This window comes from Callithrix jacchus, chromosome 6, assembly GCF_049354715.1.
Source record: "Callithrix jacchus isolate 240 chromosome 6, calJac240_pri, whole genome shotgun sequence".
NCBI lineage: Eukaryota > Metazoa > Chordata > Mammalia > Primates > Cebidae > Callithrix > Callithrix jacchus.
Window position 1 is genome coordinate 55,854,056 of NC_133507.1, and position 123,012 is coordinate 55,977,067.

The 123,012-nt window shown below is 40.4% G+C and overlaps 1 long non-coding RNA gene and 1 pseudogene across 1 annotated transcript; one reads left to right on the top strand and one right to left on the bottom strand.

The window, feature by feature from the left end:
- Positions 1-31,525: 31,525 nt before the first annotated feature.
- LOC144576753 (uncharacterized) lies at positions 31,526-101,286 on the bottom strand. Its single transcript, XR_013519219.1, has 3 exons — positions 101,211-101,286; positions 93,849-93,945; positions 31,526-31,712 (listed from the first exon to the last, which is right to left on the bottom strand). It is a non-coding gene; the product is annotated as an uncharacterized LOC144576753 (long non-coding RNA).
- LOC100389292 (heat shock protein HSP 90-beta pseudogene) lies at positions 32,708-33,963 on the top strand (annotated as a pseudogene).
- Positions 101,287-123,012: the final 21,726 nt, after the last annotated feature.

Sequence of the window (123,012 nt, forward strand, 5' to 3'; positions counted from 1 at the left end):
TGAAATTTAAGGCAAAGCCTACATATTTATTTTTGTGTATATATGTGTGTGCAAACACGCACACAACAGCTTTGCCCAAAATAGGAATTTGTGGTGTAATTGGAGAAATGTCAAATGTGTGACTGCTCAACGACTGGAGAATAATCCTTAGGCAAGCTGCCATGCTCAGAAAGCTCAGCTAACTCCTCCCGGAAGCGTTTTCTAACTATTACACTCACATTGACCTTGCCCTTCTTGAATGCCTACTTTCAATATCATCTCTCACCCCACTGCACCTCTTCTTCCTCCCTGGATGTCTTCAGGGTCCAGCTTTATAGATCCCTGAAACACACACTACCCTAAAACTTCATTCGAAGTTTGTACCTCCAAGGCACAAGCCCGAGCACCTTACATGATTTGTTATTTCTCTCCCCACACCACTTGGCCCAGCCCTCCAGGGGAATCTTCCTATCTTCTGTTTCTCTGCCTGTTTCTAAGCATTTTCTGCTATTTCTAAGCATCCCTGGGGACCCTACTCACTTAGCAAGTTCTGAGACCCCATCTACAGCCACTGCATCAGAATCTCTAGGGGAGGGCACCAGGAATCTGATTGGTAGCCAGCACCTCAGGTGATGGTTACGTCAGACTCAGTTAGGAAACAGCTCTGAGATGTGACCCGGCCCCTGAACTATACCAAGGAGAAAAAGAAACACATTTCTCTCCCATGTGGAAGGTACTAATAATGGCTTAGATTCTCATACACTCATAGATCCAGAAAGGAAAGCAATTTGGCACTAGGCATCAAAAACCTCTTAAAAGTGCACAGGCTTTTATCCAGCAATGCACTTGTAGGCATCCTGATGAAAATAATAGAAAGTGAACAGAGATTTACATATAGATATTCATCATGTGATTGTTGTGTAAATATGAAACTGGTTAAATGAACTGTGGTTCTTCCATATAGAATACTATACAGCCATCAAAAAGGGGAGTTTTTAAGTACATGGTTGTCCTTAAGGCCAAATATTAAGGAAATAATCAGGAGTCAGAGAATCAGAACTGTCTCGTGAGCATGATCATTCTATTACTAAAAATAAAAGGTAAAAATAACATAGGAGAGGGAAAGATGAGTAGAGAGTTCCCAAAGAGAGCGATCCCTGATAGACACAGAGGTAACTGACATCAGCCAGTCCCCAGCCTGCCATGCTATCCTCCAGTACCAGTAATAAAGGAAAACTGAGCAGGCAATTTGGTTGGCGACGTGGGAGGCGGAATACCACACAGCTGCTTTACCCGCAGCTGTATTGGCTTTGCAGTGTTGACAGTCTGAAAAAAGAGGAAGACAAATAGGAAATAAAACCTTGTCTTGGGCTGGGAAATAAGCAGCTGGGATGTGACCCACGCAGGGAGGCTTTCTTTGATTAGTAGAAGTTATTGATTTAACTTGAATTTCAGACCTATAATTTTTATCTTGTAATGAATTTTCCATTATTTGGAGTTTTTCTTTCTCCTGGGGCTTCTAAGTATTTTTTAAACCAGTATTTATTTCTATATATTTTATTCCATGCTTTGAGAAATCTCCATAAACAAAATCACTGTAATATACATTTTCCATTGAGGATTCCATGCCCTGTACCCCAACTACTCTCTTCTCACCACCCCCAAATGGTGAGCAAACTCTTCACGTTGTTGAAAAGCTAAGCTGATATACACGGAAAAAATGAAGTGGTAGATTAAGTAATTATTTAGTGAACTTCAGCTGGGTAGACAATTTGTCTGATACCATAAAATGTTTTTTCATAGCATGAAGTTTTTTCTCAGTAGCTGTCCTTTTTATTTCTTTATTTTGTGGCCAAAAATACGTGAATGACAGCTCAACTCTCCCTTTCACTTCGGCCGAAATCATCTTGTTACCACTACTTAGGTCAGATGTCAAGTAATTAAGAGAATGATATTAACACATCAATTCCGAGAATTCTCTGTTGTGTGAAAGCATCTATTTTAGAACTCTTGCAGGTGGCTGCAGCTCACAAAGCCTGTCAGATGTTACTGGATGCAAAAAGGTTCAAGGGCTGCTTGTGTTTTTCAAATGTTATCTAAGGAATCTTTTCACAAATCCCTGCTATTGTTCAACATAATTTTCGTGGCTCTTGGGGACTTAAATGCAAGTGAACAATTTTAAGGAAACCAAAATATGACAAAGGAAATAATGGCCCACTATTATAAAGCATTCTCTTCCTTTTCTTTCCAGCCCTCTTCCACCTTTCAGCCACTGCCCTAGGCTGGCTGACGCAACTTATGTCTGAGAATGCTTAAAATTTTAGAGTTTTGACTACATTCGTTTAATAGAATATTTGAAGTACTATGCACATATTAGATTACCATAAATTAAGGGGCTTTATTTTTCTTTTTCTTTAAGAACTTGACATTGAAAAGCAATGTATAACTGTTGGGTCAGGCTCATTCGATTGGTTTAGTACCAGCTTGATAGTAATTAGAATCTTTACAGAGTGAGACACTCAGTGATTGTGAGAGTGCTCTATGCTTGGCCAAGGAGCAGTACTTGAAATAATTTCAGTCTCTGAAATTATTTGTGAATTTTTGAAAAGCAAATACAAGTACATTTATTTCTCCCACTTCCTTTGTTGTTTTCTTCTTGTTAATCCCTCAGAGATTACTTCTTATTACTTTTTTTTAAAGAAAGTATCGATTTATATTTATTTTATATTTTCTTTTTTTAAATATATATGTATTTTATTGCATTTTAGGCTCTGGGGTACATGTGAAGAACATGCAGGATTGTTGTATAGGTACATACATGGCAGTGTGGTTTGCTGCCTCCATCCCCATCACCTATATCTGGCATTTCTCTTCATGTTATCCCTCCCCAACTCCCCACCCACCGCTGTCCCTCCCGTAGTCCCCGCCAACAGACACCAGTGTGTGATGCTCCCCTCCCTGTGTCCATGTGTTCTCACTGTTCAACCCCCACCTATGAGTGAGAACATGCGGTGTTTGATTTTCTGTTCTTGTGTCAGTTTGCTGAGAATGATGGTTTCCAGGTTCATCCATAATTCCCATGTGTTGTGGGCAGGGACCTAATGGGAGATAATTGAATCATGGGGGCAGTTTCCCCCATATTGCTCTCATGGTAGTGGATAGGTCTCACGAGATCTGATGGTTTTATAAGGGGAAACCCCTTTCACTTGATTCTCATTTTCTCTTTGCCTGCTGTCATATAAGACATGCCTTTCACCTTCCACCAGGATTGTGAGGCCTCCCCAGCCATGTGGAACTGTGAGTTCATTAAACCTCTTTTTCTTTCTAAATTACCCAGTTTTTGAGTACGTCTTTATCAGCAGCATGAAAAACGGACAGATGCACCTTTCTTCTTGGAACAAAGTTGGGAGCTTTGGCAATACCAACTCTCTGACAAAGCTCCTTCAGACCTCCAGCCTATTTCCTACTCTCTTTTTTTTTTGACCACAAAAATGATATGACTAGGCATAGTGGCTCATGCCTGTAATCCCAGCAATTTGGGAGGCTGAGGCAGGTGGATCACAAGGTTAAGAGATCAAGACCATCCTGGCCAACATGGTGAAACCCCGTCTCTACTAAAAATACAAAAATTAGCTGGGCGTGGTGGTGCATACCCGTAGTCCCGGCTACTCAAGAGGCTGAGGCAGGAGAATCACTTGAACCCAGGAGGCGGAGGTTGCAGTGAGCCAAGATCATGCCACTGCACTCCAGCCTGAACGACAGAACAAGACTCCATTTAAAAAAAAAAAAAAAGGTGTTATTTATTAATTAGCCGGTAACACAAATTAGTTATTCCAGACTGTCCCTTCACTCTCACCATAGCATATGAGCTGAATTGGTCTGTAAAGATCATTACTTGATTTCTCGTATAGACCAACAGAATCTCTGACAGTCCTCTATTTGACCAAAATCACCATAATCACCTTATTTCCTGTGGAAATTAGGGTTAATAATTTCCTATTCTCCCAAGAGGTAAGGAAGCATAGAAATAAATATAAATACTATCTGCATGAAACACTGATCTAATCTTATATATTTATATTGACAAGGCCATGTTCACAGTTAGTTTTTCATTATTTGAAACTGTCCAAATTATAGACAAAATCTCATTAAGTGAACTTGGATTATTCCTGGCTCCTCCCTGAAATAGAGCACCATTTCGGAATTTACAGCACCAGTCCTGCCAATGATGCCTTTTATCTTCAAGAAGATTTTATTAGAGCAGCAGCAATGACATGGATGTCTAATTTCAATGGCATAATATGCCGTTTAGAGGATGACAAATGAATATAAACTCCTGGGGTCAGTGTGAGCTGTTTAAATATTATGCCTTTGAAAATGAACCAGTCTTCTTAGAGGATTTATGTTTTAAACACTTTAATTTAAATTTTAGGTGACAGAGGCTTGCAAAAGGTAGTCGGCTTATCTAAGATTCACAGCTCCTTAGAAAGAAAGCTAGGATTAGGTTGGAGCTTAGGGTTCCTCTTACATTAAACTCAGAGCCTTAGTTTCCTCACATATAAAATTAAAGAGCTGAGCTAGGAAATCAATCCCTAGGGAGATCCCTCCCAGCTTTCACATGCTCTGATTTTCCTAGGCCTCACATGCTTTCATTCCATTCTGAGTTGCAAAGGCATAGCAGCTTGACCATCAAAGCCTTAACCTTACAGCCTAGACAGATAATTCACAAGTCTTTCAGAGCACAAACATCTCAGCATGGTCATGTTTGGCATTGGGGAAAGATCACTGAATCTCTACCCTATTCGCTACATCCAGTTCACTCTCTTGTTCAAATCCTTTCTGTTGGACGGGAAAGCTCGCCCTGTTGACTGAGGTCTGTGTCTATTTCCCTTTGATCCCAGCTCAGAGTACCCTGGCATGCCAGTCTGTCCCCCAAATGCCAGTACTCACATGCATCCCAACCCACTTGGGTGCTTTGGAGGGACTCTGGGCTCAAGGATACTGACATAATTTGCAGGTCTGAATACAAAATGAAAATCCAGGGCTGCTTGTCCATAATTTGTGGGGCCCAGTTCAAAATGCAAATGCGTTAAATATACTACAATGTAGTTTTTTCCCCCTGCTTCCATGATCTCTCTTTCTCTCCTAACTTGTTAGAGTCTGTGTTTTTTAAAAAATTTATCTAATGTCATTCTCAGAAACAAAATTGACATTTCAAATTATTGGCATACATTTTACTGTTCAATTTTATATTGTGCAATGCCACTTTTAAATGCAAATATAAGAACGTTTAACTTGTATGCAGAATCGCTGAAAGGATACAATTTGTATTTTGTAGTTTGTACATGCATATGTATTTTATTCTTACCAGAACAGAGGAAATGTTACATGCACATACACAAAACTACCTCAACTCTTATTTTGCATCTTGTTCGATACACACACATTCTACCAACACTTTCTATCTTCAGCCTACTGATAAGTGAGAAAGAACTAAAAGGAAAAAGAATTATGGGTTGCTCTATCTGTCTCTTTCCTTTGATGTCATCACTTTTAGCATCAGTGGTTGGCTAATATAGGAAAGTCATGTGAGTGGGTTAGAATATAATAGTGTCCCTTGGTCATTCGTGTTTCTTAGAGCATTATTTCCTTCATTCTGTGTTAGACGCAAGTTCTGGTTAAAATAGGAAGTGTGGATGGGCACAATGGCTCACACTTGTAATCCCAGCACTTCGGGAGGCCAAGGTCAGTGAATCATCTGAGGTCAGGAGATCAACCTGGCCAAAATGGCGAAACCCAGTCTCTACCAAAAATACGAAAATTAGCTGGGCATAGTGGCAGGAGCCTGTAGTCCCAGCTACTCTATGGCTGAGGCAGGAGAGTCACTTGAACCCGGGAGGCAGAGATTGCAGTGAGCTGAGATTGCGCCACTGCACTCCAACCTCGACGACAGAGATAGACTGTCTCAAAAAAAAAGAAAATGTGACCTCTCAAGGATTGCAGCACTCCCACTTATTCAGCCATAGATGTAATGGGCTTACCAGGTGCTCCCTTCTGTGTCTTGAAGAATTCCTTGCATCATGGATCTGTGGGAATTCTGTGCTCATGAACATGGTGAATGCTATATGCAAATGGGGCATCAAGAAACAGTACATGTATATATTGCAGTGTTGCCTCTGCTCATATGCATGCTCTACTGGACTTCAATGCAGAACATAATTTCAATGATGAAGTCATGAAGGATTCAAAGATGGCCAACAACCAAGCATGAAACGAAACATGGGACCTTTCTGAATGGGAATCCTGTGCAACTGCACACCCATAACGTTGGCCCTGCCTGACTGCATGCTCCGGTGCAACCAGAACGCTACCTGGTGGCATCCTGAAATGTAGGAACTTACTCTACTGTGACTAGAAGGTAGTAGACAAAGATACCATAGTACAGGGACAACAAGAATCCTATTGACAGAAAGGGACAGAATTCCTGGTGAGTCTTCCTGGGCTTCAGTGTGGGGATGGATCCACTGACGAGTGCACTAGGACACTTGTCCAATGCTTTCTCAGCAATCTTGGGGTACTAGCACATCCCAGACCATATAACAACCCTAGAAATGACTGCAGTATGACTTAGTCAGTGGACACAAAGCCCCCTCTTCTATTTCTCCTTCCCTCCTTTTTATTTTCTGAACTACACCCACTTTCTGCTGTCTCTTTCTACAAGAATGGAATAGAATAACCCTCTTCTGATGTGGAGAAATAGAAACGCTTTTACACTGTTGGTGGGAGTGTGTACTAGTTCAACCATTGTGGAAGACAGTGTGGCAATTCGTCAAGGATCGAGAACCAGAAATACCATTTGACCTAGCAATCCCATGACTGTGTATATACCTAAAGGATTATAAATCATCCTACTATAGTGACACATGCACACGTATGTTTATTGCAGCACTATTTACAATAGCAAATACTTGGAACCAACCCAAATGCCCATCAATAATAGACTGGATAAAGAAAATGTGGCATACATACACCATGGCATACTATGCAGCCATAAAAAAGATCAGTTCATGTTCTTTGCAGGGACATGGATGAAGCTGGAAACCATCATTCTCAGCAAACTAACAGAAACAGAAATCAAACACCACATGTTCTCACTTATAAGTGGGAGTTGAACAATGAGAACACATGGACACAGGGAGGGAAACATCACACACCAGGGCCTATTGGGGGGTGGGGAGCAATGGACAGGAAATCATTAGGACAAATATCTAATGCATGTGGGGCTTAAAACCTAGATGACGGGTTGATGGGTGCAGCAAACCACCATGACACATGTATACCTATGTAACAAACCTGCAAATTCTACATGTGCAGAATGTGCAGGTTTGTTACATAGGTATTTTTTTAATAATTATTTTTAAAATAAACTTCTTTTAAAAAAGAATAGCCCTCTTCCCATAAGCAGGGCTTAATTGACAGGGTTAAACTATAAGTCCTCTAAGAAGACTGGTTCATTTCTAAGAGCCTCAGTGGCCTACAGGAAGGGTCTAGACCTTAGAAACCAAAAGTCCTGTTCACACTCCATTGCTGAGGGAGAGTAGGGGAAGACAGTTGGAATTGTTGGAAATACTTTCCATTCCTCCCCAAAGGCTAAGCAGGAGGTGCTGACTGGTATCTTCTTGTGAAATGTCAAATAATAAATCACAAATTAAATCTTTGCTGGTCACCCCATTCTTTAAATGCTTGCCAGTTCACCTAGATACATGTAGGGTCAGAATTAAGGACAGAATGTTTCATCACAGGGCAAGTGGACACCAAAATCAAGAGAGAATACTGAGACAAAGCTGAATAGGAAACTTAGGACAATATGTCTTAAGTCCTCTTCCCATATGCCGAAGGCTTGGGGTTTTGCCCCAGGGAAATGGAATTCTAGAAGCTACAGGTTATCTTTCTACAGGAGAAAGTTGGAGCTGTCTGATTTGAAATGTAAAACCTTTTGGTCTTCATGAACTTCCCTGCATCATGGGCCCACGGACATTCTGTGCTCATGAACATGGTAAATACTATATGCAAATGGGGCATCAAGAAAGGGAATAAAAAGGTAATGTCCTAGGTGATAAGTTTGCAACCAAGGAAGCAAGCAGGATCAGGCAGGCATCCAGTTAGTGGATCTAGACCCTTCCTCAGGTGCTAAGCAGGCTCCTCTTTTAAAGGGACTATGCAGCTTCATGCAGGGCAAAAACATTTTGTTTTGTTTTCTCCTAAGGTCCTGAATACTTCTCACCTTATCCCAATCCACCACAACCATTACTTTTAGGTGAATCTGGAAAGTCCCCTGTGTTTTCTTAGCCAAAGCTTCTAATGTTCCATGGCTACCCATCTGGGTCAAACTTTTGTGGATAAATTAGGATCTGGAATTGGCAATGATCTTGTTGACAGATAAATGAGACATAGCAGAGAATCCAGAAATAAACCCACATATATGTAGTCAACTGCTTTTCAACAAAGAAGAGGATATTATTTTCAACAAATGATGCTTTAAAAATTGTATGCCTATGTGCAGCAAAAGACCCTGAGCCATTACCTCACACCATATAAAATAATTCATTGAAATATACCATGGACCTAAATTTGAGGGCTAGAAATATAAATTTCCTGGTGAAAACATAGAAGAAAATGTTAGCAATCTTGGGATTGACAAAGATGTGCTTTACATAGGATACAGAGAACACAAACTACAGAATAAAAAAGGATTAATTGGACTTTCTGCACTTTAAAAAATTCTGTTAAGAAAATAAAAAAAAACAAGCCTCAGACTGGGAAAAAATATTTGTAAAACATAAATCTGACAAAGGACTAATATCCAGGATATATAAGGAATTCTTCCAACTCAATAATATGAAGGTTAACTTTTTTCTAATGGGCAAGAAATGTGAACAAATACGTCACCAAAGAAGGTAAACAAATGGCAAATATGCTCATGGAAAAGTTGCTCATTATCATTAGTTATTGGGTAATGCAAATTAAAAACACATAAGGGTTCTGCTATACACCCACCAGAATGACTGACTTTTTTTTTTTTGAGATGGTGTCTCGTTCTGTCGCCCAGGCTAGAGTGTGATGGTATGATCTTGGCTCACTGCAACCACCACCTCCCAGATTCAGGTGATTCTCCTGCCTTAGCCTCCCGAGTAGCTGGGATTACAGGCATCCACCACCAAGCTCAGCTAATTTTTTTGTATTTTTAGTAGAGATGGGGTTTCACCATCTTGGTCAGTCTGCTCTTGAACTCCTGACCTTGTGATCCACCCACCTCGGCCTCCCAAAGTGCTGGGATTATAGGCGTGAGCCACTGTGCCTGGCTGACTGACATTTTTAAAAGGTTGACAATACTATATGTTGACAAGGATATGGAGTAACTGGAGCTGATGGCAATCTAATACAGTATAGCCACTTTGGAATAGTTTAGGAATTTCTTTTAAAATTAAACATATACTTACTATATGACTCAGCAATTCCCCTCCTAGATATTTATCCAAGAGAAATGAAAACATATGGCTATGTAAGATTTGTTCTCAAATGTTCATTCCATCTTTACTCATAATAGCTGGAAAGAACCCAGATGTCAATTAATTGGTAAATGAACAGATTATGGTATAGCCATACAACAGAATACTACTCAGTGATAAAAGGGCATGGACTACTGATATACCCACCATTGCTGATAAATCTCAAAACTATTATCCTTAGTGAAAATAGCAGACCCAAAATACTGCACACTGTATGATTCCCTTTATTTAAAGATTCTAGAAAAGCCAAAGCTATAAGTTAGAAAGCAGATAAGTAGTTTCCAGGATCCAGTGGGGAAAGAAGGTGACTGCAAAGCAAATGGAAGGAAATATTGTAGATGATGTATATTCCTATACTGTGATTGCAGTGGTATTTATATGACTATATATGTATTTGTTGAAACTCACCGAATTTCATACTCAATATTGGTTAATTTTATTACAAATTAATGTACCACAATAAAGCAGATTTTTAAAAACATAGCTACATTTTCTTCTAAGTTAATATAAGTGGTAGACCTTAAACTCAAATATGCACATGACTTTATATGTGATCATTCCTTCAAGTTCTCCCATATTGACCACAGCAATGGATGTCATCGTCATAGCTCCAGCAACGCTAACGTCTTCTTGTCTTTTCAGGTAAGAATCAGGAGAGCCTATATTTTTGTGTCACTTTCTCAACATCTTGTGTATAAGGAGGTATTTTTCTACTTATTTAACAGAAGATGTCAAGCAGAGGACTTGTGCCTTACCAGAGTTAAAATTGCATTGATCTTCTGGAACAAACTTTTTTGTTTTGTTTTGGTTTGGTTTTTGTTTTTACTAATTTATTTATTTATTTCACTTTAGGTGCATACTATATCTCGCGTTTCTCCCCATGTTATCCCTCCCCACCCTCCCCTCCCTCCCCACCCCTCGCTGTCTCTCCCCTGCCCTCACCAACTGCCCCCAGTGTGTGATACTCCTCTCCCTGAGTCCACGTGTTCTCATTGTTCAACACCCACCTATGAGTGAGAACATGCGGTGTTGGTTTTCTGTTCTTGTGTCAGTTTGCTGAGAATGATGATTTCTTCTGGAACAAACTTTTTTATGATATACTCATTTTTATAGAAATCAAACCAAAGCACAACCAATTATCTGACATACTTAGGCAACTTTTGACCAATGCCTTTTCCAGATCATTATCTAAATAACTAACCCAATATTCTTATTACTTTGTATCCAAATTTTATATATAAACTTGTTCATTATATACATCTATGTATCAGTATATAATGCCATCTCTATGAGAAAATATCTTATAGATGTTACACTGTATGTATCTCTATATATCAATGTAAAAAAAACCTATATTTATCTATACATCTATCTTATAAAATGGTCTTGTGGTCCTAAGAATAATTTTGGCAGCTGAAATTGCTTCTTTCATTGGATAAGAAATCCTAGGTGACTTGATTTAAGTTGCCAATTTCAATCAGAGTTTTCCTTTGTGAGACAGCAGTCATGTAAACTGATCTAGTTCAGCTGATAGTAACAGTTCCAGAAATCCAACAGAGTGTTTTTTAATAAAAATGTATACAGGATTTGAATGTTGATAAGACATTTGCAAATGTATATAGAAATATGATAATTTATACTATTTTGTGATAAGATTCCTGGTTGGCATTAGTGATGTGTCATATGATTGCATTAATTGCAAAGAAGAAACTCAAAATGGCATAATTGTGCCTGATGTTCAAGTAATAGAAATGGAATTTAAAGTGTGGTTAGAAAATGGAAAATGTTACTGAGGTAAAAAGACTTTAAAAACATGAATTCAAAACCAAACAAGTAGCACATGTAACCCTTTCAAGGTAATATGAATCCTGCAGTGGAGCTTCTACCACCACCCATCAACCCGGACAAGGATAAAAGAAAGCGGGGAGGTGAGTGTCAGACGCTGGTGGGTTATCTCTGAAAACACTGAAGAGAGCCATTGCATGTTGTAACACCCTCATGTCGTTAGGTCTTAAGTAAATAGGCTGGCATCTCTGGTCTGAGAGGCAGCCTAGTGTAGTTATGTGGGTCTTATTCCGAGTTGCAGCATAATGGAGTGGTCTGGAGAACCACTGTCTGCAGTTCAAATCCTGGCTGTGCTGCTGACTGGCTGTGTGTTCTTGGGCAAATCATCCTGCCTCTCTGTGCCTTCATTTCTTAATTTGTAAAATGCAGAAGATACTCATTGTACCTTTCTGCAGATAATTATAAGGACTGAATGAGTAAATATTTATAAAACTTTTGGGACAGTGTGGGTGCATAGTCAATTATATATAGTTTTTTAGAGTTAAAAATGCTTAATTAATTATAAGAATGTGTATGTGGTGTTTTTTCAGGGCCAACATTAGCTACCCTAGAGACTCATCCACTGAGAGGCCTCTGTAGTTACAGAAACTGGAATGAATCCTTTTGAATTGCCGTGCCTGCACTGGAGAGTTCTATCCTGGCCAGCCACACCCTTGACTACGGCAATTTACTCTCGCTCATGTTTACAGTTCTGACCACAGCTGACTAGACCAGAGACAAAATCCTGACTAAATCTGGACAAAAATATTCTCTTTCCATGTAATTTCAAATGGGAAACTGAAACATTGTCTGGGCTAACTTTAGCGCTTTTAAAAAAATATTCAATGCATTATTATTTATTATACCACCTTTCAGTGCATTAGATCACTAAAGCTATTCTGCCCGTGTAACAAAAATTTCGTGTCCTTTGATGAACAACTCCTCATTACTCTCTCCTCCCTCAACCCCAGCCTCTGATAATCACCATTCTACTCTCTATTTCTATGGGTCCAACCTTTTTAGATTCCACAAGTGAGATCACACAGTCTTTGCCTTTCTGCACCTGGCTTATTTCGCTTAGCATAGTGTCCTCCAGGTTCATTCATATTGCTGCAAATGCCAGGATTGTCTTCTTTTTAAAGGGTGAAAAATCTGCCATTGTGTATATGTCACATTTTCCTTATCCATTCATCTGATGGTGGATGCTTAAGTTGATTCCATATCTTTGCTATTGTTAGTAACATTGCAGTGAATATGATGGGAGTGCAGATATCTCTTAACATACTAATGTCCTTTCTTTTGCATATATACCCAGAAGTGGGTTTGCGGGATCATATGGGAATTCTATTTTTACTCTTCTGAGGAACCTCCATACTATTTTCTGTAATATCTGTGCTGATTTACATTCCTACCAACAGTACACAGGGGTTCCCTTTCCTCCACATCCTTGCCAATAAGAGTTATCTTTCATCTTTTTACTAAAATAGCCATTCTAACAGGTATGAGGTGATAGCTCATTGTGGTTTTAAGTCGTGTTTCCCTGATGATTAGTGACAATTATGATTTTTCATATATCTGTTGACCATTTGCATGTCTTTTTTAAAGAAATGTCTATATAGGTCCTTTGCCCATTTTTTTAAATTGGGTTCTTTGTTTTCTTGCTATTGAGTTGTTTGAGTTTCTTATACACTTTGGATATTAGCCCCTTACCAGATGTGTGGTTTGCGAATATTTTCTCCCAGTTTATGGGTTGTCTCTTCATCCTATTGTTTGCTTTGCCATGCAGAAGCTTTCAGTTTGATGACATACTTTTTGTTTAATTTTTCCTTTTGTTGCCTGCACTTTGGGGGTCATATCCAAGAAATGTTCGTGCCAAGAACAATATTGTGGAGCATTTTCCTTATGTTTTCTTCTAGTAGTTTTACAGTTTCAGGTTTCACACTTAAGTCTTTAATCCATTTTGAGTTAATTTCTGTGTGTCATGTGAGGTAAGGGTTCAGTTTCATTCGTCTGCATGTGTATCCAATGTTCCCAACATCATTTATTAAAGAGATTGTCCTTTCTCTATTGTGTGTTCTTGGTAGTCTTGTTGAAAACCAATTGGCCAAAAACAGTGGGTTTATTCTGGGCTCTCTATCCTGATTCATTGGTTTTTGTCTGTTTTTATGCCAGTGTTTTGCTCTTTTGGTTACTATAGCTTCATAATACATTTTGGAGTCATGTAGTGTGATGCCTTCAGCTTTGCTCTTTCTACCAAAGACTTATTTGTCTATTGAGGGTCCTTTGTGGTTTTTACACAAATTTTAGGATTTGCTTTCCTATTTCCATGAAAATGACCAGGTTAACTTTGGAGAGCTGAGGTGCAAGAGCATGTAGCATCAGACCTGGCATGAACACCACCAGAAGTCACAGATGGGCCTCTGTTGTGGGAAAACACAAATCAAGAGCCACACGCAGAAAGCCAAGTCATGAGATTGTCCTGTGTTCTTTTAAGAAACCCTCCTTTCACTCAAACTAGTTTGAATAGGTTGTTTCTGGCAACACTGAGACAGTACTAGAACTGGAAATTATTGAGCACCTGTTAGTGTGTGCACCACCAGGCCAGATGCTGACTGTGAGGAAGAACTGGAAAGAACTTGCATTTAGTGAGGTCCTCAAGAGTGGCAGGCAGTGCTAGGCACCTATGTGCATCATCTCATTTAAGCTTCACAGTAATCCTGTCACATCAATCTTATCATCCCATGTTCACCGGTATGATATGGTATGACATTGGTATGATTTGGCTCTGTGTCCCCACCCAAATCTCACACTGAATTGTAAATCCCCTGTGTTGGAGGAGGGGTCTTGTGGGAGGTGACTGAGTCATAGGAGCAGACTTCCCCCTTGCTGTTCTGATGATAGAGTTCTCACAATATCTGGTTGTTTGAAAGTGTGTAGCACCTCCCCCTTTGCTCTCTCTCCTGCCACCATGTGAAGACCATGCCTGCCTTCCCTTCACCTTCTACCATGATTGTAAGTTCCTAAGTACTCTTCAGAAGCAGAAGCCTGTACATCTCACAGAACTGTGAGCCAGTTAAACCTTTTTTCTTTACAAATTACCCAGGCTCACATATGTCTTTATAGCAGTGTGTGAATGGACTAATATAGAAAATTGGTACCAGAGAAGTAGGGCATTGATATAAAGATACCAGCAAATGTGGAAGCAGCTTTGGAACTGGGTAGTGGACAGAGGTTAGAACAATTTAGAGGGCTCAGAAGAAAACAGGAAGATGAAGGAAAGTGTGGAACTTCCTAGAGACTTGTTGAATGGTTGTGACCAAAATGCTGATAGTGATATGGACAGTGAAGTCCAGGCTGAGGAGGTCTCAGATGGAGATGAGGAACTTATTGGGAACTGGAGTCAAGGTCACTCTTGCTATGCTTTAGCAAAGAGACTGGTGGCATTATGCCCCTGCTCTAGGGATATGTGGCACTCTGAAGTTGAGAGAGATGATTTAGAGTATCTGGCTGAAGAAATTTCTCAGCAGCAAAGTGTCCAAGTTGTGGTCTGGGCTGTTTCTAACAGCATACACTTATATGTGTGCCCAAAGCAATTATCTGAAACTGGAACTTATATTTAGAAGGGAAACAGAGCATAAAAATTTGGAAAATTTTCAGCCTATGTGGTAGGAAAGAAAAGCCCATTTTGGGGGGAAGGAATTCAAGCCTGCTGCAGAAATTTGCATAAGTAAAGAGGAGCCAAATGCTAATAGCCAAGACAATAGGGAGAATGCCTCCAAGGCATTTCAGGGATCTTCATGGTGGCCCCATCACAGGCCTGAAGGTCTAGGAGGGAAAAATGACTTTATATGACAGATCCAGGGCTCCACTGCTCTTTGCAGTTTGGGGGCATGGCACCCTGCATACTGGCTGCTCCAGCTCCAGCCATGACTGAGATGGGCCAAGGTACAGCTCAGACCATTGCTTCAGAGGGTGCAAGTCTCAAGCCTTGGCAGCTTCCATGTGGTGTTAAGCCCGCAGGTACACTGAGGGTGAGAGTTGAGGCTTGGGAGCCTCTGCCTAGATTTCAGAGGATCTATAAAAAAACATTCTGACTGGAAATCCAGACAAAAGTCTGCTGCAGTGACAGATCCCTCATGCAGAAACTCTATGCAATGTGGCATGAAAATGTGGGGTTGGAGGTCTGAAACAGAGTCCTCACTAAGAAGCTGTGAGAAGAAAGTTACCATCCTCCAGACCTCAGAATGGTAGATCCACCTACAGCTTTCATCATGCACCTGGAAAAGCTGTAGGCACTCAATGCCAATCCATGAAAGTAGCCACAGGGGCTGTACCCTGCAAAGCCACAGGCACAGAGCCTCCTAAGACCTTGGATGCCCACCCCTTGCATCAGTGTGGCCTGGATGTGAGACATGGAGTCAGAGGAGATTATTATGGAGCTTTGAGATTTAATGACTGCCCTGCTGGATTTCAGACTTGTATGGGGCCTGTAGCCCCTTTGTTTCAGCCAATTTCTCCCTTTTGTAAGGAGAGCATTTGCCCAATGCCTGTACCCCCATTGTATATTGAAAGTAACTAGTTTGTTTTTTTTTTTTAATTTTACAGGCTTATAGGCAGAAGGGACTTCCTTGTCTCGGATGAGACTTTGGACTTGGACTTTACAGGTAATGATGGAATGAGTTAAGACTTTGAGGGTCTGTTGAGAAGGCATGATTGTGTTTTGAAATGTGACAAGAACATAAGATTTGGGAGGGGCCAGGGCAGAATAATATGATTTGCTTCCATGTCCCCACCCAAATCTCATGTCAAATTGTAATCCCCAGTGTTGAATGGGGGGTGGCTGGTGGGAGGTGACTGAATCATAGGAGCAGACTTCCTCCTTACTGTTCTCATGATAGAGTTCTCACAAGATCTGGTTGTGGGAAAGTGTGTAGCACCTCCCCCTTTGCTCTCTCTCTCTCTCTCCTCCACCATGTGAATATGTGCCTGCTTCCCCTTCCATCATAATTGTAAGTTTCCTGAGTCCTCCCCAGAATCAGAAGCCTATACAGCTCACAGAACCATGAGCTATATAAACTTCTTTTATTCTCTGATGATGGTTGTTTGTGCTTTAAGGGACTACCACTAGCCAAAAATGGGACAATGTGAGCATCAAAATAAATAGCTATGTAATGGATTATAACCCACTGACTAAAATGGAAATCCATGGGTCTTGTTGATAAAAATAAATAAATGAATAAATCTATAAGTGAAGGAAAAGAGAAAGCACTTTCTTTAGGTAGGATGCCAACTAGTGAATGTAGACACAATGATGAAAGACCAAAATTGGCAGCAAGAATGGTAGTATTTTATTCAGGCAAGAATCATCTAAGGATGATGAAACAAGTTGAGAGGTTTTGTGGAATGAAGTATCTACATGATTGCAAGGTAGCTCCTCACAAAATACTGATGAATTACAAAAGAAGATAATAATAACTCTACAGTTATTAGAACCACCTTCCCCAAGTGATCAGAGTTAACATAACAAGGGACGAGACTTAACAGATATCATGTCCTTTCCATGACAGACTGAGAAGTATACAACACCACATTATGTATTCCTGTCAGACATGTACAACCTGAATCTAATCATGAGAAAGCATCAGACAAACTCAAATTGGAGGACACACAACAGAATAACTGTTGAGTATGCTTCAAAAATGTCAAGGTCACAAAAGACAAGAAAAGACTGAGGAAGTGTCCTAGACTTTGGAGATTGAGAAAACATCAACAAAATATAATATGTTATCCTGGATTGGATCATGGACTAAAAAGAGAATTTTTCCCCACTTTGAAGACATTATGGAATAGTTACTAAAACTTAAGTGGGGTCCTGGGATTACAGAGTAATATTGTAGTATGTTAATTTACTGATTTTGATGGTTGTTCTGTGATTAGGTGGGAGAGTGTCCTCATCTTTTAGGAAATACACAGTGAAATAACTGTTTAGAAGTTTTCAGCTTACTCTCAGTTGATTCAGATGGCAAAGAATGTGTGTGTGTGTGTGTGTGTGTGTGTGTGTGTATGTGGTTTACAGAAAAATAATGATAAGCAACTGTGTTAAAATCTTAACCAACTGGAAATCTGCATAAAGATTATACAGAGTGTACTCTTCTATCTTTTCTCTAAGTTTAAAATTATTTAAAAATAAAAAACCTTAAATTATAAAAGAAATCATCGTGGCACCTATTTTACTTTCATTTTTCAAGGGGAGAGACTTGGCTTTATGCACCCGCTTTTCCTTGTCTGCCCTATTTCCAGGCATGTAAGAGAAAACCAGTGAACACTTGTTTGGATAATTGGTGATTATACTCATCTTAGCTTCCTTACTAAATTGTAAGCTACTAGAGGGCTTGAACCATGTCTTGTTTCTCTGAATTTCCTGAAAACCCAGCTCCATGTCCTGTACATAATTGACACCATTGGTTATTTGTAGAACTGAATGGAATTATGTGGCCACTCAAATGTTATGATAATGATTAGGCTCTGACAAAGATCCCTTTTATGGGCCTGTGAAAACAATCACAGTACTTGAAACTAAAATTCCCCTCCTGGGCTTGTGAAAGCCAAGGTCCAGGTTAAGCAGCCCTTTGTGAAGCTGCATTCTCTGAGAGGGGCATCTGACTCTCCACTGAGTCACCTTTGGCAGGGAGCCTTCCCCTCAGTCTGCAGTCATTACCCTAATGAAGGACAGCTGGGGTTGCCAACAATGAACTTGTACTCTCAAGTGGCAGCCGCCCTTAAAAGAACAGTTCTCTCACCCACTAAAATACCCCTCCCAAGCCAGAACTTGGCCAACTGGTTTTATGCCTGGATGGGATGTGGGTCCATAGGGAGTCAGAAATGGCAGCTGCAAAGCATGCTGTTAATAGAGAAATGCTCCGTTTAAAGAAGAAACCCCGCCCAGAGTGAGAAGCAAAACTTGTGTGTATTTTAAAAACCACTGTCCTATTTTTTGAAAAACCATATTGGCAGCGGAATCTGATACAGACTTTACTTCTGGACAGCTGTCCTGTTCATTCAGATGCAGGGTGAGCTGGAAGTCAGCCTTCAGGGCCATGAATATAGAGCAGCTCCAAGCAAGCAACAGGATCTCCAATGGAACCACCAGACAATGTGCATTTTTCAAGACTGTTTCCCTGATGAAAAATATTCTTTTTTTCTACATAAGCCTGTATAGGCCACTCCTCTGATGCAGAAATCAACATTTAATGAGATAGATAGAAAAATATTGTCTGGTAATAACTCGCCTCACTGAGTGCTTACTCAGTAACAAACACTACTCTAAGAGCTTTGCATGATTGGCTCATTTAATCCTCCTGATAGCCTGGGAGTAGGTACACCCTGCACCTACCTAGCAGAGAAGGCACCTAAGAAGTTTTGCAAAAGCCACAGAGCTAGTCTGTGGTGGAGCACAGTCTGAACTCAGATACTTTAACAGCAGAGTGAACTGTTTTAGGTAGATCTTTCAAAGCTGGGTATTTTTCCAAGGAACCTTTGGACTGACACTTAACTATAGAGACCATGCTATGTTATGTGTGTTAAAACTTGTTTTGATCACACACACACACAGTGCTTTGAACATGGAGCATAACCAAGCAAGGCTAATGACTACACATCAAAGGAGAGTAACATAGGAACATCAGGCATGAGATGCTCATTTTGGCTGTTAGAGGCAATGGCACGGATCTGAAACCAGTGTTGAAAGTGCAGAATGTGACAAAGTTGAAGTCATGCTGGTTTGAAAGTTTAAAAGTTCTGCTACGTAGCTGAGCTAGGAATATGTCCTCTGTCCGGAGTGCTCACCTCACAGTGAGGTGGGGCAAGAGCCAGTGCCTGCTCCAGACTGCTAAAGGACTGCAGAGAGATACAGGAGATTGAAGAGCATGACCAACAGTCCTCACAGTTTGTAAGAAATGTATGCTTGACATGGGGCAGCCATGCAGCCCATGGAGCAGAGGTGAGGTGCATGGACCCATTAGTAGACATGATGAGGACAGGCAGGGTGGGCTGACACACAGCTGAAGAAGATAGGGGAGCACAGGAAATGACATTCTTAAATGTTGGGAAAACATTACACAGTGAGTCAGAGTGGAAAGGGATGGAAGTTTTTTAGGCAGTAATGCTGCCTCATTATATAAAGTTTTCTGTCAGTCATTAACTATACCAGTAAAAAAGGGAAAACATGCAGGTTTTTATGAATCAAGCAATCATTAACTTCTGTGATGCATCTTCTCATAATCAGACCATGGCAGTAAGCTGCTCAGGAAAAATCAGTTACACAAATGAAAAATGAAAACGGGATAGCAGAGAATGCACGAGACAGGATTCTGGTGCTGGCCCTACAGTGCCCTGCTTTCTTGGTTTATCCACGGCTCCAGAAACCATCCCACAAATATGTGAACAGCCTTGCACCTACAAAGAAAGTGATTATTTTCATGTAGCTTTATTGACTCTTCACACAAATGTATGGTGGGATCACTTTTCTGCCATTAAAAGAATCACAATAAAGATCATGCGAGGAACACTAGGGCTGCATTACGGTAGCCAGGATGGTTGCCTGCTCTGGCCAGACCTGGCTTCTAGCTTAGGGCTCTTCAACCTGGAAAGTGGGAAATGGAAACTAGGAAGAGAGTTTCAATGAAAGGAAGAGAGATGGGGTTTTTAAAGAATAGAAGCCTAAATGAGATGACAGGATCTGATACTATCACCTGGAATAGACAAGCTTGAAGAAACCTCAATATTATCTTAGAATATATAAAGAGTGTACTAACTAGAAAGTGAAAACTGTACACAGCCACCAAAGACATATCTTTGCAATATGAGAATTAGGAAACAATTTCTGATTGAAAGAATGCTTTAACTTTGGAATGGGTTACCTAGATATTCTTCTCATGTTTCTTTCTAGGTTGAAAAATAAACATTCTACTATAAGGACACATGCACACGAATGTTCATTGCAGCACTGTTTACAATAGCAAAGACTTGGAACTAACCCAAATGCCCATCGATGATAGACTAGACAGGAAAAATGTGGCACATATACACCACGGAATACTATGAAGCCATAAAAAACACTGAGTTCGTGTCCATCGTAGGGACAAGGATGAACTGGGAAATCATCATTCTCAGCAAACTGACACAAGAACAGAAAATCGAACACCACATGTTCTCACTCACAGGTGGGTGTTGAACAGTGAGAACACATGGACACAGGGAGGGGAGCATCACACACTGGGGTCTGTAGGGGGGAACTTGGGGAGGGACAGAGGAGGCTGGGGAGTTGGGGAGAGATAACATGGGGAGAAATGCCAGATATAGGTGATGGGGAGGAAGGCAGCAAACCACATTGCCATATATGTACCTATGCAACAATCCTGCATGTTCTTCACATGTACCCCAAAACCTAAAATGCAATAAAATATTTTTTTAAAGAAGAAAAATAAAGATAATGATAATGATAAGGCTCAGTTCATCCACCTGGAATAGTTTAAATCAGTATTTATCAAGGTAAAGTCTATGGGATCTGGAAATTGTAGAAGAATTTTTAAATTTTATGTTTTCATTTTGATGATTGTTTCTAAAAATTATTTTGTACCCATCTGAGCATGACTCAAGTCTGGGAAACAATGGTTTAAATTTTTAATTAAGTTCTCCTCTCTCGCCCTGCTTCTAATTTATATTGTTCTACTGTAAACTTTTCTTGGAATAACCAATTGCCATGTAGCAGTACAATGGAGCACATCCTCCGGGCTACCTTTTGCTAAGGATGTCATCAAATGTTAAATCTGCCGAAGATACAGGGAGCATGTTTCCCTCCTGTCAACTGGGCCATTTGGTACTGTGACATTGGCCACTGAAAATATTAAATGTGGAAAATGTTGGGAGGCAGGTTCTGTTAAGAATATGATTGTGATTCTTCAGAGGGGAGCTCCTCAGATACTTTCTTTTTAAAAAATAGGTAAAATTTGTTCTCACGCATAAGTGGGAGTTGAACAATGAGAACACATGGACACGGGGAGGGGAACATCACATATAGGGGTCTGTCGGGGGGTAGGAGGTAAGGGAAGGCACAGCATTAGGACAAATACCTAATGTAGATGATGGGTTGATGGGTGCAGCAAACCACCATGGCACATGTATACCTATGTAACAAACCTGCACGTTCTGCACATGTATCCCAGAACTTGAAGTAAAAAAAAAAGATAAAATTTTATATATCTATTTATTTTTAGATATTCTAAACATTTGTTTTCTATAGACAAGAGGAAAGAAGGTTGCTTTCAAAAGATAAGATTGGACAGGCAAAATCTCAAATAATTAATGGTTTAAAGAGTTTGATGTACTGTTTGTTTACCCCACATGTTATTACTTGCAGGTAATGACAAGCATGTATTTATCTATAAGCCACTAATTTGCTGCCACTTTGCCAAGATGCTTTGATACTTTTCAGTATCTGATTGGGAGATGCTGACCAGAATTTTAAGGGCTGGAGCAGTGCAATGGGCTTAACACTGTGGGAACTTTATTCTCTCTTAGGATGCCAGGCGGCACATGTCAGTGTCCCATACAGCAAGTATGTTGTGAACCCCACAGAAATGCTCAATTGCAGATTCATTAAAAAACAATCAACAGGAATGAGTTTTAAAAATCGTCACCATCTTAGAAATAAAAGATAAGCATCAAGACTCCCATTCAAATTCAAATAACAAGTTTATTTTTCTGTTTTTAGTTCTCTAAAACCATGGTCCTGCCTTTAAATAAAATGATGCAATTTACTAATTTAGAGGGTATCATGTAACATCAATGATAAAAACATTTCAAGTTGACAGTACTTATTCTTTTTCATTATTATTATTATTATTATTTTGAGTCAGAGTCTTGCCCTGTCACCCAGACTGGCATGATCTTGGCTCACTGCAACCTCTGCTTCCTGGGTTCAAGCAATTCTCCTGTCTCAGCCTCCTCAGTAGCTGGGATTACAGGCATGCACTGGCATGCACCACCACACCTGGCTCATTTTTGTATTTTTAATGGAGATGGGGGTTCCACTATGTTGGCCAGGCTAGTCTCAAACTCCTGGCCTCAAGCGATCTGCCTGCCTTGGCCTCCCAAAGTGCTGGGATTATAGGCATGAGCCACAGTGCCTGGCCTCTTAAAAGTTAAAAAAAGAAAAAAGTCCACTCATTGAGAACATTCAAGGATTGTGTGTGTGTATATATATATATATATATATATATATATATATATATATATAGAGAGAGAGAGAGAGAGAGAGAGAGAGAGAGATTTGTAAAGTTCCTAGCCCATTATGCCTGTAAATGAAGTGAGCATGAATGCAAAATACATTTCTGAAGTCTGAGTTGTTTCAAATTTTGTAGGCATTACCTAATCCCTAATCCCCAAAAGCCAGGTTCTGTTAGTAGACATGGGACACTTTGAGGGAAAAGGCTTATTGAAATGCATTAAGTCTATTCTGTAAAAAGATTCTAAAGAAATGTCAAGTTTCACATGCACACATGAGAACCAGAAGAGACCTATATCCGCTAGCATCACACGAAGTAGCTCCAGCGTAAATGCCTGGAGCTGCGTCTGCTTGATTTGATAGATACACAGGTATCACTGTTTTGTTCAAAATCATAATTTAAATACCTTGTGATTTTAGAAATAATAGAGCCACGTTTTCACCATTATGGTGAGTGATTGTTCAGATACATTTGGCACTGTCTATAGGTTTATGGCTTCCAACTTGTTTAAGACCATTCCCAGAGTGAGAGCTGATTTGCCACGGTTATGAAGCTTTCAGGATATAAACTCTAAGAATGACAAACTACAGTAGTTGAAAATGTATCTTCAGATACTCGCTTGCAACTCCCATTTCTGTCTCTAGGAATTGAGAAACAAGGATCGAGGGACCAAATCTGGCCTGGTCAGTAAGAGTGTAGGTAACACGTAAATATTAATGTTTGTCGCAGCTCTCAGAAATATCAGAGTATAATTGTTAATTGCCAATACATTCCACTCATGTTACAGAGGAGTAAGTGAAAACTATTTTACTGTAATTTTTAAATGATTTCATCATAATAATTATAAAATATTCTTTCCACTCCTTAGATGGTTAAAACTGAATATTCTAAAAATGAATCATTCAAACTTCATGTTGATTGCCATTTGCTTTCTATACGAATGCATCTATGTATCTGTTCCTCAGTTTTACTAGGTGAAACAGCCTCTGGTTTTGACCATTTACTGGTGTCTGTGCAGTTAGCATTCCTGGTGTTCTTTATACAAAATAGAATGTTCAAATAATTAAAAGCATTCACAACAGATTTCATGGTGTTTTAGGGGTGGTCATGGTATCAGGGGAAGGAGGAGCTCTGTTCTTTACCCTGCCAAGCCACCTGTTGAATCCATTTCTTTCTTCATTTTCTCCTTCATTATTCATATTCCTTCTCATCTCACTTCTGTTCCAGTCTAACAACAACTATTTACTGCTAAATATTTATCAAGCACCCACTGTGTGTCAGGCATTGTGCTAAACACTTTAAATTTATGACATCTTTAATCCTAAAAACAGTCCTATGAAGTACTATCTTTTAAAATTCCCATTTAAATCTCAGGACAGTTTTTTGTTTTTTTTTTTTTTTTGTATTTTTTTCTGTCTTTTTTCAAAGCAGCACTCCAAATTTTCTTTAAGTAACTTCCTCTGTCTCAGTCCCTATGGTTCTAGAACCTGTCAGTCAAAATTCTCTACCTATCCCTCCTACCAAAGTGGGGACACATGACTCAAGGTGGGCCAATCAAGCTTACCCTGTGTGACCCCACGATGACAAATGGTTAGGGTGGAGTCATTCTGGTGTCAGAATGCTGAGGAGAATGTATTTCTTCTGTCATCTCCATCCATGGAGTTGCCTACTTTCCATTCTTGGCAAAGGCCTTTTCCTTTGCTTCTGGGAGAGAATTAAGATCATTCCAATACATTACTCTTTTTGGCAAAAGTGAATCTGCTTCTGTTGCTTGCAATCAAAGAATCCTAACAGACATGTTTTCATTCTTTAGATGAGGAAAAGAAAACTGACTCTCAGAGAGGGTAAGTAACTTGTGCAAAGTGGATGGAAGAGGCAGGACACCCACTGCAGTTAGACTCCAAAACATAGGACCTTATCCGTCATGCTATGCTGACCATTCCAGCCTGGCGAAGTAGGGAAGAAGTGCCTGGAGCTGGGAGAGAAAGTACATCCCACTTTTTTCTCTTTCAGCTTTCTAAAACCATGTGTGCATCTCTTGGATCAGGTGCTACACAATCCAGGTTTGCCCACTCCAAGTAATGAGTCAAAGCTGATGTACAGAATAGCAAAATCATTTAATGACTCAAACCATGACTTTTAAGAATATAACTTTATTACTGGAAACTAAGCCCATTGCATCACTCATTTAGGCCAATGACTTTATACGTTATAGATTCTTATGTCCCAGAACTAGGAACATGCAATGTATGGACAAGGCTTTACAGTTATGTTACAGGCAACGGAGCATGATGTGATGGAGAAACAAATAAAAATTGAAGTCAGAAGACAAGCTTCCAATTTCAGCTCGGCCATTTCCTAGGTATGTTCCTAAATACAGGGAAAATTGGACTCTGTGGGTCTCAGTTCCCTCATCTTTGGAATGGGAGTGGTGATAATCTTTATGGGCTTATCGTGAGGATTTCATGAGATCATGCACCTTTTGAATTCACTAGTGAACTATAAAGACCTACAAATATTAGCGTTATGTTTAATTTCAGGATCTGAAGAACTGCTGTGTTCAATGACAATTTCAAGAGAATTTTCTTTGTTGGATAGCCTCTTTCACTAATGCCCAGGCCATAGTCTTCTCTTTCCCATTTTTTAGCAAGATGAATGGCAGAGCATTCATAATAAAATTCGTGTTTCATGCTTCCAATCAGCCAGTTTTTGTAATTCAGCCTTCAATTTGTTGTCCTCGTGACAATTCTGATTTCACTGAAGGAAATCTGATCTGAAGGGTTACATATGGGATGGAAAGGACAAATCCCGTGGGTCACAGAAACAGTTCCAGTTCTCATTGGTAATGGTCATAAATTGTTACCATTCAACTGAAGGTCAGCAGCCTCTCTGAAAAGAATCAGTGCTACAAACTCATTTCCCGGGGAACAGGCACAGCACAAAGCCTGCATCGACCTTGGCCCCAGCATTCACCTGCTCGCTGGGGTCAGGGTGAGTTCAGGAGCAGCCCTCTGTACCCTGTATTGATCTCTTCCAGTGGTGATTGAATCATATTAGTATCTTAACATGGAAACCTGGTGCTTCTGTTTCTTCCACTCTGCTTTGTCTGGGGTTATGTAGAAAATACCAGCTTTTTATTCATTTATTCGCTCATTCATTTAACACTGAGGCTGTACTACATACAAGGCATTGGGTTTAAACTCTCAGATGAATCACCAATAAACCTGCCCTGAGGGGAAGCATACAACAAGCAGGGTTTGTAAGACATAATCATAAATCATGTCAATCAATAGAACAGGAACAAATATCTTAAAAGCTAGCAAATATATTTTAAAGAGGGAATCATTTTTCTTTAGGAAAAAAAAATACCAAAAACCTTGACAAACTCTTCCAGGAGTGAAGATGAGACCCTAAAACTGACATCTGGAAGGAGACAGTGACACAAAGAATGAGCTAGAGGATTTGCGGTTGAGAATTGGAGAGTAAAGAAGAGAGGGAAGGAAGAAGAAAGATGGGGAGTGAGGACAGGCCAGGGGGCAGAGGCTGAGGCCATAAGGAAGGATGGCCATTCTTTTAGCAGGGCAGCCAAATAACTTTTAATATGAAGGATGTGTAAGATTTAATATTATGCATACATGTTATAATGTAGTACTATAAATACTATAAACCTCCCTTCAATGTGCCAGCTTGTTAATAAACTTTATACACACAAATGCCTCCCCTTCTGAGTGGTTTGTATGGCAGGAATTACAAAAAAGGTAGGTGGGGTGAATCGATATCTGCTGAGAGAAGAAAGAGCCACAGAAGGTGAGACACGGGGAGTTGAAAATTTTAGAGAGAGCAGTAACTTGGAGCCCGAAGTGTCCATGAGTCTGCAGTTCCCCAGAACATGTAGAAATGGTGCGAGGATGTGCTGTACCTTCTGTGAGACTGGGTTGAGTCCATTTTATTTCAACCTCAGGGACAGGTGACTTCTGCTGTAATCTGGGTGCCAAAGCAGAATAGGGGAATGTTATAAGGAGAGATGCTATGAAAGAGTTAATGTGAATGATAGAACTTGGGAAGGATTTAATGAGTCCAGGCAGAGGCTACGATAGAACATGGCTGTGGGTGAGCACCAGGGCATGTCTGGCCACAACTAACGTCCAGCAAGTTGAAAGTGGAGAAAATAGTAAGAGAATAAACTACAAGGCAGTTTGGACCACTGAGCAAAGAAAACCTTAAAAGACAAGCTGAAAAGGTTGTAGGTTGTTTCATCATTTGAAAATTGACGGGGAGTCTACCTTTTACAAACATTTTAGCATTTAAAATCTCTTCTGATTTTATAATCTACTTATTTATGAGAATGAAACAGGTTTTATTATGACTATTCCCATTCTACAGATAAGAAAACTGAGAAACAGATTATTAAAGTTGTTCACAGTCAGCATAGTAATGAAAAAACCCACCCCACATTTCTTAAATTCAACACCCTTCTTGTGCTTTATGGTGTCCATAAATACGCTAGAATAAACATGTAGCAAGAGCTCCAAAAGAGTCCCTGGGGAAGGGCTGGGGGAGCGCAGGAGAATCATGAGGCATACTGCCACTGATTTTCTTGAGAGCAATTCTGGAGGAGAATTTCTGATGAATAAAATTCTCCACCTCATTACACAAGTAACTAATTTAATCAGCCAGTCACATAAGTGGACTAATTTCTGGTGTATGAGCTGCTGCCTCAGCCCACCCACTCTCCCCGATGCCCTTTTGTTCTTCACAAGTATCAAATGACTGCTAGCACTTCATTCATTCCACTAATACTCTGTGCCAGGCACTTGGGGAAGTGCCGGGAAATGGCCTTTTGGGGACAGCGATCCATGTTGTTATCCAAAACCAGAATATTTATCTTTCTCACCAATAGGAATGAGTCTATCATGCTACCCACCAGGCCGCCTGGAACCTAAGAATCCCTTGGAGATTAGAGACCAAATAAATAGCTGTTGTTGAAAGTTCTGTTTCCACTGCCTGCTCATATCCACTCATTTTCCATGTTCCATATAAGCTGACTCCTAATCACAAAGGACATCAATCCTCCTGATTTTCTGACTTCCATTCCTAATTTTCACTGTATACTGCTGTTGCATTCATTTTCTCAAAGTTCAGTCCTGGTGGATCGCATTCTTGCCAAAAAACAAAACAAAACAAAAAACCCCACAAAACAAAATCAGTAGCTTACAGACCAATAATTCCATTCCTAGGTATTTACCCCTAACCCCAAAGGAAAGCACATGTCATAGAGACGTGCATGAGAAGTTGACAGCTGCTTGGTTCACAAGTGTTCATAAACTGGAAACAACTCAAATGTCCATCAATAGAACGAGAGATAAAATGTGGCACGTTTATACTACTTAGCAACAAAAAGAATGAACCACTGACATACACAACATGAATGAATCTCCAAATATTCTGAGAAACAGAAGCCAGACAAGAAGAGTATATACTGTATACTTCCATTTAAGCTTGAGAAAAAACAAAACTAATTTGGGATGACAAAAAGCAGAATAATAGTTGCCTACAGAGCACGAATTGGCTAGAAGAGCCCACAAGAGAACTTTCTAGGGTAAAGAAAATGTTCTTTATTTTGGAGAATTAGTAAGATGAGTGTATACGTTGTCAAAACTCATTGAATTGTACCCTTAAGATCTGTGCATTTAACTGTATGCAAATTTTACCTCAATTAAAATCATTAGTAGTTCCCTACTCCCATTTAATTATGTACAAATCATCTGCCCAATCTGGGAAGTAAGAAAGTAGATGAGTGGATGCCAGGGCCTGGGGGAGGGGAGAATGGAGAATGATTGCCAGTAGATTTGGATTTGTTTTAGGGATAATAAAAATGCTCTGAATTAGTGTCAATAGTTGCACAAGTCTGTGAATACGCTACAGTTACTGAACTGTACACTTTAAAAGGATGAGTTTTATAAATGAATTATATCTCAATAAAAAGACTCTACCCAGCATTCCAGGCAGTCATGAGATAGCCCTAAACTAGCTCCAATCTGCTAATTTGTGGTTCCATACCTGTTCTCTCATCATTTTTTCTTCTCATAATCCCAACGTACCCTGCATCTCCTCTTGTGAAATTCTACCCATCATCGAAGGCCTGTATCAAAAACCACACCTTTCCTAGTCTTCTCTGCATCGTGGGGCTCCTTTCTTGGAACTTCTGGTACTTGGTGGAGATCTCTCTTCTGAAAGAGCTCATCATATTCTGCCTTGCATTGTGTTTATTTCTGCATTTGTCTGATCCTTCTGCTTAGATTATAAGATTAGTGAGGACAAGAACTGGGCCCTACCTTTTCTTGTATCCTTGACAGCACACAGATATTCCTCAATAAATACTTGATGAATTGAATTAACTGAGATTAATGATTCTAACTCCATAAATTTCAGGCCAGGAAGAAAGCATGGATCCACTGGTAAGTGTTGTGAGGTATGGATGTTTAGGCTGTGAAGTGATCAATTATTCTAGGGGCAGTTCTCAAACTTGAAGATATCCCCAGATCACCTGAGAGATCTATTACCTATCCCTCTCCACAATCTCAATGGGGATTCAGATTCCCAGTTTTAGTGAGGCCCAGAAGATTCACAAGGTGATTCTGATGCAGGTGGTCTGCAGACCACATTTCTGAAAACCTTGACTTTGAATCAAACATTTATAAATGAATAAGAAAAAGGGTTTTGCTTGATTTATTTTCTCTAGATGTTTTATTGGCAGAATTTTTAAGCTCTTTATGAGGATATTTTGCTCCTAGGAATTGACAAGGGCTAAATTTTTGCTGGAAGTCTTCCAAGTGGCCCAAAAGAAAGGTTGCATTATTCATGAAACTGGGTAGGAATGCTATGGTAATTTCTCAACCACACTAACATCACAATAGCTAGTGCCACCTGTAACCAAATCATACTGTGACCTCAAACTTGGAATCAAATGGTGATTTCTAATTCCCATTGTTTCATAGCAGCACACTGCTTTCAACTTAGCTCTAGGCCATTTATTATTCTGCTGGAAAACTCACTGGGCACTGTGTGGTATGTGTGTTGACTGGTTTTTCATACTGAGTTCTAAACAAGTTCCAAAAGTAGAAAATTTTCATCGCACATAGGCAGAAAGGATAATTCCACTCAAATACCCGTACTGAAATGGGCCTTTCCCAAAGCCAACATAATCTAAAGGCCTAATAAATTGTATGATTTGCTTGGATTTTAAACCTAACGACCAAAGACAAAAAGACCTTCTCTCACAATAATCTTACCTGTAACTGGAGACAAAGCATGAATTCAACAACCTCTTAGTCTAGACAGGAGGTCTAGTGCACCTGCCAGGCTACAGAGCTCTGAAAGCCTGCAAAGGAAGACACTAGATCTGAAATGCAAAGAGCTAAAGAACAGAGAAGCGTGTTCTGTCCTCAGATGCCGTGCATGCATTTCCTTTTCATGGCATCTCCCTTTTGATTTGGGCACTGAGAACTTCCGTTAGCACCTGTGGCACTCCCCAGAATGGGCCCAAGCTTCCTGAGCCCCGAGGTTTCTTTGACCTCATCTCAGGGTTTTCTAGGCCATAGACTGCTTCTGAAACTCAGTCCTTGCATCTGCTATCCCACTTCACCTTAGTGATGCTCAACAAACATAGCATTGCCAACCCATTCTCTTCACTCTGGCAAAGTAAGTCTAGGGCTGTTTAGGGATAAGGGGTATGGAATGGAAGCAGGAAGCTGAGTAAATGGACAATGGTTCTGTGATGAATCATTTGGTTCCTGGGTAAACTTGTGGTTTTCCTTGGACCTCAGTGGCCATAGGGCTCAGGTCCTACTGTTCCTTTTTGCCAGCAACTCCAGGCAGGGACTCTATGTATAAAGCCCTGGCAAGACAGCACTGTCTGCTTTTTTTCTGAAATTAATTGTTGTCACATTCTCCCCACTGATATCACTCAAACAGTAGTACCAAAAGGGAGTGGGAGCAGACCTCACCTAATTGTGCATCTTCTCACCTCTTCTTTTCACAGAAATATACATTGCACAGGAATGTGCCAGAGGAGTGTGCCTTCACTGGCCATGCATTGATTTGACCTGTGATTGTGAGTTGTTCCCATCCTAGCCATTGAGAGCAAACCATTTTCTCCTAGAGGTCTCGGATTGTGGACACCAGGCTATCTAGACATCTCATTGGATCATAGTTAAAGATATGGAGAGAAGTCAAAAGTAAAGAAGGACAAAAGGATTAAGAAGCAGTTCCTTACCACCCCTTCCAAACTCCCCATCCCTAAACAGCCCTAGACTTACATTGCCAGAGTGAAGAGGATGGGCTGGGAACACTGTCTAATGAGCATCACTAACATGAACTGGGGTAGTGATCGCAAGAACTTAGTTTCAGAAGCAGTCCCTGACCTAGGAAAACACTGAGATGAGATCAAGGATACTTCAAAGCTCAGAAATTTAGGCGCACTCTGAAGTGACCTTGGAGATACCGAGTGTCTAGAGCCACTGCTCTTCTGGAAGACACCTAACTAGACCTGGTGCAAAGGAGCCAACCACTTGAACCTCTGGGTTCACCCCAGCGACTTTCATCCTTTGGCAGCCATAGCTCCTGCTGGAGACCACAGTGATTTTCAATAGGCTTAAGAACCATCTCTCCAACCACGGACTAGGTGTAAATACTTGAACGGTTGTTAACCTTTCTGAGCTTCAGTTTTTCATCTGGAAAATGAAAATATCTCCCTGATGAAATAATGCAAGTCAAAAGTTCAGTGTCAGTACCATGCCAGATTTTGAGAAAGCACTCTATAGGTAGTTACTATTATTCTTGTAGTTATTCATATTATACACTATTAATATTATTAAAACAGTTGTACTGATTTTAGACGGATCTCCATTTGTCCCATGCCCCTTTGGCACCGATGCCAGAAGTGGATGGAGAAGCTTTGACAGGGGAGTCTGGAATTTAGAAACTTGTGGCTCCTCTAGTGCTGTGGCATCAGAATCTTCAGACCATGGAAGAAAAGCTTTCCTGTCCAGGCTACCTTAGAACGGAAAAGAAGGGAGAGGTGATCAGCAAATTTGTTTACTCTTTCTCTGCTGTAGAGAAAATGAGGTTTACTGAACCTCATTTTTAGGTTTACTGAACCAGGATGAGGTTGTTTTCAGAACTTTGATGGGTTTTTCAGGAATGAAGGTTTATGAATGAAAGCAATTATAATTCTTGTAGACATTCTTTTTTCCCACTTGTAGACCTGGAACTTCCAGAGACAAGCTTTTCTGAGCCCTTGTACCCAAGCAGCAGGGACGTGTGTCTCCCTCTGTATGCTCCACCTCTCTGGCCATGCCCCTGCCAGCAGACTGAGGACTTGTTCACAGGACTCAGCTCCAAGAAATAAGGAAGTAACTCAAACCAGTCTCTGACTCAGATTTGGTCATTCTAAGTTAATTTCTTGTTAGATAGTGACTATTCATAAAAAAGGAAAGTAGCTAACAACCTTATTCCTCACTGAAATATTGCAATGAGAATGCAAGGACTGTATGAAAAAGGTATTTGTAGACTTTCACTTGAGATCACAGTAGTTATAAAGGCCAAGGGATGATCATACTGTGATGAAAACCCTCAGTGATACCTAAACATCTCCTAGGATAGAGCTTAGACTTCTCAGTTGAGCATGCAGAGTGCCCCATCAAGCACCTCCTCCCTCCTCTCCAGTCTTAGGGAGGCATCCAGATAGTGACTGAGAATATCAGGGATGGTGAACCTGGTAGTATTCATCAGCGTCAAGTTTTCAAGCAAAACTCAGGCATGTGGAAGGCTTAGCCCCAGGGAAGGGGTAGGCACTCTACGACTCTGCTGCAAGATCCTGTGGCTCAGCTTGTAGGCACAATGAGCTGATCCATGATGAGGTCGATTGAAGATCTGGAACCTTATGACTTGGGAATTATCAATTATCCCTGCTCAGGCTTGATGCCACTTGCAAGTTGGACAGTCCCAGCCCACTCCACTGTCTAGTACTTGCGGCTCTTTCCTTTCAAGATGGCTGAGGAAGTTTACCATGGAAAGGAGGAGGTGGAGATTTTTGCTTTTCAGGCAGAAGTTGCCCTATTCATGTATCTCAACATCAATACCTTCTATTCCAACCAGAAAATTTTTCTTCAAGAGTTGATCTCTAATGGATTTAATGCATTAAACAAAATTTGCTCAGAGCCTGACAGACTCTTCTGAGCTGAACAGCAGTAAAGAGATGAAAATTGACATCATCTTCAACTTTCAGGAACACACCCTGACTTTCTGGACACAGGCATTCGCATGACCAAGGATAAGGATCATCTCACAAATAATTTGGGAACCATTGCCAAGTCTACAAGATTGAGCAGTTTGGTGTTGGCTTTTAGTCTATCTACCTGGTGGCAGAGAAAGTGACTGTGATCACACATCACAATGCTGATGAACAGTATGCCCGAGACTCTTCCTCCACTGTATGTGCTGACCACAGCAAGCCCATTGGCAGGGGTACCAAGTGATCCTTCATCTTAAGGAAGACCAGATAGAGTACTTAGGAGAGAGACAAGTCAGATTCAAAGAAGTGGTAAATAAGTACTCATAGCTCATAAGCATCCAACAATTTTTGTTTGGGGGAAGAAATGAGAGAAGGAAATCAGTGACCATGAGGCAAACGAAAGAAAGGTGAGAAAGAAGAGGAAAATAAAGATGCTGAGGAAAGACTCAAGATTGAAGATGCAGGCTCAGATGACAGCAGTAAGAGTAAGAAAAAGACCAGAAAATTAAAGAGAAATACATTGATCAGAAAGAGCTAAACAAGACTAAGTCAATTAATTTGGACCCGAAACCCTCATGATGTCACCCAAAAGAAGTATGGAGAATTTTACAAGAGCCTCATCAATAACTGGGAAGACCACTTGGCAGTCAAGTATTTCTCTGTAGAATGTCTGCTGGAATTCAGAGCACTGCTACTCATCCCTCAATAGGCTCCCTTTGACCTCTTTGAGAACAAGAAGGGAAAGAACGACATCAAACTGTCTGTCCATCATGTGTTCATCATGGACAGCTGTGATGAGTTGACACAAGAGTATCTTAACTTTCTTCATGGTTTGGTTGATCTCAGGATCTGCCCCTCAACATCTCTTGAGAAATGCTCAAGCAGAGCAAAATTTTTAGTCATTCAAAAAAACATTGTTATCGAGTGCCTCGAGCTATTCTCTGAGCTGGTGGAAGACAAGGAAAACTACAAGAAATTCCAAGAGGCAGTCTGTAAAAATCTAGTCTACTGATTTAAATGTTAATCATATCTACAAAATATCTTTATACCAACATGTAGACTGGTGTTTGGCCAGTCTAATGTCTGGGTACCATGGCCCAGCTAGGTTGACCCATAAAATTTGCCATCACACCAAGTAATCCAGCACTGCCATTCAAAAGGATAGTTTTACAAGTTATAAGAAACTCTAGCAGTGTGGAGGCCAATTAGTCAGGAAACAAGCTGAGTTACGTTAGGGCTTCACTGAGAGCCAAAGGGCAAACGGAAATGTATAAAGTGGAGGTAATTAAGCCACGGTACTCAAGATGTTTATAAAGGAATAGAAGAGTGTATGATGGAAATTAAGAGTGCTACTGCCGAAAGGAGGATGGAAGTGGCAAGGAATGCAGAAGGTACCAAAACAAACAAAAGCATTCTTCAAACTCAGACCTGAATATTCTGAACCCTGATGCCCTTACCAGCTCCTTAGGCCTCTTGCCTCTTAGGGTCCAAGTATTACAGAAGCTGCTTCAGCAGCAGCAGAGCAAAGCCTGGACCCAGCACTGGTAGACGGGGAGGCCTAAGCCAATTTCCACCATAGAAAGGAATGCTCCAGAGGACAATAAAAGTGAGATCATCATGTGTCTATGAGTCTCTCCAGAAAAATATCAGATGTGACCTGTAAACCAACCAAGATCCAATTGTATAGGAAAAGTTAAAGCCAGACTAGAGCAGGGGCCAAAAGCTACAGAGAATCTGTGATAGCCAGTTGTGTGCAAGGGAGCCAGCCCTAATGGCATGCAGGTAGAACTTGAGCTGGTGGAATTGTTCTTTTACACGATAAAGGACAGGAGTTCCTTTTCAGTATAAAAGTGAGCAAATGTTATACCCATCTTTTTAAAGAAATGGGCACTAGCATTGTGGAAAGCAGTTGAGAGATTTCTCAAAGAACTTACAATAGAACTACCATTCTACCCAGCAATCCCATTACTGGGTATATAGCCAAAGGAATATAAATCATTCTACCATAAAGATACAGGCACATGTATGTTTATGGCAGCCATATTCACAATAACAAAGACATGGAATCAACCTGAATGCCTATCAAAGGTAGACAGGATAAAGAAAATGTGGTATGTAGTACAACATGGAATACTACACAGTCATAAAAAAGAACAAAGTCATGTCCTTTGCAGCAATATGGATGGAACTGGAGGCCATTATCCTAAGCAAACTAACACAGGAACAGAAACCAAATACCGCATGTTCTCACTAATAAGTGGTAACTAATCATTGAGTACACATGCACACAAAGAAGAAAACAGACACTGGGGCCTACTTAAGGGTGGCAGGTGGGAGGAGGGTGAGGATTAAAAAACTACCTATCAGATACTGTGTTTATTACCCAGATAATAAAATAATCTGTACACCAATCCTCTGTGACATACAACTTACCTATATAACAAACCTGCACATATAACCCCGAAGCTAAAATAAAAATTTTTAAAAAGAGGAGAGAAGGGGAGATAGGAATGAATTAATATGATAATTATAGGCCAGACAGCATTGAAAGCCAGGAAAATTTGATTGAAGCATTCATTAGTCACTGTATCAAAGAGCATAAAACACTAGTGGGCAAACCGTCTTAGTCTGTTTGGCCTACTCTAACAAAGTACCATAAACCAGGTGGCTTATAAACAGTAGAAGCTTACTTCTTACGGTCTGGAGACTGGGAAGTCCCAAATCAAGGCTCCGGCAGATCTGGTGTCTGGTGACAGCCTGCTTTCTTGTTTGCAAATGGCTGTCTTCTCATGGCATCCTCATATGGGCAGAAAGCAGAGAGAGAGAGGAAGCAAGCTCTCTCAGGTCTTCTTATAATGGCACTAATTCAATTCTTGGAGACTCCAGCTTCATGACCTAAATACCTTCCATAGGCTCCACCTGCTACTACCGTCACCCTGGGGCTTAGCATTTTAACTTATCAACTTTAAGGTGACACAAACACTCAGGTCATAGCACAAACCATAGGGCTTTTTGAAAGTCCTAGGGAAAAAGAAGGTGGAAGTGAAACTTCCTTTCCACATATGGGCACACACACCATAGCCACACCACCTATTAGCCCAGAACTGTGTTTACGTCGTCCGCCAGCCTGAGCCTCCAGGGGGCTAGGACTGTAGGATCCATGCTCTTAGAATGAAATGTGCTGCCAGTGGTTTTCTTTCTGCCCACATAGTTACAAACAACTGAATTCAATGCAAGGTGCATTTCTTGAGTGTTTACTATGTACTGCCTCACCAGGAGACGACATAAAGAATATAAAAACGCACAAGACATGGTTTCTGCCCCTCAAGATCACTACATGAAGGAGACCGACTTACATAATAATAAATGAAAAGATTATTTCAATTAAAATAGAAGGGAGTATTCAGACTTAAGCAATAACTCTTGACCATCAGAATGACAACACTGGGATTTCCTCTGAAAGGTAAGTGAAGACTTTCCTCCTTTAGACATAAAGTGAGACTAAACAGCCAGCCATCTTTGGTTGGTTAGAACTGACCCAGAACAGAGCCTGGGGCAGGTAAGATTGCCAGGCCTCTTCCACTGTATAATTCTAAGACACCCTCATTTCCAGGTTGCTAAAAATAGAAGCATGGCGTCTGGTATGTAACAATATACAATATTGCAGCTGTGTCTTTATGATGAATAATAATACTTCGGAGTTATATGATGAGGCAATCACTTTGCAAGTGCAATCTCATTAACCCTCACAATATTCTGATTAGGTAGGCAGGTGGCAAGTGATCTGAACTCAGTTTGCAATTGAAGGAACCAAGACACCGAGAATCTGAGAAACTTCCCAAGGAGCACTAGCTTTCGGTCACAGATGGGAATGTGGCTCAGGTCTCCTTTTTCCAAATTCATGGCTCTAAGCAGTAGTCCACACTGCTTCCAAGGCTCAGCAGCAGAACGAACTCGAAATTGGCACTGTCCTGGATCTACCCCTTGGGAAATATTGCTGACTTCTCTTAAGTGAATGCTAGAATCATCCCAGGATTAAGTTGAGTATTTCCTTGCTCTATCCTTTCCCTCTGGCAATTCCTCCCTCCAAAATCTAAACTGTCTTGAAATAAACCAAAGAAATTGTTAAGCCACCCCAAAACTTCTCTGTGACTTCTGTTCATCTTTCCCGAGTTTTTGTTCTGGTATGTGGGTGCAATTTAATTGAAGGTCAGTTGTTTTCAGAAAGTCACTATTCTAAAAGTCTGTAAACACTCATTCAGGCAGGCTGTCGAAGCAGCTTTCTTCTCTCAGTTTTATTCACGTCTTTGTTAATTAATATATATATAATTGTTTGCTTTTATTATTATTAATATATATATATTTATTTGCTTTCCTAAACATGCTGAGTGATTTCACTCAAACTAGAAAAACAGATTTGGTGGTGCTGATATAAAATCACAGGAAAACGACATCACGAGCCGGGAGACATTTGCCAGCCCAGAGTAAAGGAGTCTTCTGAGCCTCTGGGGAAACACTGAATTTCGTTTATAGGGAAACAGTGAGATTAATGTGGGAACTCGGGTTTTGGGCTTTTGGGGGCAGGATTCCCTGGCTCCTTTTGAGACAATGACACCAGGCCACATCTTCAAATTGTTAATTATGTACTGCCCCCTAGGGATTTTTGTTTTGCTGGTGGCAACCTGCTTCAAATCCTACAGGAAATATTTATCAGCCAGCTTCAGCCAGTATTTGTCTCATCGAAGGCTGCACATTTTTGTGACCGTGTTGTGCTGAGTCCACCCCTTTCTCTAGCAAGTCGGCTTCATACACCTTACTTTTTGAGTTGTTGCTTTTTTCCCCCCTCCTCCTTTATTTTATTTTATTTCCCCAGGATGGCTGCATTTGAATAGTGTGGGGAGGACTGACGTCTCTGCTCTTTAAAGCTCTGCTCTCACCAGCCTCCACATTTCCCCTGTGGTTTTGTAAACATCTTTGGATTTGGGCACAGAGGAAGAGCAAACTGTGAATTATAGACACTTACACATATGCACTTACATGGTTATCTGCACTTACTGATGGAGGATTTCTCTATACTCTGAAATATTCTCTATGAAATTCCATTTAAATCAAAAACTTTTATCAGAAAAATGAAATTGCTCCATGATTGAATAGCACTTTGCTTCTAAGCACCAGCCATCGAGGCTGATGAAATGGCCCAGATGACATTTTTCCCCAGAAAGACATCCTTCACCCTTTATTTTAAAGTTGGAGTAAAAAATGTTGGCCCTGTATTGCTTCACACACTTTCTCTCAATACAGGAACGGTCTTAAATATAACGAATGACACGGTATCCGATATGAATGCTATAAATACGCATTGTTTTTACTATTTGTGTAGTTTGTTTCTTTCTTTAATAGAGCATAAGACAGCCCTGGCAGGAATCTTTCCTCACGCATTGCATATTTTTTTAAACACACACACACACACACACATCCTGTACACAACAACTTTAGCAAATATATGCACGATCCAAACAGTTCAGAAATATAAGATCTGAGAATGAGCAAAGGGCAGCAGGTTTTTGAATAGGCTTCATCAGCGGAGGGGAGAGGTCAGTCGTGGAGATTAGTTATAGGAGCTATTAAGTCTCCTCTGACACCCACAGTACAAGCTGCTTAACATAATCAGCCGCAATCAGCAAAACTGCTGTTTATTACAAAACGTTTTTTCCTTTTAATGTTTCATATTGTTATGTAAAATGGTGCAGTGTAGGGACACACACATTTCACCAGGGACAAATTGTACAAACTGTCAGCAATAATAATTTGTGGCTCTTCTTGTGACATCTTTTGAAGTTAACGCCGTTGAGCGATACCTCTCCAGGGTTATTTTCTCTAATGTGGTTAATGGTTTGCACTGGAGTTGACCAGGCACCCTCTGGGTGATGTCGACATTCACTGGTGTGAGAAAATGTTTGTGTGACCGAACATCAGCCAGACAAATCTGTAATTCCCAGCCATGAAGCTCAGTTCTGCTTTCTCTGACCCATTCGGTCGGTGCCCTCAGTTATAAGTGTTCTCATACTGGAATAAAATTAGCAGAGGCATTCCCTAATCTGTCCTCATTCTCCTTTCAAAACATTTTAATTTCAATAGAACTGATTTTGAGGCACGCAATAGAGTCTGTGTAGAATTCCCCTGAATTTCATACACTAAGTATTGGGATAAGAGAAATTTTCTAACTGTCCAATAGGACAGGTTGCTGTGGCCTAGATTAGAGGACCCTTGGATATTATCTCCATATTTCTCTAAGGAGAATGAGAAAGGACAGAGGCAGATGTTACCAGTTCCCTCCCAGCCCGCTAAGGATCTTGTACAAGATGTCCTAATCCCTGTAAGCTGCCTCCTAAGGTTCCATCCCTGGTCATCCTTCCCACCCACCCAGAGCCAGCCTAGCTGGTTCATGGGAACGCTGGGCTGACTGGGAGGCATTGGAGCAGGACAAAGATGTAGGGTTTTATTTTGTACAGCTATGGGAATACTTAAAAGCTAAAATAAGCATTGCCCCTTTCCAAGTGGGCACCTTGGCAGGCTAAATGACACACTTCTTCAAACACTGGAGCTGCCATTTCTCCCATTTTTGATCCATCTTGTTTAGAAGCTGTAAGACAATCAGTGTCACTTCTGTCAAGTCATTCATACCTTCCTTTGAATGTTAACTCAATCAACTGTTTCATTCATCAGGTCTGACTCCAAAGTGAATGGACATTTCTCGTTCTTTGTACACCCTCCTGTTTGAATAATTCTTTTGAATATTTATTTATGTATCTATTTCCCCAGTGTAATAAACTTCTTGAGATGAAGAGGTTTTCACTTTCCTTTCTGTATGCATCACTGTCTAGCTGTATCAGGCAAATAGTAAGTGCTCAATTGGTATTTGTTGAATAAATGGGCAAAGAGTTTAGGAAATTAAATTCATTCTTAGAGGACCAAGGCGTGCCCCCCATGAGGGCTCTGGACCTGGAAGACTATTCGAATGTGGGGTTTTCATTCCTTGAACATTTCTTGAACAATGGAAACTTCTCAGGAATTAGTGTTCACTAGACAACATGTCATTGAAATTTTAAAAACTCTGTTAGATTTCTTAAAACCCCAATTATCAGACTTTCTAGACCAGTGCTCTCTAATAGAAATATACCACAAGCTGCTTGTGTAATTTTAAATTTTCTAATAGCCACATTTAAAAAGATGAAAAAGGTGGAATTAATTTTGATAAAATGCTAACAACATAATTTAACCATATGCAAATTTTTTTTCAACATATAATCAACTTTAAAATTATTGATGCTTTTACATTTTTTTTGTTGTCCTAAGTCTTTGACATTTGGTGTGTATTTCATGCTTCTAGCACCTCTCCATTTAGAGTAGCTGTATTTCATGTGCTCAGTAACCATGCACGGCTAGTAGCTACGTATCATACCACCACCACAGTTCTAGGTTTTAGGCCTGTCTCATTGCCCTCTTGGCCAGTACCTTCTCATGATTGATAACCTCTGAGGGTGGACTGCAGGGGGCAGCAACACGCAATGACTGGATGTGGTTACCTACCTCTCTACTTATTTGCCCTCTCCTCCCTAGCTGGAGCAAAGAGGCCAAGAATGGGATTTTGTGCAAATTAGAACTTGAAATTGTGCAAAACACTCCAGATTTCATGTTATCAGTGCCAACCACATTTTTATTCTTTGGGCTGGTTGTTTCCTTGATTTTCCTTCTATTCAGCCTAATACCACTCATGGAGAGGCTCAGATAAGAGACAAGTGTGGTTTCTACTCCCGACGTCAATAGTAGAGCTGATGGGACCTAATGAACCCTGACAGAAGAAAAAGAGAGGAGTCAGGGTAATTCCTGGGTTTTTTCCTATTCAACCATATTAGAGAGTGGCATTGGTACAGGCACCTAGGGAGGGAGTGTGGCTGGAGAGATGGGTATTGCTAATTTCAGTGCTTTGAGGCCTTCCAACACAGTGATGGTTAGGAAAAAGAGGAGGAGAAGAAGAGCTGGTTAGAGAGATAAAGACCAAACATCAGGGTATGAAATCTCAGACTCTTAGAGAAGAAGCTGTCCCCAAAAGCGGACAATGGCCAGCTCCCAGAGACCAACTAAGCCTTCTGGATGCAAAAATGTAATGCACAAGAAGTGGATTGAGAAGACAGGCCGGGGCAGTGAGCAGAGCAGCATCAGACGGTCTGAGGACAGAGTTAACAGGTCACATTGATGCAACAGGCCCAGGCAAGTGGAGGGCTGTGTCAGAGAACTGGTGCATGAACCAGTCACAGACACCCCCCCCCCCAGGGTTTCTCATTGCTTTATCGGCATCCCCTGCCACCCACTTCATGACAGAGATTGCACCCAGGAAGCTGGCTATAGGGAGTAAGGAGACAATGTTTACGAGACTATGTTTATTGCAGGGTAGCACCAGTCACCCATTCCCTAATTAAACAGATGTAAAATGGTACTGGTATCAGGCAGTGTGGAGGATAACAGGATTACAGTCTCTTCGGAGAGATAAGAGAGACATGGCTGCATGCTATAGGAGTAAGAGGTAGGAGAAATCAATTCTAATCTGCTTCATTAGTAAAGATGGAATTTGGACTCGATGCATGTGAAGGAAAATATTATTTTACTTTATTTTTATTATACTTTAAGTTCTGGGATACATTTGCAGAACGTGCAGATTTGTTACATCGGTATAGATGAGCCATGGTGGTTTGCTGCACCGATCAACTCATCATTTACATTAGGTATTTCTCCTAATGATATCCCTCCCCTAGCCCCCCACCACCTGACAGGCCTCAGTGTGAGATGTTCCCTTCCCTGTGTCCATGTGTTCTCATTGTTCAACTCTCACTTGTGAGTGAGAACATGCAGTATGTGGTTTTCTGATCCTGTGTTAGTTTGCTGAGAATGATGGTTTCCAGCTTCATCCATCTCCCTGCAAAGGAAACTCATCCTTTTAAATGGCTACATAGTATTCCATGGTATATAGGTACCACATTTTCTTTATCCAGTCTATCATTGATGGACATTTGGGTTGGTTCCAAATCTGCTATTGTGAATGGTGTTGCAATAAATATACATGTGCATGTGTTTTTATAGTAGAATGATTTGTAATCTTTTGGGTATATACCCAGTAATGGGATTGCTGGGTCAAATGGTATTTCTAGGTCTAGATCCTTGAGAAATCATTATACTGTCTTTCACAATGGTTGAACTAATTTATACTCCCACCGACAGTGTGAAAGCATTCCTATTTCTCCACATCCTCTCCATCATCTGTTGTTTCCTGACTTTTTAATCATGGTCATTCTAACTGGAGTGAGATGGTGTCTCAATGAGGTTTTGATTTGCATTTCTCTAATTACCAGTGATGATGGGCTTTTTATTTTCATGTGCTTGTTGGCTGCATAAATGTCTTCTTTTGAGAGTTTGTTCATATTCTTTGCCCACTTCCTGATGGGTTGCTTTTTTTTTTTTTGTAAATTTGTTTAAGTTCCTTGTAGATTCTGGATATTAGCCCTTTGTCAGATGGATAGATTGCAAAAACTGTCTCCCTTTCTATAGGTTGCCTCTTCACTGTGATAATAGTTTCTTTTGCTGTGCAGAAGCTCTTTAGTTTAATTAGATCCCATTTGTCCATTTTGGCTTTTTTTGCTATTGCTTTTGGTGTTTTAGTCATGAAGTCTTTGCCCATGCCTATGTTCTAAATGATATTGCCTATTTTCTTCTAGGGTTTTTATGGTTTTAGGTCTTATGTTTAAGTTTTTAATCCATCTTGAGTTAATTTTTGTATAAGATGTAAGGAAGGGATCCAGTTTTAGCTTTCTGCACATGGCTAGCCAGGTTTCCCAACACCATTTATTCAATAGAGAATCCTGTCTCCTTTGCTTGTTTTTGTCAAGTTTGTCAAAGATCAGATGGTTGTAGATGTGTAGTGTTATTTCTGAGGCCTCTATTCTGTTTCATTGGTCTATATATCTGTTTGGGTACCAGTACCATGCTGTTTGTTACCAGTACCATGCTGTTTTTACTGTAGCCTTGTAGTATAGTTTGACATCAGGGAGCATGATGCCTCCAGCTTTATTCTTTTTGCTTAGGATTGTGTTGGCTATGTGGGCTCTTTTTTGGTACGATATGAAATTTAAAGTAGTTTTTTTTTTTTAATTCTGTGAAGAAAGTCAATGGTAGCTTGATGGGGATAGCACTGAATCTATAAGTTCCTTTGGGCAGTATGGCCATTTTCATGATATAGATTATTCCTATCCATAAGCATGGAATGTTTTTCCATTTGTGTGTGTCCTCTCTTATTTAATTGAACAATGGTTTGCAGTTCTCCTTGAAGAGGTCCTTCACCTAAAAATAAATACCTAAGTTGTATTCCTAGGTATTTATTTTTGTAGCAATTGTGAATGGGAGTTCATTCATGATTTGGCTCTGTTTGTCTGTTATTGGTGTATAGGAATGCTTGTGATTTTTGCACATGGATTTTGTATCCTGAGACTTGCTAAAGTTGCTTATCAGCCTAAGAAGATTTGGCGCTGAGGCAATGGGGTTTTCTGAATATACAATCATGTCATCTGCAAACAGAGACAATTTGACTTCCTTTCTTTGTATTGGAATAACCTTTATTTCTTTCTCTTGCCTGATTTCCCTGGCCAGAACTTCCAGTACTAAGTTGAATAGGAGTGGTGAGAGAGGGCATCCTTGTCTTGTACCAGTTTTCAAATGGAGTGCTTCCAGCTTTTGTCCATTCAGTATGATATTAGCTGTGGGTTTGTCATAAATAGCTCTTATTATTTTGAGATACATTCCATCAATACCTAGTTTATTGAGTGTATTTTTAGCATGAAAGGGTATTGAATTTTATCAAAGGCCTTTTCTGTTTCTATTGAGATAATCATGTGGTTTTTGTCATTGGTTCTGTTTATGTGATGGATTACATTTACTGATTTGCATATGTTGAACCAGCCTTGCATCCCTGGGATGGAGCCAACTTGATCATGGTGGATAAGCTTTTTGGTGTGCTGTTGGTTTTGGTTTGCCAGTATTTTATTGAGAATTTTCGCATCGATGTTCATCAGGGATATTGGCCTGAAATTTTCTTTTTTTGCTGTGTGTCTGCCAGGTTTTGGCATCAGGATGATGCTGCCCTCACAAAATAAGTTAGGGAAGAGTCGCTCTTTTTCTGTTGTTTGGAATAGTTTCAGAAGGAATGGTATCAGCTCTTCTTTGTACCTGTGGTAGAATTTGGCTGTGAATCTCTCTGGCCCTGGGCTTTTTTTTTTTTTTTTTTTTTGGTTGGTAGGCTATTAATTACTGCCTCAATTTCAGAACTTGTTATTGGTCTGTTCAGGGATTCAACTTCTTCATGGTTTAGTCTTGGGAGAGTGTATGTGTCCAGGAATTTATCCATTTCTTCTAGATTTTCTAGTTTATTTGTGTAGAGGTGTTTACAGTAGTCTCTGATGGTAGTTTGTATTTCTGTGGGATCAGTGGTGATAGATATCTCCTTTATCATTTTTTATTGTGTCTATTTGATTCTTCTCTTTTTTCTTCTTTATTAGTCTGGCTAGCAGTCTATCCATTTTGTTCATCTTTTCAAAAAACAGCTCCTGGATTCATTGATTTTTTGAAGTGTTTTTGTGTCTCTATCTTTTTCTGTTCTGCTCTGATCTCAGTTATTTCTTGTCTTCTGCTAACTTTTGAATGTTTTTGCTCTTGCTTCTCTAGTTCTTTTAACTGTGATGTGGGTGTCAATTTTAGAGCTTTCCCGCTTTCTCATGTGGGTATTTAGTGCTATAAATTTCCCTCTAAATAGTGCATTAGCTGAGTCCTAGAGATTCTGCTATGTTGTGTCTTTGTTCTCACTGGTTTCAAAGAACTTATTTATTTCTGCCTTAATTTTGTTCTTTATCCACTAGTCATTCAGGAGCAGGTTGTTCACTTTCCATGTAGTTGTGTGGGTTTGAGTGAGTTTCTTAATCCTAAGTTCTAATGTGATTGCACTGTGGTCTGCGAGATGGTTTGTTGTGATTTCTGTTCTTCTGCATTTGCTGAGGAGTGTTTTACTTCCAATTATGTTATGTGATCAATTTTTTAATAAGTGCAATGTGGTGCTTAGAAGAATGTATATTCTGTTGAATTGAGGCGGAGAGTTCTGCAGATGTCTGTTAGGTCTGCTTGGTCCAGCGCTGAATTCAAGCCCTGAATATCCTTGTTAATTTTCTGTCTTATCTATCTGTCTAATATTGAGAGTGGGGTGTTAAAGTCTCCCACTATTATTGTGTGGGAGTCTAAGTCTCTTTGTAGGTCTCTAAGAACTTGCTTTATGAATCTGGGTGCTCCTGTATTGGGTGCATATATATTTAGGATAGTTAGCTCTTCTTGTTGCATTGATCCTTTTACCATTATGTAATGCCCTTTTTTGTCTTTTTTGATCTTTGTTGGTTTAAAGTCTATTTTATCAGAGATTAGGATTGCCACCCCTGCTTTTTTTTTTTCTTTCCATTTGCTTGGTAAATCTTCCTTCATCCCTTGATTTTGAGCCTGGGTCTCCTCCCATCTCACATGCACATGATTAGGTCTTGACTCTTTATCCAATTTGCCAATCTGTGTCTTTTAGTTGGGGCATTTAGCCTGTTTATATTTAAGGTTAATATTGTTATGTGTGAATTTGATCTCGTCATTATGATGATAGCTGGTTATTTTGCCCATTAGTTGATGCAATTTCTTCATAGTTTTAATGGCCTTTAGATTTTGGCATGTTTTTGCAGTGGCTGGTACTGGTTTTTCCTTTCCACGTTTAGTGCTTCCTTCAGGAGCTTTTGTAAGGCAGGCCTGCTGGTGACAAAATCTCTCAGCATTTCCTTGTCTGTAAAGAATTTTATTTCTCCTTCACTTACAAAGCTTTGTTTGGCTGGATATTAAATTCTGGGTTGAAAATTCTTTAAGAATGTTAAATATCAGCCCCCACTGTCTTCTGGCCTATAGGGTTTCTGCAGAGAGATCCACTTTTAGTCTGATGGGCTTCCCTTTGTGGGTAACCCGATCCTTCTTTCTGACTGCCCTTAACATTTTTTCCTTAATTTCAACTTTGGTGAATCTGACAATTATGTGTCTTGGGGTTGCTCTTCTTGAGGGGTATCTTTGTGGTGTCCTCTGTATCGCCTGAATATGAATGTTGGCCTGTCTTGCTAGGTTGGGGAAGTTCTCCCTGATAACATCCTGAAGAGTGTTTATCAACTTGGTTCCATTCTCTCTCTCACTTTCAGGTACACCAATCAAACGTAGGTTTGGTCTTTTCACATAGTCCTATATTTCTTTGAAGCTTTGCTCATTCCTTTTCTCTAATCTTGTCTTCACAATTTATTTTATTTAGTTGATTTTTCTGATATCCTTCTTCTGCTTGATTGAGTCAGCTATCGATACTTGCATATGCTTCACAAAGTTCTCGTGCTGTGTTTTTCAGCTCCATCAGGTCATTTATGTTCTTCTCTAAACTGGTTATTCTAGTTAGCAGTTCCTGCAACGTTTTATCTAGGTTCTTAGCTTCCATGCATTGGGTTAGAACATGCTCCTTTAGCTAGGAGGAGTTTGTTATTATCCATCTTCTGAAGCCTACTCTGTCAACTTGTCAAACTCATTCTCCATCCAGTTTTGTTCCCTTGCTGGCAAGGAGTTGTAATACTTTGGAGAAGAGGCATTTTGGTTTTTGGAATTTTCAGCCTTTTTACTCTGGCTTTTCCTCATCTTCATGGACTTATCTACCTTTGGTCTTTGATGTTGGTGACCTTTGGATGGGATTTTTGTGTGGATATCCTTTTTGTAGATGTTGATGCTGTTGCTTTCTGTTTGTTAGTTTTCCTTCTAACAGTCAGGCCCCTCTTCTGCAGGACTGCTGGAGTTTGCTGGAGGTCCACTCCAGACCCTGTTTGCCTGGGTATCACCGGGGGAGGCTGTGGAACAGCAAAGATTGCTGCCTGCTCCTTCTTCTGGAAGCTTCATCCCAGAAGGGCACCTGCCAGATGCCAGAGAGAGCTCTTCTGTATTAAGTATCTGTCAACCCCTGCTGGGAGATGTCTCCCCATCAGGAGGCATCAGGGTCAGGGACCCTCTTGAAAAGACAGTCTGTCCCTTAGCAGAGCTTGAGCACTATGCTGGGTGATCCACTGCTCTCTTCAGAACTGGCAGGCAGGAACGTTTAGGTCTGCTGAAGCTGTGCCCACAGCTGCCCCTTCCCACAGGCGCTCTGTCTCAGGGAGATGGGAGTTTTATCTTTAAGTCCCTGGCTGGGCTGCTTCCTTTCTTTCAGAAATGCCCTGCCCAGAGAGGAGGAATCTAGGGAGGCAGTCTGGCTACAGCAGCTTTGCCAAGCTGCAGTGGGCTCCACCCAGTTTGAACTTCCTGGGAGTTTTATTTATCCTTTGAGGGGAAAACTGCCTACTGAAGTCTTGGTAATGGTGGACACCCCTACCCCAACCAAACTTGAGTGTCCCAGCTCAACTTCAGACTGCTGTGCTGGCAGTGAGAATTTCAAGCCAGTGGATCTTAGCTTGCTGGGCTCCATGGGGGGTGGGATCCACTGAGCTAGACCACTTGGCTTCCTGGCTTCAGCCCCCTTTCCAGGGGATTGAACAGTTCTGTCTCAGTGGCTTTCCTGGCACTACTGGGGTATGAAAAAAAAAAACTGCAGCCAGCTTGGTGTCTGCCCAAATGGCCACTCAGTTTTGTGCTTGAAACCCAGGGCTCTGGTGGTATAGGCACCTCAGGGAATTTCTTTGTCTGCAGGTTGCATGGAAAAAGCATAGTATCTGAGCCAGATAGCACTGTCTCTCATGGCACAGTCCCTCACAGCTTCCCTTGGCTAAGAGAGGGAGATCCCCGACCTCTTGCACCTCCCAGGTGAGATGACACCTCACTCTGCTTCTGCTTGCCCTCCATTGGCTGAACCCACTGTCTAACCAGTCCCAGTTAGATGAACAAGGTACCTCAGTTGAAAATGCAGAAATCACCTGCCTTCTGCATTGATCTCACTGGGAGCTGCAGACTGGAGCTCTTCCTATTCGGTTACCTTGCCAGCCACCCCTATTTATTTATTTTTTGAGCTAGAGTTTCTTTCTTGTCGCCCATACTGGAGTGCAATGGTGTGATCTTGGCTCATTGCAACCTCTGCCTCCTGAGTTCAAGCAATCCTCCTGCCTCAGCCTTCCAAGCAGCTGGGATTACAGGCATGTGCCACCAGGCCCAGCTAATTTTGTAGGAAAAGTTTTAAATGTTATTCTAGGTTATTTTTATTCACCCAAATTCCTGCTGCTTTGCAATTCTCCACCTATTGGAGCTGAAATCATCCTTCTTTTAGGGAAGGGCAGAATACAGCCCTGAATTTGGGGAGGATGCCATTTCCTCCGTCCTGTGAAAGCCCAGGTTTTCATTCATGAGAACCAACCTTTGCTGAAGGAGTAAAGGATTGGTGGATTTCAAGGATCTCAAGTAAAAGGAGGAAAGTTGTCACAATTTGCCACAGGAAGAGAATGGCAGGCAGAGTATGATGTAAGAAAAGTTCTTAAGACCATGGAAGAAGAAAAATCCTTTCAAAAATGACAAGGAGGGGAGGGCAGAGGAGAGGAAGGAGAAGTTTGGAGAAGACAAACCTGGGGTTAGAGCACTAATTAGACCTATAAGGAAGGTCTGGATGTCTCAGTCTTGGCCCTGAGCTAGAGAGCGTGCAAGATGATAGAAATGCAAGATATACTAACAAGGGCTTAGGTCTTGCTTTCTGTTGAAATTCAGGGAAGAGACCACCTTGCAGGTCCCTAAACCAACAAGCATTGTTGCAGAAGAATATGGGAGTATGGTGTGTAACTGTACTGGTAACCCCAGAGAAGATCTGAGATAGAGTCCCTCAGATCCCCACAGGCTGCATGTGGAGATCCAGAAATCCCCTCATGAGCCCATGGGAAGCATGGAGGAGCTGTGAGATGGAATAGATCAGACAAGTCCTGGGTTAGAATGACAAGATGGTGGATCTTGTGAACAGAGGCTTTGGCAGGGACCTCAAACATGAGCTGTGGATGCCACTGAATACTTCTGATCAGAGTAATGTGGAGAATGTGGTACTTGAGAGAAGCTGGTCTTGAAGTTGGGTTAGTTCATGGTATACACTTAGGAGGCAGAGTCTTGAAAATGCATCCCTTACACAAAAGAACACGAGCCAAGGCCAGGAGGCAGTCTTCCGCAAAATTACAAGACTGGGCTACTCCAAGGGAAACCAGACGTTTTCTTGTAGCATCTCATATTTTAAGTGTTTTATATATATATATTTTTTTAATTTAACTTTAGGTGCATACTATATCTGGCATTTCTCCCCATGTTATCCCTCCCTACCCTCTCCTCCCTCCCCATCCCCCGCTGTCTCTCCCCTATCCCCACCAACTGCCCCCAGTGTGTGAGGCTCCTCTCCCTGAGTCCACGTGTTCTCATTGTTCAACACCCATCTATGAATGAGAACATGCGGTGTTTGGCTTTCTATTTTTTTACCTATAATTGAGGATAGAGAACCTTGACGGCTTTCTGCCTCTGGGAACTCTGTGACCAGTGCAGATCTTGGTCCTGTCTCTTGGGAGCAGTCATCTAAGGTGATGTTTACCTGGTTGCATAGAGTTGATTACAGCTACAGTCATTGGTTCTCATTGAACACATACAGCTCATCTTTCCTTGTCGGTAACATTTCTCATCCTACAATGCATGGCTTTATCATTCAGTGCCCACCAACATGGCCAAAATGCAAAACAACACCCAGAAATAGAGTTAATAATCCCAGGGGAAATAGTTATTGCCCTTTGATTTTAACTCTGTTGAAATGGAAATGCAGTGTGAACTGAGCTCTTAAGCAAATGATAAATCAAGTTTTGCTCCTGAGGGAGGGGACAAATTCTTTCAAGTGGACTCTACTACTGAAGATCTTTTAACTCATTCTGAGCATCCCTTTCCATCGGCCTACATTTCTAGACTCTGGCTAAAAACCCTACTTGGTGGGGAGTCTAATGTATTCATCTCTCCCATTTCTTTTGACATGAATATGTTTATATGGTGGCTTTGACTAGGCCAGCTAAGAAAACAGAACCGAGTGTTCATCCCTGCTTCCTCCAACATTATGATGGTATTACTCTCCATTTAGAAAGACCATCCAGCCATAAAGATGCAGATGAAAAAGAGAGCACATGCCTATCCAGATGCTTTTCCAACTCTCTATTAAGTGTCCCATCAATGCATGTGTATCCCATGCATTTTAAATTTTATTTATAGAGAAGAAACACTTATTCCATTATACATTGTACATTGTATCCCTGATGGACATTAAAGAAGATTACAGTAGATTTGCTGCCCTTGATGTATTGTTGTTTTTCTCCCTCATTGCCTAGGAGCTAAGATAGCCAAATAGGCCCAGCAAGACCCAGACACATCAGCTCATATAGTTTTAAAGGCATATTTGGTTGAATAGTAAGTCAAAATCCCCTCCTAATGAATTTTCATCCTGAAAATTATCTTCCATGTCAGGAAATAGTCCACAAGGAACAAGCATCTTCTTTCTCTAATTTGCATTGTGGAAAGAAAAGGAAAATAGCACAGATGCATTCGGTATCGTACAAAGAGCATATATGGGCATTTCAATCCCTAATATCACACTAGTTTCTGATGCTAATGTAAAATATGTTCTTTTTGCATTTATAATCATGATGAGCAGATGGTGAAGACGGTTTAAAGTAGTACTGTATGTCTATTAAAATAATGTATGCTGTTAGCAAGTCTTCCCTAAAACTGGAGTTTAATTGCTCATAAACACATACATTAGAAAGAACCACGATTCTAAGAGCCATTTGCTTTGCCAGGACAATAGACAGAGTTTCCTGTAACAAGCTTTGGCCAAACGACTTCTTGTGGTAGCAGATGCTTCACTATGCTCTCTCTCTCTCTCTTAAAAATGCTTAATTGACAAAAATGTTGGGATTGGCACAGAAGGACCCTGGTTTCTTAAACAAAGAAATCCCTCTTAAATTTAAACTAAAATGGAAAAACTAAGGAAAATATGGACTTGGGGAGAACTGGTAAGGAAAGAATTAAATACATAAGCTGCTTCATTCTTTGGAGTTTTTTTTTTCTTTATTAGATTTCAAGCAAACCATCAACAATGGCATTTTGTCATTTTCAGTGATTAATATTGATTATATGGCTGCTGTGTTTTCTGAAAGTAAAACCAGCCAGAGAGGACAGAGTTTCTTGTTTCATTCCAAGGGGCTTCACTGCTGCATCATGGTGAGGGGGAAGGAGACCAGCCTCTGCCTCTGACAGTTTCACCACCCACTCAGCCTCTGGGAAAGGGGCCCTCCGAAGGAAGTGCATCTGATCTTCAAAGCCAGTGACAAAGTCAGGAGGATCAGAATCCACCCTGAACACCAGTAAATGGGAATTGATACTGTTTGCAAACAGAAGGAGGAAGGGGGAGGAGGCAGTAGAGAAAGGCAGGCTGAGAGCCAAGGGCCCTAAAAAGGCAGCAAGTTTTAGAAAACACTCATTTGACTAATTTGCCTAATATAATAAAGAAAGGATGGTTTTATTTTCAAGTGCAGAAGTGGTGATTGATTAGGTGGGCATTATATTTGCAGCGTGTGGAATGAATAATGGCTGTGAATGGATATGGAAAATATCTTACCAAGAAGGAAAAAAAATCCATAAGTCATACAAGGCAGAGCACAAAAATACCAACATACCAACATTCAGAGAGAGTTTCAATAATAACAGGCTGAGTCTTGGAAGGGGGCCAAGGAAACAGGGAACAGAAAGAGCTACACGCAGCATAATGGTTTCTAGACAATAGGCAATGAGAGAGGGTCTGCACATGCTTGTGAATGTGGCATTAGCTCTTTCATTATTATAATTACCTAAGTTTAAGGTCAAGTCACCTGTGTATTGCTGATAAAGTGAATGATTTCTTTTAAAATAGAAGTAGTGCTTAAATTACCTAAGATGTTAGCGGAATAGATAATCCATGTGGGTGAGCTATTACAGAATTATCCCTGTCTAACAGAGCAACATCCCTGATACAGAATGGCACTGAATCCCACCACATCTGCAGAATTCTAATGCAGAACCTTGCAAATACATTCTCCTCCTGAGTTCTCTCTGGTTGAAGGCGACCCTCTCGTTACTGAAGACATGCATTCTTCTGACAGTTTAAAAAAGCTGTCTCAAAATAGGGTTTACCTCAGGTAAGAAGCAGCCAGATTTGGAAACCTGAATTCACATTTTGCAAGCTTTGATCAGTCATCAAATTGCAGTCTGAATCAAAAAAAGACTGGGTATGGAAGTTTTGCCAAACACTTGTATTTTAAGTGTTTCTGAATGATGAAATTCCATGAAGTGTTATTTAAGTCGTGGGATAGAAGATTTTTCTCTTTTTCTTGTTACAGAAATAACTTTAAATTCCATAATTTTTCACCAGCATAAATTCTAAATACTTGAGAACAAATACTTGAGGAGTCTAAAACAAAAACGACAGGAAAAAGCTATCAGGTCCTTCAGGTGGGTCTTACCTCCATCTAAGCATTAATGGAGATGTGGCCTAGATATCTGCATTTTTCAAATCCTTTGTGAGTGGTTGTGTCTTACATCAGGCTTGAGAACCATGGCTGTTGGTGGGAGGCAGTGTCTGAATGGGTTAAGACCTTGTCAGATCTACATTTTTCAATAGATCACTAGTTAAAACATAGTGGGACAATCTGAGATGCGACAAGACTGCTGCAACGGAGGGCCCTAGGGATGCTACTCTAACTGCTCATGTGAGAGTTGCTACATGTCTGAACTAGGGCAGTGGAGGTCAGAGGGGGGATGAGGAGTCAGAGATAGGGAGGCTGAGTCAATACATATTTAGGAGGCAAAATCAGTATACCTTAGTGATTGAATGTGGAAGGTGGATGAAACAAGTCTGAAATAACTATTAGATTTCTACCTTGGATGACAGTTTGGATGGTACAGCTTTTAACTAAGTACCTTCTAACACTGGTTCTTCAATACCAACTGGGCACCATACAACTCAGTTCAATTCTGACACTAACTATATCAAATTAGCACACAACGCACAGGTTAAGAGGCTCAGTCTCACATGACTCCCTCCACTTCAGACATTAACCACAAGTAGAGCCCCCATGCAACAGAAGTCCCCTAGAGTTATGTTTAAAATTTGAGGGTTCCTACAACTCACTTCAGGTTTAATAATTTGCTCAAAATGATTCACAGAACTCACTGAAAGCGTTACACTTATGGATCACTGGGTCGGCCGGGCACGGTGGCTCAAGCCTGTAATCCCAGCACTTTGGGAGGCCGAGGTGGGTGGATCACGAGGTCAAGAGATCGAGACTATCTTGGTCAACATGGTGAAACCCCGTCTCTACTAAAAGTACAAAAAAATTAGCTGGGCATGGTGGCGCGTGCCTGTAATCCCAGCTACTCAGGAGGCTGAGGCAGGAGAATTGCCTGAACCCAGGAGGCGGAGGTTGCAGTGAGCCGAGATCACGCCATTGCACTCCAGCCTGGGTAACAAGAGCGAAACTCCATCCCCCCCCAAAAAAAAAGAAAAAAAAAAGGATCACTGGGTCTTAATTACGTATGTATCTATTTTTGAGACAGGGTCTTGCTCTGATGTTCAGACTGGAGTGTAATGGTGTGATCTTGGTTCACTGCATCCTCAACCTCCCAGTTTCAAACAATCTCTCCACCTCAGCCTCCTAAGTAGCTGGGACCCCAACTGTGCACCAACACTCCCAGCTAATTTGTGTTTATTTTTTTGTAAAGATAAGGTATCCCTACGCTACCCAGGCTGGTCTCAAGGGATCTTCGTGCCGCAGCGTCCCAGACTGCTAGGGTTACAGTTGTAAGCCACTATGTTTAGCCTAGGATTAGTGTTTTATTATAAAGGATACGAATAAACAGGCAGATGAAGAGGTACCTAGAGCAAGTCTGGGAGGGCCCTGAATATAGGGACCTCTGTTTCTATGGACTCAGGGCCCACCATCTCCCTGAAAAGGACATCCACCAACTAGGAAGCTTCCCAGGCCTCCTCGTTTCGGAGTTCTGGGTTTCTGGGGGTTCTTTGGGTAAGCATGATTGGTTAGAGCACTGGCCACATGACCAAACTCAACCTCCCTTCCTTGGAAGTCAGGAGTGGAGCTGAAAACTCTATTCACAAGCTTAGTCTTTCTGGTATAGCTAGCCCCTCTCTTGAAACTATCCAAGGGCCCACTGGGAGTCAACTCATCAGCATAAACTCAGGTGTGGTTGAAAGGGGCAAAAGACAAGTGACACTCCTGTGACTCAGAAAATTCTAAGCATTTTTGAAGCTCTGTGTCAGAAACTGGGGCAAAGGCCAAATATATATGTTTGATTATACAACTCTAAGAAATAATAAAGTAAAACAGACTTTTGGGGGAAGGTAGCTAGTTCCATTTTGAACATGCTGAGTTTAAGGATTCCCCAAGTAGATGCATCTAGCAGACAGGTGGATATGTAATGAGAAACTCAGGGGAGAGGTCACGACTGGAAGCAGAAATCCAGATGTCACTGTTTGAGGAAATGCTTCTATGAGTTGTATAAGGGTGTGTGAAATATGGTGACATTATTTTTTAAAAAGACATCAAGTTAAACTGTGTCAATAGAACCCATGATGGGCATAGATAAGTTAGTGTCCTGACATTTCTCACATATGGTGATTTAGATTTTGTGCTGTAAACCAGGGATCAGAAAGATTTCTTGTTTTTTGTTTTTATGTTTTGCAAAGGAACAGGTAATAAATATCTTAGGTTTTGCAGGCTATACAGCCTCTGTCACAACTACTCACTTCTGCTGTTGTGATGTAAAAGGAGCTGTAGAAAATACCAATCAAATGAGCATGGCTGGGTTTTAATAAAATTCTATCTGTGGACACTGAAATTCAAATTTCTACAGTGTTCATGTGTCACAAAATATTCTTCTCTTTTAAAAAATCATTTTAAAATGCAAAAATCATCCTAAGCTTATGGGCTATAAAAAACAGGAGGCAGGTCAATTTGGTCCTCAGGGTGTATGCTGCCAGACCCTGCTCTAAACTGGTAAGTTTGTGTGGCTCCCTGAAATGGAAGACTTAATGTGAGGACCCAAGGGCAAGGCCTCAGTTCAGAGGAGATGCACTGTAGTCCCTTTGTTGATAAACGCAGAACTGACCTGGGAAGACATGGAGATCCTCTGTCTGAAGGAGCCTATTTCATCTGATAGTGTTTCTGAATAACTCCAGCTCAGAGTTGAGCCTAGATACAATTCTTCAGGGCAGAACAGTTCTTCTCCTGGCTTTTGGACACCACACTCTGCTAGATTTCTCCTACTTCCTGGTTGCTCCTTCTCAGCCTCCCTCACCCATTCCTGGCTGCTCTACCTCCCATGTTGAAATGCTGAGCAGCCAATGCTGGGTCCATTTTCTTTCTCTATCTATGCTCCCTTTTCTGCTGACTTGATGCAGTCCCGTGGGTTTAAACATCAGTCATATTCTGATCAGTTCCAGATCTCTATCTTCAGTCCTGACCTGGCCCCAGAATTTCGAATTTGTGAATACAGCCATCCGCTTGATGTCTAAATGGGTGTGTCTAATAGGAATGTCTTATCTTTCTCTACCTCAGGAAATAGTATCACCCTTTACTCAGTTCCTTAAGCCCCACATCCTGTCTTTCTTTTGCCCTCATATTCAGGCCATCAGGATTGGGTCCTGTTGACCTAGTTTCCAAAAAATGCTATCTGTCCATTTTCCCATCTCCTCCCTTCCCACTCCCCTTCATGCTACAGTCCAGGTCATGTACCCCTTACCCAGACTGCAGCAACTACCTCCCAACAGGTCTTCCTACGACCACACTTCACTCTACAATCCAGCTGTTAAATATCAGCTCTAGTGACTTTTTATAAAAAAAAATTGAATTAATGCTTTTTGGAGAAGTTTTAGGTCTATAGAAAACTGAGTGAGAAATAAAGAGTTCCCATATCCCTTCTCCCCATTCCATTTTATTTACCATTTAATTTTATTTTATACCTTATTTTTGTTTATTTGTTGTTTTTCTTCTCCTAGTAAAAGCAAGGACCTCCTCTATCTTACCCAGTGACATATACCTAGCACCTAGAACTATGCTGAATGAATAAACACTTTATCATTAAATGTTTCCCATTCCTGGAAGTCAGTTGCGCCAAAGTATTTACAATATTTAAGATAGACATCAACATTTTTAAATGAATGTTGTCTAGACCATATGTTTTTTATTTGCTTAACGAAATGCTCCTCGATTCCCATTCTTAGACAAGGTTCACATCCTCCAAGGCCATCTGAGCCTTCTCTGGAGACTCTCCTGTCTTTGCTAACACAACAAAGCTGTAGGCTCCAGTGGCAGAATCAAAGTGGCAGGGCCAACAATAAGAGGGCTAACGGGGTGATGCCCAAAGAGAAGGAGAATGAAAATAACAAATGGATGATCAAGTAAAAAGAACTAATTTGGGAAAGATTTCTGAAAGCAATTCAAAAAGTAGTCTTGTAAAATGTTCTGACTAAACAAAACATACTCCAAATAAGTGTTTAGCCTCCCAGAGAGATTCCTTTCAAGGACAACGTTCATTAGAGGCGAAGTGAGATTTGTAGAAAATCTTATACCCACACATTTTATTCAAGCTTAAAATAAAACTGATAAAGGAAAAAGAAAATCAGCCAATGCTTAGGGGATTTTTGCAATCCTCTATCTTAAGAAAAGTATAGAATGTATAGTTTTTAATTTTATGGATTTAGGATTAAACTCAACATTTATGAAACTTTCTATCCCCTTCCAGCTGTAAGAGTCTATAGTTCTGTGTGTGGCCTTTGTTTAGCCGTTTTGCCTTTGTATAAATATGGAAATAGATCAAAGGAAAAGTGCACATCAGGATTTGGTCATATATGTTATGTCAGATATGTCTCTAATTGTCTGATGGCACCGCACTCAAGGTGGAGGGAGACACTGTTTTGAAGAAGCAGCATGCTCAAAAACTTGATTGACAGAAGACTTGTGGGGTGGGAATAGCTATAGAATAAAGCCATGTTAGGGCTGGAGGCTGCTGGCAAGGACTCTGATTTGGAAAGGCAAATCTTCAGAGACGCAAATAGGTGTGCTCATGGCATTAATTTGTTACAAGCCATGACCAGTACTTGACCCAAGACCTCAGGCTTCCTGTCTAGTGCTCTACCTAACTCATCTCTGCTGCTTTTCTGTTATTATTTTAAGTCACTAGGTTGTGGCGTGGTTTGTTACACGGCATTAGATAACTGGAACACACTCATTAAAGGCAATTCTTAAAAAAAATAAGAATGTAAGAGAAACAGAGAGCGACAAAGATGGGACTGAAGAAGAAAGAGAGAGAGAGAGAAGGAGGGAAGGACAGAAAGAAATAAAAGATGATAGTGAAACAAACATCTATATCTGTTTTACAAAAAGGACCCCAAAAGGTGCCCCCACCTTCCACCAAATCCCTTAATGAAAACTGAGACTCTCCCTTGCATATTAAAAGCCCCAGGAGCTTTTGTATCTGCTTTGTTATTGGGAAAATTAGCAGGAATTACAAAGGTAGACATTTAGTCGTGGGGTTTGCCCTAGAATGTTATCAAGTGATTGGTTACTATGTGATCTTGCTGAGTGACCAAATGCACTTTAGATGCTTTCAGTGTCCAGGCATATCATTTATAGTTCACAAAATATGGTGATTGAGGTTATTTCTGCAAGAGGGTCTTTGAACAGGAGGATTACGCTGCACTTCTAAGTCAAGTCAGAGGTGACTTACGTCGCTTCAGTTAGCAGTATCGCGTCTCGGGAACGTGAATGCGATGACTGTCAACAATAGAATATTCTAATTCTGAGACTATACAGAACTCAGCCCTTTTGGGAATGCCTTGGAAGCTCACTCCCTCTCAAGATCTTTCTTTTTTTTTTTTTAATTTTTTATTGCATTTTAGGTTTTGGGGTACATGAGCAGAACATGCAAGACAGTTGCGTAGGTACACACATGGCAGTGTGTTTTGCTTCCTTTCTCCCCTTCACCCACATTTGGCATTTCTCCCCAGGTTATCCCTCCCCACCTCCCCCCTCCCACTGGCCCTCCCCTTTTCCCCCCAATAGACCCCAGTGTTTAGTACTCCCCTCCCTGTGTCCATGTGTTCTCGTTTTTTCATCACCCGCCTATGAGTGAGAATATGCGGTGTTTCATTTTCTTTTCTTGTGTCAGTTTGCTGAGGATGATGTTCTCCAGATTCATCCATGTCCCTACAAACGACACGAACTCATCATTTCTGATTGCTGCATAATATTCCATGGTGTATATGTGCCACATTTTTCCAATCCAGTCTATTATCAATGGGCATTTGGGTTGATTCCAGGTCTTTGCTATTGTAAACAGTGCTGCAATGAACATTCGTGTACATGTGTCCTTATAGTAGAACGATTTATAGTCTTTTGGATATATACCCAGTAATGGGATTGCTGGGTCAAATGGAATTTCTATTTCTAAGGCCTTGAGGAATCGCCACACTGTCTTCCACAATGGTTGGACTAATTTACACTCCCACCAACAGTGTAAAAGTGTTCCTTTTTCTCCACATCCTCTCCAGCATCTGTTGTCTCCAGATTTTTTAATGATCGCCATTCTAACTGGTGTGAGATGGTATCTCAATGTGGTTTTGATTTGCATCTCTCTGATGACCAGTGACGATGAGCATTTTTTCATATGATTGTTGGCCTCATATATGTCTTCTTTCGTAAAGTGTCTGTTCATATCCTTTGCCCACTTTTGAATGGGCTTGTTTGTTTTTTTCCTGTAAATCTGTTTGAGTTCTTTGTAAATTCTGGATATCAGCCCTTTGTCAGATGGGTAAACTGCAAAAATTTTTTCCCATTCTGTTGGTTGCCAATTCACTCTAGTGACTGTTTCTTTTGCTGTGCAGAAGCTGTGGAGTTTCATTAGGTCCCATTTGTCTATTTTGGCTTTTGTTGCCAATGATTTTGGTGTTTTGTTCATGAAGTCCTTGTCTACTCCTATGTCCTGGATAGTTTTGCCTAGATTTCCTTCTAGGGTTTTTATCGTGCCAGGTCTTGTGTTTCTTACAAACCACAATTTGCATTGCTCTTCAGATATGAAGATGTATCAATTAATTGAGAGTTTGAAGAGGAAAATAAACCTGCTTTTTTTTTTTTACAGCAATTGTGAGTCCTTAAAACTTTCTATAATGATATTTTTATTTTCCTTTTATACCATCCATATGATAAAAATATCATTAAACTATGCATTAAATTTCCTTATTCACCAATTTATTCTCCTTTGCAGTATCTCTGGATTAAACAAATGAGTTTTTGAAGTCTCTGATAGCTACGTATTACCCATTTTTAAAAAATCAATAGATGGATTTTTCTTCTTTACTAATAAAAATAACTTATCACAAACACCGTGATTAAGAGAATTAATTCCTGGAGATTTAGTTATCTACTGGGAAAAAAATAAAGTTTTCAACGCTGACATTTTTCTCCTTATCTTCGCCTCCTGGCAAATTTTGTCAATAAAAACCTGTCAGCAGTTCTTTCTGAAATTTCCTTGCCCAAGTCCCTGTTAGACAGAGTTAGGTTGTCCACTCCCTCATCACAAAATATGCCTGATATTCCTCCTCATGATTAGAATATTTTCCTACAAATGTTACAGTGACATTTTTTTTCTATATTGACTATAACTTCTTTCTCTTTTTTATTCCTCCTCTCTGAGATTTTGTATCCTTTGATCAGTATCTCCCCAACCCCAAAGCTACATTTTAAAACTACCATCTCTTTTAACAATCCATTGTAGTTCATTATGTACTGAATGCTACGTGCAAATTTCTATAAAGATGTGTGACTAGTACTATTTTCACCAGCTCTTACCTGTAACTGACATCATCATCTTTTCTAACCACCAAGAGCACCATTTCTTCAGCCTGTATAAAGCTCTTTCTCTTAATAAAACTTTCAGGCAGTGCAGTTTTGCCCACTTCTCTTTCCCTTTCAGGGTTTGTTAACTGCTCTTGAGGCACTGAAAGCTTTTTCCTTTCTCTTTTACTTTCCTGGTACTCAGATACCAAGCAGAAGGTCTTTTACCTTCTCTTCCACTTCAATCAGAACAATGGAGTGCTCCTCTGAGGTATGTGGCTCGTCTGTGTGGGCGATAGTTAATTTCTTGCTTTTATCCAGAAAGCACCATGGGTACCTTCTGCTTTACTGCAAGCCTGACTGCCTCACCATTTTCAGGGGCCCCCAGATGAGCACCTCACTTCAAATGCCAACAAAGATGCTGCTTAACACCCCCACTAGATGGAAAGCACATTGCCATTCATCAATAAAAGGAAATGTATATGATTAGAACACATCACATTGATCAAAATGTCTTTACTTGTCTCAGATAAACTCACAATTGCTGGAAATGATCATGGACATTTGCCACGTCAGATACTCATAAGCTCATTTTAGTTTTTTAAAAAAATTTATAGGTGGATTTGTTTCTTAGAATGTATTTCCTGCTAACACACTTTATAAATACACAGTAATTATGATGTCTGATCAATTAACAGGACATGTTTTCTGGTGGTATAATTGGAGGAGTAGGAGAAAAAATCCCTTTTTTGTTTGTTCATTTCTTTGGTTTATTTTGGTAACTGTGGTTCATATGACTGTAAAGTTATCCCATTCCGATAATGGATAATTAGTAAAGAGGTTATAATTTTTTAAAAGATTTATATAGATTCCACATTTTAAAATAGAACAAAAAAGTGAGAAATGCTTCAAGTTAAATATGGCAGAATTATAACATACATTTGTTTCCTTTTCCTCCCCAAACTTCTCTAAAGTGACAATAAAAGAATGAAAGGTATTAACATACAAGAAGGGAAAGGACAACAGAGGAAACAAGCAGAAGAGAGATTTCCACAAGTATTTTGAAGATGAAAACTAGTTTGGAAAGCTGGTAATGGACTTAGTAGAGTGGAGGACGTGACAAGTCAAAATGCTTCAGAGATATATCCACAAGCAGTGAACCAATCTCTCTCCCCCTGCCCATCCCTATCCCCCACCATCAATCCCATGGGAGAGTTGAGGCTCATTTGGAGAAACTGAACACAAGAAGCTTCAAATCAGGCATGAGGTTGGAATTCATACAGAGAATTATGTAAAAGCCTGTGTTTGGAATAGAGGGAGGCTCAGCTCCTGGTCTTGTCCTGCTTCTGAACACCAGCAACCGGGTTCCTCAAGCAAAAGCAGAGGACTCCTAAAGAAAGCTGGCCAGCCTCCAAGAACTCAGAACCTGACATTAAGGAATCTCCCAGTAGAAGAATCCCTTAAAGTCAGACCACCCCACAGTGACGCCCACCGCACATCAGGCCCTGCCGCACTCCAAATTTTCCAAACCATTGTTTAGTGCCTTAATCTTCAACAGAAATGAAAGACAGCAGACACTTGAGAAAAATCTCCAGCACCTAGGATAGAGACCAAAATAAGCAAATAGGAAAAAGAAGCAGAGGCAATATAGGGAGCAGAAGAGCAAAAGGAACCTTAAGGAAAAAAAGGAAAGACAAAAAAAGTCCACCAGGCATGGTGGCTCACACCTGTAATTCCAGCAGTTTGGGATGCTGAGGTCGGTGGATCGCCTGAAGTCAGCACTTTGTGACCAGCCTGGCCAACATGGTGGAACCCCGTCTCTACCAAAAATACAAAAATTAGCCATGTGTGGTGGCACATGCCTGTAATTCCAGCTACTAGGGCGGCTGAGGCAGAAGAATCACTTGAACCTGGGAGGCAGAGGTTGCAGTGAACCGAGATCACACCATTGCACTCCAGCTGGGTGACAAGAGTGAAACTCTGTCTCAAAAAAAAAAAAAAAAAAAAGTTAGCCAACTTTTGATTAAGGTAATGTATTCACGAAACAAATCCAAGATACCAGGAAAAAAAAATGAACAGTCACAGGAAGAGAAAGACCTTTTGGCAATTAAAAATACAGTACCTGAAATTAATAAAATTTGGAGAAGTTTTACTCTATTTCATCAAATTCTTCTAGAAACTCAGATGAAAATATAGATATGGAAGATAGCCAAAACATGATTTTGAAAAATAAAATTAGAAGATCAAACTCAAAGCTCTTACACATGATTCATAAAATTCCCAGCAACAGGATGAGCATGGTGGCTCACGCCTGTAATCCCAGCACTTTGGGAGGCCGAGTTGGGTGCATCATGAGGTCAGGAGTTCAAGACCAGCCTTTCCAAGATGGTGAAACCCTGTCTCTACTAAAAATACAAAAAATTAGCTGGGTGTGGTGGCGGGTGCCTGTAATCCCAGCTACTTGGGAAGCCAAGGCAGAGATTTGCTTGAACCCAGGAGGCAGAGGTTGCACTAAGCTGAGATTGTGCCACTGCACTCCAGCCTGGACAACAGAGTGAGACTCCATCTCAAAAAAGAAAAAAAAAATTCCAGCAACAGAGAACAGAGAAAATGAAAACAAAATTATCAAAGATATGATACATGAAAAAATTCTAGAGTTTATAGGCATATCTCCAATTTCTTACTTAACTTCTCTTCTGGGAACTCTTAGAGAAAGCTCAAAGTCAACATGTCCAAAATTCAACTCTCTATTTCCCCTCTGAGCTGCTTCTCTTGCAGCTTCCTGTCTCCATGAAGGACACCACCATTCATCCAGCTGCAGAAATCACAGACCAGCATTACCCCAACCCAAGCTCACCTCATCTTTTGCATGATCACTGCAGTGGCCTTTTAACTGCTTTCCTGTTTACACCCCCAAGAAAATTACTTCAAAAGGCAAGGTTGTAGATATCTCATACCCCACAATTAAAACCTTTCAGTGGCTTTCACTGTTCTTGAATCAGAACAAACTCTTTAACATGGCCTAGAAGGTTTTGCATGTTTTGGCCATCCACGTTTCTCTAGCTTTGCTTTCTCCCATGGTGCCTTCCAGTCTCTGCCCAGCCATGTTATCCTCTTCTATGTCCCCCTTACTGCCCATCTGGTAAACAGTAGACTTCCAATGGAGAATTCTTGAAGGCATGATATCACACAGATATGGGATCAAAATCTAACATATCTTTGAACACATGAACTTCCCTCAACCTCTGTTTTCTCATTTATGGAATGCAAATAAGAACAGCACGTACCATAAGTTCTTAGCAGGATTCAACGAGATAATGACAATAAAGAACTTATCTTAGTGCCCGGCATAAAATAGGCACTGAGAAAATTTTAGTTAACTAGTATTCTGCAGAATAGCATCTAAATATTCCTGTTTCCATTAGTAACTGATCATGCATGCCATCTGTTAATTTATATGAACCTTCAAAAACTCTATTTATATTTTGTCTGTACAAATTCTTGGGGATAATAAATTTTATGACTTTATTGCCCTCATTGCAAAGTAGTTGAGTCATGCCAGAAGTGTGCTGGAGCCAGCTCATTCCTGCTTGCAAGAGTAAATTGTTAACTTTTCAGGAATTTGGTGAGTGGGTTGTTAAACATGGCATTTGTTAAAAATTAAACTGTATAAACTTATTATTAAAAGAATTATATTAAAGGCCGGGCACAGTGGCTCATGCCTGTAATCCCAGCACTTCAGAAAGCCAAGACCAGTGGATTACCTGAGGTCAGGAGTTCAAGACCAGCCTGGCCAACATACTGAAACCCCACCTCTACTAAAATACAAAAATTAGCCAGATGTGGTGGCATGCACCTGTAATCCGAGCTACTCAGAAGACTAAGGCAAGAGAATGGCTTGAACATGGGAGGCAGCAGTCGTGGTGAGCCGGGATCATGCCATTGCACTACAGCCTAGGCAAAAAGAGCGAAACTCTGTCTCAGAAGAACCGAGTTGTATTAAAAACAATAATAGGCTTACCAAAGTGTTGGGAAGGAGACATGGTGCCTTGCTTTGTTGCCCAGGCTGGTCTTGAATTCCTGGCTTCAAGTGATCCTCTTGCCTTGGCCTCCCAAAGTGCTGGGATTTCAGATGTGAGCCACTGCAACCTGTCCATAGTATTCTCTTCTAATCCTTTTTATTTCTATGAGTTGTCTGCCCTATTGCTCAACATGATAAAATGTCTGGGCTAGTTGCTGGAGGCATGTTGGCCAGGCTGGTCTTGAATTCCTGACCTCAGGTAATCCACCGGTCTTGGTTTCCTAAAGTGCTGGGATTACAGGCACTTTGAAGGGCTTAGGAACTTCATTCTGGGTCTTCCTCTGTCACCCAGATGGAGTGCAGTGCTGCAGTCTCAGCTCACAGCAGCCTCCACCTTCCAGGCTCAAGCAATCCTGTTGCCTCATGCTCCTAAGTGAAGATCTTTAAAATTGGTAGTTAATTTATACAAATGGAAAGCTAGAGAATTTCAGTGTTTGAAAGTAAACTGCTGATTCTTACTGAAATCCGGAACAGTGTTTCTCCATGAAGCAGAGATGCAATGCTGCATGAAGTTTATGCCAAACAGATTGCTTAGTGCCAGCACGGTTTTTCTGATGCATAAATAAATAAATAAATAATAAATAAATAAAAAGACAAGGGCTCTGACCTTTAGGGAGATTCAGTGATGGTTTTCAATGGCCCTCTGTTCATGGTGTAAGCAGGTAAAAAAGAGGGAATTGTTACTTCAACCTAGGGCGTTGGGGAAAGGCTTCAATGGAAGAGGTTAGTACTTGAGTTGAATCTTAAAAGATGTGTAGACTGGGGATGAGATGGTCAGAGGGAAATGGGAAGAACATTCTAGGAAGAGGGATCAGCAAGAATAGCCAAGCCTTGGAAGAGGCACATAGCATGTTATGGAGAGAGAAGAGGGCGTTGCCTAGACGGAGCAAGGAGGTGAGGCGAGGCTGTTTGAGCAAGGCTAGAGAAGTGGGGAAAGTCAAGCCAGCTGAGACAGAGGGATTCATCACGGAAAATCCACTTCCAGGACTGCACCCAACACAGGACCTGAATATGGTTGTCATAATTTGAACATTCCTAGCAGTTTGTTATGTAGTATCTGAGATTCAGGGCTTCAGGGATACCGGATACTTTTCCTAACATATGCTATGATGTTTTACATACTTCCTGGCAAAATTAATATATCGTTTCTATGATGACAAATAGCTAATGTGAACTGAGGATCAGCTTGATCTTTCATATAAGGTCTAGAGAATGTTTTATCACAATTACCATTTGCATAGCATCTGTTTTTCAGTTCTAGTGCAAAAGTATGTTACTGAGATTGAATATTAATGACCAGCAGTATTTCATTCCAAATACCTATTTCCATCAAATTTTTTTTTTAAGTTCAGGGGTACATGTGCATGTTTGTTACATAGGTTAACTCGTGTCATGGGGGTTTGTTGTACAGATGATTTCATAGGTACCAAGCCTAGTACCTATTAGTTATTTTCCCAGTTCTTCTCCCTCCTCCCACCCTTCATTCATCAGTAGGCCCAGGGGTATGTTGTTCCCCTCTATGTGTCCATGTGTTCTCATCATTTAGCTCCCACTTACAAGTGAGGCTATGTGACATTTGGTTTTCTGTTCCTGTGTTAGTTTGCTAAGGATGGAGCCTCTTATATACCCAAAACATTCTTTTGGGTATATACCCAGTAATGGGATTTCTGGGTCGAATGGTAGTTCTGTTTTTAGCTCTTTGAGGAATTGCCACACTGCTTTCTGCAATGATTAAACTAATTTACATTCCCAGCAACAGTTTCATCAAAATTCCCAAAACATAAATATGTAGTGCTTGCTATATGCCAGACAATGTTATACACATTTTACCAATACTAAATCATGTGATGCTCTAACAACGTAATGAGAGATAGCATCTTTACTATCCCTAGTTGATTAATGAGGAAACCGTGGTTGAGTAACTTGCCCAAAGTTGTAAGCTTTAGAATGCTGAAGCTGGTAATTGTGCATAGGCAACTTACTCTGGAGATGTCAGGCCTGATTATCATTTATCTTCTCTTCCAAGTTACATTATTTTTTTGAAACTAAATCGCTGAACAGATTTTTAAATTCTTTTGATTACTTGTTTAATTGACATGACACTATATTATATGAATATATTTCATATATGCAAAACTTACATGCCCTTATGTGATATGTGATAGTTATTATAGATCAATAGTTCTCAACCCTGGATACACAATGAAATCATAAAGTGAGGGTTTTGTTGTTTTTTTTGTTGTTGTTGTTGTTTGAGATGAGGTCTCACTCTGTTGCTTAGGCTAGAGTGCAGTGGCACGAACAAGTCTCATTGTAGCCTCAACCTCCTGGGCTCAAGCAATCCTCCTGCCTCAGCCTCCCAAGAAGCTGAGACCACAGGTGCACTAACCATGCTTGGCTAATATTCAATACTTTTTGTACAGACAGGGCCTCACCATGTTGCCCAGGCTGGTCTCAACTTTTAGGCTCAAGCAGTCCTCCCACCTTGGCCTCCCAAAGTGCTGGGATTACAAGTGTGAGTCACTGCACCTGGCCCATGTAATGAATTTTTAGAAATTGTTATTGGCTTAAGCTCCACCTCCAGAGATTCTAATTTAGTTGCTTTAGGTGAATCCTGGACATCAGTATTTTTAAAACTGCCCTGGTGAGTCTAACATTCATCTGGGGACAAACCACTGTGCAGACCAATCATTTGTGGTTTACTTCAGGCACTGTACTATGCATTTTACACACATTACTGTCATTTCTGTGACAATCTGATTAGATAGGGTATAATTATTGGTGTTTTATAGATAATATGCCCAAGTTCAGGCAGCTAGTAAGTTGCAGAGACAGGCTGTATAGGGTGAAACCACATTTTCTTAATTGTAACTATCATGCATAAAAATTAATCTGTGTCATAAATTAATTTATCAGCATTCTGGAATATACATTTGTATGTACATGCTAAAACTCTTAAAAATCTGAATAATTTAACCAGTTCTGCATTTTGGCTGTTAAAAATACCTTTTAAATTAAGTTATATATCTACCTATATTATATAAAATACAATGTATATTTTATATTATATGGTATATTTTTATATAAGCCATGTGTTTGTAATATTAACCTTTTCACTTCATCTTTTGTATTTCTACATATGAATACGTAAAACATTCTAAATAAGTTTTCAAATACATGAGTAGCTTAAAAATAATAGTAATAAATACACAAAATGCTTCACTTCTAATTCTTTTACTATTGTCTGTGTTATTTATGACTACTATATCAATACGTGAAAATGCTATATAATGATGCTCGATTGCACATCTCTTCCCAATTCTACATGCAGTGATGGCACAGTGTAGTTTGAAATTGGCCATACCTGGAGAATTTACACCATGGAAATCAGCAACTGCTCTAAATCAAAACCTCCACCTCCACCCCTGAAAGCTAGCTTTTATTTTTATTTATTTATTATTATTTTTTTAAATTTTTTATTGCATTTTAGGTTTGGGGGTACATGTGCAGAACATGCAAGACAGTTGCATAGGTACACACATGGCAGTGTGTTTTGCTTCCTTTCTCCCCTTCACCCACATTTGGCATTTCTCCCCAGGCTATCCCTCCCCACCTCCCCCTCCCGCTGGCCCTCCCCTTTTCCCCCCAATAGACCCCAGTGTTTAGTACTCCTCTCCCTGTGTCCATGTGTTCTCATTTTTCATCACCCACCTATGAGTGAGAATATGCGGTATTTCATTTTCTATTCTTGTGTCAGTTTGCTGAGAATGATGTTCTCCAGATTCATCCATGTCCCCACAAATGACACAAACTCATCATTTCTGATTGCTGCATAATATTCCATGTTGTATATGTGCCACATTTTTCTAATCCAGTCTATCATCAATGGGCATTTGGGTTGATTCCAGGTCTTTGCTATTGTAAACAGTGCTGCAATGAACATTCGTGTGCATGTGTCCTTATAGTAGAACGATTTATAGTCCTTTGGATATATACCCAGTAATGGGATTGCTGGGTCAAATGGAATTTCTATTTCTAAGGCCTTGAGGAATCGCCACACTGTCTTCCACAATGGTTGAACTAATTTACACTCCGACCAACAATGTAAAAGTGTTCCTTTTTCTCCACATCCTCTCCAGCATCTGTTGTCTCCAGATTTTCTAATGATCGCCATTCTAACTGGTGTGAGATGGTATCTCAATGTGGTTTTGATCTGCATCTCTCTGATGACCAGTGACAATGAGCATTTTTTCATATGATTGTTGGCCTCATGTATGTCTTCTTTTGTAAAGTGTCTGTTCATATCCTTTGCCCACTTTTGAATGGGCTTGTTTGTTTTTTTCCTGTAAATCTGTTTGAGTTCCTTGTAAATTCTGAATATCAACCCTTTGTCAGATGGGTAACCTGCAAAAATTTTTTCCCATTCTGTTGGTTACCGATTCACTCTAGTGACTGTTTCTTTTGCTGTGCAGAAGCTTTGGAGTTTCATTAGGTCCCATTTGTCTATTTTGGCTTTTGTTGCCAATGCTTTTGGTGTTTTGTTCATGAAGCCTTGCCTACTGCCATGTCCTGGATGGTTGTGCCTAGATTTCCTTCTAGGGTTTTTATGGTGCCAGGTCTTATGTTTAAGTCTTTAATCCATCTGGAGTAAATTTTAGTGTAAGGTGTCAGGAAGGGGTCCTGCTTTCTGCACATGGCTAGCCAGTTTTCCCAACACCATTTCTTAAACAGGGAATCCTTTCCCCATTGCTTGTTTTTGTCAGGTTTATCAAAGATTGTATGGTTGTAGATATGTTGTGCTGCCTCCGATGCCTCTGTTTTGTTCCATTGGTCTATGTCTCTGTTTTGGTACCAGTACCATGCTGTTTTGATTACTGTAGCCTTGTAGTATAGTTTGAAATCCAGTAGTGTGATGCCCCCCGCTGTATTCTTTTTGCTTAGAATTGACTTGGCTATGCGGGCTCTCTTTGTTTCCATATGAAGTTCATGGTGGTTTTTTCCAGTTCTGTGAAGAAAGTCAATGGTAGCTTGATGGGGATAGCGTTGATTCTGTAAATTACTTTGGGCAGTATAGCCATTTTCACGATATTAATTCTTCCTAACCGTGAACATGGAATGTTTCTCCATCTGTTTGTGTCCTCTCTGATTTCGTTGAGCAGTGGTTTGTAGTTTTCCTTGAAGAGGTCCCTTACGTTCCTTGTGAGTTGTATTCCTAGGTATTTTACTCTTTTTGTAGCTATTGTGAATGGCAGTTCATTCTTGATTTGGCTTTCTTTAAGTCTGTTATTGGTGTAGAGGAATGCTTGTGATTTTTGCACATTGATTTTATATCCTGAGACTTTGCTGAAGTTGCTTATCAGTTTCAGGAGTTTTTGGGCTGAGGCGACGGGGTCTTCTAGGTATACTATCATGTCGTCTGCAAATAGAGACAATTTGGCTTCCACCTTTCCTATCTGAATAACCTTTATTTCTTTTTCTTGCCTGATTGCTCTGGCTAGGACTTCCAGTACTATATTGAATAGGAGTGGTGAAAGAGGGCATCCTTGTCTAGTGCCGAATTTCAAAGGGAATGCTTCCAGTTTTTGCCCATTCGGTATGATATTGGCTGTTCGTTTGTCATAAATAGCTTTTATTATTTTGAGATACGTTCCACCAATACCGAGTTTATTGATGGTTTTTAGCATAAGGGGCTGTTGTATTTTGTCAAAGGCCTTCTCTGAGTCAATTCAGATAATCATGTGGTTTTTGGTTTTGGTTCTGTTTATGTGGTGAATTACGTTTATAGACTTGCATATGTTGAACCAGCCTTGCATCCCTGGGATGAATCCTACTTCATCATGATAGATAAGCTTTTTGATTTGCTGTTGCAATCGGCTTGCCAATATTTTATTGAAGATTTTTGCGTCTATGTTCATCATGGATATTGGCCTGAAGTTTTCTTTTCTTGTTGGGTCTCTGCCGGGTTTTGGTATCAGGATGATATTGGTCTCATAAAATGATTTGGGAAGGATTCCCTTTTTTTGGATTATTTGGAATAGTTTCAGAAGGAATGGTAGCAGCTCCTCTTTGTGTTTCTGGTAGAATTCGGCTGTGAACCCATCTGGACCTGGACTTTTTTTGTGTTGTGTTTTCTGTGGAATCTGTGGTGATTTCCCCTTTATCATTTTTTATTGCATCTATTTGGTTGTTCTCTCTCTTTTCTTTAATCAATCTGGCTAGTGGTCTATTTTGTTGATCTTTTTAAAAAACCAGCTCTTGGATTTATTGATTTTTTGAAGGGTTTTTCATGTCTATCTCCTTCAGTTCAGCTCTGATCTTAGTTATTTCTTGTCTTCTGCTGGGTTTTGAGTTTTTTTGATCTTGCTCCTCTAGCTCTTTCAATTTTGACGATAGGGTGTCAATTTTGGACCTCTCCATTCTCCTCATATGGGCACTTATTGCTATATATTTTCCTCTAGAGACTGCTTTAAATGTGTCCCAGCGATTCTGGCATGTTGTGTCTTCATTCTCATGGGTTTCAAAGAACTTCTGCCTTCATTTCATTGTTTATCCAGTCAACATTCAAGAGCCAGTTGTTCAGTTTCCATAAAGCTGCGTGGTTCTGGGTTGGTTTCTGAATTCTGAGTTCTAATTTGATTGCACTATGGTCTGAGAGACTGTTTGTTATGATTTCAGTTGTTTTGCATTTGCTGAGGAGTGATTTACTTCCAATTATTTGGTCAATTTTAGAGTAGGTATGATGTGGTGCTGAGAAGAATGTTTATTCTGTGGATTTGGGGTGGAGAGTTCTGTAAATGTCTATCAGGTTTCCTTGCTCCAGGTCTGAGTTCAAGCCCTGGATATTCTTGTTGATTTTCTGTCTGGTTGATCTGTCTAATATTGACAGTGGAGTGTTAAAGTCTCCCACTATTATTGTGTGGGAGTCTAGGTCTCTTTGTAAGTCATTAAGAACTTGCCTTATGTATCTGGGTGCTCCTGTATTGGGTCCATATATGTTTAGGATCGTTAGCTCTTCTTGTTGTATCGATCCTTTTACCATTATAATGGCTTTTTTTGTCTCTTTTGATCTTTGTTGCTTTAAAGTCTATTTTATTAGAGGCAAGAATTGCAACTCCTGCTTTTTTTTGCTCTCCATTTGCTTGGTAAATCTTCCTCCATCCCTTTATTTTGAGCCTTTGTGTATCCTTGCATATGAGATGGGTTTCCTGGATACAGCACACTGATGGGTATTGGATTTTTTTTTTTTTTGAGATGGAGTTTCGCTCTTGTTACCCAGGCTGGAGTGCAATGGCGCGATCTCGGCTCACCGCAACCTCCGCGTCCTGGGTTCAGGCAATTCTCCTGCCACAGCCTCCTGAGTAGATGGGACTACAGGCACGCACCACCATGCCCAGCTAATTTTTTGTATTTTTAGTAGAGACGGGGTTTCACCATGTTGACCAGGATGGTCTCGATCTCTTGACCTCGTGATCCACCCACCTCGGCCTCCCAAAGTGCTGGGATTACAGGCGTGAGCCACCGCGCCCAGCCGGTTATTGGATTTTTATCCAATTTGCCAGTCTGTGTCTTTTGATTGGTGCATTTAGTCCATTTACATTTAGGGTTAATATTGTTATGTGTGAATTTGATACTGCCATTTTGATGCTAGCTGGCTGTTTTGCCCATTAGTTGTTGTAGATTCTTCATTATGTTGATGCTCTTTAGCATTCAGTGTGATTTTGGAATGGCTGGTACTGGTTGTTCCTTTCTATGTGTAGTGCCTCTTTCAGGAGCTCTTGTAAAGCAGGCCTGGTGGTGACAAAATCTCTGAGAACTTGCTTGTTCGCAAAGGATTTTATTTATCCCTCACTTATGAAGCTCAGTTTTGCTGGATATGAAATTCTGGGTTGAAAGTTCTTTTCTTTAAGGATGTTGAATATTGGCCCCCACTCTCTTCTGGCTTGTAGTGTTTCTGCCAAGTGATCTGCTGTGAGTCTGATGGGCTTCCCTTTGTGGGTGACCCGACCTTTCTCTCTGGCTGCCCTTAGTATTTTCTCCTTTATTTCAACCTTGTTGAATCTGACGATTATGTGCCTTCGGGTTGCTCTTCTTGCGGAATATCTTTGTGGTGTTCTCTGTATTTCCTGCATTTGAGTGTTGGCCTGTCTTGCTAGGTGGGGAAAATTTTCCTGAACAATGTCCTGAAGAGTATTTTCCAGCTTGGATTCATTCTCTTCGTCACATTCTGGTATACCTATCAAACGTAGGTTAGGTCTCTTCACATAGTCCCACATTTCTTGGAGACTTTGTTCATTCCTTTTTGCGCTTTTTTCTCTGATCTTGGTTTCTCATTTTATTTCATTGAGTTGATCTTCGACTTCTGATATTCTTTCTTCTGCTTGGTCAGTTCAGCTGTTGAAACTTGTGCATGCTTCGCGAAGTTCTTGTATTGTGTTTTTCAGCTCCTTTAATTCATTGATATTCCTCTCTAAGGTATCCATTCTTGTTATCATTTCCTCGAATCTTTTTTCAAATCTTTTTTCATGGTTCTTAGTTTCTTTGCATTGGTTTAAAACATGTTCTTTTAGCTCACAAAAGTTTCTCATTATCCACCTTCTGAAGTCTAATTCCATCATTTCATCACAGTCATTCTCCGTCCTGCTTTGTTCCCTTGCTGGTGAGGAGTTTTGGTCCTCTCTAGGAGGCGAGGTGTTCTGGTTTCGGGTGTTTCCCTCCTTTTTGCGCTGGTTTCTTCCCATCTTTGTGGATTTATCCACCTGTTGTCTGTGTAGTTGCTGACTTTTCGATTGGGTCTCTGAGTGGACACCCAGATTGTTGATGATGAAGTATTTCTGTTACTTGGTTTTCCTTCTACCAGTCTAGCCCCTCCACTGTATGACTGCTGAGGTCCACTCCAGGCCCTGCTTGTCTGGGGTGCACCTATAGCAGCTGCGGAACAGTGAGGGATGCTACCAGTTTCTTTTTCTGCTATCTTTGTCCCAGAATGATGCCTGCCTAATGTCAGTCTTCTGGATATAGAGGGGTCAGGGAGCTGCTTGAGGAGACAGTCTGTACTTTATAGGAGCTCAAGTGCTGAGCTATGAGCTCTGTTGTTCATTCAGGGCTGTTAGGCTGCTACGTTTAATTCTGAGGCAACATAACTCATTAAAAAAACCCTTTTTTTCTCAGATGCTTTGTCTCGGGGGGGTTGGGGTTTTCTTTCTGAGTGTCCGTTGTGCTGTCCTGCCCAGCTAGGAGGCAGTCTAGTCACTATTTGCCTGCCGAGGCTCCGCCCTGCTGGTGTGAGGTTCGCCCTGTTGCTGCAGGCTCTGCCCTTCTGCTGCGGTCTCCGCCCTGCTGCCATGGGCTACGCCCTGCGGCGGAGTCTCTCTGTTGTAGTGGGTTGCCTCGGCAACGGCAGGCTGCATCAGCAATGGGAGTGTACCTCAGTAGGGGCGGATTGCCTTGGTAATGGCGGACGACCCTCCCCGACGGAGCTGCACTGTACTGGGTTCAGCTGTGCCCTAAGGGAACCTCTCCACCAGGAGCGTTTGGAATCTCCATTTTGTTTGTCCCTCTGTGCTACCCCAAACTCTGTTTTCCTGGAATCTCCTGGGCTGGCTCACTGTCCATGTCCCATTCAGTCTCAAGTTCAGCCCTCTTAAGTCTCAGATTGACGGTTCAACAGGGCACTCGGACCAGTGCGCTTGTGTGGAGCACTGTGTAGCGCCACTGCGCTACAGTGCCGGCCACCGGCCGCACCGGCTGCCGGCTGCACCAGCCAAAACCTCTGCTTGGCATCCTGCATCTCTTTTATACCTGGGAATTTCCCCGTTCTGTGGGCAACAAAGATCCATGTGGAAATGTGGCCCTGACTCACCCTCTCCACGCATTCACTGAGAGCTTCAATCCTGGGTTGTTCTCACTGTGCCACCTTGAGTTCTCTCCGAAAGCTAGTTTTTAAACATTTACTAACACACCAAGGAGTAATACCCAATTACATAGACATCCAAGACCTCAGCATGGATGACAACAACCTTTTTGCAGAGTCACTAGCTCTCCTTTCACTAAACATCATTCCCTTTGTCTTATTCATGAATACTCTAGATCTTTTCTTACAGAATATTGGCTTTAAGTTTAGATACAATTTGTGTTAAGTTTGGCTCTCAGTTTGTTTCTATAGAAACAAATGAGGAGGGCGCATTTCTGTGAGGAAGATGTAATAGCTCAGAGTTTGACAGTCAACAGTTTGATGACAATAAAGGGCAAACAAAGCAATGCAAATCTAGAGAAGGAAAAATAAATCCCAGCAGTCCAAGGGTAGCAGTCCAGAAAAGCCCCTGGCAGACTTCCTGTAACACTACTTGGAACAAGAGTTAATGATCATAGTGGTGACCAAGAACTCTCAAAAAAAAGTTTTCCATCTTTTATATAGTGTTTAAAATAGCAGAATTGTGTGTAATAGACATTTTAAATATCTAAAAATATCTTTTGACAAATGTTGCTGAGAAAACTGGATATCCGCATGCAAAAGAATGAAGTGAAGACCTTACCTTAAAGCATATGCAAAGATTCAAACTCATATAGATCAAAGATCTAAATATAAGAGCTAAAACTGTAAAACTCTTAGAAGAAAACAGGGGTAAGCCTTTATGACATTGGATTTGACAATAATTTCTTGAATATAACATCAAAAGCATAGGCCATAGGAGAAAAAATAGGTAAATTGTACTTCATCAAAGTTAAAAACTTTTGTGCATTAGAGGACACTATCAAAAAAGTGAAACAGCAACCCATGAAATGGGAGAAAATATTTGCAAGTTACATATTTGATAAGGAATTAATACCTAGGGTGTATTAGAAACTCCAATTCAACAACAACAAAAAAATAAACAACCCAATTTAAAAATGAGCAAAGGACATGAATAAACATTTCTCCAAAGAAGATATACAAATGACTGATAAGCACATGAAGATACTTGTTCATTAGGGAAATACAGATCAAAGCCACAGTGGGATACCATTGTATATCCATTAAAATGACTATTATAAAACAAAACAAAACAGAAAATACCAAATATTGGTGAAGATGCAGAAAAATCATATAACCTTCATGCATTACGGATGGAAATGTAGAATGATGCAGCTGCTATAGAAAATAGCATGGCACTTCCTCAGAAAATTACATATACAATTACTCCATGATCCAGCAATTCCACTTGTAGGTATATACCCAAAAGCCTTGAAAGCAGGACTTGATGAATCAATAGACAAACAAAATGTAATTTATATATACAATTAAATATTATTCCTTCTGAAAAAAAGAAGGAAATTATGACAAATGTTACATGGATGAATGTTATAAACATTATGCTAAGTGAAATAAGCGAGATGCAAAAGGACAAATATTATATGATTACACTCTTATGAGGTTCCTAGGATAGTCAAATTCATAGACATAGAGTAGAATAGTGATTACCAGGGCTTGGGGGAGGGAGGAATGGTGAGTTCTTGTTTAACAGATACAGAGTTTCTGTTTGGGCTGATTAAAAATTCTAGAGATTGACAGTGGTGATGATTGTACAACAATGTGACTATACCTAATGCAATTAATTGTACACTTAAAATAGCTAAAATGGTAATTTTATATTATATATGTTTTACCACAATAAAAATGTGCCTTATAAGCACACAAAAAAAAAAACCCTGTAACTTTGTTAAACATGTGCAACTTAAAGCAGGCAAACTTCACTTTCCAGAATAATGCCTATGTGGAACAATGTTTTAGCATCTGGTAGAAATGATATGTGAGATGTGAGATTTATGCATTAGAAATGTATTGTAGGGCTGGATTCAAGAGGGCGCTGTAGGAACAGCTCAGGATTGCAGCTCCCAGTGAAAGCGCACAGGGTGAGTGGACACCGCATTTCCAGATGGATCTTTATTGCCCACAGACCAGGAGATTCCCAGGTGGAGGAGCCCCACAGGTCGCCAGAGTGCTGTTTCGGCTGGTGCAGCTGTTTTGGCCGGCACCGCAGTACAGTGGCTCTATGTACAAAATACACTGGTCTGGTTGCCCTGTTAAACTGGCAATTGGAGATCCAGGAAGGCATATTAGCACATTCATATGATTAAATGGGACTGAAACATAAAGCCAGGCCAGGAGATTCCCAGGAAGTGACATTGTTTCAGCTGGTGCAGTGGGTCACCACATGGGAAATCACACAGATCCCGGTGCCCTTTCAGCAGGTGACTAGAACACCTGGGAGAGAGTCAACTGTTCAACTTAAAAAAAAAGGGCTCTAAGGCAGGGAGCCAGGTAATCAGGCTCAGTGGGTCCCACACCCACAAAAACAAACAAACAAAAAAAACAGCAATTGGAAACACTTGGGATTGAGAGTTTCACGGCAAGCACAGCTAAACCTGGGATTGTCCAGCTCTGTGGGGGAGGGGCTTACGCCATTACTGAGGCACTTCACCCCTACGGAGGTAGTCTGCCATTGCTGATGCACCCTGCCATTGCCAAGGCAACCCGCCATAACAGAGAGAGTCCGCCATTACAGAGGCAGGCCACCATTGCCAAGGCAGTTCTAACCATACACATATAAACAGGACTGCTGGGAAATACACATGGCAGCAGGGCGGAGCCCACAGCAGCAGGGCAGACCCCACAGCAACTCAGCAAAGCCTCTGCAGGCAGACAGTGTCTAGGCTGCCTCCTTGCTGGGCAGGACAGCCGTGGGAAATAAAAAGGGAGCAGTTCAACGGACACTCATAAATAAAGCCCTAACTCCCCGGGATGGAGCACCTGGGGAAAAAAAGGGGTTTATGGGTTCTGCTGCAGCAGACTTAAACTTACCTGCCTAGCAGCTCTGAATGAACAACAGAGCTCACAGCTCAGCACTTGAGCTCCTATGAAGAACAGACTGTCTCCTCAAGCAGCTCCCTGACCCCCATATATCCAAAGAGTCACCTCACAAAGGACTGATCAGACTGACATTTGGCAGGCATCATTCTGGGACAAAGACAGCAGAAGAAGAAACTGGTAGGAACCCTTACTGATCTGCAGCTGCTGCAGGTGATCCCCAAGCAAGCAGGGCCTGGAGTGGACCTCAGCAGTCCTACAGCACAGGGGCCAGACTGTTAGAAGGAAAACTAAGAAACAGAAATAACTTCATCATCAACAATCTGGACATCCACTCAGAGACCCAATATGAAAATCAGTAACTACACAGACAACAGGTGGATAAACCCACAAAGATGGGAAGAAACCAGCACAAAAAGGAGGAAACCACTTGAAACCAGAACACCTCACCTCCTACAAGGGATCACAACTCCTCACCAGCAAGGAAACAACTTTAAACAGAGAATGAGTGTGATGAAATGACAGAATCAGACTTCAGAAGGTAGGTAATAAGAAACTTCCATGAGCTAAAAGAACATGTTTTAACTCAATGCAAAGAAACTAAGAACCTTGAAAAAACATTTGATGAAATGATAAAAAGAATGGACAACTTAGAGAGGAATATGAGTGAATTGATGGAGCTGAAAAACGCAACACAAGAACTTCACAAAATATGCACAAGTTTCAACAGCCGAATTAACCAAGCAGAAGAAAGGATATCAGCGGTCAAAGATCAACTCAATGAAATAAAATGAGAAGGCAAGAATAGAGAAAAAAGCACGAAAAGGATTGAACAAAGTCTCCAAGAAATGTGGGACTATGTGAAGAGACTTCATCTACATTTGATAGGTGTAGCTGAATGTGACGAAGAGAATGAATTCAAGCTGGAAAATACTCTTCAAGATATTATCCAGGAAAACTTCCCCAAACTAGCAATGCAGGCCAAGACTCAAATCCCGGAAATACAGAGCACACCAGAAAGATACTCCACAAGAAGAGCAACCCGAAGGCACATAATCGTCAGATTCACCAGGGTTGAAATGAAGGAGAAAATGCTAAGGGCAGCCAGAGAGAAAGGTCGAGTCACCCACAAAGGAAAGCCCATCAGACTCACAGCATATCTCTTGGCAGAAACACTACAAGCAAGAAGAGAGTGGGGGCCAATATTCAACATCCTTAAAGAAAAGAACTTTCAACAGAGAATTACATATACAGCCAAACTAAGCTTCATAAGTGAAGGAAAAATAAAATCCTTTGTGAACAAGCAAGTACACAGAGATTTTGTCACTACCAGGCCTGCTTTACAAGAGCTCCTGAAAGGGGCACTACACATAGAAAGGAACAACCAGAACCAGCCACTCCAAAAACATACCAAATACTAAACAGCATCAACAAAATGAAAAATCTGCATCAACTAATGGGCAAAACAGCCAGCTAGAATCAAAATGGCAGTATCAAATTCACACATAACAATATTAACCCTAAATGTAAATGGACTAAATGCACCAATCAAAAGACACAGACTGGCACATTGGATAAAAATCCAAAACCCATCAGTGTGCTGTATCCAGGAAATCCATCTCACATGCAAGGATACACAAAGGCTCAAAATAAAGGGATGGAGGAAGATTTACCAAGCAAATGGAGAGCAAAAAAATGCAGGAGTTGCAATTTTTGTCTCTGATAAAATAGACTGTAAAGCAACAAAGATCAAAAGAGACAAAGAAGGTCATTACATAATGGTAAAAAGATCGATATAACAAGAAGAGATAATGATCCTAAATATATATGGACCCAATACAGGAGCACCCAGATATATAAGGCAAGTTCTTAATGACTTACAAAGAGACTTAGACTCCCACACAATAATAGTGGGAGACTTTAACACTCCACTGTCAATATTAGACAGATCAACCAGACAGAAAATCAACAAGAATATCCAGGGCTTGAACTCAGACCTGGAGCAAGGAAACCTGATAGACATTTACAGAACTCTCCAACCCAAATCCACAGAATAAACATTCTTCTCAGCACCACATCACACCTACTCTAAAATTAACCAAATAATTGGAAGTAAATCACTCCTCAGCAAATGCAAAACAACTGAAATCATAACAAACAGTCTCTCAGACCATAGTGCAATCAAGTTAGAACTCAGAATTCATAAACTAACCTAGAATCGCACAGCTTCATGGAAACTGAACAACTGGCTCTTGAATGTTGACTGGATAAACAATGAAATGAAGGCAGAAATAAAGAAGTTCTTCAAAACCAACGAGAACAAAGACACAACATACCAGAATCTCTGGGACACATTTAAAGCAGTCTCCAGAGGAAAATATATAGCAATGAGTGCCCATATGAGAAGAGTGGAGAAATCCAAAATTTACATCCTATTATCAAAATTGAAAGAGCTAGAGGAGCAAGATCAAAAAAACCCAAAACCTAGCAGAAGACAAGAAATAACTAAGATCAGAGCTGAACTGAAGGAGATAGAGACACGAAAAACCCTTCAAAAAATCAATAAATCCAAGAGCTGGTTTTTTGAAAAGATCAACAAAATAGACAGACCACTAGCCAGATTGATTAAAAAGAAAAGAGAACAACCAAATAGATGCAATAAAAAATGATAAAGGGGAAATCACCACAGATTCCACAGAAATTCAAACCCTCATCAGAGAATATTACAAACAACTCTATGCACATAAACTAGTAAACCTGGAAGAAATGGATAAATTCCTGGACACCTGTATCCTCCCAAGCCTAAACCAGGAGGAAGCCAAAACTATGAGTAGACCAATAACAAGGTCTGAAGTCGAGGCAGCAATTAAGAGCCTACAACACAAAAAAAGTCCAGGTCCAGATGGGTTCACAGCCGAATACTACCAGAAACACAAAGAGGAGCTGCTACCATTCCTTCTGAAACTATTCCAAATAATCCAAGAAGAGAGAATCCTTCCCAAATCATTTTATGAGATCAACATCATCCTGCTACCAAAACCCGGCAGAGACCCAACAAGAAAAGAAAACTTGAGGCCAATATCCATGATGAACACAGACGCAAAAATCTTCAATAAAATACTGGCAAGCCGATTGCAACAGCACATCAAAAAGCTTATCCACCATGATGAAGTAGGATTCATCCTGGGGATGCAAGGGTGGTTCAACATAGGCAAGTCTATGAACGCAATCCACCACATAAACAGAACCAAAAACAAAAACCACATGATTATCTCAATTGATGCAGAGAAGGCCTTTGACAAAATACAACAGCCCCTTATGCTAAACACCCTCAATAAACTCGGTATTGATGGAACGTATCTCAAAATAATGAAAGCTATTTACGACAAACAAACAGCCAATATCATACTGAATGGGCAAAAACTGGAAGCATTCCCTTTGAAATTCGGCACTAGACAAGGATGCCCTCTCTCACCACTCCTATTCAGTATAGTACTGGAAGTTCTAGCCAGAACAATCAGGCAAGAAAAAGAAATAAAGGTTATTCAGATAGGAAAGGTGGAAGCCAAATTGTCTCTATTTGCAGACGACATGATAGTATACCTAGAAGACCCCATCGCTTCAGCCCAAAAACTCCTGAAACTGATAAGCAACTTCAGCAAAGTCTCAGGATATAAAATCAATGTGCAAAAATCACAAGCCTTCCTCTACACAAATAACAGACTTAAAGAAAGCCAAATCAAGAACGAACTGCCATTCACAATTGCTACAAAGAGAATAAAATACCTAGGAATACAACTCACAAGGAAAGTAAGGGACCTCTTCAAGGAGAACTACACACCACTGCTCAGTGAAATCAGAGAGGACACAAACAGATGGAGACACATTCCATGTTCACGGTTAGGAAGAATTAATATCGTGAAAATGGCTATACTGCCCAAAGTAATTTACAGAATCAATGCTATCCCCATCAAGTTACCATTGAATTTCCTCACAGAACTGGAAAAAAACACCATGAACTTCATATGGAACCAAAGAGAGCCCGCATAGCCAAGTCAATTCTAAGCAAAAAGAACACAGCGGGGGGCATCACACTACTGGATTTCAAACTATACTACAAGGCTACAGTAATCAAAACAGCATGGTACTGGTACCAAAACAGAGATATAGACCAATGGAACAAAACAGAGGCATCGGAGGCAACACAGCATATCTACAATCATACAATTTTTGATAAACCTGACAAAAACAAGCAAATGGGAAAGGATTCCCTGTTTAATAAATGGTGTTGGGAAAACTGGCTAGCCATGTGCTGAAAGTAGAAACTGGTTCCCTTCCTGACACCTTACACTAAAATTAACTCCAGATGGATTAAAGACTTAAACATAAGACCTGGCACCATAAAAACCCTAGAGGAAAATCTAGGCAAAACCTTCAGGACATAGGAGTAGGCAAGGACTTCATGACCAAAACACCAAAAGTATTGGCAACAAAAGCCAAAATAGACAAATGGGACCTAATGAAACTCCACAGCTTCTGCACCGCAAAAGAAACAGTCACTAGAGTGAATCGGCAACCAACAGAATGGGAAAAAATTTTTGCAGTTTACCCATCTGACAAAGGGCTGATATCCAGAATTTACAAAGAACTCAAACGGATTTACAGGAAAAAAAACAAACAAGCCCATTCAAAATTAGGCAAATTATATGAACAGACATTTTACAAAAGAAGACATACATGAGGCCAACAAACATATGAAAAAGTACTCATCATCACTGGTCATCAGAGAGATAAAAATCAAAACCACATTGAGATACCATCTCACACCAGTTAGAATGGCGATCATTAAAAAATCTGGAGACAACAGATGCTGGAGAGGATGTGGAGAAATAGGAACACTTTTACACTGTTGGTGGGAGTGTAAACTAGTTCAACCATTGTGGAAGACAGTGTGGCAATTCCTCAAGGCCTTAGAAAGAGAAATTCCAATTGACCCAGCAATCCCATTACTCGGTATATATCCAAAGGACTATAAATCGTTCTACTATAAGGACACATACACACAAATGTTCACTGCAGCACTGTTTACATTAGCAAAGACCTGGAACCAACCCAAATGCCCATAGATGATAGACTAGATTGGGAAAATGTGGCACATATACACCATGGAATATTATGCAGCAATCAAAAATGATGAGTTCGTGTCATTTGTAGGGACATGGATGAATCTGGAGAACATCATTCTCAGCAAACTGACACAAGAACAGAAAATGAAATACCGCATATTCTCAGTCGTAGGTGGGTGATGAAAAATGAGAACACAAGGACGCAGGGAAGGGAGTACCAAACACTGTGGTCTACTGGGGCAAAGAGGGGAGGGACAGCAGGGGGGGAGCTGCAGTGGGATAGCCTGGGGAGAAATGCCAAATGTGGGTGAAGGGGAGGAAGGCAGCAAAACACACTGCCATGTGTGTACCTATGCAACTGTCTTGCATGTTCTGCACATGTACCCAAAACCTAAAATACAAAAAAAAAAAAAAAAAGAACAGGGGGAGAGGACTCAAGATGGCACTCTGAGAACAACCCAGGATTGGAGCTCTCGTTGAATCCGCAAACGGTGAGTCGGAGTTGCATTTACAGACTGATCTTTGTTGCCCACAGAACAGGGAAACTCCCAAGTATAAAAAAGACACGGGATGCCAGGCAGTAGCTCTGCCTGGCGAAGCCGGCAGCCGGGGCGGCGGCGGCCGGCCCTACCCAGCGCTCCCCACAGGGCGCGCTTGTCCGGGTGCCCTGTTGAACCAGCAATCTGAGACTTCAGAGGGCTGGACTTGAGACTGAACGAGACTTGGACAGTAGGCCAGCCCAGGGTATTGCAGGGACAGATCGTTTGGGATACCCGGTGGGACGAACAAAACTGCGATTTCAAACTATCCTGAGCAGACGGTCCGAGACGCTCTGTGGGGGAGGGGCGTCCACCACTACCGAGGCAACACGCCCCAACTGAGATACACGCCCACTGCTGATGCAGCCAGCTGTTGCCGAGGCAACCCGTCCCTACTGAGATACACGCCCACTGCTGACGCAGCCTGCCGTTGCCGAGGCAACACGCTACAATGAAGAGACTCTGCCGCAGGGTGTGGCAGAGACCACAGCAGAGCCTGCAGGAACAGAGCGAATCACACAACAGCAGGGCAGAGACTCGGCAGCCAAACAGTGGCTAGTCTGCCTTCTAGCTGGGCAGGAAACCTCATCAGACATCGAAAAATAAAGCCCGAACCCCCCAACACAGAGCATTTGAGAAAAAAAGGCTTTTTTTTAATGAGCTCTGTTGCAGCAGAATCAAACATAGCAGCCTAACAGCCCTGAATGAACAACAGAGCTCACAGCTCAGCAATTGAGCTCCAAAAAAGTACAGACTGTCTCCTCAAGCAGCTCCCTGACCCCTCTATATCCAAAAGACTGACATTTGGCAGGCATCATCCTGGGACAAAGATAGCAGAAAAAGAAATGGGTAGCATCCCTCACTGTGCCACAGCTGCTAGAGGTGCACCCCAGACAAGCAGGGCCTGGAGTGGACCTCAGCAGTCATACAGCGAAGGGGCTAGGCTGGTAGAAGGAAAACCAAGTAACAGAAATACTTCATCATCAACAATCTGGGTGTCCACTCAGAGACCCAATCGAAAAGTCAGCAACTACGCAGACGACAAGCGGATAAACCCACAAAGATGGGAAGAAACCAGTGAAAAAAGGAGGAAAACACCCGAAACCAGAACACCTCGCCTCCTAGAAAGGACCAAAACTCCTCACCAGCAAGGGAGCAAAGCTGGACGGAGAATGACTGTGACGAAATGACGGAATTAGACTTCAGAAGGTGGATAATGAGAAACTTTTGTGAGCTAAAAGAACATGTATTAAATCAATGCAAAGAAACTAAGGAACTTAAAAAAAGATATGAGGAAATGATAACAAGAATGGATAACTTAGAGAGGAATATGAATGAATTAAAGGAGCTGAAAAACACAATACGAGAACTTCGCGAAGCATGCACAAGTTTCAATAGCTGAATTGACCAAGCAGAAGAAAGAATATCTGAAGTCGAAGACCAACTCAATGAAATAAAACGAGAAACCAAGATTAGAGAAAAAAGCGCAAAAAGGAATGAACAAAGTCTCCAAGAAATGTGGGACTATGTGAAAAGACCTAGATGAGATTTGAAAAAGTTCAGAGGCGAGAACAACCCAGGATTGGAGCTCGCATTGTGTCCACGGAAAGGTGAGTCTGAGCTGCATTTCCAGACTGATCTTTGTTGCCCACGGAACGGGGAAATTCCCAAGTGAAGAGGAGATGCGGGACGCCAGGCAGAACCTCCGCCTGGCGAAGCCGGTAGCTGGGATGGCAGCGGCCGGCCCTACCCAGCGCTCCCCACAGGGCGCACTTGTCCGGGTGCCCCGTTGAACCGGCAACTGGAGACGTGAGAGGGCTGGACTTGAGACTGAGCTAGACTTGAACAGTGGGCCAGCCAGGGGATTGCAGGAACAGAGCGTTAGGGCTGGCCCAGTGGGACGAACAAAACCGCGATTTCAAACAAGCCCCGGGCAGACGGCCCGAGACGCTCTGAGGGGGAGGGGCGTCCACCATTACCGAGGCAACCCACCCCAACTGAGATACACGCCCATTGCTGACGCAGCCTGCCGTTGCCGAGGCAACCCGTCCCTACTGAGATACACGCCCACTGCTGACGCAGCCTGCCATTGCCGAGGCAACCCTAAATCTCTAAAACAGAGAGACTCAGCCGGAGGGCGTGGCGGAGACCACAGCAGAGCCTGCAGGAACATGGCGAACCACACAACAGCAGGGCGGAGCCTCGGCAGCCAAACAGTGGCTAGTCTGCGTCCTAGCTGGGCAGGACCTCAACGGACATCCAAAAATAAAGCCCAAACCCCTCAACACAGAGCATTTGAGAAAAAAAAAAGGGTTTTTTAATGAGCTCTGTTGCTGCAGAATCAAACATAGCAGCCTAACAGCCCTGAATGAACAACAGAGCTCACAGCTCAGCAATTAATCCCCTATAAAGTACAAACTGTCTCCTCAAGCAGCTCCCTGACCCCTCTATATCCAAAAGACTGACATTAGGCAGGCAACATCCTGGGACAAAGATAGCAGAAAAAGAAACTGGTAGCATCCCTCACTGTGCCACAGCTGCTAGAGGTGCACCCCAGACAAGCAGGGTCTGGAGCGGACCTCAGCAGTCATACAGCGAAGGGGCTAGACTGGTAGAAGGAAAACCAAGCAACAGAAATACTTCATCATCAACAATCTGGGTGTCCACTCAGAGACCCAATCGAAAAGTCAGCAACTACGCAGACGACCAGCAGACGAATCCACAAAGATGGGAAGAAACCAGCGAAAAAAGAAGGAAAACACCCGAAACCAGAAAACTTCGCCTCCTAGAAAGGACCAAAACTCCTCACCAGCAAGGGAACAAAGTTGGCCGGAGAATGACTGTGACGAAATGACGGAATTAGACTTCAGAAGGTGGATAATGAGAAACGTTTGTGAGCTAAAAGATCATGTATTAAATCAATGCAAAGAAACTAAGAACCATGAAAAAAGATATGAGGAAATGATAACAAGAATGGATAACTTAGAGAGGAATATGAATGAATTAAAGGAGCTGAAAAACACAATATGAGAACTTCGCAAAGCAAACACAAGTTTCAATAGCCGAATTGACCAAGCAGAAGAAAGAATATCTGAAGTCGAAGACCAACTCAATGAAATAAAACGAGAAACCAAGATTAGAGAAAAAAGCGCAAAAAGGAATGAACAAAGTCTCCAAGAAATGTGGGACTATGTGAAAAGACCTAACCTACGTTTGATAGGTGTACCAGAAGAGGATGAAGAGAATGAATCCAAGCTGGAAAATACTCTTCAGGACATCATCCAGGAAAATTTCCCCCACCTAGCAAGACAGGCCAACACTCAATTGCAGGAAATACAGAGAACACCACAAAGATATTCTGCAAGAAGAGCAACCCCAAGGCACACAATCGTCAGATTCAACAGGGTTGAAATAAAGGAGAGAATACTAAGGGCAGCCAGAGAGAAAGGTCAGGTCACCCACAAAGGGAAGCCCATCAGACTCACAGCAGATCTCTCGGCAGAAACACTACAAGCCAGAAGAGAGTGGGGGCCAATATTCAACATTCTTAAAGAAAAGAACTTTCAACCCAGAATTTCATATCCAGCCAAACTGAGCTTCAGAAGTGAAGGAAAAATAAAATCCTTTGCGAACAAGCAAGTACTCAGAGATTTTGTCACCACCAGGCCTGCTTTACAAGAGCTCCTAAAAGAGGCACTACACATAGAAAGGATCAACCAGTACCAGCCATTCCAAAATCACACTGAATGCTAAAGAGCATCAACATAATGAAGAATCTACAACAACTAACAGGCAAAACAGCCACTTAGCATCAAAATGGCAGTATCAAATTCACACATAACAATATTAACCCTAAATGTAAATGGACTAAATGCACCAATCAAAAGACACAGACTGGCACATTGGATAAAGAGCCAAAACCCATCAGTGTGCTGTATCCAGGAAACCCATCTCACATGCAAGGATACACAAAGGCTCAAAATAAAGGGATGGAGGAAGATTTACCAAGCTAATGGAAAGCAAAAAAAAGCAGGAGTTGCAATTCTCATCTCTGATAAAATAGATTTTAAAGCAAAAATCACAAGCATTCGTCTACACCAATAACAGACTTAAAGAAAGCCAAATCAAGAATGAACTGCCATTCACAATTGCTACAAAAAGAATAAAATACCTTGGAATACAACTCACAAGGAACGTAAGGGACCTCTTCAAGGAGAACTACAAACCACTGCTCAACGAAATCAGAGAGGACACAAACAGATGGAGAAACATTCCATGTTCATGGTTAGGAAGAATTAATATCGTGAAAATGGCTATACTGCCCAAAGTAATTTACAGAATCAACGCTATCCCCATCAAGCTACCATTGACTTTCTTCACAGAACTGGAAAAAACCACCATGAACTTCATATGGAACCAAAAGAGAGCCCGCATAGCCAAGTCAATTCTAAGCAAAAAGAACACAGCGGGGGGCATCACACTACTGGATTTCAAACTATACTACAAGGCTACAGTAATCAAAACAGCATGGTACTGGTACCAAAATAGAGATATAGACCAATGGAACAAAACAGAGGCACCGGAGGCAACACAACATACATACAACTATACAATCTTTGATAAACCTGACAAAAACAAGCAATGGGGAAAGGATTCCATGTTCAAAAAATGGTGTTGGGAAAACTGGCTAGCCATGTGCAGAAAGCAGAAACTGGACCCCTTCCTGACACCTTACACTAAAATTAACTCCAGATGGATTAAAGACTTAAACATAAGACCTGGCACCATAAAAACCCTAGAAGGAAATCTAGGCAAAACTATCCAGGACATAGGAGTAGGCAAGGACTTCATGAACAAAACACCAAAAGCATTGGCAACAAAAGCCAAAATAGACAAATGGGACTTAATGAAACTCCACAGCTTCTGCACGGCAAAAGAAACAGTCACTAGAGTGGATCGGCAACCAACAGAATGGGAAAAAATTTTCGCAGTCTACCCATCTGACAAAGGGCTGATATCCAGAATTTACAAAGAACTCAAACGGATTTACAGGAAAAAAACAAACAAGCCGATTCCGAAGTGGGCAAAGGATATGAACAGATACTTTACAAAAGAAGACATATATGAGGCCAACAATCATATGAAAAAATGCTCACCGTCACTGGTCATCAGAGAGATGCAAATCAAAACCACATTGAGATACCATCTCACGCCAGTTAGAATGGCGATCATTAAAAAATCTGGAGACAACAAATGCTGGAGAGGATGTGGAGAAAAAGGAACGCTTTTACACTGTTGGTGGGAGTGTAAATTAGTTCAACCATTGTGGAAGACAGTGTGGCGATTCCTCAAGGCCTTAGAAATAGAAATTCCATTTGACCCAGCAATCCCATTACTGGGTATATATCCAAAAGTCTGTAAATCGTTCTACTATAAGGACACATGTACACGAATGTTCATTGCAGCACTGTTTACAATAGCAAAGACCTGGAATCAACCCAAATGCCCATTGATGATAGACTGGATTGGAAAAATGTGGCACATATACACCATGGAATATTATGCAGCAATCAGAAATGATGAGGTTGTGTCGTTTGTAGGGACATGGATGAATCTGGAGAACGTCATCCTCAGCAAACTGACACAAGAACAGAAGGTGAACCACCGCATATTCTCACTCATAGGTGGGTGATGAAAAATGAGAACACATGGACACAGAAAGGGGAGTACTAAACACTGGGGTCTATTGGGGGGAAAAGGGGAGGGCCAGTGGGAGGGGGAGGTGGGGAGGGATAGCCTGGGGAGAAATGCCAAATGTGGGTGAAGGGGAGAAGGAAAGCAAAGCACACTGCCATGTGTGTACCTATGCAACTGTCTTACATGCTCTGCTCATGTACCCCAAAACCTAAAATCCAATAAAAATAAAAATAAAAAGTTAAAAAAAAAAAAAAAAGAAAAGACCTAATCTACGTTTGATAGGTGTACCAGAAGGGGACGAAGAGAATGAATCCAAGTTGGAAAATACTCTTCAGGACATCATCCAGGAAAACTTCCCTCACCTAGCAAGACAGGCCAACACTCAATTGCAGGAAATACAGAGAACACCACAAAGATATTCTGCAAGAAGAGCAACCCCAAGGCACATAATCGTCAGATTCAACAAGGTTGAAATAAAGGAGAAAATACTAAGGGCAACCAGAGAGAAAGGTCGAGTTACCCACAAAGGGAAGCCCATCAGACTCACAGCAGATCTCTCGGCAGAAACACTACAAGCCAGAAGAGAGTGGGGGCCAATATTCAACATTCTTAAAGAAAAGAACTTTCAACCCAGAATTTCATATCCAGCCAAACTGAGCTTCAGAAGTGAAGGAAAAATAAAATCCTTTGCGAACAAGCAAGTACTCAGAGATTTTGTCACCACCAGGCCTGCTTTACAAGAGCTCCTAAAAGAGGCACTACACATAGAAAGGAACAACCAGTACCAGCCATTCCAAAATCACACTAAATGCTAAAGAGCATCAACATAATGAAGAATCTACAACAACTAACAGGCAAAACAGCCACTTAGCATCAAAATGGCAGTATCAAATTCACACATAACAATATTAACCCTAAATGTAAATGGACTAAATGCACCAATCAAAAGACACAGACTGGCACATTGGATAAAAAGCCAAAACCCATCAGTGTGCTGTATCCAGGAAATCCATCTCACATGCAAGGATACACAAAGGCTCAAAATAAAGGGATGGAGGAAGATTTACCAAGCAAATGGAGAGCAAAAAAAAGCAGGAGTTGCGATTCTCATCTCTGATAAAATAGACTTTAAAGCAACAAAGATCAAAAGAGACAAAGAAGGGCATTACATAATGGTAAAGGGATCGATACAACAAGAAGAGCTAACGATCCTAAACATATATGGACCCAACACAGGAGCACCCAGATATATAAGGCAAGTTCTTAATGACTTACAAAGAGACTTAGACTCCCCCACAATAATAGTGGGAGACTTTAACACTCCACTTTCAATATTAGACAGATCAACCAGACAGAAAATCAACAAGGATATCCAGGGCTTGAACTCAGACCTGGAGCAAGCAAACCTGATAGACATTTACAGAACTCTCCAACCCAAATCCACAGAATATACATTCTTCTCAGCACCACATCACACCTACTCAAAAATTGACCACATAATTGGAAGTAAAGCACTGTTCAACAAATGCAAAACAACTGAAATCATAACAAACAGCCTCTCAGACCATAGTGCAATCAAGTTAGAACTCAGAATACAGAAACCAACCCAGAACCGCACAACTTCATGGAAACTGAACAACTGGCTCTTGAATGTTGACTGGGTAAACAATGAAATGAAGTCAGAAATAAAGAAGTTCTTCCAAACCAATGAGAATGAAGACACAACGTGCCAGAACCTCTGGGACACATTTAAAGCAGTCTCTAGAGGAAAGTATATAGCAATAAGTGCCCATATGAGGAGAATGGAGAGATCCAAAATTGACACCCTATCGTCAAAATTGAAAGAGCTAGAGGAGCAAGACCAAAAAAACTCAAAACCCAGCAGAAGACAAGAAATAACTAAGATCAGAGCTGAACTGAAGGAGATTGAGACACGAAAAACTCTTCAAAAAATCAATAAATCCAAGAGCTGGTTTTTTGAAAAGATCAACAAAATAGACAGACCACTAGCCAGATTGATTAAAAAGAAAAGAGAGAACAACCAAATAGATGCAATAAAAAATGATAAAGGGGAAATCACCACAGATTCCACAGAAATTCAAACCATCATCAGAGAATATTACAAACAACTCTATGCACATAAACTAGTAAACCTGGAAGAAATGGATAAATTCCTGGACTCCTGTGTCCTCCCAAGCCTAAACCAGGAGGAAGCTGAAACTATGAATAGACCAATAACAAGGTCAGAAGTCGAGGCAGCAATTAAGAGCCTACCACACAAAAAAAGCCCAGGTCCAGACGGGTTCACAGCGAATTCTACCAGACACACAAAGAGGAGCTGGTACCATTCCTTCTAAACTATTTCAAACAATCCAAAAAGAGGGAATACTTCCCAAATCATTTTACGAGACCAACATCATGCTGATACCAAAACCAGGCAGAGACCCAACAAGAAAAGAAAACTTCAGGCCAATATCCATGATGAACATAGATGCAAAAGTCTTCAATAAAATATTGGCAAGCCGAATGCAACAGCAAATCAAAAAACTTATTCACCATGATCAAGTAGGATTCATCCCAGGGATGCAAGGCTGGTTGAACATACGCAAGTCTATAACCGTAATTCACCACATAAACAGAACCAAAAACAAAAACCACATGATTATCTCAATTGATGCAGAGAAGGCATTTGACAAAATTCAACAGCCCTTTATGCTAAAAACCCTCAATAAACTCGGTATTGATGGAACGTATCTCAAAGTAATAAAAGCTATTTATGACAAACCAACAGCCAATATCATACTGAATGGTCAAAAACTGGAAGCATTCCCTTTGAAATCTGGCACTAGACAAGGATGCCCTCTTTCACCACTCCTATTCAATATAGTTCTGGAAGTTCTAGCCAGAGCAATCAGGCAAGAAAAAGAAATAAAGGTTATTCAGATAGGAAAGGTGGAAGCCAAATTGTCTCTATTTGCAGACGACATGATAGTATACCTAGAAGACCCCGTCGCCTCAGCCCAAAAACTCCTGAAACTGATAAGCAACTTCAGCAAAGTCTCAGGATATAAAATCAATGTGCAAAAATCACAAGCCTTCCTCTACACAAATAACAGACTTAAAGAAAGCCAAATCAAGAACGAACTGCCATTCACAATTGCTACAAAGAGAATAAAATACCTTGGAATACAACTCACAAGGAACGTAAGGGACCTCTTCAAGGAGAACTACAAACCACTGCTCAACGAAATCAGAGAGGACACAAACAGATGGAGAAACATTCCATGTTCATGGTTAGGAAGAATTAATATCGTGAAAATGGCTATACTGCCCAAAGTAATTTACAGAATCAACGCTATCCCCATCAAGCTACCATTGACTTTCTTCACAGAACTGGAAAAAACCACCATGAACTTCATATGGAACCAAAAGAGAGCCCGCATAGCCAAGTCAATTCTAAGCAAAAAGAACACAGCGGGGGGCATCACACTACTGGATTTCAAACTATACTACAAGGCTACAGTAATCAAAACAGCATGGTACTGGTACAAAAATAGAGATATAGACCAATGGAACAAAACAGAGGCACCGGAGGCAACACAACATATCTACAACTATACAATCTTTGACAAACCTGACAAAAGCAAGCAAGGGGGAAAGGATTCCCTGTTCAACAAATGGTGTTGGGAAAACTGGCTAGCCATGTGCAGAAAGCAGAAACTGGACCCCTTCCTGACACCTTACACTAAAATTAACTCCAGATGGATTAAAGACTTAAACATAAGACCTGGCACCATAAAAACCCTAGAAGGAAATCTAGGCAAAACTATCCAGGACATAGGAGTAGGCAAGGACTTCATGAACAAAACACCAAAAGCATTGGCAACAAAAGCCAAAATAGACAAATGGGACTTAATGAAACCCCACAGCTTCTGCACGGCAAAAGAAACAGTCACTAGAGTGGATCGGCAACCAACAGAATGGGAAAAAATTTTTGCAGTTTACCCATCTGACAAAGGGCTGATATCCAGAATTTACAAAGAACTCAAACAGATTTACAGGAAAAAAACAAACAAGCCCATTCAAAAGTGGGCAAAGGATATGAACAGACACTTTACGAAAGAAGACATATATGAGGCCAACAATCATATGAAAAAATGCTCACCGTCACTGGTCATCAGAGAGATGCAATTCAAAACCACTTTGAGATACCATCTCACGCCAGTTAGAATGGCGATCATTAAAAAATCTGGAGACAACAGATGCTGGAGAGGATGTGGAGAAAAAGGAACACTTTTACACTGTTGGTGGGAGTGTAAATTAGTCCAACCATTGTGGAAGACAGTGTGGCGATTCCTCAAGGCCTTAGAAATAGAAATTCCATTTGACCCAGCAATCCCATTACTGGGTATATATCCAAAAGACTATAAATCGTTCTACTAAATCGTGTCCACATGTACACGAATGTTCATTGCAGCACTGTTTACAATAGCAAAGACCTGGAATCAACCCAAATGCCCATTGATAATAGACTGGATTGGAAAAATGTGGCACATATACACCATGGAATATTATGCAGCAATCAGAAATGATGAGGTTGTGTCGTTTGTAGGGACATGGATGAATCTGGAGAACATCATCCTCAGCAAACTGACACAAGAACAGAAGGTGAAGCACCGCATATTCTCACTCATAGGTGGGTGATGAAAAATGAGAACACATGGACACAGAAAGGGGAGTACTAAACACTGGGGTCTATTGGGGGGAAAAGGGGAGGGCCAGTGGGAGGGGGAGGTGGGGAGGGATAGCCTGGGGAGAAATGCCAAATGTGGGTGAAGGGGAGAAGGAAAGCAAAGCACACTGCCATGTGTGTTCCTACGCAACTGTCTTACATGCTCTGCTCATGTACCCCAAAACCTAAAATCCAATAAAAAAATTTAAAAAAAAAGAACAGAAAATAAAATACCACATGTTCTCACTTACATGCGGGTGATGAACAATGAGAACACATGAACACAGGGAGGGGAGCAGTACACACTGGGGTCTATTGGGGGGCATAGGGGAGGGACAGCAGGGGGCAGGGAGTTGGGAAGAGATAACATGGGGAGAAATGCCAGATATGGGTGAAGGGGAGGAAGGCAGCAAATCACACTGCCAAGTGTGTACCTATGCAACTATCTTGTATGTTCTCCACATAAAAAAAATAGAAATGTATTGTAGCCATCAACAATGATATACTCTATGACTCCAGAGCAAACATATGATCAGTATAAAGGTGAATACAGTCCTTGCAAGAGTTCGTGGAGGGAGAGAAAGGAGGAGTGGGGCTCGATGGGGCAGGGGACAGGCAATGGGCAGCTTCTTTCAGGGAAGTCTAATGGGGGAAAAGTAAAAGAAGGCTAGTTATCCTTAATAAGAACACCAGGTGTGAGCTACAGTATGGCAGGAGTCACAAACAGATCCACGGACTGGGTTCAAACACCTTTGGCTTCTGCAGCTGTTGCTCTAGGATATCATTTGGGGAGTGTTAGCCAACCTACACCTCCACACCCACACTGCGCACCTCCCAACCACTTCCTTTCTCTTTGGCACTCACCCCATTGGAGCCTTGCCCTGGTTCATGCCTCAGACAGGACAGAAAGCTGCCATCCTCAGAGATTCTTCCTGGGTTTTGCAATTCAATAGCTTATGTACTGAAAGGAACACAAAAAGATTAAGGTTTTAGTAATCATATTTGAGAGTTTAAGGAAGGTGCTCACTCTTCTCCATCTTCTACCTCAAAAAATATGGAGACCAGAAATAATGTTCCCTGGCTATGTTGAGAGAGCCCAGGTGGAGGAAGGGAAGTGTCGGGAATGTAGATGCTGGCTGGCCCTAGAGAGAATTCTGCAGTAGCCACAAAGAGGTGCTGCGTAATGAGTGCAGAGTGGGCAGGCTCTTAGTTTTACAGACGTTTTCATCTGGGAAGGAGAAACCCCAGACTGAAAAATAAATGACTGAGATCAAATTTTTGCCATGTCAGTAGAATCCTGATGCAAGACAGAAATTAAGTTATAGAAAAATCAAGAAAGCTACCCTTCTTTTTTCGCGTGAGTTTGTGTGCTGAGATTCACTCTTGGTACACAGTCCTAGACTTTACAAGTCCAGGAAAACATGTAAGGTGAGTAGGGTATAGAGGCAAGCAGGGACTTTGAAATTTAGTGTATATTTGTAGAACCATGTATAAAGGAGATAAAGACATCAAAAGGTAAGGGGAGAACAACGACAGAGTGCAGCCTAGAGAACAAGGACCTGAACGTGAACGAGAGGCCTGCAGTCTGGCTGTGGCTGTCATTAACATGATATCACTTTCATAGTCTTGGAGTAGAATCCCTTCCCTGGCTTACCCTGGTTAAGGATCTTCTCTGCTTACAAACCCAAGCACACTGAGTTCCATTTTGCTTTCCCTGGTTTGGGTGATATAACGGTACCCACAAGGCTTTTCGGGTCATACTTGATTTGCCTCATGAGTGCCTTTTCTATCTGCTACATAATGATTTCTGTTTCCTGCAGGTCTTCTGCTTCATCACAATCTCATCTCTTTCATATGCCTGAGTAACCACTATGTTGTGACCATACCTGCTTCTTTCAACCTGTCCTCAGGATTAGGATCAATACCTGCTTCTTTGGCTTTTATTCAAGTGATGGATAGCTTTGGAAACTCTTATCTGGACTGGTTTGCTGTCTCTATCTGATAGTCCAAACTGACCTTCAGCCTAAGAATCTTAAAAAATGTCCATGTTTTAAGGAAAGATGGATGATCCTCTGTTTCAAATAAGAAGGAAAATCTTTTGATCAGACTGAGAGCAAAGAGGGAATTTGGTTCTTTTTTGTTTCAAGGAGTCCTTGAAGAGCTATTAAGAGATTGTTTTTCTTTCCTTTAATTACGTTTATGCTCTAAATAAGGTAAAGACCTAGTTTGGGGAAGGGAAGTTTAAAGTAGCATGAGAGTGTCCTGGGTCTTGAATTAGGGCTATAAGCAGAACTTCTAAATGTCTTTGAAAAGTTCTCACCAAATTATTTTCTGCCCTTTCTTTCAGGCCCAAGAAATACTGAGATTTCAGGAAATAGCTAAGATTTCATTTAGATGCTCACAGGAGATCTCCAAGCTGGAATTCTTCATTTTCCAGGCGGCTTATTTTTAGGAATTTTCATGAGCTTTTTGCTTGAACTTTTAGCCCCAAGGAGAGAAGAGATGCCAGAGATTCCAACTAAAAATGGTCTTTTTCACTCCATTTCTGCAGCTGGCCTTGGTGTTGCACTTAATTAGTTGCTCCCCCTTCCCAAATTATGATTCAATCCCAAACTTTTTTTTCAAAATCTGTCCATTTGATCCAAATTTTAAAATGCTTATCCTCTAGAGACCTAAGACATGTAACATATAGAGCCAGCTAGAGGAAGCTAGAGGATCTCCTAAACCTCCCAGAAAAGGTGAACTATTGATCTCGATATCATGGAACTTGGAAAGTAGAAGATTGCAAGTATGAAAATAATTATAATGTGACAGTGTCATCAAAGATAAAATAATAACTGCATAAAATGTTAAGGAGGCAAAAGTTTTCAGCTAAGGGGCAGTTAGAAAAGAATTTGTAATACAGTGTGGGACTTCATTTGAGCTGAACCAGAAGAAGAAGTGAGATGTCAAGCACAGATACAAAGTTGAGAGAATGGTTGTTCATTTAGAAAATAAGATATAGCACCAAAAGCATTGACAACAAAAGCCAAAATAGACAAATGGGACCTAATGAAACTCCACAGCTTCTGCACAGCAAAAGAAACAGTCACTAGAGTGAATCGGTAACCAACAGAATGGGAAAAAATTTTTGCAGTTTACCCATCTGACAAAGGGCTGATATCCAGAATTTACAAAGAACTCAAACAGATTTACAGGAAAAAAACAAACAAGCCCATTCAAAAGTGGGCAAAGGAAATGAACAGACACTTTATGAAAGAAGACATATATGAGGCCAACAATCATATGAAAAATGCTCATTGTCACTGGTCGTCAGAGAGATGCGAATCAAAACCACATTGAGATACCATCTCACGCCAGTTAGAATGGCGATCATTAGAAAATCTGGAGACAACAGATGCTGGAGAGGATGTGGAGAAAAAGGAACACTTTTACACTGTTGGTGGGAGTGTAAATTAGTTCAACCATTGTGGAAGACAGTGTGGCGATTCCTCAAGGCCTTAGAAATAGAAATTCCATTTGACCCAGCAATCCCATTACTGGGTATATATCCAAAGGACTATAAATCGTTCTACTATAAGGACACATGCACACGAATGTTCATTGCAGCACTGTTTACAATAGCAAAGACCTGGAACCAACCCAAATGCCCATTAGTGATAGACTGGATTGGGAAAATGTGGCACATATACACCATGGAATATTATGCAGCAATCAGAAATGATGAGTTTGTGTCGTTTGTAGGGACATGGATGAATCTGGAGAACATCATTCTCAGCAAACTGACACAAGAAAAGAAAATGAAACACCGCATATTCTCACTCATAGGTGGGTGATGAAAAATGAGAACACATGGACACAGAAAGGGGAGTACTAAACACTGGGGTCTATTGGGGGGAAAAGGGGAGGGCCAGTGGGAGGGGGAGGTGGGGAGGGATAGCCTGGGGAGAAAAGCCAAATGTGGGTGAAGGGGAGAAGAAAAGAAAGCACACTGCCATGTGTGTACCTACGCAACTGTCTTGCATGCTCTGCCCATGTACCCCAAAACCTATAATCCAATAAAAAATTAAAAAAAAAAAAAAAAAGAACTGCAACTTGAAAAGGATGCCCACTCCTACTATTCCTATTCAACGCAGTCCTAGCCAGGGCAGTCAGGCAAGGAAAAGAAATAAAAGGCATCCAAATTGGAAAGAGGCAGTCAAATTGTCCTTTGCAGATGACATAATCCTATGTCTAGAAAAACCTAAAGAATCTACCAGAAACTTTTAGATTTGATAAACAAGTTCAGTAAAATTACAGGATACAATATTAACACACAAAATCAATTGCAATTTCATACACCAATAATAAACTCACTGAAAAACAAATCGAGAAAGCAATCTTATTTACAATAGCTACAGAAAATATAAAACACCTAGTAATCAATTTAATCATAAAGGTGAAATAGCTTTGCAAGGAAAACTATAAAGCACTGATGAAAGAAATTGATGGGAACACAAACATGTGGAACAACATCCCATGCTCATGATTTGGAAAAATTAGTATGGTTAAAATGATGATACTACTCAAACCAATGAACAGATTCAGTAAAACTCTATCAAAATACCAAGGACATTTTTCACAGAAACAGAAAAAAATACTAAAATTTTTATAGAACCAAAATAGGGCCCCCAAACCCAAAGCAATCCTGAGCAAAAAGAAGACAACTGGAGGTATCACACTACCTGATTTCAAAATATATTACAAGCCTATAGTAACCAGAACAGCACAGTATTAGTATAAAAACAGGCACATAAACCAAAGGAATGTAATAGAGCATCCGAAAATAAGTCCACATGTTTGTAGCTAACTGATTTTCAATAAAGGCATCAAGAATATAACATTAGGGAAAGAATATTCTCTTTAACAAATAGTGCAGGAAAAATTGGATATCCACATGCAGCAGAATGGAACTATACCCTATCTCTCACCATATACAAAAATAAACTCAAAATGGATTAAAAACTTAAAGACCCAAAACTATAAAACTACTAAAAGAAAACAGGGGAAACACTCCAGGACATTGATCTAAGCAAAAATTTTATGGCTAAGACCCCAAAATCACAGGCAACAAGAATTAAAATAGACAAATGGGACAATAATGGGATGATATGAAACTAAACATCTTCTACACAGCAAAGGAAACAATCAACAGAGTGAAGAGACAACTTGTTGTATGGGAAAAAATATTTGCAAAATATTCATCTGACAAGGGACTAGTATTCAGAATATACAAGGAGCTACCCAACAGCAAAACAAACAATTCCATTGAAGAGTGGGTAAAAGACATAAATAGACATTCCTCAAAAGTAGACATATGAATGGCCAAATATATGGAAAAACTGCTTAACATCAATAATCATCTGGAAGATGCAAATCAAAACCAAAAGGAAGTATCATCCTACACAATTTAGAAGGGCAATTGTCAAAAGGACAAAAAATAACAGACGCTGATGAGGATGCAGAGAAAAGGGAATGCTGTTGGTGGGAAAGTGAATTAGTATAGCCATTAAGGAAAACAGTTTGGAGATTTCTCAAACAACTAAAAATAGAACTATTATACAATCCAGTAATTCCAGTACTGAGTATTTATCCAAAGGAAAGGACATCAGTATATCAAAGGGATCCATGAACCCCCATGTTTATTGTGGCACTATTCACAATAGCAAAGACGTGGAATCAACCTAAGTGTCCATCAACAGAAAAATGGATAGAGAAAATGTTGTATATTTATAAAATGGAATACTATTTGGCCATAAAAATAATAAAATCATGTCATTTGCAGAAATACAGATGGAATTCGAGGTCATTATGTTAAGTGAAATAAGCCAGACACAAAAGACAAATATCACAGGTACTATCTCACATCTAGAAGCTAAAACAAAGTTGACCTCATAGAGGTGGAGAGTAGCATGATTGATATTAGAGGCTGGTAAGGATGTGGGTATGGGTGGGGTTGGGGGAGATGGCGATGAGAGATTGGTTAATGGGTACAAAAATAATATATAGTTAGAAGAAATAAGTTCTAATGGTTAATAGTAGAATGGGGTGGCTATAATTAACAACAATGTATTACATATTTCAAAATATAGAAGTGAGGACTTGAAGTGTTCTCAACAAACAGAAATGATAAATGCTGAGGTGATGGATATCCTGAATATTCTGACTTGATCATTACACATTCTATGCATGTAACAAAATATTACATGTACCTCATCAATATGTACAAATATTATGTATCAATTTGTTTTTAAATTTTAAAGAAAATAGAGTAGGGAGGTTAAGTTCTCAAAATGAATTCCCTTCAAAACCTGTGAAGAGTGACCTTAGTGGGAGGGAGAGTCTTCACAGATACAACTAAGAATCTTGAGATAAGATTATCCTGGATTTTCTAAGTGAGCCTAAATCCAATGACAAGTATCTTATGAGAGAAAGAAGAGAAGACAGAGACATAGAGGGGAAGGTCACACAAAGGCTGAGGCAGAGGTTGGAGTTACACAACCACAAGCCAAGGAACACCTGGAGCCACCAGAAGATGGGAGGGACAAAGAAGGACTCTCCCTTGGAGCTTTTAGAGTGAGTGAGACCCTGCTCACACCTTGATTTTGGACTTCTGGCCTCCAGAACTGTGTAATAGTAAATTTCTGTTGTTTTAAGCCGTCAAATTTTTGGAAATTTGTTATAGCAGCGAAGGGAGATTAATAGCTCCCTTTAGGCTTCCCATAATCCTACACACAAAAATGTTAATGCCTGAGACAGTTGATGATTCTGGGAAGCTGTTCCAGCACCATGGACAGACAACAGTTCTGACTGGTTGGTGAACGTACTTTACCAGTTGCTAAATATGTTGAAGAATAGCCTGAATAAAAGTATAAACATGGCGAGGCAAGGTAGCTCATGCCAGTAATCCCAGCACTTTGGGAGGCCAAGGCAGATGGATCATGAGGTCAGGAGTTCAAGACCATCCTGGCCAGTATAGTGAAAGCCTGTCTCTACTGAAAATACAAAAATTAGCTGGGCATGGTGGCACATACCTGTAGTCCCAGCTACTTAGGAGGCTGAAGCAGAAGAATTGCTTGTACCCGGGAGGTAGAGGTTGCAGTGAGCCAAGATAGCACCACTACACTCTAGCCTGGGCAACACAGCGAGACTCCATCTCAAAAAAAAAAAAAAGTATAAACATTGATGAATATTATGGAAGTAAACACCAGAAGAACAACTTAAAACAGAAATGGTTTTATAATGATCAGGAGATAAGGCCAGGCAGGGAAAGAAAGTGATCTTTTCATTTCCTTCTCTTCTGTACTATTTGAAATGTCTTTTCCATGTGAATGAGTTATTTTATTATAATTATTTTATAAATCACTAAGAAAAAAGGAAACATCAGGTAATTCTCATTAACAGACATGCTTAGGAATACCTTGCCCTAGAGGACAGCTAAAGGCATCCCAAGAGAAGCCAAAGGCAAAAGTGGGAAACAGATAAGGCCGTTCTGGTAGTTTTCAATCTAGACAAGTCTGAGGGTCAAGGAAGAAAGGTTGAGTGTCTGGGAAGGGCCTTCACCAGAGTTTGCTGGTTTCTGAGCTTCATCACATTTGAAAGCCTTTATCCTTCCTGAGATGGTTATATGTCTGTGGTCTGTGATCTGTGTTAGGGGTGCCATTCAACCATGGGTGTAGACACTGCTTTGCATATCATTATGTACACCACTGCTTGCCTTGCTAAGTGGCATCCTGAGATATTTATGATGAAGAGCGATTATCACATATATAAAACTACACTAATGTTTTATGTGAAAAGAAATTCACACTGAAAAAAGGAGAAAGTCCACATGCTTTGTTGACAGTCCCCACCACCATCAGTAAGATCTGCCCAGAGTTCTGGTCGCAAAGCATTGATTTTATAATAGCAATAAAGTTTACAAATGGTAAAAATATGAGCTTGTTTACTCCTGGAAGATTTTATTATTCATGCAAACTCTTAGTCAAATATAGAGGCTGTTATACACTTTGGGAAACCATTTATGAGCCAGAAAGACCCCAAGGAAAAGGATTTAGAAGAAATAATTTTGTAAAATCAATTTGAAGAGTGCTTAATTTTTAGATTTCAAAGCCAGGAACCCAGACCATATATATATATATATATGTATGTGTGTGTGGGAGGGTGGGATTTGCATTTTTTCCATACCTAGTGAAAGGTAAGCCATCAGGATCTTTGTGATCAGGCAGAAATGGCAGGAGGGAGGGCTTCTTTTAAGATCCAGGGAAGCCTGAAAGATTCTGTTGGTGCAAACAACACGGTTAACTGGGATACCCCCAACATAAATCCAAGTCTAACAAGCCATCCCAGACATGGTCAATCATACTCTGTTGGAGGGTCCTTGAGTCCTATTGCCCAAAGAGGGTCAATTCAGTAGGTCCTCCCAGGCAGCATGTTCATTCCTGGGTTTTTAGGGTGTTTTATGCATCTCCTCCACTGGTCTGCTCTAAATACAAAGGCAACGCCTCCCTTCCACTTCACAGCCATAGCCTGGTTCTTAGCTGATTACCAGAGTCTCTCAGTCCAGCAGTGGTTATTTGCTGAGAAGATACATGTACTTAGCATGAGTGAGACAGATCCTTTTACTTTTTCCTGAATATAATATGCTTAGAACGTCCCCAAAATATATTGTCCATATTCTAATTATAGATTTTCTTACTGCATAACATCATGCAAGAAGTTCAAAAATAGCAATGAGGCAGTCAATTCTACCAGTAGAAGCCACTGCAACATTCTATAGGCAGACACTAGAGGGTTTCCATGGTTGGATAAACAAACTGCATTGTTCGCCTAAGACTCTAATAGCAATAGTGAGCTTTTTTGTCTGTTTCTTCTCCCTATCCCCAACCACACACACTCCTCAAGTATTCTTTTCTCCCCTTCTTCCCACCTTCCTGTCAGGACTCCACATTTCTAGCTGTCCTTGGCCCTATCCTGGTGGGACCTGACTGTCCTTAGCTGCATCTCCTCTGATTGGCTCAGAGGTGAGCATGTGACACAAATCGGTCCAAGCAGAAGGAAGCTCTGATGTGGAGAAATCGTAGGTGCTTTCTTCCAGGAGATGAGAATTAACAACTCCAGTTGTCGGTGACAACTGTTCTGCAATGAGGAGAACCAGCCTTGAGAAGAAGCTACCACAGCGTGAGGTTCAGTAGATAGAGGACACGCACTGAAAGACACTGGTGGCCTTGTTTAGCTCGGTTCTCAGTTCTGGATCAATTCTTGCATATGACTTTTCCAACTCTGGGTTTTTCTGTCAATAAATTCCCTTTAATTATTTAAGCCCATTTGCGTTAGATTTCTCTTATATAGGACCAAAAGCATCCTAACTGATACGGTGACCAAAAACACAAAACTAAGTGTCAGCCCCTAAATGTCTAGCTACCTTCCATGCAAATTCCTAGATCTCTTTTCCAATAGTAAGCCTGAAATGTTGTCGCCACCCCCTAATGGCCCTAATCTTTAGGGTCCCAGGAACCTATCCACAAGAATTTTAGGTTGAGATTTGAGTTCTACATGAATTAGCAATCTCCAAGCTTCCTTGGTATTTACTGAACAATGTTCTAACCATCTGGAGGAAAGGGATCATTCGGAACACCCCACTTCCCTACAGTCGACCTAAAGATGAATTCTGGCCATTGGCAATAAGAGGTCAGGACATCTTCCTACATAGTCACTTGCCTCCTCATGTTTGAACGTTTGCTTCCCAGGAGTGCTGAATGAGGATCTGCGAATCTGCTGGTTAGAACATTCACAATAAAAGCTCCCGAGTTTGACCGCTAAGGCTTTGGTGAAAAAAGCCACAGAGGGATCCAAGAATATGCTCCTACACAGTCAGTCTGTGAATGTGAGATTTTTTTTTAATTTTTTAAATGGACATTGGGCATATTGCCTTAATAATCTGTGTATATCTCACCTTCTAAAATACTTACGATAAATGGGGTTAGTAAGTAGATGAAATCAAACAAAAATAAGAGTAAATGTAGGAAAATAAAATAAATATATGGTAAGGTTAGTATATAAAATAAATATAGGGTAAGGTAGTATATAAAATAAATATAGGGTAAGGTAGTATATAAAATGGTTTTTTAATGCCCTATGCAGTTTCTATAGGTGGACAACAAATCTGTCTCTGACCTTCTGAATTAGCCAAAGCAAAGTGAGAAACATGTCTCTAAAAGATTCACAAAGTTGCACTTTGGGAGGCCGAGGCGGGTGGATCATGAGGTCAACAGATCAAGACCATCCTGGTCAACATGGTGAAACCCCGTCTCTACTAAAAATTACAAAAAATTAGCTGGGCACGGTGGCACGTGCCTGTAATCCCAGCTACTCAGGAGGCTGGGGCAGGAGAATTGCCTGAATCCAGGGGGCAGAGGTTGTGGTGAGCCGAGATCGCGCCATTGCACTCCAGCCTGGGTAACAAGAGCAAAACTCCATCTCAAAAAAAAAAAGATTCACAAAGTTCAACAGACTTTTTTTTTTAAAGAGGTAGGAAAGGAAACAAACAAAAGTGGTTGCTTGGAAAGAACAGTTTTTCTCAGAAGACTTTTTCCTGTAGTGATTTATGAAGGGGACACTGTGCTACAGAGCGTTCCCAAGAGCAAATTTGGGGAACCATGTCAATGAAGCTGAGAGTATAATCTCAGAGCACTTTTCAGCAAAAGCAGTTCCAGGGGAGGAATCGAAACCCTCCAAACTCTTTAATTATCTGCCGTGGTCCAACCAGGCAATTTACAATGTCTATTTAGATGGCAGGACTGTATATAACTTTAAGGAATCTTCTGGTGATACAGTTTGTACCACTGGGCTTTTAGAGAATGAAGTAGTTTGAAATTTTATTCTCTAGCAATAATCTGAGGTGTAGATATTCACTTTGTCTCATTAAGGGCAAAGTCATATGCATTGACAATTAGAGCCAGGCAAAGAGGTGACATCTCATGAAATCAAAGCAAAAACAAAAAAAAGATCACCAATGCCTAACAGACACTATCTAGTGTTTACTCTGAAGAGACCGAAGAACCTCAGGCAGAGCCTGGTCTAACGCATAAACACAGGGGCATCGAAGCCTTGCTGACATAAATGAAGCAGGAGCATGAGCAGTAGCTTTGCCAGAAGAGCTCCAATTCTAGCAAGTACTGCTGTACTTATTGAGTGCCTGTGTTGGGTTCTATACAGAGAAGTATTAGGCATGATTCCTGACTTCACAGTTAAGAGAGACAATTCCATATTCATAAAATAATTCTAGAGGTCTAGTGCTGTACCGACCAACAGAAAGTTTATAAAGACAATTTTTTTCAACCAGGTAGATCCTGTCCACCTTCAGGTCTCATCTCAGAGACTCCCTCCTCCATAAAATATTTCTGCATCCAAGATAACCTTTCCATCAGGAAGCTCCACAGCACTCTATGGTTCTCGATAATCTTCCTTTATCCTGCCAATATACAGTTAGCACCATCTCCCTTACCTGCCCATCAGCTCTTCCTTCAGGGCATTACCCTACCTCAGCCCGCAGTGACCTATTCAGTCCCTGTGGCTTTGGAAGGGCTAAGTGCCTCCTCACCCAGCCATGCACCCCAGGAGTGGTCAGGTCAAGCTGAGCACTTTATCCTGTCTCCTAAGCCAGACCAATCAGAGGGCTTCCTGAGCTCTTACATTTATTCTTCTACTGGGACTGTAAGCTGTGGTGATGCTCTCTGTCCATGGGCATCTTGAATTCAGGGACCACCTATGAGGAAAGCAAACCTGAGAGATAGAGACCCATACAGATGGATTTGATTATCTGAACACCTGAACTATTCCGTTCTATGAGCCAATACATTTCCTTTTGTTTTTGTTTTTGCTTAAGCCAGTTGGAGTTGGGTTTTCTCCACCCTCCCATATGCCCACACTCCTGGGGGATGACACACTGTCTTCAAACAATTGTTAACTCCAGGAGGAAGGAGACACAGGGGAGCACATATCTGGATGTATGAGAGGGTAGGGCAATGTTTACCCTAATGCCCACAGCACTCACCACATACTATGACCCAGTAGCAAAATGGCAACAGGACTTATATTTGTAGATCCCTTCCCATCTCTGGCTGTCATGTGAAACTAATTGTTTATACTTCTTCAACTAACATTTATTAAGTTCCATGTCAGTTACATAATCCGGTATGAATTGATCCTACATACAAACTAAACAAACATCATTTGAGCAACCAAGTGTTGGAGAACAGATGATATGTCTGAATATGAGAGAGTTTCCTTGTCTAAAATTTCTGTTCTTTGTAACTGCTATACCCCCCCACCCCGCAGCAGAACTGACTTGTTCCAGGTAATCTATATTTATCAATAGAGTACTAACATTGTAAAAATAAGGCAATTATACTCCAGTGACAGAGCTAAATATTGTGTCACTATATGAAGCAAATGGCATTGTTAGTCATTTCTTCAGATATGATTTGCTTTATAAAAGCTGCATTTCAAGGCATTGGAACTCAGCAGGGATTCTTTGTCAACAATCTGCCATTTCTAGCTAAATTAAGTAATCATCTGGCTACTATATTTAGAAAGCGTGTGCAGGCTACAGAATGTATAGAAAGCTCTAAATGGGGCATTTATCTTCAGGGGACACCACTGCATAGGAGCAGAGGAGTATCTACTTTTAAGAGAAAATGGGCTTTCTATTAGAACCATGGAAAAACACTTTAAAGAAGTTACTTACACCTCCCAGAGATCCAGGTGTGATCAGGTTACCGCTGAAAGCAATGTGGAATTGCTTTCAATTTTTCTTGACAGTTCTGTTAATTTTAAATTCTCTCTCTATTCTACTTCTATCTGAAGCAAAAGTTTTTAAAAAGCCTCACTTGAGATTCTTTTAGAACTTCTATAGAAGGCACTCTATGCTCTCATTTAGTTTTTGCTGTTTTACAATTTCTACTTTTATTGTAGATTCAGGGGACATGGAATTTTTATTATTTTAAATCATTACAGTGGCTTTGGAAACAATGATGGCAGTTCCTGTTTACTGTCAACCTTCTATGTCCTAGGAATAATAGGCAATTAAAAATATTACTTCCTTAAGTAAATAATATAAAATTATATGTGTGTGTATGTGTGTGGCCTCTTTGGCTTAGGACATATTCACATGGCATACATTTTTGTACCATTTTGTTTTTTCTGTTTGTTTTTTTGAGACAGAGTCTCACTTTGATGCCCAGGCTGGAGTACAGCAGTGCAATCTCAGCTCACTGCAACATCTGCCTCCTGGGTTCAAGGGATTCTTCTGCCTGACCTACTGAGTAGCTGGGACTGTAAGCACCTGCCACCATGCCCAGCTAATTTTTTGTATTTTTAGTAGAGACAGGGTTTCACCATATTAGCCAGGATGCTCTATCTCCTCACCTCGTGATCTGCCCGCCTTGGCCTCCCAAAGTGCTGGGATTACAGGCGCCTGGCCTGCACTGTTTTATAAATTAGGCAACCAATGCTCAGGATACAAGAAACTTGCCAAATATCTTGTAGCAAGTAAGAGACAGAGCTGGGCCTGGCTCCTTCTGAGGCCACACTACCACATTGTGGCTGCCTCCTAAATAAACTTTCTACTGCATTTACCCTGCCTACAGTACTCATGTCCCTGACCCCTGAATCTTCAAAGTCCTCTCACTTTTTATCTCCTGATGCCTATGGGAATAAACTAAAATGTAACAACTGCTTTCAGGCAATATCTGGAGTCCTCTGAAAAAGATAAAACAAAGGTTCACGAAAATTTAATGAAAAGGACAAGAAGAATGGCAGATGATATGAACACTAGCATTGTAAAAATAAGGCAATTTTGCTCCAGTGACAGAGCTAAACTGCATGTTACTCTATGAAGCAAATGGCAGATGCTCTAAGACCACTCATATGCCCACTGTCTGGTTTCCATTAGGTCTCCCCTGATTCACTGAGTCTTGTCACTCCTGAGGATGTGTTTAAGCTTCAGGCCTGGGCTCTAGGCCACTATTGTGGAAAAAAAGACCACAGGACTTTACTGTCTCTAAGAACTACTTACAAGAAAGAGTGAGAAGAGTGCCAGCAGCAAGGGCTGAGCCTGAGGACCACTGCACATCAAGTTTACACACCAGACTTCAGGCTTTTATTCATGCCTGAGATGTGCTCTATGGTCAGCAGGAGGGATGTGCCTCATGACACTCCCTTAAAGAGATAAGATGCTGGAAACTCCACAGGGGTGGGGAAATTGAACTTAGTAGGCATAAGCTAGCAACTGCAAAAGGCTATTTGAAAGAAGTACTGATAATACAAAACATATTCGTATTATCATACAATCACATATTTGTCCTAGGAAATATGTAGGACCTCTAAAACCAATAAAATATTTGTCCAGGGGAGTAAATTATTAGTCATATGTTCTAGATATCTGTCTGCCATTCATTCATTATTTATTTATTTGAGATGGAGTTTGGCTCTTGTTAAAGGCTGGAATGTAGTGGTTTGATCTCGGCTCACTGCAGCCTCCACCTCCCAGGTTCAATAGATTCTCTTGCCTCAGCTTCCCAAGTCCCTGGGATTACAGGCATGTGCCACCACACCCGGCTCCTTATTTTTTTAAGTAGAGATGGGGTTTTACCATGTTGGCCAGGGTGGTCTCGAACTCCTGACCTCAGGTGATCCACCTACCCTGGCCTCCCAAAGTGCTGGGATTACAGGTGTGAGCTACCATGCCCAGCTACATTCCTAATATAATTCCCTTGTGGACAGAGAACACACTATTTATCACTTCAGGCCTTTTAAATAGATTGATGCTTGTTTTATGGTCCCAACACATGATATATTTTGGTGAATTTTCCATGTCCAGTTGAAAAGAGTGTATAGTCTGCTATTTTTGGATAGAATGCTCTATAAATGTCCATTTGATCAAATGCTTGATAGTATTGTTCCAGTGGTCTGTATCATTACTGATTTTCTGTCTACCTTTCTGTCAATTACTGAGAAAGAACTATTGAACTGTTAAACTATAATTGTGATTGTCTCTTTTCTTTTGCGTTCTGTCTCTTTTTGCTTCACGTATTTTGAAACTGTTACTGGGGACACATCCTTATAGAAGTTTATGTTTCTTGATAGATTGTTTCCTTAATCATCATAAAGTACTCCTCTTTATCTCTAGAAGTATTCTCTGTTCTGAAATCTACTTTGTCTGATATTAAAAATAACCACTCACCGTTTTTGTGATGAACTTTTAAAAATTATGTCTTTTTCTATCTTTTACCTTTTAATATATCTTTATGGTCAAAGTGGTTTTCTTATAGAAACCATATTGTTACTTTTAAAATTCAGTTTGACAATCTCTGGTTTTTAAGTGGCATATTCAAATCATTTAATCATTAATATCCTAAAGGAAATATGAAAATTAGAAAAATGTTCTTTATATTTACTCATATGTTTACCACTTATAGTGCTCTTCATCCCTTTATGTAATCTAACTTTCCATCTGGTACAATTTTCCTTCTGCCTGAAGAACATCTTTCAACATTTGTTATAGTAAATGTCCATTAACAATAAATTCTCTCAGTTCTTGTGTGAAAATGATTTATTTTGCTACATTTTGAAGGATATCCTACATTTTGAAGGATATTTTTGCTGGATATAAAATTCTAAGTTTGTAGTTCTTGCTCTTGTTTTTCCCACCTCTTTAGAGATGCCAGTCTATCTTCTTCTGGCTTATATATTTTCTGAAAAGAAGTCTTTGGAGACTTGTTCATTAGATTGGCAGCAGAGGGACAGAAGGAACTACAAAGGGAGATATGTATGCAGATGTGTCTGGTGTCCATGTGTCCATATTTATATTTTGATGATAGCCATTGATGTATGCTTCTCTTGTGGCTGTACTATAGGAATATATTAAATAATTCAATGGAAATATACCTTGCTAATATTTTAATGGTATAGATCTGCTAAGGAGTTCTCTTAGAAACATTATACTTAGTGTATTCTGTTGCTGTATGCTTCATTTTATTTTGAGCATTAAGGGAATGCAATATTTAAATCAGAACTCTGCCAATGCTTTTATCTAGAGGCCTGTTGCCATTTTTGTCTTCTATAAAATTTTTGTCCCAAGAAAGGATTACTTTTCTTTAACAGATTGAGTTGGTATAGTGTATTTTTGGTTATCAAAATGCTCATATAGCTTTGGGATTTTGAATTGGTAAATATTCATGATGTGTGAAAAATCATAATACATACTGTACAATCTCAGTCCCATAAAAGTGGATGTTGTGCCTACAGACACACAGGACCTAGAAAAGCGTGTCAAACTATATACTGCTTGTGATTGTGACTTTGTTCTTTGCTTCTTGTGTTTTTCAGTTTCCTCTAATGTACTTAACTTTTTAAAAGTAAAGGTTATTTTAATAACCTGTATTAAGCCCTCATTGCTTGTAGAATAGAGTTAGTATGCTTCATAAGAAAAAAAGAAGTCCTTGGATAGTCTTAGTGTCTGTTCATTTTATGTAATATCTTTTATCTCTGTCTTCTTTTAAGATTTTCTCTTACTCATTTTAAAGAATTTTATTATGATATGTTGTGTGTGTGTGTGTGTTTGTGTGTGTACATGTTTCTCCTGCTTGAAGTTCATTGAGTTTCTTTTATTTAAAGGTTCATAATTTTTATCAAATTTGGAATTTTCAGCCAGTATTTCTTCAAACATACTAGGTTTCCTTCTTTTTTCCCCTCTTGTTTTGGGACTCAAATTACATGTATGATAAATCACTTATTATCTCACAAATTAGTACTGTTCAACTTTGGGATTTTTTCAGTGTTTTTTCTCCGTGTACTTCATTTTGTATAAATTCTATTTTTATGTCTTCAAGTTCACTTATCTTTCCTTCTTCAGAGCCTGATCTTTTATTAATTTCATCTAGTAATTTTTCTTTTAAAATATTGTATTTATAATCTCTAGAAATTCCATTTGGTTCTTTTTATTTTCCATTTTTCTCATTACATTCATGCTTTTCTTTAACTACATGGACATATTTATAACTGCTGTTTTAACATTCTTTCCTGGTAGTTCTACCTATTGAATAAGCCTCTACCTGTTGATTGATGTCTCTCCTGGTTGTAGGTTACGTTTTCCTGCTTTATGGCATGTCTACTGACTTTTTAACATTATATTCTGAACATTCTGAATGTTGTGGATGTCTAGAAACTTTCAGGCTTCTCAACCTCCCTGAAACCCTTCTCCTCAATTCAGCAAGGCAGCTATACTCTGGGATTCTCTTTCCTGCACAGTTGTCTGGAAATTGCCTCCAAACAGAAACCAAGGTGACAGTGGGACTTACTTGTCTCCCTTCTCTCAGGAATCACAGCCCTGAGCTGTTTCTGTCTAATGTCGGGAAGCAGTTATTTCATAGACTTTGCCAGTTTGCCAGTTGTTCATGGTAGAAAATTAAACCTGATCTTTATGACTCCATTCTGGAAGGAAACGGAAGCCAACAAGGAATATTTTTTATTTGAAAGTTATCTCAACATTTCCCAACATTTGGCCAGGCAACACTTCTTACAGAATACTTATTAATATCTTCAGGAATTATTATTCCTTGAAATACATCTTGGAAAACTTTGCTTTAGGAGTGTGGTCTGAAAAGTAGACCATGTAAGCTGTTAGAGAAAATGATTTTTTAGCACATTTCTAATATAGTTGTTTTTCTCCAAATGGTTCATCTTGCCAATAAATTTGGTTTAGTTTATTCTTTGGATTTATAATTTTTAATTATTGATTTATGCTTAGTTTCTACCTATAGTTAAGTATCTCATGTTGATTGAATAATTTAATTATAAAAGAAAATGATGCTGCAAAATTTCTCCCAATATTTAGGCACCATATTAATATAATTAGCAGATTTTTCTTTCAATACTCTAAGCGTCCAGTTAATTGACTAGCAGGAATTTTGTAATATTTAGGTCTCCTCGATGATTATGTTAAAGAATAATCAGGGATATTTACATGAGTGACCCAAATGTCCCTAGATCTCACCAGTTGGTAGATTAGATTATTTTTCCCTGGGCGGAATGTGAAAGATGATGTCATGCACAACCACAGTTACTACCTCTAGCTCCAGGTGTCTGAATGGCACCCAGAACTCAGTACTGGCCTACAGGCTAATTTCCTTTTCAGACCTCAGATCCTTCCCCACTGCCTTCCCTTGGTCACATTTTTGACATTGCATTAACATTTTTTAAGTAAGAAAAATACAATTCAAAAACAACAAAATAATTCTTTTGAGATCAGGCAGAATCTCAGGATACAGACAGGAAGAGGATGGGACATGATTTGCTAAAGACATTGGAAGCCTTTGGTTAATTTAATACATATTAAGCATATAGCATGTACAAGATAAAATACTTTGGGAAGTTTTCTTGATAGCTGATCTCCTCCAATTATGTGAGAACCAGCAGAATGCAATCAGGCCAGTATCTCGTGGGATACTTTTGCTATCTCTAGCTAGAAGCCCTTGATATCTTTTTTTAGGAAAATTTTTATATCTGAGATGTATTAATTGATACTCTGCCTTATAGAAAGTTCAAGGGTGAGATTCATTCAAAATATCAAATATTAATACATGAATTAACATCCGAAGCTAAAATTACTCTAGCTGCAGTGTGACTATTAGAGGGGATGAAAAGGGAAGCAGGGAACAGAGAAAACAATTTAGTAAACAAGGTTAGATCAATGAAATGAATAAAAAACAGTGACTTGAGGAGAGGTGTAAGACAGTGAAATCAGATTCAAGATTCACTTAAACATCTGTGAGTCAGTATGCCTGCATCTGAAAATACAGAGCTAACATCATCTGAGTATTTCCATGAGAAAAAAAGAAAACTAAATGAAATAAAAACACTTCCCCATTTCACAAATAACCTTATGTTTCCTAATTTTTTCTAAACTTGAAAAGCATCTGCAATTTCAAGCAGAAGGAGACACTGGGACACATAAATAGTTCCCAAAACATCTATAAACTCTTCATGAATCCATCATCTCTTCGTGTGTATTTTTGTAAGCCTAGTTTTATCAGATGTAAGTGCCTAGAGCCTAATAAGTATTTCATTAATATCTGTTTAATGTATGAATGGATGTTCCTGATTATGATAATACGGTGTACTGTGTAACTATAAATCAAAGCACGCTTTATTGGTTACATAGGTCTCATGTGTCTCTGACTATTAAAAACTTCCATTATGCAATATTACCACTTTCCTTAGAAAATCTGGAAGAATAGATCACCTATGCTTCAAAATAAAATTGTGATACAATTTACCAGAGATTAATCAGTGTGCGTAATATATTGCTTCTTATATTCAACCTTAATTCTGACAAAAGCATTGCTTTTTGCCCACCCAGGTATATGTGATTTGAGACCAGTAATCTTTGACATGTGGGACACATGTGAAAACCACCCTTTGGTTTAGAACTGTAGCTGCTTTTAATAGAACCTGCTATTTGTGGTTTTGCCTCACTGTATTGTGGGCTGCATAATGCCTTTGTCCAATGTTTGTCATCTAATCTCCAGCTTCCATTTATTATGTTCCTTTTTACTTTTTCTTTTACTATTTTCCACAATTCAATATTTAATAGCTGAATTACTGAGCACAATCATTGTGCTTCAGTGGGGTGCATACAGAAAGCCTTCCCATCTGATACCAAGTGACGTGCTGAACTGTGACTGTGTATGCCTCTCCATTGACACCTTCTTCCCATGTGTCCTCTGACCAAAGTTGTGATGCCCACCATTCACAGACCTCCCTGATGATCTGACCTGATGATCAGTCAGTATAAACGTGTGTTTTCTGTATGTTGATGAAACTGCAACAGACGCCAATTCCAGAAGGCACTACTAAGCCTATAGGATGGCTTCCTGCACCTGTTGGATGAGCTGATTCAGTACTGCTGATAAAATGTAGATCAACTGTAGAGGTTTTATTGGTAATCAATGTCAGTGATTCTAACACTGCTCAAGAATCACATGGGGAGCTTAATAATGCAAATGTTGGAATCCTATTCCCAGAGATTCAAACAGACCCGGAAATCTGAATTTTAATAACACTTTCAGGATACAGGTAATGCACTGATTACATGTTGACAAATTTTGATCCATACAACCTCAGAAGTTAGTAAGTAAGTGTACCATTGGGCCATATTATCTCAAATTCCATTTTAAAGGTGCATTTTGCATTTTACAAATAAGTAAACAAGATATTAAACTTTTTATGAACAGATATCAATAACTGAATAAAGCATCATTTCAACTTTGCTAGCTGACATTATGTCTAGTTCAACTTTAAGATACTATTATCCTAAAGAGAATCACCTTTGAGATACTATTATCCCAAAGAGGATCACATTTACATGATGGTTTGACCTTGATAAAATACTATGCAGTAGAGACAGCATGTCCCAGAATAAGACAACTTGATCTAGCTAAGACAGGAGATACCTAAGCAGAGAAAGAAATGGATTTGTTTTCTTATCAACAAAATCTGGAATTTTGTCCTGTTTTATTTGTACCTAAAACATAATCATTGAAACCTCATTGAATCTGTCAAATATTAGACAAAGATACACTTGACCTGGAGTGAAGTATCAGGAATTTTTAAACATTTAACTCCTACTGTGGATTAGTATGAAACGAAGTTGAGCAGAACCCATTAATGTCACAGTGATCGGTTACCAATGGAAATAAATAATTCATGATGAAGGGAATTAGTCTAATTAGCAGGCAGTTTGAGTCCTTTGATAAAACCCAGCTCTAATTCCGTGAAGGGCAGGAAGTGCTGTCATCAGTCAGCCCTGAAAAGATTAGCATCTATTATGAATGAGGTTCGACACCCTAGCGAAGTCATGTGTGTCCTGGAGACAAACTTAATATGTTCCAGAATGGGACACAGTTTGTCTCACCAACACATCACGATTCCTACCAAGCTATTGTATGTAATAACAAGCAAAGATCAGCGCTCTGTCCTATCATTTGCTCCCCTGTCCATCATTCTGACAACTGTGCAAATACATTTTCCATGCAAAGCAGGGAATGTACCCTGAATACTTGCAAAATTGCACAAGATGTCAACGAAAATATGTGTTACTTTCTCACTCACCAAAACAAACACACAGAACCAAATGTCAGCCCTGAAACTGACGGTTTCAAACATGGTGGGCAATATAGATGTCAGGCTTGGTGTATACACATTTCATTTTAAAAACTGTTGTCAGCTCTCCCAGGAAATTTGCTTTCCTACTTATCTTTCTCTAGATATTGAAGTTACAAGATCAATCATAGGCTTCCAGCTTCTGTAACTGCAGATAAGTGGAGATGAGGATCCTAAGCAAAGTAACTTCTGGAATTCCAAACTAATATGTAAGGGAAATAAGAAAAAGTTGTTTTGTTTTTCATTATAGCACATAAATGGCTTAGCTCATTGGGATGGCTCATCTCTGGGAAGATTTATAGTTTCTGAATCATATCTGGCCTGGTGTATCTAAAAGATGTTGCCTGTTCCACACTGTGCAAGCCCCACATTATTTTGCAGCCCACAAGCTGACGCAGCATCAGCTGTGTTTCCATTTTTACTTATGAGCCTTTTGAAATTACATGTTTCCATTTTGCAATTTGATGTAATAATGAAGAAACTCCAAATTTGTAAGTTATTGTATTGCTTGTTTTTATTGTGTAAAATTAATTGCTTCATTTATTTATGTCATTAAGAAGGGGGGTATCATTTTGCACATTTTATCATTTGCTGTAATAATTAACATGCCAATAACACGACGGAAGCCTTGGAAACAGGATGGATCATGCCTGAATGCCTGAACAGCATATAACATGGCAGTATAACCCGGTAGGTTAGAAGGGCTGCTTTTCAAAAGTGTGGCAATGAATGTAACATTGCCTCAGTATTGCTGAAGTCAAATAATATATAGAAACAAATTTCTGAAATTAAAATGTTTTACTTGGGAAGAAAGAAGTGCAATTCAGAGCACACATGCAGACCAGGCAATCTTTGGTAGGTCTGAAGAACAAAGAGAAGGTTAGAGGTTTAATAAAAAGGAGAAATATTATGTATTGCTCTTCAGGAAAGTTCATTGACAATAGTAAGATTTCAGGGAGCTGGCAAGCCCTGACTGGAGAATGGCAGCTGCAGCAGGTAGTTTCAGTTGCCCTGAAATACAACTGGTTTCACGTTACAGCAAGCAGTTTCAGCAGTCAGACTTGCAGAGAGGTACATTCTTGGAGCAATGGTATGCATCCTGAGTGCTTTCCTTCCTGGTCTTGCAACTCTGTTGTAGTTGGGTGGGATAAGAATGACCTGATTCATATAATCAACTTTCACAGATAAATAATGCTGATGAGCATATACTGACTAATAAAAAGAAGTATGTTTACTCAACAGAAGAAGCAGTTTTTAGAGAAGGAATAGTATAGTTCTCAAAAGTTGTAACTGACTGCTGAACTGCTTGCTGTAACCTGAAACCAGCTTTATCTCAGGTTAACTCCAAAGACAGTTGAACCAAGGATTGATACTGTAGACTTACACAGACTGCACAAACCTGATGTTGATCGTTTATTTAGATTTGAAAAGATAGCCTGCTAAATACAGTCAGCCCTTCATATTTGTGGGTTCCACATCCAGGGATCCAACCAAACAAGGATTGAAAGCAGTTGAAAAACAAATTGTGTCTGCAGTGAACATTTACAGATATTTTTCTTGTTATTATTTCCTAAATAATACAGTATTACAACTATTTACATTGCACTGGGTATAAATTACTGGTTATTTTAAGTAATCTAGAGATGATTTAAAGTACAGTCATACATCGCTTACTGAAAGAGATATGTTCTGAGAAATGAGTCCTTAGGCAGTTTTGTCATTGTGTGAACATTGTACAGTGTATTTACACAAGCCTAGACAGTATAGCCTACTAAACACCTCAGCTGTATCATGTTACTGTACTGAATACTGAGGGCAACTCTAACACAGTGGCAGGTATTTGTGTGTCTAACCATAACTAAACATAGAAAAGGTACAGTAAAAATATGGTATTATGATTTTATGGGATCACCATTGTGTATGCAATTTGTCACTGAGTGAAATGTCATTATGTGATGTGTGACTATGAACAGACAACATGCATAGGTTATATGCAAATACTATGCCATTTTATATCAGGAACTTGAATGTCCTTGAATGTTGGTATCCAAAGGAGGTCCTGGAACCAATCCCTCACAGATACTGAGAGATAACTCTATTTAGTACAGATTCTTTAAAACCAGCAGATACTCATAGGGGTTAAACATTGGCTATCTTTTTTTCCATATCTATATACTAGAAAGCTGAGTCAAAAACTCATAGCTTTTTATTTTATATATTCAGTATTAGACCCGGTTTGTCTAGGGATTATGAAAAAACTTTACAGATCTGCAAAATACTTAGCATTTAGTGTATACTAGTTACGTATGACCAGTTCCATACACGTACATCACTGGAGGGCAGGGACCATGCATGCCCCTTAGCTGTCGTTCCATCTTCTCTTCCTCCTGCCAGGCTCAAGAAGAGAGATGGCAATATAGTTGGTGTTGAATGAACACTGGCTGAATGAATGAAACTACTAATCATAGTGGAGACACCCAATTAAGTGCTTCTCTATTTTCTTAGTCTGAGAAGATGGCAAAATAAAGCACAGAATGACAAAAATACACACATATCTTAGAACACACCTGTTGCCCAAAGTCTCATGATATTGTAGTGGTGGGTTCTTTTAGCTCCAAGAGCTGATGAGAAGAAGCCTGTTTTTGAGTCCTGGGTGCAGAGTCTTGCTCCAAAAGCTTTTGTCAGCTGAGGCTGACCCTCATGCTCAAGATTCGTTTAGGGTCTAGCTGGGATATTTGACTCTTCAGAGAAGAAAATCCTTCCAAACAAGACCCTACCCACTTTCAAATGTCCTTGTATGGAGACCCATAAAAGACTGAAAGTATTTTGAGGGCAGTTTTTTTTCAGAATCCAGAACATTAACCTAAGTCTAATGTTAGAACCCAGCTCTCTCCATCTGGGTGATATTTAAGACAATACTTTGTAATATCATACAGACAGTACAAAGATCATGAAGAAATTGACGACTTGAATCCAGTAAAAATGACTAATTTAGATTAATTGGAAAGAGTCCGTCTGAATTAGTTAAAAAATTGTGAAATACAGAATATTTTTAAAAGCCAAAGTTTTATTCCTTTCAGATAGTATATACTACTCTGAATGAGCTACAAGAATTCTGAGAGTACTTGCATTAAGAACCCAGTAAAGTCCAGTTGTGACAACAGATGACCAGATAACGAAAATGTGGTACATATACACAATGGAATACTAGTCAGCCATAAACAAGAATGAAATGCTGACATTCACAGCAACATGGATGGAACCAGAGGACATAATGACTACATGTTCTCACTCATATGTGGAAGCTAGAATAGTTTATTTCACAAAACTAAAAAGTAGAATAGAGGATACTAGATGCTCAGAAGTGTAGGGGAAAGGAGAGGAATAGGGAGAGATTTGTTAAAGGATACAAAACTATGGCTAGATAGGAGAAATAAGCTCTAGTGTTCTATACCACTGTAGAGGAATGGAGTTAACAATAATATATAGTTTCAAATAGCTAGAAGGAGGATTTGAACGTTCCCAACACAAAGAAATGATAAACGTCTGAGATGATGGAGATGCTAATTACTCTGATCTGCTCACTATACATATGTATTAAAATGTACCCCCCAAAATAGGTACAATTATTATTTGTCCATTAAAAATTAAATTGGCCAGGCACAGTGGCTCATGCCTGTAATCTCAGCACTTTGAGAGGCTGAGGCAGGTGGGTCACCTGAGGTTAGGAGTTTGAGACCAGCCTGACCAACATGGAGAAACCCTGTCTCTACTAAAAATACAAAATTAGCCAGGCATGGTGGCCCATGCCTGTAATCCCAGCTACTCAGGAAGCTAAGACAGGAGAATTACTTGAACCCAGGAAGCAGAGGTTGCAGTGAGCCAAGATCACACCATTGATCTCCAGCCTGGGCAACAGGAGTAAAATTCTGTCTCAAAAAAAAAAAGTTAAATTAAATTAAAATTTTCAAAAAACAAATAATGCAGATATGGAATTAGCATGTCATTTGCTTGTAAACAATGATTTTAAAGTAGCAGTTTTTAACTAATAGGGATAGGATGAAAGCAATAGACCTTCTTTCCAGAAAAAGACGCAAAATCCCACACAAATGAAACATAGGCACAATTTCTTTAAAAAATATAAGGTATCCTTTAATTGCCTTCTTAGGTGTATTTCTATTTTACCTAGGCAGTTATTCTTTACAGGAAAAAAGTTTATTTCAGTTCTAATACCAGAGAAATGACTACCAATTACAAACAACTGAAGCCCAGATCAATCAGTTTTCAATTTTATCTCCCACTTCTCTATTTCTATATTCTATTTTGCTCCCATTAAGAAGTTTTAAATTCCCCTTATTTTACTAAAGGAGATTCCAAAGTACAGCATGCACATAATAGGTTTTCATCAGTGATGCAAGATGGAATGAGATTCTCAGAACTAATAATTTTCATTACATTATATAATAACAAATTCAGATAACTGCCTCTTCAATATCAATTTCCCCCTTTTTTCTTGCCCACATAAACTCTATTTTATTTGGTAGTTAAACAAAAACAAAACAATAAAACAACAACAAAAACCCAAAAAACTCCTTCTTGTAGCTTCACTTACAGCCAGAGGCAGCTGTCTGAAATCATGGCCAGCGGGAGTTTCCGGGAGGCAGCTCTGGGAAGGATCTTTACAAGGGCTCAGTGGTTTTTTCCCTTCATCCTTTGCCCTTTGCCTAGGATGCAAAGATGCTGCCTGGAGTTCTCGAGCCCAGGTGGCAACCCTGAGGACAAAAGCCACAGATTAAAAATGGCTGAGTGGAAATTCAGATAGGGATTGAGGCAATCATGACACCAGCCCTGAGCTGGATTTCTCTCTGGGTTTTCTTCTATTTGTAGCTAAACCTGCATCCTAAACTGACATAACTACATTCACTCAGCCAGTCGTGATCAAGCTGGGTTCCAATGACTCCGAGAGCAGTGCTTCTCAGAGTTTCAGAGGCATAAAAATTACCCGAGAGTTTGTGAAAATGCAGATTCTGATCCAGTAGAACTTGGGTGGGCCTGAGAGCCTACATTGCTAAACTCCCTGGTGAGGCTGATTCTGTTGGTCCATGGACCACTCTGAGTCACAAGGTTCTAAAGGACATAAAAATTGAATGCAAATTTCATCCATATGTGTTTTATCTCGTGTGTGTGTGTGTGTGTGTGTGTGTGTAGAAAAGGGCCATTGTTTTCATCAGATTTTCAAAGGGGCGTGCAAACAACAAGATTTAAAACAGATATTGTATGGGATTAATTGACAACAAAAGAAAAGGGCCAAGATGACCACTGGAGTCAATTTCCCATCCCTGAGAGTTTTTGAGGGAAGAAAGCAGATAAGCAGTGAATCACCTATCCACTGTTTGCCTCCACTCTGAATTCAGCTTCATTCTTCATCCTTCCTTGCCCTTCTCTGGGCCCTGGACTGAGGATCCATGAATTGCATCACCTGAATTTTCTTATCAGCTGGTTCTGGTTGGGTTTGGCCAATGGAGGCATCAGCAGGGGATCAAAGGCTTGGGGAAGAAAGAGGTGGGGTTTTTCTCCCCAACTTCTTTCCTGCTTTGGGTCGTGTCTGTGGCGCTAGTTCTGTCCCCCCATGACTACAGCTCCTCTGGGCAGCTCCTCACTTCACTCTGCTAATGATGTTCTTCCCTTGCCTCTTTAGCCCAAGGAGTAGTTCCTGCTGTGGCCAGTTTCTGAGAGCCTCCATATTCCTTGCCTGTCCACAGTTCTGAGGGAGTCCTTCATCTAAGTCTCTTCACCTTGACTATCTGGTGTGGATTAGACCTCCTGTGGGCTCCTGACTGATGTGCACAGCAACTGTTTTCTGTGTCACCAGGCCAGTGGCCACCTACCAGTACTAGGCTTGGAATTATTTTCTAGAGCTCCTGTTTTGTTATCAGTGGCCCCTGTCTTTGACTTGCTAGGATTCCAGAGGGTTGAGCTGGGAAGTGAGCAGCAGTGCCCACCGGCCACAGCTCAGGGATTCAGTCAGCCTGACCGCCTCCCCCCACCTCAATCCTAACACCCATAAATCTAAAAACAAATAACCCAGACTGCTCAGCAGAGCCTCAAGGTCCCTTGCCGGCCTCATTGTCAACTTCCATCCATGTCCTGCTCCATTTGCAATGACCTGGGTGATGTTCCCCTAACACAGCTTACTATTTCAAGCCTTTAAACCTTTTTATTTGCTGTTCCTTTTTCCCAGAAGAGACCCCCTCATTCTTTAGTTACCCAGAAAATTCTAACTTCTACTTTAAAATTCTGCCCAAATGTCACTCCCAAAGACAGGTAGTTCAGCCGTCCTCTCCATCCTCTCTGCTTTGAGAACATTCTGTCCATGGCTCCTTCTGCTCATCATTTGCTGTATTGTAATGTGTTTATTTCTAGGTCTCTCTTTTGCATTTGACTGGGTATGTTAAGGACATGGACAACAGCTTATTCAACTCTGTCTCCCCAGAATGTGATACATGTCAGTGCCCTTTAAATATGGGACGAGGGAAGGGGTATGAGAGACGGGGGCCCTTGGAAAAGTTCAACCTGTAGTTGATCAACCTATCTCCTCCCCAGGAAGCTACAGTGGCAGCAGCCTACCCGCCATCTTCCAAGAATCTTTCTATTTACATTAAATTTCTATGTGCCTTAAAACAATAGAAAGGGCTAAGACTAAATCCAAAATAGTCACATAAGCAAGACTGACTCTTAGACAGGGCAGCATGCTGCTCAGTAGTGAAAACTACAATACCAGGTATGATTAAATGCTCAAACATTTATGTCATGTCTCTGGAAATTCATCAAATGACCTATGACAATTCTTTGTTATTGCCACAATAATTGTCTTTTACCTTGGTATAATATTTATTTTTGGTGAGTTTCCTGACTTATAAAATACAAGCTGATGAGAAGAGGAAAAACTGTGGCTGTCTTATAGAAATTCATTTAGTATTCATAATGGTGCCCTAAAAGATAGCCAGAGAGGATGAAATAGCTTCAATAATTGCCATCTTCTCTTCCTCCCTGCCAATAACCCAGTGGCTTTATCCTTGCTTTGCATACTTCCATGATTGACCCATATGCACTGTGTCTTTATGAGCCAAACATGAAAACTCTAATATTCATCTGCCTCCTTCTGTATCTCTTTTGTTTCTCCCCCTGCTTCATCTCCCCAGCAAAATCTCCAATGACAATAAAGCAATGTGTTACCACAGCTAAGGACACGCCAAGCAACATTCACAGCTAAATCTGCATTACTTATAGTGGAAGCTTTTGTTCGTCTTTATAAAGTGTGTGTAAGGGCCCCTAGTGATTCGGACACCACTGGTTATTAATCATGTATTGTATCATTCTTCCTTTTGTGCACAGCAATGTAAGTGGCATCTGTCTCAAAGCTAACAGTCAATATCTTCTTTAGAACCTCTGTGTTAATCCTGCCGCTTTGCTGGTGGGCAAGTGTCAGATTCCCCAAACTGCCACTTTCTCAAATGTCTTACACGGACTGCTAACTTTTCTATGGAGCACAAACATACTCAAACTTTAGAGTTTTGCGACTCAATAATGGTGTCTGTTGACTTAAGTATGATCTTGGAGGAACACTAACTTCCATTCTCCTTCTGAGAACAATTAAGAAGGGAAGTGGTAGCAGTTACTTTCCAATTCTCCAACACCCTCATTTACCAATTCAGTTACAAGAGCATCTTGTCCTATCACCTGGGGAATTTTTGACTCTTACCATTTAGAAATGATCTTACTTTGATGTTAAGATTATGCTAGAAGAGAAAACTTTTTCTACCCTTCTAAAGAGAGAATTGAATGAATTATGCAAAGAAATTTATTTGGACTCTAAAAGAGTCCTGTGCTCCAGGTTTGCATACTCCTTAGGAGCTAGGGGTGTGCTTTCATTCCCTCTTCGATTGTTTCTCACATGGTCTTGTTATTTTGAATTGGACTGGGTATGGCAGTGGCTACTAGCTGTCTCCAAAATCACTTTTACCTTTCTCTCTCAAGGATGTAGAACTTCTGGTTTTTGATGGGCTCATGGCCACCCAGGAAAAAAAGATGACATTTCACGTCCTCTCTTACAGGTAAAGATGTGCATGTGTGTAAGTTCTGGCCAGTAGGATATGAATGAAATCGATTAATGCAATTTATAGACTGTGCCCTTAAAAGGAGTATGTCCTTCCCTTCTACCACCCATTGGCTTCATGTGGTAGATGCCATCTTAGGACATGCCCGTGGGGGTAACACACTATAAAAGGCAGAACAGTAATATATGAATGGAAGGTGCCTGGGCCCCTGACTTGTCTCTAATACTCTTCAGATGCCACAGTGCTTGGGATCTCTCTATCAGGGATCGGGGTTACACTTTCTAGCTTACCAACAATCACCCTCTTTCCTAGCTGGCCTTCCTGCTAACTTCCTGGCTACTAATGGAAAAATAAGATCTTATGTCAAAATTTTTGAATTTCTTCCCAATAGTTTACGTTTTGAGAAACTTACATCAGGGTGAAGCTAGTTATGCCCATTTTACAGATGAAGAAACAAAGACAAAGTGAATTACTCTCAGAGTTGGTATTGCCATGCATCTGGAAGGTAGAAAGTTCCAGGGATTAAGACCCTCGAGATCCAAGTAGCAAGGTTTTTATGACCTGTATCTCGTGCTGACCTCCTATCTCATTCTGTGACTTAGAATGCCTTAACCATCTGGGAATGCAGTCCAGTAGGTCTCAGCCTTATT